This window comes from Hemibagrus wyckioides, linkage group LG18, assembly GCF_019097595.1.
Source record: "Hemibagrus wyckioides isolate EC202008001 linkage group LG18, SWU_Hwy_1.0, whole genome shotgun sequence".
NCBI lineage: Eukaryota > Metazoa > Chordata > Actinopteri > Siluriformes > Bagridae > Hemibagrus > Hemibagrus wyckioides.
This window is the reverse complement of record NC_080727.1, coordinates 11,550,564-11,694,742: the sequence shown is the minus strand read 5'-3', so window position 1 is coordinate 11,694,742 and position 144,179 is coordinate 11,550,564. Positions and strand designations below refer to the sequence as shown.

At 37.7% G+C, this 144,179-nt stretch overlaps 2 protein-coding genes across 5 annotated transcripts; both read right to left on the bottom strand.

Moving 5' to 3' along the window:
- Nucleotides 1–27,249: 27,249 nt before the first annotated feature.
- Nucleotides 27,250–123,230, bottom strand: ebf1b (EBF transcription factor 1b). 3 transcript variants are annotated; one of them, XM_058415352.1, is made up of 17 exons: nucleotides 122,504–123,230; nucleotides 121,735–121,891; nucleotides 121,005–121,068; nucleotides 120,177–120,232; nucleotides 114,113–114,186; nucleotides 111,786–111,854; nucleotides 63,350–63,431; nucleotides 59,333–59,474; nucleotides 53,984–54,117; nucleotides 51,147–51,273; nucleotides 43,100–43,188; nucleotides 36,686–36,751; nucleotides 35,809–35,986; nucleotides 34,605–34,784; nucleotides 30,522–30,716; nucleotides 29,658–29,726; nucleotides 27,250–28,877 (listed from the first exon to the last, which is right to left on the bottom strand). In XM_058415352.1, the coding sequence occupies exons 1-16, from the start codon at nucleotides 122,635–122,637 to the stop codon at nucleotides 29,659–29,661; spliced, it is 1,815 nt and encodes a 604-aa protein (XP_058271335.1). In that variant the 5' UTR covers nucleotides 122,638–123,230; the 3' UTR covers nucleotides 27,250–28,877; nucleotide 29,658. The 3 variants fall into 3 exon arrangements, with proteins under 3 accessions (XP_058271335.1, XP_058271336.1, XP_058271337.1); XM_058415353.1 differs by having other exon boundaries at nucleotides 53,984–54,114; nucleotides 122,504–123,228; XM_058415354.1 differs by lacking the exon at nucleotides 29,658–29,726.
- Nucleotides 123,231–126,747: 3,517 nt separating this feature from the next.
- rnf145b (ring finger protein 145b) lies at nucleotides 126,748–138,421 on the bottom strand. Of its 2 annotated transcripts, none has more exons than XM_058415904.1 (11): nucleotides 138,245–138,421; nucleotides 136,241–136,433; nucleotides 134,699–134,807; nucleotides 134,355–134,446; nucleotides 132,852–133,087; nucleotides 131,345–131,427; nucleotides 130,427–130,567; nucleotides 130,064–130,246; nucleotides 129,454–129,601; nucleotides 128,960–129,316; nucleotides 126,748–128,611 (listed from the first exon to the last, which is right to left on the bottom strand). In XM_058415904.1, exons 2-11 carry the CDS (start codon nucleotides 136,422–136,424, stop codon nucleotides 128,252–128,254), a joined length of 1,893 nt encoding a protein of 630 aa, XP_058271887.1. In that variant the 5' UTR covers nucleotides 136,425–136,433; nucleotides 138,245–138,421; the 3' UTR covers nucleotides 126,748–128,251. The 2 variants fall into 2 exon arrangements, with proteins under 2 accessions (XP_058271887.1, XP_058271886.1); XM_058415903.1 differs by having other exon boundaries at nucleotides 126,755–128,611; nucleotides 131,252–131,427.
- Nucleotides 138,422–144,179: the final 5,758 nt, after the last annotated feature.

Sequence of the window (144,179 nt, the reverse complement as noted above, 5' to 3'; positions counted from 1 at the left end):
TGCAGCAATCCTTTAGGTGGCTTAACCTGAACTTGACCCCTTGAGCCCAGTCTACATCTGATTTAACACTTTTACACAGATAAACAAAAATGGGCTTATAAAAACAATAACAAGGGTTGGATGCCCAGTCTATGAACCGACATGAAGCTCAGCTTCTCTCACTGGGCTTCAGCTGCTTTGTTCTTTAATGTTTCGTTCCCCTCCTTGTGGTTTCACAGATATGTCTGTGCTACAAAAGTGCTTTGAGCTCTGCCTGCAGGCCTCACAAAAGGAAGTATGACGTGCCATTACACTGCATCTAGAACTAAAAGTCCACCATTGTAATACACAGAGCAGGAACACTCAACACACATGTGAAAATCAATGAAATCTGGAGTGTCTGGACTTTCTGAAATTTAATTCACCACATGCACTGACTACTAATAAGGCTCATTACTGATATAAATGATTGCTTTAGTGTGTATGCTTAATGTCAAGTTAATTGGTTTAACCCAGACAATGGGCAAGGGTTAAAAATAAGAACTCCCCTAGAAACATGGGGTTAGTAAACATGAAGATATAAAAGAAAACAAACCTCTAAACTGACAACAAATGCATGACAACACTGTGTCAAACAAAGGAAAGCACAGACTACACACACACAAACACACACACAATAATTTAGTGAAAAGAACAACAAAACAATCACAAGACAAGGCTTGACACAGGACAGGAACAGAAACCTAAACAAAAAAGCTGCTTTGTTGAAATGAAAAGCACAATGTGAATCATGTGTGGAAATCATGACAGATCCACTGTCATATTTCTGGTACCTTTGTCCATTAAACTCTGATATACAGTACTCTGCTTCTAGAGGCATATGTATCCTGCACTTTAAAGCTCACCTACTCCTCTTTATGTACAGTATGATATTCTGTGTGTTCCTGTGTGTGATGCCTCGAGCTACTGCAAAAACACACGACGAGACAACAACAAATAGCAGCACACTGTTGCACACAACAAGCAGAATGATGCCAAGCATGTGAATGGCATTGTTACAGACACAGAACAAGAAAGCAGTAAAGTAACATCTCCAGCAGTTGTTTTATGTTCACACTGGGGTCGAGTGCTAATCGGTGTCAACACAGTGTTAAACCACAATGACTGGCACACCAGACCGACTGCTGTGGCAGGCCATGGCTTGTTACCTCTGACAAATGTGTGTATTTCTGGGGGGTTGCTTCCCATGCTGAAGTGCACTTCCCACACTGAAGGGCACTAACATAAGCTCTGTAGTGTTTGTTAATAATGATATGCCTTTCCATAGTGACAATCTGCGTGCTAACACCATGCTAACGCGTGTCTCTGTGACAGCTTCAGCACGGAGAACTACAAGGCCATTTTACAGCTGTCAGGAGCTGACAGCCATTAGCCCTGCTTACACTCCTCCACTCTTAGCGTACACTGTCAGGAAGAGTGGAGAAGCCACGACTCCATACCTGTACCTGTCGCCCCAACTAATGTCTCCTCTCTAATTAGCTACACTTCGCCCTGTCGTATGAAAACAAAGAGCAAGAGTTTATTTTTAGACTGATATGTATTCTGATGTCTGTGTCTTCTCCGCTTGCTCTGTTTCCCCCTCCCACACGCTCCTTGTTTGTTTGTCAGCTTGGCTTCTCGTCTCTTTACCTACCCCCTCAGCAAAGTGTTTGATTTTGGGGTCGTTAAATGAGACACTAATTAATATAGACAACAGGGAAACTTTTTTTATTCTGTGCATATCCTGATTCTTTTCACTCTGCGTGATGGTTGTTCAGAGGTAGGGCAAGGGAAACGTTTGCTCTGTCTCTGGCAGACCTGCTTCATTAAAACAGACGGAAGCCCATAATGTTTCAATCCAACCAGGAGTGCAGTCAGGTTGGTTAGAATCAAGTGGCTTTTTCTCAATGGTTACTGGTTTTTAATGTGAACACAACCTGCTTTTGACAAAGGCTCAACTCAAGCATTGTAGTGAAGAAGCTACTAACCTCGTTTTGTACATAGTAGTTCCAGCTGTAGGTTAGCTAACTTGTTTATTTAAATAATAAAACAATTAAATTATTTTCAGCTGCAGCAAGCGTGTATCTATCTACCTCTATAATGTACATAACAATCAAGACTATCGTAGCTTTAATTCAATTTGATTTGTATAGCAGTTTTAACAATAAACACTGTCAAAAGGTCACTATACAGAAATATAAAAATTCAGGCTATAAATAATAAATTTGAAATTTAAATTTACCCCTAACGAGCAAGCCAGATGTGGTATTAGGAAGTAAAAATGCCCTGGAATGATATGTGGAAAAAACCTTGAAAAAAGCACACCCAAAAGACACTAGAGAGTGTGAATATAAATAATATCCTTCTATAACTGTGTACTATATGGTCAAAAAAGTGCAATTATTTAAGCAGAAAAAATCATTCATTGTTTTAACACAAAGTCTATCTTGTTGAGGTATCTGTTAACTTTGGAGACTTGAGTGCAAAGCCATCTTCATGGTTTGTATATTGTACTATCAACAGCAATCCCATGTATCACCAGGCCCCCCATGCAGCATCAGCAGCAGCAGCAGTGAGCATTGATGAGAACTAGGGCATAAGAAAGGATCAGGCAGATCTAGAGTGCAGAAGGGGAGAGAGAGAGAGAGAGAGAGATTACAATAAAAATTACAATAACACAGCTGGTTACATATAGATAGCACACAATAGACTTATTCATTTTCCATATTCAGAAATTTAAAATGTGTTTTGGGAAAATAATTAGACTACTAAAACAGAACAATTAATATAAAACACTAGAGTTTACACCTTTAGTGTCACCATTAAGAACTCAACTGTGTATATAATGCTTTCCAAATGCCTTGCTAAAAGCAGGAAAAAGGTGTGAGTTCAGTATATAGACTGTAGTATGTTGGTTGAAGAGATTACTGCAGCATACTGCATGCTGATTCAAATTTGGTTGCCTAAACTGAATCTTAAATCTAGAAGTTACCCTTTAAACATTGAGGAATGGAGAGGAATGCATTTGCATGTTTGTGTGTGGGAGAGAGTTCAGGGCAAAGGGCATTCTGGGAGAAGGGAAAGATTTACATAACCTTACTTAAAGGAGAATTCTATGGTTTTTTTATATGTTGACTCTTTTTATACAAAGCAGCTCAATTTCTTTTCTCTGCTCCAAACATGATTAGATGACATAAATAATCATAGACATTACATATGACAGAGAGCCAGCGGGCCCATAACAAAATGGTCTGCTACTTGAATTTGCATAAGATTAGTATAACAGGATTCTGTCCACAAATGTGCTTGCCTGGTGCCAGATAAAAGAAAATCTGGCATCCATGGGGATGCTCCAGTGCACAAAGAAATTATTCAGAAATAACGTATTAGGCTTGTAATAGTCTGTGAGTCTTTTTATCTTTTCCTCTTAATAAGGAAATTATATTGATTAAAAGATGCTGTTGTAATACCCCTTTAAGGATAGCATTAAGTATAATAAGGGGCCTGTGATAGACTGGCATCCTGTTCAGAGTGTACCTTACGTTGTGTCCTGAGCTTTCTGGGATAGACTCCATGTTCCCTGTGACCCAGTAGAAGAAGCAGTGTAGAGAATGGATGAACTGATTGGATTAAGCACAATAAAATACCCTTTGAAGTACCTAACAACATTATATATTATTATTCAGTTTTATTACTTTTTACTAGTTACAGTTCGTGGTTCTCTCATTTCTAAGCTAGTGTAGCCACTGTTTATACATTGTACTATATACTTATATACAAAAGTATGTAGAGACCTGAACATGATCTTGTTGGACATCCCATTCCAAATCGTCCCATTCCCACTCAAATCATGGAACACAGCTCTTGTGCTTTCAGAGGCAGCTTGTAACTCTGTAGTGATTGATAAAACAATAGGAAAGGTGATTTTTACATGCTATGTGCTTCCACAAAACATAATTAATATGTTTGTCCTGAATAATATCCAATAACATGTCTAGCATTTCCCACACAGTGTAGTTATATGTAGATGTGCACACTACACTAGCTGCAGTCTGTTATAGCTCCCAATATCTATCTATCTATCTATCCTCAAATTTTTTGGTCTCTCTGGTACTCAGTGTGCACGTGGGATCCCTTAGGTCTATGAGTAGCAGCTGTTTCTCAGTAATAGTATTATTCTGCCATAGGCTCCTCAGGGACCCCTGGCTGTATCGTTAATCAAAACCACTGCGTTCTTCACCTGGTTCTGGTGTCTCTTCCTCAAGCTCCATCCATCATAAACCCTGTTTCACGGTGTGTGTGTGTGTGTGTGTGTGTGTGTGTGTGTGTATTAGAGTAGGAATTCTGGATGTTGAGTAATAAATTGAGACACAACAAGAGGAAAGCAATTAAGGAGGTCTTTGGCCTATCATTCACACACTAATGGATCAACCACTTCCCTTATTTATTTATTTATTTGTTTGTTTGTTGGGGTGGGAATGGCAGGTGAAGGGGGTATTGTGAGGCCTGATGTTCCTCATATTTTAAGGGCCCCTCTCTGTCCTAGTGGTAATTAATGATGGTCTGGACTGGCTACTGAGCCAAAGGAAATTTATCATTGCTGATTTGTGGAGGCATGAGCATGAGGTGATGGCTGGTCAGTCTGAAGGTGAGAGAGAAAGTGATCCAGGTTCAGCTTGAGGTCATATCTTAATCATGGGTGTTGCTCTGAATAACAAATGAGTAATGTCTGATGTCTGACTGTAATGTCTATTAGATGTGATAAAAAATAAATAAATACAATATATATATATAGGTATATAGGTGCACAAATAAACCTGCAATATTACAACACTGCAAATGTGTGTAGTAAGATAGATAGATAGATAGATAGATAGATAGATAGATAGATAGATAGATAGATAGATAGATAGATAGATAGATAGATAGATAGATACAACTTTATTGTCATTGCAAAGTACAGGTACATAGCAACGAAATGCTGTTTAGCATTTACCTGAAGTGCAAATAGTAGAAATAGTGCAAATGAACAAGAGCAGATATATACACTACTCACAAAAAGTTAAGGATATTTGGCTTTTGGATGAAATTTATGGAAAATGTAAAAAGTTCACGCTACAGTGATATTATATCATGAAAATAGGGCATTTAAGTAGAAGCATGCAATGGTGATTTCCTCATCTCAAACAATTTATTGAAACAAAAGCCAACAACAGTGGTGGGTATACCACAACAAAAAATGTCAATGTCTCAATAATTTGTCATGTGCCCTTGACCATCAATTACAGCTTGACAATGACATCTCATGCTGTTCACGAGTCAACTTATTGTCTGCTGAGGCATGGCATTCCAGTCTTCTTGAAGGGCGGCCCTCAGGTCATTGAGGTTCTGGGGTGCAGGGTTACGAGCCTCTACACGGCGACTCAGCTGATCCCAAAGGTTTTCTATGGGATTCAAGTCTGGAGAAAGTGCAGGCCACTCCATTTAAGGTACCCCAGCCTCCAGCAGCCATTCCCTAATGATGCGACCTCGATGAGCTGGAGCATTGTTGTCCATGAAGATGAAATTAGGCCTGTGTTGTTCATGCAGGGGCACAATGACTGGATTAATGATGTTATTCAGGTAGTATTGGCTTGTCACTGTACCATTCACAAGATGTAGGGCAGTTCTGTATTGAGTAGACACACCTGCCCAGACTGTAACACCACCACAACAGTGGCTGATGCATAGCTATCTCCTTGATGTCTCCAACATCGTTGGCGGCCATCATTTCTGCTGAACGTGAATCGACTTTCATCAGAGAACAGCACTGTGGCCCACTGGTCCCTCGTCCAGCGTAAATGCTCCCTGGCCTGGTGGTGTGGTCAGGTACCCTTACAGGTCGTCTAGCATGCAGACCACGCTGATGTAAACGGTTTTGAATGGTCTGACGTGACACTTGGGCGCCTTTCAACTCCCTTAAATGTGCCTGGAGTTGAGTGGCAATCATCCGGTTCCGCAGGGCACTGTTCACAATGAAGCGGTCATCAACGTGGGATGTGGCCAAAGGAAGTCCACTTCTATGCCTTTCTGTGACTCTTCCAGAGAGTTTGAAGCCTCGCATTGGCGAGGTACTGTTGATCAATTGTTAGGTGTCGTCTTGGTCTCATGATGTCAAAATGTGAACAGCATGATGAAGAGGACTGTTTAAATACCAATTCTAATTGAACCAGAAAATTTATTGGTCGAAACACCAGTTGTGAATTTTGCCGTTAAGCACCTTGTTAGAGAACAGCAAGTTCTCTTAAAGTACTGAAACACTGAACAGTTGGACATGTGCATTCAAAAGTGTAGAGAAGGTCAAATTAAGTTCACCTGTAAAGGTTATAATGCATTTTAGGTGCATCCTGAAATATCACCCAAAAGCCGAATATCCTTAACTTTTTGTGAGTAGTGTATGTAAATATGTACATTAATAAATAAGTCTATGTTAGAGTGTGCATAAAGAAGTATGTGCAAGTTGTATTTACAGCAGATAAAGTGTAATGTGTAATTATAAATTGTGCAAAAATGTGTGCATTATGTACATTGTATGTACAACACTAAGAGCAATAATATACAGTGTTTATGCAGCTAGTATATAGTATATATATAAATAAATATAAATAGATAGACAGATAGATAAACTATGTGTAATCTATGAAGTAACAATATGTACATTATAATTATATTACACAGAGAAAATATTCTATTATAACACAATGTACAGGGTGGAGCAGAACTGCAAGGTGGTGAAGTGTAGTGAGACATGAGTGTCGTAGCGGTGTAGTGTAGAGTTATGGTAATACTTATCCATCAAAACCACATAAATGCTTAGCTAGAAAAACTCCACAATACTAACCTGTAACACCAGAGATGGTAATGTTATTTTGACTGCTATGCTGGTAATGTTTTCTGACTTCACACTGCATGGTTGAGGGGAAAGAGGAAAAGGAATGGGTGCTATTGTAATGGAAACCCCATTATAGTGCACATTAAGGGCAGAAGTAAGTGGGTGGTATGGCATAATTACCAATCTCTATTAAAACTGTAGGTCAAAGGGTCATTTTACAATTGCATCAAATTTGCTGCATTTGGGCAATTGTGATGCAGATAGCTTTCCTAGTTTATCAAAGAAACAGGGTTTTTTATACAGAAGGTAAACTTACATAAAAGGATACTGAATACAAATATTAACTCAAATTTAAATTTTGAAATTTCCAGTTATTCGTAGAAACAACATCCTTTATGATAAATCTGTGATAATCCAACACCCACTGTGCCATTTACATAATTATATGTTTTAGTATTTTACATGATTGTATGTTTCAGGTTTGCACATTATAAGAAAACTAATATCTAGATTTTCATGGGATTGGCAGTGTGATGTGTCTACATTAAGAAAAGTTTTAGAATCAACCACATCTTTGTGCACATTACTTGATAGACCATTAGAAATCTGAGCTCTGGCTTAACGGAGGGTGATCTGAAAAGTTCAGAGGAAGTGCATGTGGTGCCTTCTCATAAATGTTCATTTCAAGATCATTAAAACAGGAAATCTCTGCAGCACTATTTTGACAAACTTTTAATAGTCTCTCCCATTGCATCAATTTGCATTACTTTACTCTAAAAGGGGCCCCCATGACAGCTTGGTAAATGTGCTGGTCATGATGGTGGAGTAAACGGAAAATGGGACTCTAGATTTAATACGGATACAATTACTAGAGATTACAGGGAAATGGTTACCACATGGACACAATGTGAACCTGATAATCCCACCCATACCCCACTTCCCTGCTTACTTCAGGTGCTTTGCTCTTGTCTCTGGCTGATATGAGAGCAAGAAAGAGAGAGAGAGAGAGAGAGAGAGGGAGAGAGAGAGAGAGTGCAAGAGGCGGGAAGGTGATCAACAAGAACTCTGAATTCTGGGACTGAGAGACAGAGTACTCAAGGACACATGAAATATTATTCCGAAACCTCAGTCAGTTTCTAAGTTAGTCTGAATCCAGCTCATACTACAATAAGACACCATTGCATTTAAGAATAAAATTAATTATTCAAATCCAAAAGGAAAAAAATGCCCTTCAATAAGGGTCAGAGAGCTCATTGTGTAAAATAAGTAATGGTGAGAGAAGATAGTGTTCTCATAGAGAGTGCATATGGTCCTGCTTTGGCTGTGACTGATTGATTTACTCTAACACCAAGAAGAAGGCAGTGAGCCACAATTTCTCCAAAGAGTCGTCCATCTCATGGACAGCAGCCTAGCCATTATGCACCAGGGGGTGGACATCTTGCATAGACATTATGAAAAAATTTTTTTTAAGTTTATTTAACTTTAATTGTGCATTACTTATGTGAACAATGTTCACAAATATGAAATAAAAACAAAGCATTTTTCTTGTTGAAGTTCTGAAAGCACAGATCAGTCTCAGTATGCCTTTTCTAACCTCGCAAGAAAACCAAGACCAAAAACTCCTTGTGGAAATTCAAGTCCTTGAAAGCTCTATAAACCTCAAAGCTCCTCTTTTGGTCTCATCCACTCAATAAACTCATGGAAAATTTGCTCAAGCCTTTCAGCATGACTGGTCCTATATGCCATTCCCTCCAGTAAATGTTTCCCAAAATCCCATAAGAATTTCTCCACTATGTTCCCAGGGCCCCCGAAAAAGCCCTACATGTCAGTGTTTTCAATTTACTGAAATATCACCAAAAACCAAAACAAATGCTTCGGCAGCAACCACAAGCAACTGAGGGTTTAGAGTTAGACTCTTATGTTTCCCAAGTTGCATAATTCACCCCCTCTTCCCGTCAGCAGTTTTCTTCTTCTTCTTTGCAAAGAAAGATGGTGAAAAGGCATTACAATTACTCTGCCAACAACCTGGAAGTGTCCAGATGAGTGAGTGCAATAGAACCATCATGTGTGGAATGTGCAAGGTTTGCTGGAGACATCAGCTGGTTCTATTTATAGATCGCAACAGGAACGGCTTCACTAGATGAGGTCAGACTTTTTTGTTAACCACTAAAAAAGAATGCAAATAACCATGCTTAAGTTGTGATTTATTTTTTCTTTGAGACAGGTCCTTGAGCTAATTTTTGCCATTGCCATGAATTGATTTTCAATAAAAAAAATAAATAAAATAATTAATAATAATTAAAAGTATGATATTTATGATAGTTTATATTCAATGCCTGAAAAAAATTCAAAGCTTTCACTTATAACACAGTAAATGATCCAAACATTTAATATTTATCCTCACTCCAATTCCTGTTTTTCTCTCTTTCGTACTGAAGAAAAATGTAATGTAATTTCACAAAATTAGTGGGGAAGAGCAGAATGTAATTCATTAATGCACTGACAGATTGTTAGACTGTTTGACAGATGTATAAAGAATAATTTAGAAGTTTTATGCACATTTTTTCTTTTTACAAAATATTTAAGACAGCACTTTGCATGCAGTACTTTCCGATATGTATATTTAGTTTAAATAAAAGCTGTATAAAATATTTAACAATCAAATGTTTCTTTTTACTAAACCTATCCTCGGGTCCTTCCCCTTATTCAGTTTCCAATGTACATGTACCAAGGCATTAAAAACATAAACTACTTCAAAATCTGGATTGTCTGTGGATTTGGGAAACACTGCTATAGATAACAAAATATCCCAGCAAATGCCAAGTCATAAAAGTGCACTGCCAAATGGGGTTGTGGTATCAAATCTACAAAAAACCTTCTATAGATGTCCTATTACTAATTTCTGGAATGTATTTAAGAAATGTATTCCAAGAGTTGTGTTCTTGGAAATGTGTGTATTTGTGTCCTAAGATCTTAGCATAATGAGTAACAGACTCAAATTGTTTGTTCTCTTGCTGACTGAGAAGACTCCAACAAATAGGCATTGAAATATGAACTGAATGAAAAATAAACTCCAGAGCAGTGCTCCTCCAATCAGCTCAACTGACTTTAAAGACTGACTCATCCTGAAGACACTCAAGCAGCCTAGCTTCTGAGAGACAGAAAGGCATGTCTCAGCTATTTCAACAAATTTCAGTGGTGATACAGCCAAAGACTTTCAAGCCTTCCTTCTTGTGACTACATAAAATATTTGTAGAAACCCCACAGCTGGGGGTTTCAACAAGAAAAACAGTAAATATTTCATGATCTTAACATGTCACACCTAACCTCTTTGTCCACACATCCTACTAATCTGGAATTATTATTTTGATTACAGCATTTTGGGTGGGATCACTGGACGGCTCATTGAACCAGAGGACACTACCGTACACTGATTATCTTGGTGTTGTGTAACCAGTTGGCAGCGATGATTCTTTTCCCAACGTGATGTCCTCTTGTGATGTTCAGAGATCAGGAATTAGATAAGTTATGAGCAATGGTTTCTTCAGTTCACTTCTACTTCATTCCACCTTCTAGAACAACCAGATGGGAAAAGCAAGTGATAACCCAGTGATTTATGTAAAGAAGGTGTTCCATGTTAAGTCGCAGCAAAGTGTTTTTGGAGTTCATGAGCTAGACATTTTATAAAAACAAGTATACTTTTGTGGTGTAGCTATTTACAGTTATATCATTCTCAAATGTTGTATGTAACAGCTTCAGTTCTGTGGATCAGGTTGCTGTGAAAACCTTTCTATGCGTCGATGCAAATGTTCTGCTTTCCACTTCACTAATGCAATGGGTATGGTGTACACATATGTATATTTTGGACAGTGGTACCTTGGGCACATTACTGAAAATGAAAGCTGGTATTGAAGTGACAAGGCAATGGGAGGCTGCGGAGTTGAATTCATCCATTCCATCCATATTTACCCTCGCTCCATTTCCATGTTTCTTGGCCTGGTTTCTTTCCTCCATCCCACTTAAGAAAAAAAAAGAAAGCTGATCAAGATTCAAGATTCAATTCAAGATTCAAGAAGCTTTATTATCATTTCAACCACATATAGCTGACGCAGTACATAGTGAAATGAGACAACGTTTCTCCAGGACCTGGTGCTACATAAACATACAACATATAGTTTAAACACAAGAACAACACAAAGCTAGGACAGAAAGATTCGTCCAAGCCACATAAAGTGTACAGGGCGCAGCTAGGTGCAAACAAAGCAACGAAAGACAGTGCATGTATGATGTATGATGACATCTATCAACATTTAGAAGGTCACCGGAAGTGCAAACTGTCAAAGAACTGTAACCTTGCAGATAAAGCTGTGTTGTATATATAGTCCCACATTTCCAGGATGAGACATTAAAAGATGGAACCAGTTCCTTCATAGCCCTTATTACTATTTGCTGTGCTTTTATCATTCAATGGTCATGTGCTTTTGATAAAGACTTGTTGAAGTGCAAGGACTGTGGGATTGTTTTGACTTGGACCATAATTGTCAGGATACTCATCAAAAAGCAACAAATCACCTCACTTGCTGTTGCTGTTTCAAATCTTTGAAATGAAAAGAAAAAAAAGTGAGCCAGGGCCAAGAAAAACACACCACAGTGTTGGGGCACAAAAGATCTTCACACCTGATCCTGTCATGCTACACATTGGAAAGTGTAAGTATAAGTATAATGGGGCCTACACAAGAGTTTTATAAAACTTTTTCAACCATTAGAGTATCATTTCCTAGTTATAAGCCTGATTTTAACATAATATACAAATTACAAATTATTTCTTATTATGCATCAAAGCAAATGTATGCTATTGCTTAGAGGAGCATATGCAAAATTTCAATGAAATTACCATGGTGAGATTTTCATGGATTTTCATAGCACTTTAATTGACGGTAACTAAAATTAAAGAATAAAGACCTGCTTTAAAGAAGAAACACCTATAAAATGAGAAGGAAGTTTGGTATTTAAATTCCTAAAGAATTGTAATAAGACTGAATCCTCTTTAGAGTTCAGATTTAATTATGTGTGCTTTATACAAGGGGAAAAGTGACTTTCATAGGAATGTAACTAAGAGACTAACCAGATGTTTATGAACCATAATTACAGAATATGGCACTAAAGTCACACACACACACACACACACACACAGAGAGAGAGAGAGAGAGAGAGAGAGAGAGAGAGAGTGTAATAACATCCAGATGATCATTACATGCAGATCCAGTTGGACTGAACATACAGGATTGTAGAAAGTTTCCATGTTTCATAAATTTAAGTCCTTTTTTCAAAATATGACCATATCCAAAACCGTTCATGTTAATTTTCACATTTGCAGAACAACAACAAATAATTAGTTTTTTAAATGTTTTATTTTTCTATTCCTGTCTCTCTATGTGCTAGTAAATTGAAATCCTTAATTTCTTATGTTTCTTATGTTTCTTATGACCTGATTCTATGTAGGTTTTATGTAGGAAAAAGAAAATCATTACCAAAAAGTGTGTACCACCTGCCCATCTTACTAGTTTAAGTAACTATTAATAACAATTAAATAATAATAATAATAATAATAATAATAATAATAATAATAATAATAATAATAATAATAATAACAATAACAACAACAATATATTCAATTATTATTATTATTATTATTAATATTATGCAAGCAAGCGTCTTATATCTTAACTGCTTAGCTGTATCCTCATCATTATGGGTAAAGTGTGAGCCAAATAAATAAATGATTTTTAAAGTGTTTTGTATACATCCATCATCCATTTACTGAATTGCTTAATTCTATACAGGGTCACAGGGAGCCTGGAGCCTGTCCCAGGAGACTCAGGGCACAAGGCTGGGGACACCCTGGATGAGGTGCCAATCCATCAAAAGGCACAATTACACACTGCAGATAATTTTATAGAAACCAAAATAGTTACAACACACAGCACAAGGAGAAGATGCAAGCTCCACACATCCAAGGCAGAGGTGGGAATCGAATTTTCAAACCTGCAATGAAGCAAACGTGCTGAGCCACAATACCCAAATGTCAAACTGAAAAACTGCATCATCTGAAGAATTGATTAATTGGATATTAACCGTCAGAGGACATGTGATTCCTGCCATTTACCTGCTTGCTTTTAGAGTATTTGCCTTCCAATGTGTCCAGGATTTTCAGATTTTCTTAAAGCTATGTTCACAGAAGCATATAGCCAAGGCTATATAGTTTCTTTATAGTTCCATTATTTCTTTTTTGTTACTGTTGCCTGTACCTAATATTTCATTGATGGAGAGTCAGAGTCAGCCAATATCCAATGTGAATTTGTCAGCATACAGGTTAGAAAACTTTGTTTGCTTCAGACAGAATGCCTGTGAATATTTGAGCAACTACTGAAGAAAGACACAGTGTATACTACACTGTCACACGGAAAGGCAATAAAGGCTAAAATGGCTTCACACAGAAGAGAAAACAGGGGAAACATCAATTTTTGATTCAGGTATAATATTTATAGCTGTGTTTTTGCACAGGTAATTAAGTTTAGTTAAGTAGTTAAGTAGCGTTTATTTGTTACATATACATTGCTGCACAGTAAAATTGGTTGCTGTTGTAGAAAAGACATTATCAACAGTTACATCATTTACTGTTCAGTGTCACCCAAATCAGGATGAAGTTCCCTTCTGAGCGTGGTTCCTCTAAAGGTTTCTTCTTCATATAATCTCAGGGAGTTTTTTCTTGCCACCATTGCCTCAGGCTTACTCAAAAGGGATAAATACTAACTTAACTTTAAATTTTTTTCTGTGTTTGTAAACTTCTGTAAAGCTGCCTTGAGACATGGTCCATTGTTTAAAGTGCTTTACAAGTAAATTGAATTTAATTTCTTTCTTCATATCCCATCCTTGGAAGTTAGGGTCAGAGCGCATGGTCCGCTATGATGCAGCACCCCTGGAGCGCGAAGGTTGGGTGGGGTGGGTGTTTTATTATGGGGGTGGCTGTGGGACGGACTGAGGGCCTTGCTTAAGAGCCCAACGGAAGCAGCATGATTCAACTGGCTTTATTATCTATTGTGGTAAGGAGAGCTGGTAAACATGTCAAATTCACTCTAGTGTATGTCTTCCACTGCAGTGAGCCAGGAGTGAGAGCACAACCATCCATTTAGAAGACTTATCTTACGTGGACAAATGCTGGTCTTTGAGGTCAGCTGTTTTTTTCTGTTTATTGATTTAATTTCCAAATTTGGAAATTTGCCATCATTTCAAATTACTTAAATTTAGTGAGTAGTTCTTAAAAATGAAATGCCATGGCAAATAACTTCAAAAACAGAAACTACATTTTGCTTTTGTTCAGTTGGCTTTGATCTTTACATGTTTGACTCTTCAGGTTAATTTTATTTTTAAAGTTTTTTTTGCATATTTCAAGGACAAGATGAGATTCCATTAAATAAAGTTTTAAAGCTTGCACTGCTGTTAAAAAACTAGCCATATTTTAATGTCAAAATATTTGAATAAATGCTAATGAAGCATATCATTTCATGTCCCGTACATGAACTCTTGCCTCTGTAAAATATTTTATGATTTTATATTTTAAGATTTTATGAGAAAGATCCACCCTTCAACATATCATTGTCTGGTTCACTCCCTATGATGATGAACCAAAGGGGATCTTTGGCTTGAGCATATATGAAGATGTGGACACAAACACAACATATTATCGATATAGATATACCATAGATATGATCATGGCTAGAGGCCATGGGTTTGGGTGCTGTGATATGAATGATGAATTAATATAGGTGAGGACCCTGCATGTGTTTTCAGTGTTTTCATTGTGATGAATGATTCCTAAAATCCCCCTGCTGATCTCTGACCTCTTCCCATTGGAGTGAACAAATAGGAGAGATAGGAGGTGAGAGTGAGAGGCGTTGTTTTGAGGTTGATGTGAAAATAAAAACAAGATAAATCATGTCAGAACTTTTCTCACCTTTAGCGTGATATAACTACCAACAAATTTCAAGTGAAAATTCCGGAAAAAAAAAGAAACCTGGACGTCACTGCCAAGTGTTTTCTGTGACCTCTGGTACCATAGACTTTGCTCTCTAATAATGACTACCATTGGTTCAGGAACTGGACATTGAAGTGATCCTTACTGTCACTTGAAGACAGTATTAGGTGAGAGATTCCCAGGTTCCAGTTGCAGACAGACAATATTAAGGCTTTAAGACTTGGATAAGCAAAAAGATGATGTATTACTTATTATATATATATATATATATATATATATATATATAGATATATATATATATATATATATATATATATATATATATATATATATATATATATATATATATATATATATATATATATATATATATATATATATAGAGAGAGAGAGAGAGAGAGAGAGAGAGAGAGAGAGAGAGATAGATATATATATATATATATATAGATAGATATATAGATATATATATATACACTATATTGCCAAAAGTATTCGCTCACCCATCCAACTAATCAGAATCAGGTGTTCCAATCACTTCCATGGCCACAGGTGTATAAATGCATGCAGACTGTTTTTACAAACATTTGTGAAAGAATGGGTCGCTCTCAGGAGCTCAGTGAATTCCAGCATGGAACTGTGATAGGATGCCACCTGTGCAACAAATCCAGTCGTGAAATTTCCTTGCTCCTAAATATTCCACAGTCAACTGTCAGCTGTATTATAAGAACGTAGAAGTGTTTGGGAACGACAGCAACTCAGCCACGAAGTGGTGGGCCACGTAAACTGACGGAGCGGGGTCAGCGGATGCTGAGGCGCATAGTGCAAAGAGGTCGCCAACTTTCTGCAGAGTCAATCGCTACAGACCTCCAAACTTCATGTGGCCTTCAGATTAGCTCAAGAACAGTGTGCAGAGAGCTTCATGGAATGGGTTTCCATGGCCGAGCAGCTGCATCCAAGCCATACATCACCAAGTGCAATGCAAAGCGTCGGATGCAGTGGTGTAAAGCACGCCGCCACTGGACTCTAGAGCAGTGGAGACACGTTCTCTGGAGTGACGAATCGCGCTTCTCCATCTGGCAATCTGATGGACGAGTCTGGGTTTGGCGGTTGCCAGGAGAACGGTACTTGTCTGACTGCATTGTGCCAAGTGTAAAGTTTGGTGGAGGGGGGATTATGGTGTGGGGTTGTTTTTCAGGAGCTGGGCTTGGCCCCTTAGTTCCAGTGAAAGGAACTCTGAATGCTTCAGCATACCAAGGCATTTTGGACAATTCCATGCTCCCAACTTTGTGGGAACAGTTTGGAGCTGGCCCCTTCCTCTTCCAACATGACTGTGCACCAGTGCACAAAGCAAGGTCCATAAAGACATGGATGACAGAGTCTGGTGTGGATGAACTTGACTGGCCTGCACAGAGTCCTGACCTCAACCCGATAGAACACCTTTGGGATGAATTAGAGCGGAGACTGAGAGCCAGGCCTTCTCGTCCAACATCAGTGTGTGACCTCACAAATGCGCTTCTGGAAGAATGGTAAAAAATTCCCATAAACACACTCTTAAACCTTGTGGACAGCCTTCCCAGAAGAGTTGAAGCTGTTATAGCTGCAAAGGGTGGACCGACGTCATATTGAACCCTATGGATTAGGAATGGGATGTCACTTAAGTTCATATGCGAGTCAAGGCAGGTGAGCGAATACTTTTGGCAATATAGTGTATATAAATTACACACCCACCCACGAATATATGTATATAGAGGGCTAAACAAAGCAGCGTTCAGGACCAAGTACGTGTCAAAGATGATGGCAGAGCTTTAGACCTTCACTTCATGACCTCTGCCTGTTTTTTGAAATAGTTCAACATATTAGCAGTATTATTACAAGAAATGCTGGAACACAAACAAACCCTCGACCCTGATGCAACACAATAGTCATGAGCCAACAATAGCAGTGTTTCACAGTAAAGTTATATTAGTCAATATCTGGATGTGGTAATTGGTGGGCCAAAGCAGCAGTATACAAATGCTGAAGATTTTTAGGGGCTCTGCTGAATATTTGACTGACTTTGCAGAATATGTGAGAGCAGAATATGTGAGTAATGAGAGAAAAGTGATAAAATCATAAATGTGGACACAGTAATGGATTTGGAGAAAAAAAAAAACATATAGCTCAACTTTGCTCATAACATTATATAATAAATAGCCAAAGGTCTGTGTATGCTGTAGCATTACAATTTTCCTTCACTGTAAGTAAGCAGCCTGGTCCAGCCCAGACATGTTCCAATACAATAATGCTACTGTGCACAAAGCAAAGTCCATAAGAAAAATGCTTGTCAAAGGTGATGTGGAAAAAATCATTTGGCCTGCACAGAACCTTGACCTCAACCACACTGAACACTACTGAGAGGAACTGTAATGCACTCTGCACACCAGGCCTCACCCAACATCAGTGCCCGAGCTTACTAAAGCTCTTGTGGCTCAGTGAGCACAAATTCCCAAAGTCATGTTCGAAAATCTAGTGGAAAGCTTTCCCAAAAGATTATTATAACAGTGTAATAGTAAAGTGGGGCTGGAAATGTCTGGAAACGGATGTTTATAAAGCACATATGGGTGTGATGGTCAGGTGTCCACCAACTTTATAGCATATGAGTAGCTCATTAAGTTCAAACAGAAGTAAAAGATACATGTGGTATTATGGAATAGTACTGGTCATCAGGAATGGAAGAGCTGTCATAGATCTAACAGAATGGGGGAAACATTGTGACATCTCTCAAGACGAGGAGTCCCTGACATTGTCACAAAGTATTTTATTTAATCTGGCAAACATCTAATTCCACATTGACAGAATTTCTATTAAAATTCTGACACTCTTCTTTCTGAAGTGTTAAATACTAAAACTTGCACAACCAGTGATTTACTCAACATTCATAACAATTTTAAAGGTGAAGCTCTATTGCCTTTGGCTTACACGCATCAAGCATGTGCTGATCAGGAATGAATGCAGTATTGTGCAAATGTGGTGAATGCCCAAAAAGAGAGGTGTGCGGCCAATCCCATACTGACAGGGGATAAAAATTGGGCAAGAACTACTTTCTTTCTGCATAGAAGGAGTTATATTTAGATCCTATATATATATATATATATATATATATATATATATATATATATATATATATATATATATATAGGATCTAAATAATCTTAGTCTATAGTCTTTCCTGATGTTTATTTCTTTCTACATTGTAAAACAATGCTGAAGGCGGCCGAAATATACAATAATGTCCTTTGAACAGTTGATATTGAGATATGTCTGCTACTGATGCTCTGTAAAGCCTTCATAACGGCTCTAATATGAGGTGCTGTTAATTGGTGATTTCTGAGGCTGGCAACTCTAAATGAACTTCTCCTCTGTAGCAGAGGTACACTATATTGCCAAAAGTATTCGCTCACCTGCCTTGACTCGCATATGAACTTAAGTGACATCCCATTCCTAATCCATAGGGTTCAATATGACGTCGGTCCACCCTTTGCAGCTATAACAGCTTCAACTCTTCTGGGAAGGCTGTCCACAAGGTTTAGGAGTGTGTTTATGGGAATTTTTGACCATTCTTCCAGAAGCGCATTTGTGAGGTCACACACTTATGTTGGACGAGAAGGCCTGGCTCTCAGTCTCCGCTCTAATTCATCCCAAAGGTGTTCTATCGGGTTGAGGTCAGGACTCTGTGCAGGCCAGTCAAGTTCATCCACACCAGACTCTGTCATCCATGTCTTTATGGACCTTGCTTTGTGCACTGGTGCACAGTCATGTTGGAAGAGGAAGGGGCCAGCTCCAAACTGTTCCCACAAAGTTGGGAGCATGGAATTGTCCAAAATGCCTTGGTATGCTGAAGCATTCAGAGTTCCTTTCACTGGAATTAAGGGGCCAAGCCCAGCTCCTGAAAAACAACCCCACACCATAATCCCCCCTCCACCAAACTTTACACTTGGTACAATGCAGTCAGACAAGTACCGTTCTCCTGGCAACCGCCAAACCCAGACTCGTCCATCAGATTGCCAGATGGAGAAGCGCGATTCGGCACTCCAGAGAACGCGTCTCCACTGCTCTAGAGTCCAGTGGCGGCGTGCTTTACACCACTGCATCCGACGCTTTGCATTGCACTTGGTGATGTATGGCTTGGATGCAGCTGCTCGGCCATGGAAACCCATTCCATCAAGCTCTCTGCACACTGTTCTTGAGCTAATCTGAAGGCCACATGAAGTTTGGAGGTCTGTAGCGATTGACTCTGCAGAAAGTTGGCGACCTCTTTGCACTATGCGCCTCAGCATCCGCTGACCCCGCTCCGTCAGTTTACGTGGCCTACCACTTCGTGGCTGAGTTGCTGTCGTTCCCAAACACTTCCACGTTCTTATAATACAGCTGACAGTTGACTGTGGAATATTTAGGAGCGAGGAAATTTCACGACTGGATTTGTTGCACAGGTGGCATCCTATCACAGTTCCACGCTGGAATTCACTGAGCTCCTGAGAGCGACCCATTCTTTCACAAATGTTTGTAAAAACAGTCTGCATGCCTAGGTGCTTGATTTTATACACCTGTGGCCATGGAAGTGATTGGAACACCTGATTCTGATTATTTGGATGGGTGAGCGAATACTTTTGGCAATATAGTGTAAGTTTTGGTCTTGCTTTACTGGGATGGTCTTCATGTGAGCCAATTTCATCATGGTGCTTGATGGGTTTTGCAAATGCACTTGACAATATTGTTCTTGCAAGAACTATTCCAGAACACCTGACCTTCGTGTCTTAAAATAACAACTGACTATTTTTTGTTGTCATTACAATTGGATTACTTAAGTCCATGTGTGTTATTTCATAGTTTTGAAATCTCCAGTATTGTTCAAGAATGTAGAAAATAAATTCCTAAACAAAAACATTGAATTAAAAGTGTATATATATATATATATATATATATATATATATATATATATACATACACTACCAGTCAAAATATAAGGTATATAATAAGGTCTATATATACAGTATATAAGGTAGCATAGTTTTATACATAGAGTTAAACTGTGAAACTGTGATAAATACTACAAACATGATTCAATTCTTTTAAACCTAAGAGAGGTGTCCCAAAAGAAATGAAGCCTGGATTAGAGCAAATGAAAGTGCATTTGAAGATTCTATGAGATTCTTGGTAATACTTTACAATATACTTCTTTACTTAGTGCTCAAATCCTTACCAACCAAAACACAACTACTTTTTATCCAATTTTGAAGCACTGTTAGCTGCCCTAATTAGCACATTACAGAAACATTAGTTATGATACATTAAATGTTAACATATCTGAAAATGTATGGCTCCTTAATCATGTCAGTTCTTTATGACTATTCCTAAATGTATTAAACAGCAATGCTAATGAAAATATTATTTAATAAATAATCTTAAACAACTGTAGTAACTAAACAAGACTGGGCAAGTCAAATATCAACGGCATTTAATCAACAGAGAAACAGTCATTTATATATGGTATAAACCTTTTTATTAGAAGTTCTTCGGATGAAATTTTGTTTTGTGTAATGCCCTGCATTTCAAAAAAGGTGCTGTGGCACTATACTTAGTTATTGAAGGACAGAACATCCATACATGCCACAGTAAGATATTTGCTATGATAATATTTGATGCAAGTATGCACACCTACATGAAATAGCTCTCTTTACAAATGCACTGGAAGCACAGACAGACAGACAGACAGACAGACAGACAGGCAGGCAGGCAGGCAGGCAGGCAGGCAGGCAGACAGACAGATATACAGATAAGAATTAAGCCCTGCAGAAATTAAGCCCTGGGAGAGTATCAAGGAAAAAGAGAGACAGTAAATTTATTGCTGTGCACTATAGGGGCTCCAGACCATTAATGCGAGTTTTACAATGGCTACAAAGTCCACACTAAGTCTGCGTGACCCACAGGAAGTGGCTCATCAAATATTTAAGGGGTTCAGGGTGACATCATGGTATTGTAATTATCTCCATTATTTAGTATGTTGGGGCCACTGACTCCCATGACATCATCATTGTGGTTATGGGATTGGAAAGAAAATGCTGACAAGAGAGGCAAAGATCGAAATGACTCAGTACATAGTGTAACAATATAAATGCAAATGTTAGTAATCTACAAAAAAAAATTATAATGATAAATGTTTTGTTTTAAATATTTCTTAAGAGTAATGACACAGCGCATCTCTGCTCTGTGGAATAATAAATGTAGACATGTGACTATTCTGTAGCTGTAGAGGTGAATATGTAAAAAATAGGGGGAAAATGAATTTCATAAAAAAGATTTTAGCAGAAGTGTTTTACAGCAACACACACTCACACACACACACACACACACACACACACACACTGTAACAAAAAACTCTTCAGTTTCCTAACATTTTATTAATGATATGTTAAATATACGTTAGTAAAGTGTAAATGAAGAACTGTACATTTTTCAAAACAATTAAACTATGAAAAAACACAATATGTGAAAATGTGAATATGTGATTATGTGAAAACTGGCACAATATGAATATTAGATTAGATTAGAAGTTTATCATTATTATGAACATTTTCTGTGAGTATTGCAGTACTGCAGGCTGAAGTTAAACCTACAGTCATGTTGCATTAGAATAAAGGGAAAAGTCTTTAAGAAAATACAATTCCATTTAAATGGATTGGAACACCCTGGTAAGAATGAATCAATAGTTATCACAATAGCATATGCCTTTAATTGCTGTTGATGTCATTGTTTAGAGGGCCACAATAGCGGTTAGCTTATACTTTGTGCTGCAAAAGCTTTCCAGCCAGGCAGCAGTATGATGATGTCATGCACCTGTTGCTGTGTGCATATGTGTGTGTGTGTGTGTGTCTGGGGAGAATTAAAAGTGTGATGACAGTCTTTCCACACCTGCCACTCCTTTTTGTTGTCTCTTCTTGCCTCTGTCATTACTCTCTTGCTCTTTCCTTTCTCTTACCAGTTATCATATGTACAAAGTGGCCTATTCCTTTTATTAACCTAGGCACAGTTTGCAATATATATGAATGAAATGTGCTTCTGTTACAGTTATAGTTTTAAAATTTAATTACATGTAGTATTTGTTTGCACATAAGTCCATAAATTTCCTAGCAGCAAGTCTACTTCAACACAACATTTAGAGATTGATGTTAATAAAGAATTATTGACTCCTTCTTTCAGGTATAATATTTATATACCACACTTGTGGTTGGTTTTTATTTCAGACTCGCAGGGCTTGATTGCAAGACATGAGTGCAAACTTTATCCTTTGTATATTTTCAGATATACTATATGGCCAAAAGTTTGTGGATACCTGACTATCACACGCATATACCCATATACATATACATCCATATTCTCCAACTACTGGAAGCATATAAAGTAAAGCATGCAATTGTATAGGTCTTTTACTGGACTGTCTCAGCAGGACAATGCCGCTGTGAACTCTATAAAGACATGGTTTGCCGAGGAGAAAATGTTTGGTAAAATTCAAATGGCATTGTCCTGGCATTAACCCTACTGAAGACCTTTGGGATGAACTGAAGGCAAACTGTGACCTCCTTGCCTCCTTGCCCGACATCAGTGCCTGAGCTCATTAATGCTCTTGTGGCTGAGTGAACACAAATCCCCATAGCCACACCTTCCCAGAAGATCGGAGGTTATTATACTTGCAAAGGGGACTAAATCTGAAATAGGATGTTCAGAAAGGACATATGAGTGTGATGGTCAGGTGCACACAAACATTGGTTATCTAGTGTAACTTTTAAAAATCTGTTTGTATTAAGTTGTGATTCTTTTTTCATCCTGGTTTCATGTAGTATTTGAGCATAATAAGACCAAGTTGAATTTGTTCTGTGAAGCAGCGTAATTCCTATTTAGACCTGCAAACCAGATATGATGTCACCTACAAAAATCTAATTAGGTAGTGGACCACTAAACATTTTAAAGACACACATTTCTAGTTCTAAGCTACAAAACCTGAAGATTTTAAATCTATTCATTCCTGCCTGCCTTAGAAGGATGATAGAGAGAACAGCAGGAGTAGGAGAGACACAGTGAAGGGTGAGGGTGGTGGTGGTATACAGAGGGTTAAGTACAAAGGGGTGAAATCGACACACACTCACTTGCACTGATCCATTAGCTAATGGATACCTTAAGCACTATCACTTAATTACATGTGTTACTCTCACGGCAAAATATCCATCCATGTCACCAGAGTCGGAATAAAGGTGAATGATTTTCTTTTGTGGGTGGGGTGGGTGGAGTATGTAGGATTAGGGGTGAGAAACAGTAAGAAATCAAAACAAAGATATTTTTTATAAAAATATCCTAAACTTTGAACACAATGTAAAGGAATATGAAATCCATTATGTAATATATATATATATATAATATATATATATATATATATATATATACATTATTATTATTAATACTGTTGTATGTATTGATTTTCTTGATTCCCAGCCACTGGATGCAGTCCCGGTCCCAAGCCCAGATAAAAATGGGAGGGTTGTGTCAGGAAGGGCATCCGGCGTAAAACCTGTGCCCAGTTGTTGTGCAGTTGGTCCGCTGTGGCAACCGCTCACACACGTAGGGAGCAGCTGAAAGATCATCAACAACAATGTATATTCTTGACATTAAAAGCACTTTTTAAAAACAAATAAATTTATAAAAATAAATACAGAAGAAATCCAGACACAAATTGCAGCTACCACCTCAATGTAATATTTCAGCTGTAATGTAATGTACAATAAAATGTTTCTTTTAGGGTCCTGAAAAATCCGTTTTCATTCAGCAAGCCTTTTAAGACAAAGATGCGTGATGTCAGATGCATTTGAAATCTAATAATACATGCATATGAGCATAGTGTATGTTTTACTGTGTAAGATTTAAGGCTCTCTTATTTTTTTACTCTCCCACAATGCTTTGCACAGCTGGAAAGACTCTGAGGTCAGCAGAAAGCAGGTTTTATAGTCTAATCAGATCAGAGTGCCTCAGATGAAATGTGCACAAAGAATGAGAGGATCTTATGATCATAAATGCAAATGGTGAATCAATTAGGCTGCAAGTGCATAGCAATTCATAACTCCTGAGCCATTATTAATATGCTATGGAAACACAGAGAGCATATTTTCTGTGTCATTAGGATGTAATACATTAATGAATTAGCATTATTAAAATGGGGCAATATTATAGGGCTAGAGTGGCAGTTAATTACTGATATAAATGTAACATGACTTCCACCTATTGGGGAATTAATGTAATAAAATAACATCCACCATTACTTATCACTAATTGCATTCATGTAATTGTGCATAATTTTGATCTATTCCTGTTAGAAAGTATTGATGATGAGCTTTGTAAACTGAGATGCAACTGACAGTATAATGTAGTGTTTATACTTGCATTTGTATCGTCTAAAATATGTGTGCTATTAAGTGCTTAATTAATAAAATGTCTTTTATAAGTAAGAGTATTAGAAATTCATGTTGTTATAACCAGACCTTTAAGTCACACTGTCTACAGTAATTTATCAAAACAATGTAGGAACATAATTTTCTTCGAATTTAGGGTTTGTTATTTAAATAACAAACTTTATGGTTTGTTATTTTGTTATTAAAATAGTATACTATGTAATCTATTTGCACTGATGTGTTATACCTGATGTAATTGTAATCAGTTATATTGCTGTACCTTTCCTTTGCATTCCTGGTAAAACACTCTACTCTTAGTATTAGCACACTGCTGTTAGCAGAGCTTAGCAAGCTGCCATACTGATTCAAAATGAAAGATTTAAGAACATCGTGTTTGCATCAGCTCTTTTTTATGTACTGTGCTGGTCTCAGAATAAAATGATTTCAATTCAGTTGCAAAGAAAAACACAGCACAAACAGCCACAGACAAGAAGGAACTTTAATTAAATATTGTGAAAGTCGAAAAGTTATCTTACAGTTCAAAGTTAATTAGAAAATGATCATTTTTACAGTAGCTTTAATTTTATATCATTTCCCTTCCCAGCAATATATAACCACACACACACACACACACACGCGCACACACACACACACACACACACACACACACACACACACACAATGTCCAGTTTATAACAAGTTGTGGGAACAAAATAGTCAAATAATTTGAAATTGGGTTTCTGGGTCAATTGAGCTTCCTCCGTGATGAATAGTGAATGATATGCCTTGGAAAAATGTTTAATAAAATAAATAAATAAATAGAAAAATCTATGGCAAGTTTGCTGGAAAGAAACCAGTTCAGAAGATCACATGATTCTGAGAGGATTATGAGTGAAAAAATGGCAGTTCAGGAATTTTACAAATACATCAGTAACATACCATATTTCTATGGGATTTTGTGCTGTTCTGAACACCCCTACTCCTGTGCCAAGTCACTTTTTCACTTTTTGACATCCTTGCCAGCAAAATCCACAGCAATACACTGCAGGTGAGCCTCTGCATGGTTAAGGCATTTTAACTGCTGGTAGATGCAAGAAAACTTTGAACATGTACATGAATAATTAAAAAGAAAAAGATATTGTACATGGTGTGCATAAAACAACATCTCAGAAATGTGAAGCAGAGCATAGATATATTTATATTCGGGAGATACACTGAGTGAGTAAGGTCCATGAATCTAACATTTCACAAATTTTGCACTAGATAAAAAAATCTAACATAAAATGTAAGACAAAGTTTTATTAACTTAAAATGGTATAAAAATAAACCCTTGGCCTCATGTAGATGGGATTAACAACATGAGTGTTATCCTAAACATGAAACTGATGTAGGACACAAAATGTATGGACAAAAATGTGTCCAAAAAAAAAAAACCGTAAAAAAAATTGCACATCATAGCATAACAAACATGAATAAATCAATAAATCAAAGCAATGTATAAAATTGAAGTGATACGTACATTATGCTAGATGGGTATTTTACATAATCCATTTTGATAAAATCTTGATGCTCCATGAGATCAAATGTATAATTGCAAGTAGTTGTATAAAGCTGCCTCCTTTCTGGTGTATAAATATATTTCAAACAATAACTTTGGCAAAGTAAAAGAGAAAATCTAGCAAAACAAATCTGCATTCTTTAAAACACATTTAAAAAAACAACAACAAAATTATAGCAAGAATCAATTATGATATCCTATGATAACAGGAGGGGGGCTGTAACTTTCACAGTGCTTAAGCTGCTCTCATAGTAATTCATTCTTCCCCTCTGATGTATTATTCAGCCAATCCGGTAAACACCTGCCTTATTTAGAAACAGCATAGGTCCAACATTAACCCATTAAATCATTAAAACACTAACACTAAGCTCCCCACACATTCTCACAGTCAAATCTACATTTGTTCATAAACATTTTATAAATGTTGGCAAAAACTATTCAAACATTTCGAGGGTACTAATACCTCTGGGCAATCATGTTGGTTTTTCTTGTATGTTTGTGTATTGATGAATAAACTCATGGCAATTAAAATAAAGATGGTGTGCAAAGAAGACTGGCGGTTCTGGCTTGGCAACTGTTTTCTTTGACAATTGCAATATTGCATTAGGGGTTGATCATCGATGCATAGAAAGTTTTTGTTATTTTTGATATTTGATATTGATTTCTTGAGAAATTAAAGATTTTAACGGGAAATTCATTTTTCATTCAAATTTTCATTTTTTACATTTCAGTATGATTCTTCCATTGGAAAAAAATAGATTCTGCAAGCTTTGATTAAAAAGAAGAAGGTTCTGGAGAAGATTCCGTGCCAGATCTACAGTAAAAAAAACAAAACATGAAATTTAAGTTGTACATATAAACGGCATTGTATCTTATTCTTGCCATGTTCCACACTGAAAAGGAAAACCTTGATCTATTAAATGAAAAACACTACTGATCGTTGGACTAATGATTGGAAGGTCATGAGTTCAACTCCCAGCACTGCAAGGCCTTCAACTGCTCAGTTGTATAAAATGATATAAATGTAAGTTGCTCTGGGTAAGGGTGTCTGCCAAATGCTGTAAATGTAAGTGACTGTACTATAATGTACTTACATCAGTATGTAGGATCTGTGCCATGCTGAATGGCAATCAGTGTCCAATCACTGCCGTAAGCTGAGGTGTAGTTGTAGAAGTGGTTCAGACTGTGTTTTGGTGTTTGAGCTTTGCTTTCCCGTCCACGCATAGGAACGGCATTTATGTTACATCAAACACATCAAAATGACTGAAAGAGGATAAGATGATTAAATATGCTCACACCTCAGAGGAGTATATTGTAGTTGTATTACCACTGACAAAGTATAGAGTTTAGAGCTTTAAGTGACGAGTAGGATCACATTTCACAGTGAAATTGATCAATGCTGTAAATGACTGTTGATACTGTCAACTAATGACATGCAAGGCTGTCTGTATATTAAGTTCACTGTGAAATAACAATCATTAAAAAAACTGTAACCATGGTGTATCACTGTCTTGTGCCCTATGTTCCTGTGATTGTGCCCACAGTGACCCTGACCAGAATAAACTGCTTATTGAAGCTGAATGAATGAATTTAAAGTAATCAGCTGCAGATATTCTCTCTATGGCAGGACATACATGTGCATATGTTACATACACAATACAAAAATAATCTATGCATATTCATACGCTTACAACAAGAAACCAGCTAAAAAACAATTAAGGCAGGATATTGTGATTGGTCAGTGATTGCATTTCAGTGTGGGATGACTTCCACAGGTGTGGCTAAAATGTAACATAAAGGGGTATTACATTTACTACTGACAGAAATTTAGCACTTAATTCTTAAAAACAGTTCCCTGTTGATTGTTTTTCAATGAAGAGATGCAGTTATGCAGTTAAGTCTTTACTTTACTTCATATTACTTTACCTGTGAGATTACTTGTTGCTCTGGCACATAATTTTCTTTATAGGTATTGAAAAATGATCTTAACCAAACTTGTTTGTTTGAACATAATGAACCACAGAAATTCAGGGTCTTGTAACGGTGAAACAAAAAGCATGGCTCTTTATGTTTGCAATACGCTTTCACACAATTCACAGTTTTGCATAAACTATTCTGTTTTTTTATTCACTTTGTGAGGAATTGTAGTAGCTGCAGTTTTCACATGATAATTTGTAGCTATGGTGTGATAACATATGATTTAATCTACATAGCTGGGGATAACAATAAGAGAGGCATTTTTTGCATTGTGTGACCCTGATTACCATGAAAAACTTTGTAAACCAATCTGAATCAGTAAAGTTCATAGCGAATTATGCTAACGAAAAATCAGTGCAATTCATCTTTGTTTTGCTCTTTTTGTAAGTTCTGCTTTCTGAATAATTTGGCTTTTGAATAAAGTTCCATGTTGGGTGTGATGTTTTCAAATAGCCTATACTCAATAATCCTTCATTTACCATACAAAATCATAAATAGAAAACATTGGAGCGCATGTCCGTTATGTCTTACATTTCATTTCCCTTCCAGAAAAAACACAGGAACCAGATGTCAAACCAAAATCCAACATTTCAAGTAAATAGAAGAGGGGTTTGGCCTTATAAGAGCTGTGTTTACCCCTTGTATTAAAAATTGTCTACAGTTCCATACAAACTTCAACATCAAAACTTCATACAATAGTCCAGGTGGTGTTTTTTCTTTTATCATTTCAAAGGTGATTCTATTATTAAAAAAGGGCCTGAGTTTAAAGTGATCCTTCAGAGAGTGACTGCTGGGTTAGTCAACAACTGGAGTCTTCTGTACACACACAGGGTGTCCTGGGCTTTCCCCATCTCTCTCTCTCTCTCTCTCTCTCAAACACACACACACACACACACACAGACTACATAGGAGGAACAATCATTCCAGGGATTGCTGCTGCTGTTGCTGCAAGAAAGAAAGAGTAAAACAAGAGTTGATTCAATTTAATTAATTAACCATTCCATTACTGGCAATAAATCTTACATCTCAGGATGACACAACAGTGTGTGAAACATGCCACAATGGGCCATGTGTGTGAAAGACAGCGGAAGTGGAGAGATAGGAAAAAGAATAGCTTGTGTTTTCTACATTGCTCAAGGCCTATTTCATGTTTTCTCTATAACAATAACTCTCTCATCACATCAGTATGACCTCAGAACTGTTGAAATCAGTGTCTTTGAGTTTCTACTGCAGTTACAAATAAAAGAAACTTACAAAAATGCTTCCCCCGTAATGGTGAATTGGCTTGAAAGTATGTATGTTCATTGCTTGATTACAGCTGAACTGATTCTCCTCTAATTGTTTGCACAGTGTTTGTTCTATTGTTCCCTCTTGTGCAGATGCTGTGATGCATCATCTTGACATCAGGATGATCAGCACCATATTTGTCTTACTATTCTTGTGAGGACCTTCCATTAACATAATTCTTAATGCAGATTATTAATTATTAATGTAGATTAAAGATCTACCTAAATCCAAAACTAACCTTAATGTCAGTGAGATATTTTGGCTCAACAAATCTTTACAGTTCTTGTGTTTAAGAATGATGTATATGGATTGTTGAAAAGATGGATAGATAGATAAATTGAGGTGTAGATTGATGGATAGGTAGAAAAAAGGATGGCTGGGTAACAGGATACTTAAAGCTTCAAGCAATGTGAACTATGAGAGAGGTGAAGAACATACTTCAGGAGAACGCCAAGCCCTGGAGTGCACTGGCAGTGGAGTACTTGTTAGAGTCCACAAAAGACTGATCTGAAGGGAGGAGTGGAGAATAGAAGAAAATGTAAAAGAAGAAAAAAAGGTATTAATGAGAGATACAAAAGAAGTAAAGAGAACCAGAGAATCAGTTTCAGACCTGGCCTTGTATTCATCAAAATTCTCTAAAATTCTGAGACTGGTGCAATTCCGGTCACATGTAAGTACATTTTAGAGCAATTCATGACTTTATAACTCAAAGAATATTGGAGAACTGGGCTTGATGCTTGGCCCCCTATTTTGTTTTTTAGAGCACTGAAAAATGTAGGAGAAATAAAGCAGAAATTGACAAATCTGGTTTAGATAATACAGTATATCCCTTAAGAACATGTGTACCAACCCATGCAACAGTCCTTATACCAATCATTTAAAAATTGTTAGCAGGTGTAACATCTTTTGTTATTTAAAGATTTATTAATTTTAATAATAATAAAAAAAAACAAGCAGAGGTTTTCTGGCTTTTTTGAGTCATGATGCTTTTAGGTGTAATTCTGAGAAGGTGGATGAATACAGACCCTGGTGTAGATGCTGAGTGTGAAACCATGCAACACAAAGCAGGGCTTAGAGAAACATGCTATTTAATATTTTTGGTTTGGTTGCAGAGAATAATACATTCAACAACCTTGGATATCCGGAAACTCTTAAAAGATACTTCATGTTTTTTACAATTTGATGTTTTGCATAAATGATATTATTCCAGAATGTCTTGTCTTTTTGTATTATCATTTAATATTATGCCAGCCTGAAAAATTCAATGAAAATGTGCAGAATGTAGCCAAAGATCAGCTGTACCTTGGAGGCCATTGGCATTGGTGCTGGTGCATGTGGGTGGAGGAGAACTCTGTGGCCGCACCACAGGTGCAAATGCACTCTTCTGCTTCACTGCTGACACCATGTTTGCTGGAGAGAAGGAGAAAATTCCAGAGGAGCTGCTGCAGTTGGATGGCAAACTGGTGGATGAGGCCATGGTGGGACTGGAAGGAACAACTGTGGGAGTAAAAACAAACAAGAATGTTCATGGCATTGAAGGGAAAAGTCATAGAAAATAAATTCAAATGCATTTGTATATTTGAAATATTTATGCTAATAATTATACGTTCTTTACCAACATTCAGATAATAATATCAAAAATGAACGCATTAGGCAGGGTCCTCTGCCAAACTCCAGGGTCCCCTGTTCAATCCTTGCTCAAGTTTCATATGTTCTCCCACATGTTTGGATGAGTTTTCTCTAGGTTCTCCTGTTTCCTCTTATTGTCCAAAAACATGACAGTAGACAGATTGTATAAACTAAATTGCCTGTAGGTGTGAATGAGTGTTTTTGTCCATGGTGCCCTGTGCTGGTCTGTTAACCCATCTGATCAACCTATGGTTCTGATCCACCGTGACCCTAATCAGAAGAAAGTTGTTACTGAAGTAAACTGTTATGAACAGTTGCAAGTAAGAATGAATGAAAAGCATTATTTAATCATAAGAAAGGTTTACACTGTACCACTGTGCAGAGTATTTTAAGAGCATTAAAGAAGGTTTTGGACCAGAAGTTCATGGTCTTGTCAATTTCAAACACCAGCACGTTCTATGTTCAGAAGTCCACACTTTACTGGACAGAGTAAATACGACAGATTGGAACAAGAGGTTCTACTCAGTGTACTTGCTAGTTCAGATGAAGGACAGGGGTTTCCATCAGATTATAGATTTGAGAGTGCTGAACTGGTTATTAGAGCCCTCCCTTTCTGCATGTTAAGGCTATCAAAAGTTATTGAGGTTGTGTGGCTACAAGACTGGTTTACATTGCTAAAAACTGCACAATGAATATTTTTGTGTTTCTCTCCTCTTGAGGTTTGCCTTCAAAAGGCATTCCACATTTAAGTCTTTTTTTCAGCCCCTCTCTATCACCACTACTTGAGAACAATGCAAGCTGCCCTGTCACCTCTATTGGATACAGTCATATTTAAATGACTGGCTCCTTTGCGGCCCCGCAACAGTCCATCCTCCTCACACACATTATTATCAGTCTCATGGTTGTATTCAGATCAAAAGCACTAGTTGTGAGGTAGACAACACTATCCCACAAACAGAAGATAGATCTTTTGTGAATACTAGCCAGTATTGCAAAGCCAGACATTCTGCTAGATAAGGACACATTGGCTTCATGACTTGTGCACAGACCACAGTTCTCCATGTGGCCACTGCTTGTGGACCTTGGTGTGCACAGCTGCTTTCAATAGTGGATAAAACACCTTACCAGCTACCTTCCCAATAAGATCTTTCATCTAAAATGGAAGGAAGCATTTGGCACCCTCAGCCAGATTAGCTGCACCTGTAGGTTTGGACCCTTGGAGTAAGTTGAGTACTGTCAACTGTCCATGGGCCTTGTATGCTCTCAGGTAGAAACTATTCCTAAATGGCCGGGTGAATCTGGAGTGACCTTGTGGTTAAACCCAGGATTTGAACATTTCATGAAGGGGAACCTGTTGGGCTTTCCTGGTTATACTCTGTATTCTCCCTATGGTACTATTTAGACCAGACTGGGGATATTCAATGACCTGTCATGGAGTTAACACACAATAAAACTCCCTTGTCTAACGAGAAACTGACCCACTTGATGGTAGACGTTGTTAAACTGGCCTAGAGGTGCTTTGGATGTTTGGGCCCTTCCTTGACATACCAATCTCCTCCTCATGGGCATCATTTAAAGGCAAGCAACTAAACAAAGTTTGCACTGCTGTTGTCACTAGGCATCTTCTGCAGGGTCTGTAGGATCACATTGCCCATCCTGTGGTCTGAATTCTCCAAACAGTTGCTCTTGACATAGCAGCATAGGCAACTGTGGTGATTTTCCCCACTCTACCGCCAATCCATCAGGTACTTGTCAAAAACAGTCCAGAGAATGATGGTCACTTTGTGATTTTACTGAAGGTCTTAGTGTGCATGTGAAACACACACAAGAAGGTTGTTGGTAATCTGGTGGTCATAGAATTACAGTTACATATGTATAGTAACCGTGAATACACTACAAAATATTTTATAGAAGAAATAAGTTACTTTCATGCTGTCATTCCTTTGCCTTGAACATGTACATGTGTGTACCATTAAAGTAAATACATACCTGATATGTCACTTATATCACATTATATTTATATTATATCTTATATCATATTATACTTCAATTGGACATTAATCTTCCCAGTTGTATCTTTGTATTTCATATTAGCTAGTTAGGCAACTAGATAAAAAACATTAAACACACCACTCACAAGCATCTACCCCATAGCAGTTGCAACATGTAAATATGCAGTAGAAGCTACTACTTGACAAATCTCAGAGGCTGTAGGCACATTTACAAAATATGTAATACATACAACATTTAATTACATGTTTTTCTTGATCTAACTACATGTTAATAGTTTTTTCAGGATGTGTAACCCTGCAGCAAAAGCAGAATCTATTTATCAAGACTAAACTAATCAGTTACAGAAAATCAGAACACCAGCTCCAATAATTCTAAACACCTAAGGGAACCAGCAAAGCTTTTAAGATAGATGCTAACATGGCAGGACCAAAGTGGTGGAATTGAATTGTTACCTCCCTAATTAGTTTATTGATTTAATTAACTGTCAGTTAATTTGGAGAATAAAGTATCACCTTGATAGACATAGTCAAGCATAGTAACAGCAATATAAACCTTTAGAGGAGCAGATTTCAGTTGAGTGTTTGGAGTTTATAGAAAAATCAAATCAAAGGAGAGTGATAAAGACGCAGATTTCCTGCATGACTTCATTTTCTTTTGTATGTCAGAGCTCTGCTATGTTGCAACAGGCCTTGTCTTGGTGTGAAGTATAAATTGTGCCTATGACAGTGGGAGGGGAGTTTTGACAGACTGCAAGCCAGATTTTCTCCCCAACCTCACACACCCCACACTCGCCTTGTCGTAACTGAGTCAAACAAACATGTGGGTGTTAGACCAACTCTCTCTCTCCTTCATGCTTTCTCTGTCACTTTCCCTTCTGAGCAATTAATTAAAAAGGGGAACCAATTAAATCTTTGCAAAAGAGATAACAGCAGACGTGAGGAAAAGGACTGGAGGATGAAAAGCTGGAAAGCAGGGAACACTTTCACGCAGGCAAAGTACAATCAATGGACATGTTTCTCTTCATCCATTTTTTAAAGAGCTGTTAACGACAGACTCCAGAGCTGAAAAGATGCCTGTGAGGCCAGGGAATTTTGCAAGATCTGAAAGCCCATATTTTCACACACACCATGATGACTGTACAACTCAGCATAAGGCAGAAATGGACCTTCCTATGTCAAAGACTTCATTAAGTAATAACAGGCTGAATGGCAAAACCAACTGCAATGTCAGCAGAAGGGAGTCATGTGACCTCCATGTCACATTGTTGGGTAAACATAAAAAACATTCTGCAGAATTTCCTGAAAATTACTAATACACCCCAATGAATTAACTCTTGCGCACTGAGTAAGGTAAAGTTAGGTAAGAAAGGAGTGCTATACAGATCATCTCAAAACCATTTAGGGTAAGTGAAAAACATGTGGAGTCATATGCTGGAGATTTCAGTACAGCATGTAAAAGTCGATCTGAAGACTAACTAAATGTTTTACTTTATGTTGCATTGCAGTCAAAAAAAGTCTTGTCTTGACTAGCTCTCAATCCTTCACTGCCTGTTGACTATCAGAAAGAATAACTTTCTGACATAATTTTTGAACATTTCTTTGGCATTTTAATTTGATCTGAGATTGAAGTACTGACTCTGAAGGTACATACCAGGATGGAGTGCGTAAGTAATCTGAAACCTATGCATCATTCTTGTGTACTGGACAAAAACCAGATAAAGATATAAATATATAACACACTCACTAGCATAGGGAGAGTTGGCAGCTGAACCGTTGAGGAAGCTGGGCGAGCCACTCAGGTTGCTCATGGCGGTGCTGCCGTAGCCGTTCATGCTGGTGGCCACGGTGCTGTAGCTGCTCTGCTGTGGTGTTGAGCTCGGCACATAACTATGAGGAGACACGCTGCTTGTGTTTCGATTAAAGCCTGAGGGAAAGGGAATGAGAAAGATTGTCAGATTACATTTACAAAATATATTTTTTAGTCATTTGCATTTATCACTATTTATAAGATCTAGTTTAATGCTATTTATAAATGACGGCCAACTTCTGTTGGGATTTTTAGGAGTTCATGCACTAGAAACCATTTTATACGCCTAATATCAGTAGATGACCTCACAGATGCTCTTGTGGATGATTGAGTACAAACCACAGCCTTGTTTCTAAATCTAATGGAAAGCCTTCCCAAAAGACTGGAGGTTATTAAAACAGCAAAGCAGGGATTAATTCTGGAATGGGCTGCGCAGCAAGCACATATGGGTGTAATGGTCCAGTGTCCACAAACCTTTGGACATATATTGTATGTCTATGTGGGAGTGTTTTCTTTTGCTCTTCTTAGTTTAGTGATAGCCCTTTTGTAATTATTATAACTCTAGAATTATAATACTAAAAATAGATCGTTAGTTATATAGAATAATTTTTACAGTTAAACTAATAGGAAAGTTATGTATAGAAGTTCATGAATCAGTCCCACGCTTGGATTGGATTCTGCCTCACTTGAAAGTGTAGGTAAGAGTGTCTTTTGTATGAAAGTTTCTGTGAAACAAATGTTAATGCAGATCGATTTACGATAAGTTAGCGATGAAAAAAGCAGTGCTAAAGAGTAGGAGGGATATTAGTGTTGTTAAGCAATCATTCAAAACCAACCAGATTTCACTTCACTCAGATGAATTGTGACAAGACTCTGTCAAAATTGTGGCCGAAAGTTGAGAAATCAAACAACTAGCACTCAGCACAATTGGACATAATTTGGGGTGGACATTTCATAAGCCCTTGGACAGATTTCAAGGCTTAGCAGAGTTCCTGACTTTCCAGCAAAACTGGAACATTGCAGCTCAGATGAACTCTACCCTATTCACCTGTTTCTCATTGGAATAAGGCTTGCATAAGGGAGGGAAGTGTCACTTCATCTGATATGTATGTGTGAGTATATGTGTATGTGTGAGTCTTACCCTGATTGCCTCCTTGAGAAGACTCAGACACGTTAACAGTGATTTGTCCGGTAAAGGAGTTCACCCCCATCATGCTGGCATGGACAGAGCTGTTGGTGAGCCCTGTTAGTTGGTTGTGGTTGCGTGGTACATTGTAGAGTGCCTCAGCTATGTCAGCAGCCCGCTTCAGTATGATCTCCTAAACACACACACACAGTTTAATTTATCTATAAAGCCCTTCAGATTTCAAGATATCTAATATCTAATAGAGTTTAAACATTTCAGCTGTTTACAATGATGTCTTTATGCGGGCAGGTTTACACCAATCACCCAGGCCAGAAAAGTCTCATGTGACTTTGACAAATGTTTATTGACATCATAGGTTTAAAGCATCCACAAACATTTCTGAACCAAGCAGTTAATCTGATGTGATCTGATCTGATCACACCCTGGAATAATTGTTTTCAAATGTTTTCAAAATGACACACCCAGTCACTTTGACGTTTTTCTACTAAATATGTCAAAATATTTATATACAGTATATATAGAGCTAAAAAGAATCTCCTGGTTATTCAATTGGACTTTCTGCCCATATAGTACACATTATTTATAATCAAACTCTCAGGTGTCACCCAGATGAGGACGGGTTCCCTTTTGAATCTGGTTCCTCTCAAGGTTTCATATCGTCTCAGGCAGCTTTTCCTCACTATAGTCACTTCTGGCTTGTTCATTAGGGATTTTTAATTTACAATTTATAGGTTATATCCTATAATGCTGCTTTGCAACAATGACCATTGTTAAAAGTGGTATAGAAATTAAATTGAACTGAATGTAATTGAAAATGTCTTGGATGACTAAAAAATTTCCATATATTTAAATTTGTGATAAAATGCTGTACCTGGTTGTTATGAGGCATTCCATATAATGCCTCCACCAGATCTGCTGCTCTCTTCAAAATCACTTCCTATAACCACAGAAAAAAAACCCAGAAAGAAAACTTAGTAATGAGAGAAAACTAGAAAGACTGACCACTTTTCATTCCCCCTCAATTTATTCCTCATACATTTTCATTGTATAATGCATGTCACCAACAGGAGTGGAGAGCTAACTTTTGACCACAACTGAGCAACAAGTTCTTCCACAAAGAGCAAAAAAGGGTCAAATTCCCATTTAATAACACCACGGACAGGCAAAAACATAAAAAAAAAAAAACACGAAGCTGCTGGTTGCTCAATTGTTTGGTGTCTGTTGAAATGAATAAGTGCAGTATTTCAACAAAACATCTGGTTTGAATTGAAGCAGAGACAATGAGATCTATGTTCTGCAGAAAAGGTCAGCCAGTTCCTTGGAGCTCCACTGAAAGCAATAACTTAAGCAAAACAGGACACGGCTAACAGCCAGGATCAGAGCAGTGTGATTGCTATGCATCTAATCACGAGAAACAATTACTGGACCAATGTGTTTTCAGCATTTCTTGACTCATGATGCGACCTAACACTTTGTCTTCACAGCATTAGTGGGACTCCTTTAGTGGTCTTCAGCATTTTTGTGGTATGACATAAGCATTGAGTGAATCTCTAACACATTACAAAACTTAAACTCAAAAGGAGTAGATCAAATTTAGCCTTTAATCACCAGAGGAAAGAAATCAAAGCTACATCTCTTCTTCCTCTTTTTTTTTTCAGAAACTGGATGCAATGGAGTTCACTTGTTCTATTACCACCATCATTTCCTGATGTGTGAAGATAATTTTCACTCTTATTTCCCCTCAGTTCATGTATCTTCTGTAAGGTTTCTGTGAGAAGTTAATGTGGCAGGCCATGATTTGATCCACAGCAAAAATGTGATAACCTTCTCACAAGCAAAAAGTGTGAGAGCTATATCAAAACATATTGCTTCTTGGCCAGCCCTAAGCTGATCACACACATACACATACACACACACACACACACACACACACAGAGAGAGAGAGAGAGAGAGAGAGAGAGAGAGAGAGAGAGAAACAGAAAGGATCAAGGCAAAGAGGTCAGGCGTGCAATAAACTGTTTTAGTGTGCTGTCCAAGGTGCTAAATTTACTCAGTTACCACCATTGTGTTAACTTCTCCTTACTAACATGCCATGTTGCTACCTGGCAGCAGAGTAGGCGGGAGTGTTCGGGTATGAGGTGATTAGTGTAACCCAGATGGACCTCCAGAACATATAAATGAAATCATCAGTCAGATCAGAAAAAATGAGCATAGAGGATTTGGTTTGAGAGAGATTTGTTTTGATTGATTTGAGGTTTGTTTGTTGGAACAGGTTCAAAAATAGATTTTTTTATTTCATTTTTGATTCCAATATGACTTTTATAATATTAAACAATCCAGTAATCTAGACAGAGTGAAGATGTAAGTATACAGTAAGCAATACATCTTTTCATCCAAGTTTATTGCAAGTGTTAAATACATTTCTAAATTGATAATTGTTTGCATTAAATTCTGTTAAAATTTATATTTTAAAGGGCTTGCAAGAGTGTAGCCTTGATTTATTATCATTTAAGCTATTCTCTGGAAATTTAGAACTTTCTGCTACTACTGAAGCCTTTACAGTCCAGAAAACTAACACATGACCAAATAGATGACTAAATTTCATCTCAGTGCCATAACTGCACCATAGCTAAGAAAAAAAACACACCTGACCTAACTGTAATGTTCATAATGTTGCTAAAACTTTACCCAACAGACAAAAATTAGGCAATCACTACACTACAGGAACATCACTTTCTTTTACTTTTTTTTTTTACCATGTTCCCCCGCCTCATGACAATCATCAACATATTCAATAACCCTCAATGAAAAATCCTTATTCTAATTTTAGTTTATTCTCTCATAATTGCTTTTTAGTCTTTTTGAACACTCTTTCCAAATTTGCATTGCATTGCAACCAGCTGAATCATAATAAGTCACAAATAGCTTTATCATCCCAGTGATTTGACTTCCTATGAATAATGACAGCCTGTAACGCAGTCTAAAAATAGCAGGAAGAAATAAAAGGGAGAGGAAAATATGGTTGGTCCAGATGCTACCATTAACACTTTATTAGAGAGAGGAGGAGTGTGATACTGTTACTGTTACTGCTTTGATTTTCAAATCTTATTTATTAACAAATATATTATTGGCTAATGGTTTATTAAAGCATTTAGGACTTTATGAAGTCATTTGATTTGAAACAGATTTGTTTTAAATGTCCAGTTGATAGTATATGATGCGCTGTTGTCCCAGGTTTGCATTGTAGGCTGTAATGAAGCTGCACTTTTAAAAGAATAAATTTGATGATTAACAGCTGAAGAAATCAGAAACAAGGTATCTGACATCACTGTGTGATTGTCAGCATGAATTTGCAGGTCATGGAGTGTAACACAAGATCACTAATGACAGAAAATGCTTCACCTATTTTGCTCACTATATTTAGCAGAAGCAGCATGATATCATCACACACTTCCTGTTAAAAAGACATCAGAAAATGAGGGGAGACTTGAAAAAAGTGATGATGCCACCTGGAATGACAATAAATTCCCTATTTCCTTTTAGTCATTCACACACAGTAGCATTCTGTTAGATCAAGAATGTTTTTTTTTTCTTTTTTAAATGGTAGTACTGCATCATCAGGATCAAATTTAATCAAAAATAGCATAAAAACAGCTGGACATGTGCTCTCTCACTCATTTGTCCCTCCCTCACTTTCTCTCTCTCTCTCTCTCTCTCTCTCTCTCTCTCTCTCTCTCTCTCTTTGACACACACACACACACAGACTCAAATCTGACCAATAAAAGCTCAAAAACTGCACAGCTTGCATTAACTCCCTTCGGTGGTGGTATGAATGCCCAATAAACCATTCAGACTTCTGTCTCTTTCCTTTAATCCCCTTACATGGGCCACTACACCATCTGTCCTTCACTGTCTGTCACTCTCTTTGTGACTCTGCCTCTGTTAGGCATGTGTTGGTAATTAGTTACCGAGGATGTGTTTTTATAATAATTTTAATAGTCCACTGACATTGTGACAGAAAAGGATAAGATTTCTGAAGGTTTACATTATGATAAGAATCAGGAATTTGAAATTACAAATGCATCAGCATCTCAATAGCCAGATACAGAAGACTATACGTAAGAAAATTCATTTATTTCATTTATTATTTCATAATTCATTTATTATTCATTTAAATTCAACAATTATCATTTATAGTATATACATACATCCTACTGGCATGTTGAGTTAACTTTGACTGTACACTGTAGATGTTTCAGTCTATGTCCTTGTTTAAAGTGTGTGTGTGTGTGTGTGTGTTGTCTCTCCTTTCCTGTATCAGGAGTCAGGAGCAATATGAATGAAGCTTGCAGTTGAAAAGTGAGTCCCGTCAACAAACTGTTATTACCTCAATAAAAAAACGAGAAAATCGATGAACAGCACACAGTTTGTGTGTGTGTGTGTGTGTGTGTGTGTGTGCGTGTAAGAGAGAAAGATGCTGATGATGGCAGCTGGGACAGCTGCCAAGAAACAAGCAAGTGAGATAAAAGAGAGAGGGATAGAGAGAAAGAGTTGATGAGCAGTACAGTATATCCACTCCTTATTTCTGACCTCTTCATTGTGTTTAACACTGATCTGAATGTCAGAGGTGCCTAAATGCCTTTTCTCATGCTCTGTCTCTCTCTCTCCCTCTTTCTCTCTCTGTCTCTCTCACAAACACACACACAAAGCAACATGTACACTATGACTCAATTACTAGTGGTGGAGCAATAATAAAGTCTGGGCAGCAAAGGCTTCGATCGACTGACCTGCTGGGAGGCACAAGCTGAGTTCACCATGATGGATCACCTCTTGGTGCCCGTGCTTATAAACACACACACACACACACACACACACACACACACTCACACACACACACACACACATTATGCATAGTACTATGCAATGAACTGGCATTCCATGGTTGTATTACTGCTTTATGCCCAGGTTCCTGTGATAGGCTCCTATCCATCACAATCCTGAACAGGCTAAAAGCTTAATATAATAAGATAAAACTCACTTTCAGTAACCACGTTTTCTACATAAAACCATTCAAATACTGATCAGAATAGGGAAAGGTATGATCTCAGTGACTTAGACAGTGTCTTAATTGTTTGTGGCAGATGGGATGGTCTGAGTATCTGCTCTGTGTTTTTATGCACAACAATCTATAGAATCTTTATGGAATGGTGCAAAAAACAAAACACATCTGAACGGCAAGTCTGTGGGTTAAAGTGCCTTGTTGAATAGAGAGCTCAAGCTGCCAGAAACACTAACAGTAACCACTCTTTACATGCATGCTGAGTGGAATAGCATCTCATGAATAACATGAGGTAAACTGGCCTGACTGGTTTACTGAGCTTCACTCATGTCAGCCAAGACCAGAACATTGAGGCTACAGTGTGCAGAGGCTCAACAAAACAGAATCATTGAAAAATTCAAGTCGAATCTGTGTTTTTGTAATCTTCACCTGCCCAGTTTTGGTGAGCACGTAGCCCCATATGTCTGTTCTTGGCTTATAGGAATGAAAACTTGTAAACCAGTCTGACCTTTTTTTCTCTGAGCTCTCACAGAACAGCCGCTCATGGGATGGGTTTTTTTTTTTTCATTCTATGTAAACCTAAGAGACTGTTGTGCATGAAATCAACTGGTTCTGAAATACAACTGTTACAGTTTGTATAGTGTGTCTTTTCAGGGTAGAAATTCAATGTAGCTCAAAATTTTGGGAAAAAATGCAAGTTACCAGAGTTTAGTTTTCTGTTAATTCAATTTAGATTAGTTGCTAATTGTACACTGCAGTATTGCAGTACGAAATCTTTGAATCACACAAAACCCATACACACACACACACACACACAGACACACACCTGGAACAAATCAACCATAACACCATTCTTGGAGTATTTTCATGTACTTTTTCCTGGAATCTCACAATTCATCCTTGTCAAACTGAGAGGAAATAAACAAAGGGAGATACCAATGTGAACCCCCTTAAAAAGTCTACACTGATGAGTTTATTGATGCGAGACTGAGGTGAATTTTCCAGCACACTGAAAACACAAATGTAATATGTTCAATGTAACTGTTCAGTGACACAATATGAAATGGCTTAGCTTCATTATCCTGAACCATGCCTGAAATATTTTCTATGTATTTAATCCTTTGCGATGTGTTTTGTGTATTTTTAATTACTCAGTTGATTCAGAGCTCCTTTAGATTATATTGAATATATGATATAAACTTTTTAATGGTCTATTTATTGCAAGCCCTTTAAGTCTGGTCTAGCATGTCCTATCACATGCTTATATTGCCATGCTTATATATGTCTGTAACACACACACACACACACACATACACACACACATACACACACACACACACATTACAGACTGCTGTTTTTTGTCTATAACATGTATCTGTACAACCCCTCTCACAATGAGTTTATATTTATCTCACTATTAAGTCTTACAAACACATGTGGATGCATGTAGTTAAGACTTATTAACTGTATGTGCTTATGATTTTCTGTTTGTCTTTCATTTTTCAGGAAACCTAGAGGCAGAAGATTAAGACAAACATACAAACGTGTGTACTTACAAAGAAGTACTGCAGAAGCCATACTCTAAGATACACACCAAACTAAGGAGAAAATCATACACTGCTCCAGCTGCACCACACTCGATTCAACATCTCAGGCTGACACACATCAGCACACAAAGCACACCATGGATGATGCAGCAATGATGTAACTCTCCTTGTGCTATGGCAACAGCTGCTAATGACTCAAGAACAGCAGTCATTACTGCACAAGTCTTATCTTCTAGCCCATGACACACAAAATGACATCAGAGTGAGGAGTCAGGCTTTTTAGTGTTTTTATAACATACACATTTCTCACTCTGATCTAAGCTCTGCATATTAAATCATCAATAATCTGAAAAAAGTCTTGAAGCCAAAAGTCACAAAAAATCATGTCATCCCTTCTTAATAGATATGCTTAACCATTGTGTTAACAATGCTGTTAATGATCAGATTGACTGTGACTTCATTACTTTACAGTCATACAGTTATCTGTGAATATATACCAAAATAATTAGGGATATAGACAAATGTAGTTTCAAAATATAGTATTTATATGTAACACTTTTGGTATTGGACTCATCTCTAGATCCTTTGTTATTAGTAGACAGAGAAGAGAAATGTGTAATGAAGACACTATTATACATGTGTAATGGTATCAGTACTGCACGTAACAAACACACCGTACCTTTGGCAAGCGCTCTGGGTCTCCAGGATGTCGAGGGATGACCTTTTGTAGCCGCTGGAAACCGTAATCAATGGTGGGCTCATTTAAAGCTGAAACACAAACACTGTTAATTTTACAACATTATTCTACAGGTGACTGGTCGCACCGTTAAATGACTGATCACTGCTTTAGTGTTAAATCTGACTGCAGGTATTTTCTTCTATGTTCCACTAATAAAGTTATGGCCGGGACAGACCAGTTACAAGTCAAAAATCAATAAATCAATAAAGTCCTTCAGAAAACTATAACATGAGGAAATGGAACAAAATAACACTTCAGCACAATCATGACAATTTTAACACCACAGAAAGTGCCACTGAAATATACAATTGTTCTAATGGAAGCCATTGCATTTTCCCATGATTACCTGCATTTATTCTACTCTAAGTGGAAAAGGCAAGTACAAAACGGCAATCTAGGGATTTAAAAGATGGAGCATTTGGTACAGCAATTACTGCGCATAGAGTCTTTATCTTGTCAGAAACATGAAAGTGCATCAGTCATCTAAAAGAATACTGGGAGAAAGATTTACAAGCTCACAAAATCTCATACAAGTTGGTTCAATAACAGAAAGAAAATGGAGAGTAAAAAAAAATATATGGCTGCATTTATGGCAGTGCATTGTTTTCAGAAAGCTACTGTTTAAAAGCAGTTTTCAGTCCAAACTGCAAATATTAAAAAATAAGAAACTCACTAGTTATGCTGATCAGGTATCAGTGTTTGACTAGTTTATACTTCTTTAAGTCATGATGTGGTCCAAACTCGAGACTGACCTAGCCACTCAGACCATGAACTCTTTCTTTTATAGATAGCTTAAAAAAAATGTAAAAGACCTTTTTTCCACCACTTCTTGAAACAGGAGTTTTAAAATGAAAAAAAGAGGAAGAGAAAACCAAAACGTGGTTTGGATAGTGTGAGCGTGATGGAGTGAGGGGGTTGATGGGTCACAGAGAGAAAGTGGAGTTGGGTGCTTTCCTGTCAGTTGGAGCAGATGGTCACAGTTCAGTGAATTCTAATAAAATTATAATGATGTCGGTATCTCGTCCAATATAAAAGGAAACTCAATAAACTTAGATGAAGTCAAAGTTGTTCAGGATTTGTAATATAATTTGAATGAGTCTAAAATTTTATATATTTGCATTTCTAGGTCAGCTAGCTTAAGATAATCATATTAATCAATCAAATTTCAATTGACTACTGTTTTATGGAGTCAAAAACATTTAGAGCTTGTAAAAAAAAATTCAACATTTTAAAATGTGTGAACATTTACATAATTATAAAACTTCACAAATGATTTGGAGGGTGGGAGAAAAAAGTATGAAACAGGATGTTCACAAAAATGTGAAAATTTGTTGAACAAATAGAGCATAATTTTAAGTGAAGAAAAAAACAGCAGTTGTAAATGAAATGTGAATGTGTAAATCCATGGTGCATGAATGAGTTTTAATGTGAGAATAAGAAAAGTTTTGCATTTCCTAGTATGATGCTGGGAGTTGCCTTTGTGTACTCTTTGTGTGAACTCTTTTTTGCAAGTGTGGATTTTCACCCCATCTTACTGTTCAGAGTCCAAACAAGTAAACTGTTAATCAAGAACAAAATGGATGGAAATTAGTTAAACTGATGTTAGCAGGCCTCTTTGCAAGCTTATTTAGCTACTTTATGTCACAGAGCTCCCACTAGAGTGTAACCTGTTCAAGAGTTTAGGGCCAATATTGCTCAACAATGAACAGCAAGAAAATGCTCACATTAACTTTTATTGAGTCAAATATATTAGACCTCACATGTCTGGGGGAAAAAAAACAAGAATCATAGGTTTTATTTTTAAAAATGCCATGCCCTTTTTATGCCTGTGTTATTTTGTAACCAGCCAAGGCATTCTAGCTAAATATCTGCTGTATATCAAATGTTAAGATGATCTTGCATTTTGCATTTGCCTTCCAATACCTTGTAACTGTTTGCCTTCCAATACCTTGTAAAAATGTTTCTATGAGAAAGAACAGTTTGTTACCATGTTAATGGATTAAAATCCATTAACATGGTAACAAACTGTTCTTTCTCATAGAAACATTTTTACACCAGTAGCACATCTATTCAGATATCAGTTTACTGTATCCATTCTGTTTTCTCTCTACTAAATGAAGTGAATAGATAAACAGATACCTTTTTAGTTTTTATAGTTTGTTTTATAGGGTAATTTATCCTATAACGTATTTATTTATTCATTCGTTATTAAGCTGCATGAGCAAAAACAAATTACAGAGGGTAAACATTTTCCTACTGAACACTGTAGAGGAATACGGAGGAGCCTGATAGAGAAAAGTCAAACAAGTCTGTAATAAAATAAAACTCCTCCTATTATACATTAACATGTCTGATTATGACTGATTATGAAAACATACAAAGTAAATAAAATCAATGATTAAATAACAAGCCAATCTAAGATCATTTTAAATTCAAGTAGTAGAATAACAATATCTCCAACACTGAAACAATACACAGAATTTCACAAGAATGCCCCCAAGGCTTTTTTTTTTTTTAGAAAAGAAAGAACCTTTACTCTTCTTCACACACACACACATACACACACAGAGAGTGAGTCATAAGAAAATCCACTGATATTATTTTTGCATAATCTGTAAATCTACAAAATAATCTACATTAGTCATATATTAATGATGCATTAAACAGGAAGTACACAAGGTCAACATAAACTGATACAGATACATCAACTGATGTAGTGTTTTATACATTTACTTGTTTAACAAGCTAAAATACATGTCAAAGTACTTACATGAACTAAATCTGTGTCCATGTACCATCTAACTAAAATGGGGAAGTGGAACTGTTGTTCGCATAAACGTTCACTATAGCCAGTAGAATATTTTCTACATGTAAAATAAGTGCTAACCACACGGGGAGTATTTATAACTTGGCGTAGCTCTTCTATTGCAAACTGTTTTATTGTTTTCTTCGTACTCCCACATGGCTTCAGTTTGCTCTGCAATGCTGGTTTATTGTTCTCCCTGGGCAATCATAGCAGTTAACTGCTCCAAAACAGCATTGGGGCCAAGTTGGAGATGTTATGCTACATGCTAACCTCTCAATGCTAAATGTAACATTATATGCATTAGCTGAACAGGCATTTGTCTGGTGGCCCTAAAGTGCACAACAATTTTAACAAACCAAATACACAAATACAAAATCGCAACAGGATATATAATATAATATAATGACTTTTAGCCTGATGCTCAAAGATACTGTAAATTATTGTGTGTTGTTACATATATATTTAAATGTATTGTTTTGTATTGTATTGTAAGGGCAAAACATTTCAGTTTGAGGAACAGAAGAAAATAAATCATTCAGATGTTTGTGCTAGGCTAATATAACAGCTCCTTTTCACTGTGATTGTCATCACAGTTCTCATATCAGAAATGAGCATGTGAGGTTCTTTAAGGAACTAACACTTTCTGTTTTGAGTTAATGTTGTTGTGCTTTTGCTTTTGCATTTTTTTTAAATTTGATTTTGGTTTGTTAAAGTGTTTTGCACTATATTGGAGTTGTTAGCATCAGTCCAGATACTTCAATAGTGCTTACCTTAAACTTCACTTCACCAGCATGTCAGCGCTTCCTGTCACAGCCAGATCAAAAAGACTTCAATGCACATTATCTCTGTACTCTGGTTCAGAGCTACATACCTTTAGCACAGCCCAGGACGGTGCTGTGCATGTGTTTCATTAACACCTGAACATGCTTGTAGCCAGTGGCGGGCTGTGCATTTCACACCTAGGCCTTCACTGGTGTCCTTCCTGAATTAATCCACCTCTATACCATCATTATGACGCCACGGCAATAGATATTAATCAACCGTTAAATAGCAAAGTAAAAAAGAAATTAGGCTAGAGTATTTCACACCTCACAAGGAATAGTCAATTTTATTACAGTCCGCCTTGAAAATACATTTGTAAGGATGTCTGCGACCAAATCGATTTCTTCTCCTCTGTCCGCAATTGTGAGTTAAAATATATATATTTTATTTAGTTTGTGCGGTTCAGGCCTGTTTAGGCCAGCAGTGAAGGCCTTGCTGGCCCTGACAGCCCACCACTGATTGTAGCCTAAACTCTTTCTGCTTCAGCATCCTGACTCTTCAGAGGGGAAATAAGCTTCCTTCTTCACTCCAGACTTTTTTCAGTCAGTATGTAGAATAACAATTTATGTAGCCTACTCTGCATTGCGCTTGCATTAACTGCCTTTTGCATTAAATATTCTTTTTTAAATGTATTGTATGACTAATTAAGTATTTAGGTTTAAAAGGATCCTTTCATAATGTACATACTAGGACAGATGCAAGCACTTTTACAACACTTTTGCTCATTTCAACATTTGTTGCCTGTTTTTTAAAACCAATTAAAAAAACAAGTTTTCAATTGTTACAGCTTAGCTAGATGATTTGCTATATCACTAAAGGTAAATACATAAATATTCTCTGCTTAGAAACTGGAGCAGAAATCCTGACAGTTTGTATCCATAAGATATTTAAATATCTTAAAAGCATGTGTTAACTTAGGCTGACTAAATTTGCTGTGGATTTGGTCATAATTACGTTGTTATGGTTTTGCAAAAAAAAAACAAGCATGGCCTTAATAGACTGTTTTAATGGAATAAAATTGAAAAAAAAAAATATATAGGTACAGAAATATCGGCTGGTGTCAAAGAAAATATCAAATTGATATGGCAAGAATTACCTCAGCAATGAATTAATGAGCAAACAGGCTCCATCTCTCTCTCTCTCTCTCTCTCTGACCACATTGTGAGTGATCTCTTGCAATCAGACAAATCAATGCTCATTGAAATTTCATGAGGACAGATGCATGCCTCATCATATTTCACAATAATGATCCAGAGAGGAGGATGGTCTGAGCTGTAGTGGAGGGTGGGTGGAGGAGGAAGAGGAACAGGGAGAATCAGGAAGAAGATGAAGAAGATATCCATGATTGATCAGAATTAAAAGTGAGTGTGTGGTCTGAATAAGGTCTAAGTTAATAACTAATTAATAACTAATGCTGCCATACATGACAGTAACTCAAAGTAAGAGACCTGAGAACTAGAGAAATTCTCATGCTATGATTACAGCATTCTCACTGGACCACAGACCCCATTTAAATGCCCAATTTAGATGGAAAGTTTCTGCTGCTTAAATTAAAAAATAATATTTTCATCACCCCCAGAGGACCATTCCTCATGACATCATGAAATACCAATACCTTCTCCCCAACTTTGGTTCCAGATAGCCTGTCATAGTGTTGCAGTAATGAACATGGGAATGTATAGCAATCTCCTCAGCTTTGTTTTTCCCTCCTCCAGGTGTGATGTGAAAGTGAGGGCTCTGGGGGATCAATCCTTGCAGCAGGGCAGCGTTCAATACCTCTGAATTATTGCTTCATTCTTCCCTCCTTATTATAGATGAGTTATTTTCCCCAAGCCACCCCAGTTTAGGATCAATAAAGAATCTTATCTTATTCTCAGACTTATCCTTATATCTTACCTCCTCTTCTCCCTTGCTCTCTGTTTTCCTTAAGATGTATGATTTGACATTTGAGGTTTGTGGTAAAGGGAGGGTGGTGTGTGTGTGAGTGTGTGTGTGTGTGTGTTGGAAGATACAGTAATTAAAGAAAAAAAATACACCCTTGCTGAACTTACAGGAATGCACATACTCACTTGGCACTTCTACTTATATAAAATAAATTCAATGAAGAGAAATGATTACATATTACTGTGGTGTCAATCTAAGGTGCACAGCCACAAATTTGTGTGTTCCTTCTTTTAAAAAACTACATCTTTTCTCAAAAAACATACCAAAATAATTAGCTGACAGTTTGAATCTTGTCTGTTACATGAGGTAGGAATTCTGGAGACAGACAGCCCTGACTTAAATGAAATGTGATGGCTGAAATTTGATGGCAGTCTCTGCTAAATGTGATGGCATGGAATATGCATGACTTCATCTACCAAAATTACATCAATATATAATGTATAGAGCTAATTCTTTAGGATTCTAGCTAAAAATGTAGCATAAACAGGGTTTGTCTTGCTAGGTATTGGTTTATTGATTGCTCCTTCACACTTCCTCTTTACAAACCGCCAGCACTGACACATACTTTCGAGAGTGACAGGGCACCTCCACTGTCAATTATAGAAGATTTATTAGGTACTGTGTGCCCTTTGCAACTAAATCAAGGCCAGAGAGGAAAACAATGAAACAAACAAAAAACAAAGGAAAAGTACAGCATTTTGTGTAGGAATTATAATGTATATTATGCCTAAGCTATGTGCAAAAAGTCTATAGCTTCTTCAGTAAAGACTACAAGGCATAAAACACTGCTTTCCTACTCACCTACACACTACACTGCCTTGTCTATTTAAAGTTATTATATTGCAATCTTCCATGGTTTGAATCCTTCATTGTTTATCTTGGTTGACTGATTTTGAAGGTTACAAAACCTGACATTCTACTGGCAGTTTCCAGGTAGCCATAGATTAGCACCTAGCTGGAGCCTGGCAGGAAGCGTCCATGGCTCTGCCTGTATTGATTTAATTAGACCTGCAGAGCTGCTAGCAAGCTACGCTAATAGCCACCATTCACACCGTTCAGTAACAGACTAATTGGTTTTGCCAGCTGTTCAGTGAATACTAGCTATGCAAGACCAACTACCACTTTAGTTTTTCACTCAAAAAGTCAGTTTTACAATTCAAGGAAGTTGGGGCTGATTAGTTTGGTTAGAAGCAGCAAAAGATACAGGCTCATGTAGTCTTTAATCTGAGCTGAGGGAAAAGGGAGGAAAAACATTTTAGTGCACACCTCCTTACAGTGGCACTGGTCAGCACAGCTATCACTGCATAACATACTCAAGCACATGTCTGAATTGAAAACCCAATGAACTTTCTCTCTCTTTCACTTACTCTGTCTCACTTTTTGTTTAATGTTTATATAACCAGTATATGTGAGTTTAGGGAAAAGACTGAGCTAATTAATACAGATTTAGGCACAGAGGAAAAAGAGAGGAAAGAAATACAAAATGGAAAGATGCTGTTTTACCCATGACAGAACTATTGAAATTGTTCTGGGATTAGGACCACTAATTTGTGTGTGTGTGTGTGTCTAAAATGAGTGAGGCACTTGTTTTCTTTGTGTTTGTGCACCCATGTGTGTTTGTGTGCAATCCGTTAAAATCTACACAGATCGTTGCAGCTCTTTTTTCTGCAAATTACTTCAAGATGTGGGCCAATAAAGTACCCACTGTTTGTGTAACTAAACTGTTACAGTGTTTACAAGCAGAGCTCATTACTGTCTCCTCATCTAGAGCAATTAAGGAAAAAATATCCTCCTTTTTCTGGTAGGTCTTTGGTATATAGTCTTAGGCATACAGGCATTTTGCTTTTCTGTATGTAATTCAGAATATAAGAATAACATAGATAAATGATTACAGACAGCTTAAATGGAAAGTAATAAAGACTGTTAATAACAAACACATACAGCCCCAATTATTGACCTAATCTGTGGCTGATCAGAGATCAGTATAGCTTCTCAGAGAGTGGGAATAAGGCTTATATACTAACCAACAGACAATAACTAAGAGTCTATGTAACTAAAGGCTATGTTGACACTGTCCTGGACTCCAGCAGTGATATGTGTAATCATAAATATGTTTATGATTACACTCTGCAGTTTTAGACCCTGTAAAGTCTTCGTCTTGTCTCTCTGGGGAATCCCTCAAAGATTATATGCAAAACCCTACAGAATATTTTTTCTCTGTCAGATAAGGTTTGTAGTAGAAGCTAAACCTCCTTGATTTTTACAAATAACCTAAAGCTTTCCTAAAAGTCTACATCCCCCTGAACTTTCACGTAAGATGTTAGCTGTTTCTCAATAGTCACTTTTCCTTTTTAATCACTGGTGGCATATTTGTGGTCAGCTGATATAACTTTGGCATGAGATTGGACAAGTTACCTGTGTAAATGAATCTGCCTGGTGTCCCTTTGCAGAATTGTTTTGACTTGTAGGAGAGTGTAACCTCAACGACACCAGGGATGTGCCGCGGAGGTGTCTGCACCCGGATAGCATGAGGAGTGATGAGCTGATGAGAGAGAGAGAGAGAGATTAGTGTCCCTGACTAAGACATTTTTTACAGTTTAATGTTATTCTTTTTTGTAAGCTGTTCCAGTTTGATCAATTCAGACTTTATATTCACAAAGTTGATTTGGTTGCGTATATATTTAACAAATGTTATTATTAGGTTTCTGTTTATTATCTGTACAGACTGCTGTTTACTTCAATAGTCCTAAAAAAAGCTACTGTTGACTATCATCCAAAATGTCAAGAACCCTGAAACACAAATCCCTGAAATGCCAAGAACTCTCAACACAATAAATAAATATGACTGAATTATATATGTGTGTGTATTGTGAGCTTGTATGGCATACTGATCATTATCAGGGGTTTGAAGGGAGCTGTTGTTAAGATATGAACAGGCACATAAGGATCTGTACTCCTAGTCTAGAGTCTCCCTAATTAGAAACATGCTGTAGAGTTAAATCTGAGATGATTAACTCTAGACATTAACCTTGTTCCCAAACACTAATCACTCAGTCATGAGCTAAATACGTATAAGTGTACTGTATATTTATATGGTACACACTGCTCATTAATTTTTTCTCTTTTTCTTTGCCACAAAGAGAAATGTGTGTGTGTGTGTGTGTATTAGTGAGTCCCTGAACTTGACCTTAAGCTGGAAGTTTCTATATGTGACCTTTAAAACAAACCCCAGTATAAAAACTTTATAAACAGAGCTAGTGTACTGTACAAACACATATTTATTTAGGGCTAATCAGGACAATTTTTACCCCATAACTACCTAATGCTTCAGTCACAGAGATGTTTGTAAGACTAATTTTTAAATAATCTAGTATTCTTTTTTTAAGATTTGTGAATTAAGAATCACAAGAACAAGGATTAGGAAAAATTAATCTTCTCCCTGTCTCTTGCTTTCCCTCATCACAGTCTATCAGAGTAATCGAATCTGTAACTGATGGGTATAACTGACAGGGCACTGGGTGGGCCTCCTCATTTAGGGGCTATGAGGTTAGGGCAGAAAGGTCAAAAGGTTATGAAGTCTACAGGAAAAACTAGAGGGGGAGGAGCCAAAGGACAGAAAATGTGTATGCTTTCATTACACTATACAGGCATCTTGAATCTTCAGACATAATTTTTTAGAAAATTTTTAGAAAAATGAACTCCATAACTCTAGCACCGCCTGACTTCAGGTAGATACCTTAGCCAACCTCTCCTGTATGATTTTTAATTTTAGTTAAAAACATTACAAACTTCTACAAAAATTAATAAAAATAAATAATAATAATAATAATAATAAAAATACAAAAACTACAAAATTATCATTAGTAGCAACACTGGCTGCACGTTATCCTTTATCAGTTCTATATAGCATTTTAAGATTATTATTATTATTATTATTATTATTATTATTATTATTATTATTATTATTATTATTATTATCATTGTCTTCTTCTTCTTCTTGTTCTTCTTCTTCTTCTATACAACCAATAGGAAGATTGTGTCATCCCCTTCAGAAGAGGTGCTTTGAATGAATGAACAATTTCTGGTAAGGCAGGAAAGGAATTCATCACCACTCCACATAAAACAGACGAACACATAACTCATTTACTAGTCAGTTAAAATGATGGCTTATTTATAATCACATTTGCACACATTACAATTTCAACTGTGCTGCCTTGTCATCTTAATGGAACATCTATTTTTTTGCCATATTGTCTTCTTCTAGTGTTAACTGAGTGCTTGTTCATAGCTAACATTTTTTCTTTGGTTAAATGTGTTGTTGGTTTGTTTGCATTTTGTGGAATATGTGCAAATTTCTTTAGCTGTACCAGATATACATGCTATCTTATTTTATGTGCAGTTTTTCTGTGTAACCTGTTAAACGTTTTCATTATTATATGTGTTGTTTTGTAATATTCTGTTTCCTTTCTGCAGTTTTAAAATTTTTATGCACCTTTTTTTTTTTTTACTGTGCCTATTATCTGGCCAGGGACAACAGATGAAAAATTAGCTATCTGTGTTGCCTCATTTACAGTTCCTTCATGCTGTTTATCAGTCCCTGACAAATAAGGTTAGTGTGAAAAGTGTTGATTGCTCCCATGCTTCAGCTGTTTGGCAAATGTAGTAGGCTGCATCATTCAGTTTGTTTAATATACCACATTTCCTAGTTGACCAGAGAGTATTAAACAATCATCTACAATAGTTCCTGACTGCGTGATTTGAGACATAACTAAAATGAATCTACTATAGCTCTGTCTTGAACATGCTCCTACAGTGCTTCTGTTCTTTGGGCACTTCTCTCTGTCTCATTACAGAATATTGCTTTTATATATTTATACCACTGTTTGTGTGTATTTATATTTTAAGACCTTATCAAGTCTAAAATGCAGGAAGTTATTCTTAATGTGTACCTTCACCTAGTGAGATTCTCTCATTTGACATTTTTTGGATAAATTAGTTGTTCAGTTCCAGTTTTCCAGACCCCTTCCAGGTCCACTGACTTGGACTGACAGAGATGTTATCCTATAATTGCCATGTTTTTAACCCCAGCAATGGACACTGACAAAGAAGCATGGACAATCTATACATTGCAAACCCCAATCAATCTTGTCTCGTAAGTCAGCCAATATTTAATATACAGTCCACTTCTGTAAATATTTGTCATTCGAAACAAAGCCTCTTTTATGACAGTCTCTATTGACATATAGTCTCACCTCACTCCAGACCAGCATGGTGCCAAAGATAACCTGCAATCCATCGAAGAAATTGTCCCCAATGATTATGACTGTAGCTCCCCCTGTGGTCCATCCTTCACTAGGGCTAATGGCTTTGATGCAAGGTGCTGCTACTTTCCAGTAAGAGTACCAATAAAAATGTTAAGGAGAAAAAAGAGAAAAGACATTAATTAATCCCTTTTAATAATTTCTACATATTAGTCAGTAAAGACAAGCAAAAAAAATGCTCCTAAATATAGTTATACTACTACATGCTAATTGTATTTTAAACAAGAACCAGTAAAGTTGTGAGTGATGGAGGCTGAAGTTTGGACACTTCAACCTTTGTTTCCCAAGAGACCTCAGGGTTACAGATGAGGTTCTTATGTGGTTTGTTTCACAAGGTTTGGGGGGCATTTGGGGTAGGTAGTATGACACCTCTATAGCTCTCATTTCGAAGCCAGAGCAGGAAACACAAACCCACAGTTGTCACTGGGAAAGCTCATACAGCTGGATTTAACTAGGATTCCCACACCACATGGCCTAGAAAGATCAGTGGTGGTTTTCATGGCCCTTGCTGTGCCTCTCAGGCACAAAAACAAGGCCTCACTACCACTATTCTCATTGAATATTGTGTTTGGTGTTTCTTCTTGATGACAATGGCAAGTCAAATTATACATTAAAGTCAAGTCAAAGTCATTAGTCTACATCACAACAATAGTGAATCAATATGTGACAATGAATTCAGCAAATTATATTAATCCAAACATATTGCTCATTAATAACAAAATCAGTAATTAATCCCAAAGAGCTTTTTATCTAGAAGTTAACTGAAATAGCAATATATTAGAAATTGTATATTTAAGTATATTAAAGTATATTATGATATTTCAATAAAATGTTCATTTGAATGTTTTCTTTTATTATCATAAGGTCATGGCTTAACCTGTTTTCACTTAGTGCATAATACACATAAAATGAAATAAAATTGTGTGCTTATTGCCTTGCACATTCATGTTTCCCACTGTGCATTATGGTTTCTATATTGAACCAGTCATGTGTCTATGTTTCAGTTTTCTGTTTCAGTTGTGTCTCCATCCTGGCATGCCAGTGGTTTGTTCCCTTATTGTTCTCAGTTGTTTCTAGTTTCCTTGTGGTCACTCTCTATCTGAGTTTCTTTGTTTGTCACGAAATTGATTGTTATCGTGCATTTCGTAGTTATTACTTTGGAGTTTCTGTATTCCATGTTTCATATTATGACCATAGCCTGTGTTAATGTTTAAGAGTGTTGATTTGCCTGATTATAACCCTGTCTAATGTTCCGTATAAGATACTTGGTCCTCTGACCTCATACTGCACACAAATAGTATTTTTGTCACAGTTCTCTGTTGTACTGATACAGTGTTTAGCAGATTTCCTGTGTTGTTCTCTGTGGTGCATGTGTATCTGTGACAGCATGGTGAACAAGGAACAGCATGGAGAGAGGTCAGTTCACTTATTAGAGCTGTCCTCTCATTAGAGCTGGCAGGGGGTAAAGAAAGCAATTTAGCTGCTTAGCCTGCCAGTGTTCACCTCTGTTTAGTTTTCGAATAGTGCCATTCACTATAATAAGACACAAAAGACAGTGAGATTGTTGGGAAGATGAAGACAGCCAGGATTATAAGGAGTTTTAGAGAACCACAAAGTTGCTTAGCTGTGGAAAGAAAGTATAGTTCTGGCTCCATAAAAAGTCACTGTCTGGAGTCTGATTCCTTCAGTCAGAATATTACAAATGCAGGATGCAAAGAAACGAAATGAGACTGAAGGACAATAGAAAAGTGGACATTCTCAGCCTCTGGAATACTAGAAAAAGCTTGGGAATTCTAAACATGCAAATGAAGTCAGTGTTTTTGTCTGAATATTGCATTATATCACCACTCATAAGACACACTATAATCTGTGGTCTGAGTTTGCATGTCTGTGTACAATAAATATCCTATTTTATTAGGGAATTAAATATGCATATGAATAGTTAATATGAATAACTGATTTATTTTTTTATTTTATTTTTTTTTACAAAGCTTTCCCAAAAGGGAAAAGGAAGTCTGGTACAGATTTAAAAAAACAAAACAAAAAAAACCATAAAAACATATGACAGAAATATGTGGCCAAATCTACTTATGAGTAATTGAAAAAGTTTATAGAGTATGACTTTAGTCAGGGCTGATCAGCAATCAAATAAGTGAATGAAAATGAGTAACTAGAAAGGCATGCCAATTTTTTCAATAAATATATATCTCACTCTATTTTTTAAAGATAGTGTTTATTTATTATTAAGGTTTAGGTGAAGATAAATTCAAAAGTCAAAGCATTAATACAGATTTATTCATATGACTCCTCGCAACAACAACCTGCTCCTCAACCTAAACAGGAGGAAGGACCACGCTTCTCATCCCGTAAGCACAGTCTGATCTGTTTTACTTACATTTAGACACCGGGATCTACAAACATGCAGACACATCGCAGACATATGTGCAAGCATAGAAAATAAGAGCAGATTTTCTGTAGCATAATGTAATTTGGGGAGGTGTGGAAGCAAAGTGCAGTTGTGGGGTGGTAATGTTGGCCTAAGTGGACTGTTTGGCAGAAGCGGAGCCTTTTGCTGGATTAAGCAGATGGAGAAGCATGAATCCATCTGATAGGATTAAACTTTCTGTGGCTCTCTCTGCACCATCTGCTCACCATGCTGCTCCCAGTGACAGACACATACACACACACACACACACACATACACACACACAAAACCCACCACACACACACACAGAGTTAAGAGTTTGGTATTCATACATCAGATGTAACTACAGATACACTGCTGGGACTGTTGCAGGGGGTTGTGTGTGCAAGCCGGCCCGAGGGTGCTTAGGTGTGTCTCAGTTACAAGCAATTCTGACCTTGAATTTAAATCCTTTTTATTTTGTGATATCACCTTATTGTGTGAGTGAGGTGCTGTATTACGTTTAGCCGTGCTGTTTAACAGCTTGTTGCTGCTAATTAAATGTATGTAATGGGTTGCACCCTTAAAAAACTATAGAATAACATTCAAGGCCATTAAATACATAGGTATGACACTGTGCATTAGCTAATGAATCATAACCTCTCTTTTCCATAGAGCTCATGTATACTGCTAGCTACAGTATGGTAAAATGCAAGACGTCCTACTTTTATATCTCATTTGTGTGTGTGTGTGTGTGTGTGTGTGCATAAAGTCAAATGCCACTTGTTCAACAGTGACCCTGTGGCTTTTTATTCTGATGTCCAGTCTCAGTCATTATCACTGATACTTATAAAATCACTGGAACAAGGCCATCCTGAGGACTGATGTGAGGCATCTATTGGCTCTGATCCAGTCTCCATCATAAAGAACATACTGCAGAACTGATCTCTGATCTGCTCCCAAAACCATTCTTTCAGAGTAGTAAATCAAAAGAACAGGACAGCATTAATGTTACATAAAAGTGTAATCCATATAGTCTTTTTTGAATCTCATACTTGAGCTTCTTACAGCCTTTGACTCCAACAACATGCCAACAATACATTACTGCTGTTTTTACACTGTGTTTATCAATGGCTGCAGATATGGCAGATTATCAGTGCTGCATCACATGTTCAACATCCCATTGTCAGGCACAAATATCTCTAAGTCATGGCCAAATTTTTAACAAGCCAAAGGATTTGCGTAACAGTGGAAAATAAACATGCCAAATGTCTCTGAAATCCATCCATAAACCCTGTTAGTTCAGGTTTCAGCTTGAGTGAACAGCTTTCAAGTTGAGAATTAATAAAGCTGTTTCGCCCTGTTTTTGGGGGGGACTTTTTTTACTGTCCTGTACAACTTTATTCTTATTTTTGATATGTACAGTATTTTGATCATGACTGAAGTTGTTGTTTAACAGATACAAAAAGATTATTTGTATTCAAATTGGTACTACACAGCTGTCTAACTTTAGCTGGAAATGACATGCAATTCAAGCTTAAGTGTGTAAAACAAAGCACTTTTTCTTAAGTAAACCAGCCCCTGACCCAACCAACAAATCAATCATTCAATCAATTAATCAATCAATCAAGCAATCAGTCAATAGTTGGGTAATGTGAATGTGGGCTGATTATGCATTTTGGGGTGAAATTTGTTGTCAGCTGCAAAGCTAAATAGCAGATATACTATACTTGTCTAAATAGCAGAAAACTGACTCTACTGTTTTGGTGAACTCTGCCTCACATGTAACTATATGAGCAGCACATATGTCCATAGTTATTTCTGTGGTCTACATAACAATGTGTGCAATTTGTAAATCAGTACTGAATATGTAGATGAATCAGTGTCATTCAATGCAAAGAATGATGGCATGGTTTATAAATAGCTTTTGAGAATAAGTTACCAGAACCAACCAAGAGGACTAAAGAGCTAAAAAGGAAAGGAATGAAGTCTAAGGATTGGGAAAGGACACAGGGTCGTGGTTTAATTAATTGTGGTTCATCCTTACTTTCTTTGCTCCATTGAATACATGACTTAGGAGGTCAAAGCTCAAAGAAGTGTGCAGGGTGGGTGTGAAACTGTACCTACTTCAAATCTCCTCAAGCTAACACACACACACACACACATGCTCACAGACACCTAATGTACTTAAAATTAACAGTAAGTTATAATCCTGGGTGTGGGATTATTTGGAGATGTGTGTCTTGTCGTTGGCAGAAGCTCACTGCATATTTGATAATGAGATAATGGTGTGTGCACTTGGCGAAAAGCCACTGATGAATCCTTGCTTTCCCTCCACTGTGTCATTCTCTAACTCTCACTTAGTCTCACTTGCTTTCTTTTAACTATACTCTCTCTCTCTCTCTCTCTCTCTCTCTCTCTCTCAGTGTCTCAGTCTCTCATATAACTCCTCTGCTTCCCTCCCACACATAACCTGATGGACTCAATCCTGATATGCTTTTCTCTGTTATGAACAAGTTAGTGTGTTTAACCGGAATATCTGATAGGTCTCACAGCATGACTAAAGCATAAAATGAAAGATTAGATTTTCCTATTACTGCTCTAATGCTAGAGTTATGTGCAGTCAAATTTTAGAATTTTAAAGCAAGAGCAATGAAAGGCTTGATTTAAGGGTGTTAAGCTAAAGTTGCTGTAAAAACTCTAACACTGTAAAAAATACATCACTCCTCTAACCTGATGAAATATGAGTAATAAATGGGTAATAAATAAATGAGCTAATAAGTAGACATAATATTTCAGTAGTGGTGAATTGGTGAGATGCATGGCAATGTGCTGTTAAAATCATTCTGTGATAAAGCGTTTTAACAGCAGCTTACCGTGTTCCAAATACGACGGCGTTCCCTCTGAAGGGTCTAGTCTCCGTGCTCTTCGTCCATGTTTGGAGTTGTTGTGCACAAACATGTTGTCTGACACTGCGAGAACATGTCCTTCTACACTCACTGTGGTCGAAACTACCACCTGAAACCAAAATTGTGAATCATTTATAGAATAATGGATTTCAATTACTATAACACTGTTATTTAACATAAACTATTTGGGTGCTTTAACTTTCTCTCACTTTCAAATAAATGATGTGTAATTGTTTATAGTACTTAAGAAACTTACAATGTCTAAAAAATGAATTCACTAATTTAAAAATTATTTATATAAATTTACATAAATGTTTTACTTTAACTCAAGCACTTTTTCCACTGCTTATCATTTTGCACAAAATCAACAGATTGAAACAACTGGTATGTATGTACTACTGGCTATGTAATAAAATGTACTGCATTAAAATGTATAAAGAATAAACCATAACTTGTGCTGTTACAGAACAATAATCAGTTATGGGGTGGTGTGATTCAGACGTGGAGTTTTACCATCCTGAAGTTGATTATTTTCCAATAACAGCACATCCCAAGGAGTTTTATTTCGATTGTACCACAGCAAAGATTTCTATTTCTGTTTATTTTTAGTGTTGTCTCTGAAACATGTTAGTTCTTGTCATAATAACAGCTATAAAAAGTGATTCTCTAAGCAGCTATTTTTTTCTTTCTCTTGAAGTTAAAAAAAATGAAGCTTGTCATATTACCAAGAAAACACAAAGCTCAATGCCTTCCATCCCAAAGACTTTCTCATGTGGTAAAAGTTAAAGTTACAGATGTCTGTATGGAGAATCTGATGTACAAGTGTTCCTGTACTTCCTTTAGAAACTCAGAATAATTCATATGAACCTGTGATTTGTTCCACAGCCAGTGCTAATGCCCGAGCTGATATATCAAAAATTAATCAAAAAAATTATGATGAATCATAATCAGATCAGAGCTCTGTGGTGCAAAATGTTTACATACATTACACTGTAGCTATGTATTGTTTCATACTCTGCTGAATGTTCATTTATGCTCATGCTTAATCTCTAGTAATTCCTATCAGTTGAAAATAACACACCTTTGCAGAATGCAGTGCTTTAGTAGGAGTGCTGTGATTGCACCACACAGTCCCATCTGTCTTTGGTAATAAACACACACACACACACACACACACCACTCATCTCTGCCTTTTATCGAAGTCAACCAGCCTCTCCACTTGGACCATGAGCTCCTCTCAGAATGGCCTGCTCTACATAATTGACTGCTGATAGAGGCCCACACAGATTAATCCCATTTAAAAGTAGCAGCCCTTGAGTGGCCTGAGACAATGTCAGAGCAGTAGTAATGGTTTGGGTTTGCCATTGTGTGTGGCATTAACAGCTTAAACAAAGTCCACTTGTAGCACAACGAGGAGCCTCTCATTTTAATGTTGATCTCCGAGAAGAGTCTGTCTTACCTTTTGAAAAAGAAAGGCTTGAGAAAGAGGAAGAAGTCTCCAAGGCACTGGTATTCTCTATCTCTCAATTTATGTCTCATAAACAGTCTCTTGACTTCGATCCCCCCCCCACTCTGATGCACATGCATTCATTGTAGACTCTCTCTTTTGAGTCAGAGTAATATGGTTGTGAGTAATGTGCATGTGTGTATATCTACTTGTGACATAAAACAATCCCCTTGAAAACAAACAATTTACTTTCACATGACTCATGTTTAGCTAAAGCTAAAACCCTGCCCATCTATCTAATCTCAGTTTTTCTCAACTCTTTAAATGACCTGCCTCAAGAAAGTTTGTATAAATTTGCTATTGTGAGTCCATCAATGCTATGATAGTTTACATGGATGATGTGCCACTATCCCAGGCTTTTGGGACAAGCAGCTTTCATGAGGCTTTTTATTTGAAGTTGCTTCATGGAAAAGTATCATCATTTTCTAGCAAAAGGAAAATCCTACCCATGATTGACATTAGCAAAACATGAGACTTTCTTTGGTATTTATTTTAAAACATAATGTATTCATGGTGGAGTAATGCAGCAGTAATAACTAATAACAAACTTTGAGAAAGAGGATAATAATAATAATAATAATAATAATAATAATAATAATAATAATATACTTATTCATAATACATTATGTACTGGGCAAGCACAAGAGATTTTACTTTAACTAGCTAATAAATACATCATTATATATGACCAATTCTTTATGATTTCTCCACCCTGGGGTTCACACAAAAACACATATACAGAATGTGTACGGCAAAATGATTAAAATTAGGAAGTTCTATTTTCATGGTCATAGCAGCCATGCAGAAACAAGCCATAAGACCAGTGCACTGCATATTTGTTGTATCTTCCTGATGATCAGTGAAAGGAAAACAAGGTGGGAATGTTAAAAGGTGTTGGATTTGAATAAATATATTACTAATGATGTCTAATCAAATCCTTAAAGATTCAGTAGTGCAGCACAGTGACATTCATAATGACACAAAGTACACTTACAATTTACTATGATTTTAGTGATTAAAAATAACCAGTTACCTTAAAGGAGAAACGTGTTTTAGTCTTACTTTCATCGACACAGATACTTGGATACAAGTATGCACATTTGTACTGTAAATGCAGATAAGATCTATCATTCTAACCTAAATTTCAAATCTATTATTTAAAACTATTCATGGGGTTAAATATGCATACATCAGGATAATGCAGCATAGTGACATTAAGGCAGTAAAGCAAAAATGTATTAAAGGTTATTGTGCATCACCTTCTGCATGGTTTCATGATATTTATATCATGACTATAATATAGTGTGCATGAAGTACATTTAATAATTTTAATAGAACTGAATACTTATGAGTCACTGCATACTAATAGATAGATAGATAGATAGATAGATAGATAGATAGATAGATAGATAGATAGATAGATAGATAGATAGATAGATAGATAGATAGATAGATAGATAGATAGATAGATAGATAGATACTTTATTCATCCCAAAGGGAAATTCACAATTGTAATTGTACCTGATTGCTTTGCAACTAAACATATTGGTTAATGAAATTTAAAAATATATATTTATTTGTATTTTATTGCATTACATCTAACACGTGTCTGAGAGCTTTATATAGAGAATATACTTCAACCAGCTCCATCAGCAGGATTTGAATTACAGGGGATTTTAAGGGTCTGACCACAAAAGATAGTAAAGTTGGGATGTTTTTAAAAACTTGCTTGTTGACTTATATAGATTTGTAGGCTTGCTGCTCTGCAATGAAAAGCAGATCTTAAAATCTACAAACACTAAAATTAATATTTCCTCTGTCATGTCTCAAAGACAGGAAAACTCTATATTCTATAGCTGCAGGAACCTGCTATATCAGCCCTCTTACAATTCAGATTTAGTGATTGCTGCCCTGGAGAGAATAACAGCACTGTGTCTCTTCCTGTAATGTCTAATAATGTAGAGGATTATCGTTCACTCGTCCCTGCAGAATATTTTAAGATGTTTAAGATTCCTTTTTATTCTTACATGGTACATGAGGACATCACTGATCAACAGCAGTCAGTTCACTGTATTTTGTGAGATACTCTCACACAGTTTTCACACATTTCCACCTCACAGCTTCAGGATTGCTGCTTTGGTCCTGAGCTTGTTTACTGTGATGTTTACAAGGTGTGGAGTCACCCTGAATAGATACATGACAATATGGGGTAGCAGTAAACAGATGTCAATAATATTATATTTGTATACTGTTACTGATATAACCTTTGTTATTAATATAATTGGATATTATTTTCAATAGATCCTTCTTCTGCTTGAATCAAGCTTGACATTTAGAATTGCTTTAGTCCATTGTAAAGGTTTTAAAATTGTTTGAATAGTAAATATTTGTTGTTGTTTTTTTTGTAATTTGAGAGAGAGAGAGAGAGAGAGAGACAGACAGAGAGAGAATGCAAATACAATTCTGAGTGTTTTTACCTGAAAGCGCCGCATGTCCCGTGGGTTACCGGCATTCTTCAAACAGTTCTGGTTACATTTCAGGAAGAACTTTAGGAAGAACCTGGGGGAGGGATAGAAATAAAAGGTCAGAACAAGTAATGGAAGCTTTTGAAGCAGTGCCATCTAATACATGCTACATTCAACAGGGTGGAGACACCCAATATATAATTCCATTGGTTACAAAATGAAAGAATGGCAGTTTTAGCACTTCTTTCCTTTACTTTTCCTGTTGGGTTACTGTTAATCTCCTGAAAGGTTTAGCCATAGGAGTGTGTGTGTGTGTGTGTGTGTGTGTGTGAGAGAGAGAGAGAGAGAGAGAGAGAGAGAGAGAGACAGACAGACAGACAGACAGAAAAACAGAGAGACAGAGTTCTACATTTATGTAAAAGACACAGACTGTAGAAATTCAGTGTAATATGGCAGGGCTTCTGTAACTCAGGGAAAGACGAGTTTGATAATGAGAGAGAGAGAGAGAGAGAGAGAGAGAGAGAGAGAGACAAGCTGACACATTCACACCAAAGAATTTCCCTTGCTCTTACACACTCCTTCTCTAAGCCAAAATACAAAAACATGGCTGGCCAGTAGCACAATTTCCCTCAGTCACAGATGGACATTAAAGTTGTACCAGCAAAATACCAGCTGCTTTTACTGGCAGTGGCATAAGTATGCACACAATCCGTGCATGTGTGTGTGTGTGTGTGTGTGTGTTTTCAGGGGTAATGCCAAAGCAAATGCCAACCAATAAAGCTAGAACAGACTCAAACCTCACTTTCAGCATATTTTCCCTCACCCTGATTCTCACAGCTGTTGGTGTGGACATGGACACACACACACACATACACAAATGAATGTGTGCATGTTTTACTTCACTACAAAAAGTTCTGGTTGGAATAATCTCATTGTCTTGGCTTTTTGTGCCAGCATTTGATATTTACTTGTGTTCCTCTTGGCCATTGTCTAAAATCTAAAAATTGTGCTTTTTGTCTATGTGATTTAAAGTAAAAACACACACTCATCAGAGCATCACAGAGTACCACAGTCTAAATTCTTATAGGCATGTTTATGTAGGAGATTTACCAGAGAAATTCTGGATTAATCCCAAGACCTCTTCAGACTTACATTCCTCACTCAAAGAAAATGACTAGAAAATATTCTTCTCATCATCAGAAGACAAGCATGAAGCAGCTACATGGAAAGGAAATGGTTGACCACTGATAGCACAGCTGTGGAAGGGTTATTCAGTCAGACTAAATTGAATCATAAATTAAAAATTAAGCTGCACAGTGGAATGTCATGACACAACTGTATCTCAGTAAGTTAAATGGTGCTGACCTTGTGACATACTTGTGTACCGCTGAAAGTTTCTGTGATATTTGCATGCTTGTAATCGACTGATGATTAGCTGCAATTTCATGGAGGCCCATTTTTTTGGATTAACAGGTGCATATTAATAAACATTTCATTATTAAATATGTCAGTCAGCAGCTGGCTAATCATAATTTAGAGTGCAAATTCTTGTTATTGGACTTTAAAGACCACTGTTGCAGTTGAATGTCCATTTACATTATTTATACCAGTGGGAACACAAATACAAAGTACTAGTTCAGTAACTTGTTTGTTAGCTTTCGTGAGCAACTTGGGATGGTCTTGCAGCAAGGAAAGGTGATCAATAAATAAATAAATAAATAAATAATATTCAATAAATACATTTTGTTACGCACAACACAGGAACCGTATGCTTTCATAATTAATAAGACAATCTTGACATGTGTTAAGGGCACTCCAATTATAAAGGCCAATTATTACAGTGACAGCACTCACTGGGGAAGGTGTGTGTGTGTGAGGTGGCCTTACACATGCTCATGTTGACCTTTCAATAGCATAAGGGATTAGTGGTCAAAACATGATGGCCTTCTAATACAGACAGACAACCAAAACAGGATAGAAGAAGGGAGGAGGGAAGGAAAGAGTATTTCCCTGAGTTCAACAAATTCCCTGCTTCTCAGCTAGCAACTTCCTTGTGTGATATGAAACACCTCTCTCTCTCTCTCTCTCTCTCTCTCTCTCTGTCATTCATACACATACACATACATATAAAATAGATAGATAGATAGATAGATAGATAGATAGATAGATAGATAGATAGATAGATAGATAGATAGATAGATAGATAGATAGATAGATAGATAGATAGATAGATAGAAAGATAGAAAACATTTTACATAGGAAAACAACTGTAACAGTTAGGGTCATAGTTTAATGTAAGAATGAGGTCTCTCTTGCTCTCTCTCTGTAAGAGTTAGCAGTGAAGAAGTTAAAAAGCTGCGACATTAATTGTTTTGCAAATAGTTTAACACTGGAAAAAATAATATTAGCAATTTAAATAAATCTAGTTAAAATGATCTATTATTTCTCATTATAATACTACACAAATTTATATATAATTTTATATATATATAAATATTTGACAAATATTAAGGTTTAAGTGTTCTTGTTCTTTTTGCAGATAATTTTTGCATATTTCAATAATTAGATTCTAGAATGGAAATTTAAAGAAAGTTTAAAAATCTAAAAAACTCCTATTAAAAATAGTAATATATGACTAGAAATAGAATTAATAATCCTATATTTGGTTTATTGTGATTTTAAAATAAGTAGTAGATACATATGACAAGATTCACGTTATTATCTCTTGCTGTGGTGTCAGTTTTTGCTGTCGATCGTATTGTCTGACAAGCACAAAAAACTTCTACCGTGGGTCTGTGTGTCCAGAGCCAGTTATTAGAACATACTTATCTATATGTCCAAAAAATAGCATGCATCACTATGTATTTTGATTAGTGGTCACTGCCCTGGAGAGAAAACCAGCACTAAGTCACTTCCTATAATTTAATTTAAGTTTAATAAGGTTGGAGAGACTTGTAGAGGATTATTGGTCTACTCCTCCATGTTGAACATTTAAGCTATATTCTTAGGTCTGTGCATGTGGACATCACTGTACAATAGGGTTAAGTTCACTTTGTGAGATACTCACACAGTGAGTATCTATATTTGAATTCCCATTCAAGTGCTGAATTTCACTTTTTGATTTGATTACATCTATCAGTCTTTTTGTGTATCAGCAAGGTATATCTTGAACGTTTTCTTGCCAAAACATTCTAGATCCAACAAACTGTAAGGGCAGATTTTTACTTGAATTCAGGTCTGGGTTGTGGCTGGATCATTCAAAAACATTGATCTTCTTTTGGTAAAGCCATTCCTATTGATTTGGGTGTATGCTTTGGGTCACTGTCATGCTGAATTCCTTTTCATCTCCAGCTTACTAGCAGAGTTCTGATGGTTTTGCACTAAAATTGACTGGTATTTGTAGCTATTGCTGATTCCCTCCACCATCATGAAAGCTGCAGTTCTGGCTGCTTCTTTTTAGCCATCCTACCCCACAGCCCAGACATGTGAATAATATGAGAGATATGTTGTCACATGAAGAGAATAATCAGTACCAGTCAGATATTCCTGTAGGTCCTTTAATGAAGCTGGTCTCTTGGCAGCCTCCTTTGTAGGTTTTTGTCTTGTCTTTTTAAATTCAAAGAGTCTTGAGAATTTTCTTGCCTCTGACCTAATGGCCTCATAAAGTAGAACTCATTTGTCATTTTAACATTACTAAATCAACAATCTGGATGACAGAAAACCTTTACACACTTGCCTGATTTGTTACACAGTTTATATGGTGTACATTACTTCATGGGGCATGATGCAAAAGAATTCCAAACTGCAAGCTCTGCTAAATGCTTTAAATTGTGTGATGGATATAAAGTGTCTTGTAAAGTGATAAGGTGCTTGGTGGAAGGGCTAATGTGGCTCTGACCTCTGACCTCCATGTCTAGAGGTCACATCTGGTCATCAGTCATCAGGCTCCAGAAAGCAACTGAAACCACATAATAAACTGTGCATAACTACACGCATATACAAATGCGCACAAGCAAAATGCATGGCAAATAATGTTTAATTCTACCTCATTTCTAAACATGCATCGTATTTCTAAAACAACCGACTTCTCCCCAACCCACCAAAATATTTTAATACTAAAGCTACTAAATGTCCCAACACTGATTAGAACATGTGTTAATTATTCCATATTCTACATTTCTACATATCTGACAAAAGTTTGAGAAAGAGAAGGGGGTGCATTTCATAAGGTAATCTAATTTGGTTGCTATATTCAGAACAAGAACCATTAATTTGTTTGCCGTAGTCTCACGTGGTGCTAGCCACAGTGCCAGTAAACGAACCCGAGTGAAGTACACTGCACATAAATTATTCAAAAGCTGAGATGGCAATTATGGCCATGAGCACAACCAACATTAATATTTTATGAGGGCTAACGCATACCTCCAAGTGAATCAGAAAGAAGGGGAGTCAGAGAGAATGAGAGAGAAAGAGGGAGACTGAGTCAGAGAAAGATAAAGAGAGAACAATAAAGGGAGAGACAAAGCAAGTGAGAGAGAGAGAGAGAGAGAGAGAGAGAGAGAGAGAGAAAGAGAGAGAGAAAGAGAGAGAGAAAGAGAGAGAGAGTAAGTAACGGTCTCAGTACCCTCTTTTTTTATTGGTTCATAGATTGATCTCTGCACCGTCACTCTTTGCAGTTATCACGCTATTCTCAGCAATATCATCTTATTTCTGTTTTGTTAGGTAGTTTACTGCAGGTTGGAGGTGCAGGAAGGCACCAACCAAGAGATATTTCACTTCAGGCTTTCAACACAGGGACATGGAAGGTACATCAGCAGTAAACAGACAAACACACAAACTAACTTGCAATCCCACAAAATGGTGAGTATGGTAAGGAAGGTGGAAATCAGTGACTGTATAGTACACCACTATATAAAGCTTCAGTGCCAAAAGCAAAACAAGGAACACAATTTTGTCAGTGTACCCTGTTATTTATGGCATAAATAGTAACATAAACTACTCACCCTTTCCCTCTGATGCAAAAAATATTCAAAACACATCTCTTCAAAGATGGCTTGTAAAATAGGTCAGATATGGGACGCAAATGCCCTAAATATCTTTATTTGTATTGTTATAAATATAAAGATACCAAACATTGATTTATTAGCACTTTAATAATTATAGAGAATAAAGGGAATATGAGTTATTGTGTCTGCTAGTACTTTATGTAAATTGTTGCTTGAGAAAAGAGAGCAGAAGAGAGGGAAATAACACATGGGAATATTATTTTACATAAGCAACACTTCATATGCAGCACTGGTAATTGATCATCCCAGTGTAGCAGCACAGACCTGTCAATCAAAATGCAGAGACCCCAGAGATATGTAAATCCAGTCTAAAACACATTCACCTGAATTATGTATATTATCATAATTAGTTTTATGAGGTCATAGTTGCAGGGGAAATGTAACTAGCACTCATTGTGCTGATGCCCTCTTTAAACAGTAAGATGCAGTTGTACAGCTTTTTGGTGTGGAGAACCAGTCAGTAGAGGTTATGTGAAAGAAACATAGATACATTTTTACCAGTCGCAATAAAAAAACGGTCTCTAAAACACACACGAACGTCTATGGCTGTGAGAATTCTTTTCTGTTGTGACACTCTGAAGCCTATTAGTATGTGTTTGGGAGGTGGGAGGAAACCACAGACTACAGAGGAAACCAGAGAACCCATTGTAAACCAGAAAACCCAGGGAAAACCAACGCAAATCTTCACACAGTCTGTAACCTGAGCTCAGGTTTGAACCAGGGACCCTGAAGCTGTGAGCCAGAAACTCATTCAACAATTCTTACAATTGTTCTTACTAACAAGAATTTCAGAGATTCAGAGGGAAAGATTGTGGTGTAAGCAGACCTATACGAATGGCTTTCCTTTGTAAAAGTGATGATTTGTTACATTTACAGCAACCTGAATCCATAGATGTTAGTACTTTGATTGGATCTGCATGCAACATCGCAAACACAGTGCACTTTCACACGTCAAGAGGTACATTAGGACCTCTAGGTAAATTCGTTCTGTCAGAATGTCACATCTTTACCACAAACAAGGAAAGTACCAGAATGAAACAAAAGGCAGACACAGAATGAGAGAAAAGAAGAGAAAAGTGAAGGTCTCCTTTGGTGTCTGTTGTGGAGAGCAGAAGGCAAACAACTCAATAATTCATGAGAGAGAGATTGATTTCAGGGGCTAGCTCATGGGGTCATGAGGGGGCTGCTATGGTGGGCTAGCAGGGCAATCATTAGCCCCTTTAACACACACACACATACACGCAAACACACACACGTACACACACACACACACACACACACACATACTTATGTTTGCCTGCTGAACTGTTAGCAATGTAGGGAGGGTGCAATACCTCAGGGGCTGGCTGATTTACTACTTTTTTTTTTCCTACATACACATACTTCCATTCTCACCACCCTATTTTTACCTTCTCTATGGACACTGAACGAAATATTGGTTAGGATGAATTCCTAATTCCTTTAACTTAGAAAAGGTATTCACTCTGTACTTATAGTTTAACACTGTGGTATCTGTCAGCAACTTCTCCAGCAACGTGAGAAAGTGTGTCACCTTACTTTTACTTCTAACAGACAGAAAACCTGACATGTCTGAAAAGAGTAAAACAATAGAGTTTGCTGGGAGAGATAAGGCCATCTGGGAACATGTGGCCAAATGAAGATCATGAGATCTTCTTGGAAAAGCTCACTCTTTTGTTGTTGCAAAGCTCCACAAATTATTCATGGTGAGACAAAAAGTAAGCAAAGGATTCATACTGACAGAAACTGCATTTACATCCATCCACTTGTCTCCTACTTGTCTTCCACATACAGATAAAGATAAAGACACAGAGAGAATGTTCTTTAATTGACCTGGCATGCTATCATATGGTAACAATCTCACTCTTGAACTGTTTTGACAGTGCTTTCATGCTCACACAGAAAGTGGAGAAAAAAGACGCCGTTTGGGGAAGTTCAGCTAGGCCAAAAGTGTAAGACCACTATATAGAAAAAGATTAAGACAATGAATACCATTTGCAGTAATTAAGCATAATATGTCTAACTATTAAGTTAATTCACACCTGCTCTGAGCTGTTATGGAATCTAAAAGCGACTCTCCTAATTAAGCTTCATTTTGGGTAGCATTAGCATTATGGATATGGTTATGGATAACTTATTCTTCTCATCCCACGGTTTCTCAGTCTGCTTCAGTTTTAACATGACCATTATTTCTTTACTGACTTTCTACTTTTATATTGTGCACTGAAAATATATCCTTGTAGACTTACTGCAGTAAGATTTCCCCACTAACTCTGGACATGCTAGTTAATTAGTGGCTGGAGATTAAAGTGGAAAATGGACAGGAGAAAAGATCCTTATTATCTTCTGGGATTCTGGGAAAAACTCGCATTATTCAAGAGATGCCATCACCTTTTAATTTGCAGCTTAATTACCACGGATTTGTCGCGTTTGGAGTTGGCACTAATAGACACAGGATATTAACACCATGGCAGAGTAACACTTTTTGATGAGGTTATGTAAAGAATGCTTTAAAAATGTGAGGGCAAGAAGAGTTGAATTGGAGATGACAGGAATAAAATGTACAAGAGGGTTGGTGCTAATGCTCAGAGCACACACAGTTCTCACTGCTGTTACTACAAAAGCGGTATATTAAATAAATTGTCACTATTAGAAAGCATTAAATTGTTTGACAGAAATGACAAACACAAGGGTATTTCAGCTAAAAATCATGACAAAACAGAACGTTCAGGCAATCAATAAAAAGTGTATAAAATATTTATTTTTTATTTCTTGACATTTTGTGAGATCTGTCTGTTGCTATAGCGCTCCACATTTGTATTGTTCTACTATAACCAATAGTAGAAATAAAAAAAATAATAGATCCATGCAATAACAGGACAATTCCAAGCAACAATGTTTACTTTGTCATGTTTACAATTTAACTTTGATCATCCCATAGTAAGCAATACTATAACAGTAAGGTATCTGTTATAGTATTGCTAACTGGGTACAGTTAGCAATACTATCACAGATACTTTACTTTGGTCCTTCGATACCCTCTCAGTGCAATTTGGCCTTGTTTGCTTCATGTTATAAATAGCTTCAAGCTAAGTCTCTCCTCAGGTCTTTTATTATTTACAATATTTACTTCAGGGGAAGTCATAGCTTGTGTCATATTTATCTTGCTGAAAAATGGGCCCAAGCATGCATTTCATCCCCCACCTACTCCTGCTACAAAAGGCAATGTTTCCCACTTTTGTGGCAGCTCATGAAGTATGTAATTTGATGGGCTCACACAAACAGAGCACACATATACAAATACATACTCACATTTAGACCTACTAACCCAGAAAAGCAAGGGTGTTTGGCGCAAAAGAAATGGGAGGAGGATGGAGCAGGAGGGGACCATGTGGCTTTAGGAGAACCAGTGATCCACGCTTTGTGTGTGTGTGTGTGTGTGTGTGTGTACTGTGGTAACCCAATCCAGGCACTAAGGCAGGCAGAGGTAATGTTACACAGCCTGAAGGCTGCTACATCTGTGCCCAGACTGCTGCGAGAATACACAGAGCCAGCAGCCAAGCTCTCACACACTGACATCACTCGCTCTGCTCTGTGTTACTCACACTGCCAGAGTGAGGGAGCAGGCTGATAGCAAGATAAGGACAGGTACGCTGTGCCAATCCTGTTACACAGACCAGACTAAAAAGGGCCAAATTGGTTTTGGCCGGATGTGAATGTTTGTGATGCAAGCCACGCTGACTCAAAATTTCAAATATGTTAGTGTCTTGTGCATAAAGACTGCAGATTTCTACCACTATTATAATGGCTTCAAGGAATCATAAGTTAAAAAACATTAAAAAAAATAGGGTGATAGCTCTATTTTTGAGTATAAGAAGAGTGGTGTCATTTTATTGTCAACAGACTGAATGCCTTGTGCTAGAAGTGCCAATCAAGGCCAGTTCTAACCTCAAAGGTCAAGGGTTGTGACCTTAAAAGGGCCTGGGGTAATAATCAGTGGGCTGGCAAACAGATGGTTTAATTAACTTTTTGAGTGAAAATTAGACAACCTATACTATTTTCTTTACAAGTTTGCCTGTTTTTCTCCCATTATGACTTGGATTATGAATGTTGTTTCTTCTTCTTCTTCTTCTTCTTCTTCTTCTTCCTCTCTCTCTCTCTCTCTCTCTCTCTCTCTCTTTAATATTCTTCCTCAATGCCTTTCCAATGTGCCTGTGGGCCATGTAAGGTGATCAATGGTGCTGTGTGTCTTATGCTAGCAACATAGTCATGGCTAATACTGGTGGTGGAGGGGGCAGGGGGCATAGGGGGGTAGACAACAGAGTCACCATCAATATTAGAGAGACTCATACCAGTCTGTATGTCCCAAATTAAGACAAAAATTAAATTTTTGTCAGAACTTATTATGAAGAGATAACATCTGTCCTAATTTTAAATTCTGTGTCTAATTCCATGCTTGCACAATAAATATCACTGACTATGTGAGGTCTCACAGCTAAAACAGCAGATCAGATTAGTCCTGTTGTCATGAAGGAAAAATTTTTTGATAATCTGGGGTTATTAAAATATTGCAGCACTTTGAACCATGCTAGGTGCACTATGAAATCCATCATAATAAAACAGAAACAATATATGCCACAATCCAAACACTACAATGATCCAAGAGTCCAGCTAGAGTACTGAAGGAGTTACAGAGCTAAATACTAAAATTGGAAAAGCTGTACAGACCTCAGAAATGTCATCACACATCACATCTTCACAGATCAGACCTCAATGGGAGAGTGACCACAAGTAAGCCACTTCTGAGAAAGCCTAACATAAAGGCACAGCTGGAATCTGATAGAAGGAATGTGACAAAATCTAAAAGCTTTTGGAAAAGATTTTTTTTTTCATTTGTTCTAAAAACAAAATGTTATGTTTGGCACAGAGATTAGAGACTTTCCTAAAACAGAGCTATAATTGCTGCAAAAGGACCATGCACACTGCAGAGATGAATGCTCAATTAAGCAGTTCTCAGATTTTTTCATTTTTAAATAATTCACAGTGGATTCAGCATCTTGATATCAGTTTGTCTATTTCAGGTCAATATTTAATTTAGGTAAAAAATTCCAGCATCATAAAAGATTTATCTCTGTATGCTTTCCTTTAATACTGCCCATGTCCTGTAACATTCCCCCATCTTTAAATATTTCACAGAAAAAAAGTGATTCATCTGTCATCTCCTTCTCTGTATGTAATTTCAGCTAAGAATCAACCAATTCTTTCTGGAATACAATTTTGCACCATTTCCTTGCACAGACATGCAGCTTATGTATATGTAAGAGGGATAAACAAGAAGAATCACAAATCAAATGCACAAACAACAAAAGCACTGCGAAAAGTTACAATGGGATAACCAGAAATTCTAGGACAACAAGAAGGAAGTCATTGGCGACAAATGACTCACAACAAAAGGATGTAGATAAAGCTGTAACTTCGTCTTCCCCAAGTCCACACCTCATTAATTTGAGTAGTGGCCCAATGTGACAGTTTTCCAAGCCTCTATTGGCCTGAGCCAGGACTTGAGCAGGAATCCCCAAGCCCAGTGGAGGAGCTAATTGTCAGGCACATAGTGACTGGAACTCCACTTCCACACAGCCTGTCTATGCTCTATGGCACAGAAAATAACTAATGAAGCTGTCAGGGCTGTGTGTGAGAGACTGGTCAGGTACAGACAATGCCATTACTCACACAGTGACATAACCTGCAGTTAGACTTCATTAAAGCAATACAGGGGTCCAAATACTGATTGGGAAAAAGGGTCACTATGATGCTAAACAGAAGAAAATACAAAAAGGTGGGGCAATGCATTTGGGGAATGTATTGGACTGATATACGGATGGAAAAAAAATAAGAGACCACTGCAAAATAATCAAGTAAGTTTCTTATGTTTTTTTCTTACAAGTGCATGTATTGGTGAGATGAACAGTTTTCTTTCATGCCTTGATGACATTCCAGAGGTTTTCAATAGCATTCAAATCTGGAGACTGGGCAGTGGTCTCTTATTTTTGTTTATTTTCCACTTATTTCACATACTTAATTTTGAGATATATATATATATATATAACGCCTAGTTTATTAACCTCTTAGATAATCACATCTTATTACTCATCTTAACATCTATCTATGTGGTAAAAGGATTTTAGGGAGGATTCTGGATCCACAAGCTACTTTATTTTACATGTTGTGACCTCATGGGAATAACTGCTAAGGGGTGTACTGCTTAATAGGAATTTCTCTATTTCTTCTTTGTCACTCTCAGTCTCCTGCTTTCCACAAATGACCTTGAAATTCTCCATGCTCAACTGGGATTTTTTAAAGGATTTTTTAAATCTTTCAAACCTACATTAGGGGCTTGAAAATGACAACAGATGCAGAACTAACTGCTGTAATTCTAAACAAGTCAAGAATCTTTTATTGTCATTTCAACCATATAAAGCTGACACTGTACATATTGAGATAAAACAATGTTTCTCCAGTACCATGGTGATACATAAAACAACACAGGGCTAAAGACTTGTACTTGACACATCAAGTGTATCATGTGCAACCTAGTGCAAACAGTACCACTATGATCCAAGATACTGCCCAGGCCCAGAAAACAGCATTGTCATTTTTAACATTTTTGACTAAGGGACAAAATTGGCTAATTAAACAATTTAAAAAAGTTATAAAATCATCACTTTATATATGAATGAGAACCAAACTTTGAAGCAAGTATGGGTCCAGACAGAAGGGATTTTAACATTTATTTTAATACCAAAAAGAAAAGGTCTACACTGACAGTCAGCTGCTTGTGTTGTATTTCAACTTCATAGAAGCAACAGTGCTCTGAAGAAAGTGCAAAAATTTTGTCCCACCTACAGGACAGTCAGCATGATTGGACCAACCGCAGGCATGTCAGCTAATGATGTGAACATGGATCTTAACAAAGAGAAACAAGTAAAGATGAGAAAGTGGGGGAGTTATATCAAAAGCAAAACACCCAAATGGCACGTCAATGCACTCCTTTGAAATGTTATACTGGCATCATGTACAATTTACGTTTCAGGGAAAACAGACAGAGAAGTTAAAAGGGTCTAAATATGATGAAATGTGGAAAGCTGCTCACAGCTGTAGCATATACTGATGGCACGAACAAACACACATGCTACTTCCGAGCGCGTCCATCTATTGTCCCAGTGTCACCTGTACTTCTTTCATGCCAACAGACGGCATGTGGGCGTCTCTCTTGCCGAGACCCACGGATGCCAAGCAGGCAAGTGCCAGAGGACGTGTTGCTGTGCCCATCGTGTTTGTCAAACAAATTAAATGCATTGGAGATTCTTCACCTGCCTTGCACACAGCAACCGCATATGGCTCCACCGTTCAAAATAAGAAAATATGCATACATTAGCATACCTAATGGCCAACTCTCTCTATTTAATATGCAAATGCGCTGAAATATTACTGAACACCGTCTGTTGTAAATGAATAAATTTGAATTGCAATTAGAATAATCCTTTATAATTAATGAAAACTGTCAATTTTGGTTCAGAAGTAATTTGATTAACAGGATGATGGGCTGATGGCTGAGGTTTGTGGGCTGCAGGTTAGAATGAAAAAACATTGTACATTGAAGCCCTGATCGGTCAAGGAAGGACCCTTAAATTATTGATTACAGTTACTAAAGGGCCGAAGCAGAGAGACAAGTGACAAGACTTCTGTCTGGTTAGAAAGCTAGTGCATACTTTTTTTGTGTGGCAGTTCATCAGGACCATGCTTCTACTATTGTATAAATGTGTAATATCTGTTCGTAATCACAGATTATCTAAAAAGCTTGGCCTAAAATCACAGAAAAAAAAATGAACAAGTCTCTGAACCACAACACTGCTAAACATCACACAGCTATATATATATATATATATATATATATATATATATATATATATATATATATATATATATATATATATTCTGAATGCAAATGTTTACCTACCTGTTTGCACACGGCATAAATATACCGTTAATTTTAAGACATATGTTTTCAATCCGGCGCCTGACAAATATGCATAATGATCTCTAAATGTGCAAAGAAACACACAGACAGCCAAGGCCTATAGTTATGACACATTAAGCAGGCTGACACAACATGAAGTCATTATAAATCCAAAGCTGGAAGGTTTTTTAATCATCATCATTACAGGAAAAGAGTCATAAACATTTTTACTGAACTCAAATTAGAATTATTTTTGAAATCATGAGACAAATGGTCTTTCTATACATGTGTCTTCAACATGCAGATAAATAAATAATAAGAAAAAAAACATACTTATTAACTTTGGAAGGGAAAGTCTTTCCAAAACTGTTTGAAATGACTCTTTGGGTCAACTCTAACTCCTCTCTACTCTACTGCTGCCAGACATATATGTCATATCACAATTACTATAGTCATATGCTTCACAGCAAACAGAAAGCAATCACAGCTGTTAACACAGATGCATGACACACAGGCTAGTCCAGACCCCCCGGAAAGCTCGCTGTCGCCTACTAACAGCGGAAAACTGTAAGTTTGCCCACTGACACACAAGCAATGACAAGAAAAACTGCGAAGAGGAAGAGTGCAACTAGAGAGAAACTCAAGTCAAATGTCCCTTCGTTGCCAGACGCTTCAAGAAGAAAATAAGGGCTTTCTGGCAGGTCGGTAGTGTTGCTGGACCTCGTAATTAGTGTCATATCCTCTTCAGTCACAAGTAGCTGCCGCTCAGCCCTGCCAATAATTACCCAGAGACACCCACACCAATGTAACGGCTAATTAGTAAATTAAGTCGAAAAAAGCAGAACCCCTAATTAACGGTTATTATGGCATTTCAGGAGTTGCGGCTTTAATTAGCGTGGAACGCGTTTCAATACCGTCTGCTCTGTCCCTTCTCTTCCCTCCGGTCTGCCATCCCCCACTCCTACACACTATCTGCTCACTAAACGCACACTCTACTAGTAAGCATGAGGTCTTTTGCCCTTAAGAAAGCACTGCTTTAACAAAATTGTGATCAGTAATACCTCGGGGCCATTATTTGCCAAAAATGCACCATGGCTGATTAATTTGGTGTATGCAAAGTCACTGTGCATTTAATGTTTTATATGACTCACAAAAAACAGGTGTGATTTGCACCCTTTACTGAACACTGTAATCCATCACCTGCTTGCACAATTGTTTCTTCCTGAACACATTTTTCTTCACCTCCTATACCGTCCTCTTTTATTAATTTATTTGTTTTTTCTTTATAGATAGATAGATAGATAGATAGATAGATAGATAGATAGATAGATAGATAGATAGATAGATAGATAGATAGATAGATAGATAGATAGATAGATAGATAGATAGATAGATAGATAGATAGATAGATAGATAGATAGGATTCCAGTTTCATAATGACCCTGCCCCCTTAAAACCCGCTTCCACCGGCATCAAAGTCAAGAGCTGCCATTTTAATTAAGTGACACTAATGAGCTTGTTGAAAGAGGGCTTCTTTGGCTCAGAAGCACAGCGGTAAATGTGTTTATACTGGGGTGTCATCCTGGATGGCTCCTTTCCTCCCCCATTTCTGTCCTCTACTTTACTCTGCTGCCTAAGGAAAGAAGGAATCAAAGCTAAGACCAAACCATACTGCATGACATGCCTTTATATTAGTCTAGAGTGTACTGTTTATATTTGTCCATGCTGTAGACCAGAGATCATCAGTTTACAGGCTGTTGTCAGGAAGCAGTGAAGTATATCAGTAGGTACTCAGAAATACTGTGGCAACACTGATCGATGTCTTAAAAAACATTACGTGCATTTTTTTCAGCATGAACTATTACAGCTCCTGTAGCTGATCTTCTGATGTAAAAATAGATCTCTTATCTGTTGGGAGTCAATGGCTAATGTAAAAAGTAGTAACATGCAGCAAGAAAAAAATTATAACCACTTAAATCAATGTGTCTATTATAGGCATGAACTAATGTCTAATGTTTATGCATTAAATTATCCAGGAGTTTTATGTATCTGAACCCATACAGATTTATATGCTGTAACGTGGAACAATTTTTTTGAGATTTGCAGCACTTTTTGAACACTGACAGTCAGAAATAATATTATAGGCCAATAAACTATACTTATACACCATGCATGTTTGGCACAGGAACAGTAGAGACCAAAGCTCATCCATTAAAAATAATTGTGTTAATTGTCATAGAAAAATGCAACATCTTCATTAACTGAAATTGTTGTGCTCTTTGCGTATAACTCCTACTCTGGAGTTCACTGTTCATCCCCATGCTCACAGATCACAATGTTCAGGATTATCTTTTATTTTAATGCAAATGAATTTTGAAGGTCTACAGTACTTAGACCTGTTTCACTTGAACCTCTCTCACTCACTCCCTAGTCTAAAGTCACTTTGAACCACTGTGAATATGTATTACTTCTATATTATACTATATGCCTTTTTTCATAACTCTCTGCTTTACCATTGTTATGGAAATGCAGGACACTGCAGGAGAGATGATTTATTTTTAAAACAGTGATGTGGCCCGGGACTGCAGTCGCCTGCAGTTCTGAAATGCATCTTTGTTACAGCTCCTTTTCAAGCTTTTCCTCATTAACATGTTTGAATATTCATATCTCTTTCTTTTTTCCCCAGCTTTTGTTTTTGTATTTTGTTAAATATTCAGAGTGTGGATGAAATTAAGATGCCGTTAATGAATAATTAATCAGAATGAAAGCAGTCACTAAATTTATGCACTTTAATTATTGAAATGGCAAACATGAGAATGCAAGCCTGATGCCTTTTTATCAACCCCCATTTAGTGTGTGTGATCAGAATAAAAAACATACACGATACATATGTGGGTATGTGTGTGTGTGTGTGTGTGTGTGTGTTTGGGGGGCATGTTTTAATATCTTATTGGATCTAGTAATCCCACAAGGATGCAAAAATCTGACTTTTGATAGTTCATGAGTGGTCAAACCACTCGTTAACTCAGTTTAAGGCTTATTTAAATCCCTGCAGCCAGAAAATAAAGAAAAGCCACACATTTTCTGCAACTGTTAACAGAGATCATCACTACCCTAAATTTCACTCTAATATTAGTTCTAATTTTATAGATCCACACCAGACCTCATCATAACAACTCCCACTTCCATTTACTTCCCTCGTTTATAGCCTCATTGCTTCTTCATTACCACTGGGCACTGTCAAGCTGTGCCGTGTGTGTTGGTGTGAGTATGTCGGTGTGTTTGGGCTCTGTCAACTCATTAGGGCAAGTCTAATTATTACTGCTGCATGCAACAGCTTGCCAGGCAAGCCCACATTGTTTGAGAGAGGAAAAAACGATCCAGCATGAATGCACTTACCACAGACTGTGGAAATTAAGCTGAGAAAGAGAGTTGGGGGGGGGGGGGGGGTAAGACTCCAAAGTGCTAATTGAGATCTGTTTTCTGGGAGGATAGTAATGGTGAAAGTGGCCAGAGCAACAGGCACTTTGGCTGGACCCCAGCACTAACAGATAATCCAGATCTAAGTAACTAAAAGTGCTCTGCACAATATTTAAACAGCAAAGACATCAATAATTCAAAATTTCTGAATAATCTGCTAGTTAGAAAGTAAGCACCCAAATTGTTTTGATTAAAAATCTTCTAAAATAATTCTAGAGAAATTAATTAAGTCAAAACAGCACAGGAGCCATGCATCTAAAGTGTTTAAAGCCTGAAATCTAAAGCACTGAAAGTAGATATTCTGTCCTGGTATTACCTGTTGCATTAGAGAAGATTTTTACAATAGTTTTTACAATAATGTGGTTTTGACCTAAAATTTATCTCTTTAATTTTATATTTGGTGTAATCTCTAAAAAATAGCTTTTTTGTTTCTATAGCATTTGTAGTTTAAATATATCCAGTAAAATACTTAATATATCCAAACTTAATATTTCCAGTAAAGTAATTTAGCATATTCTCAGCAGACACAGACAGACAGACAGACAGACAGACAGACAGATAGATAGATAGATAGATAGATAGATAGAACCAGGAATCTACTATAAAGTTCAATTGTAGGTAAAGGCTGTGCATTACAACAAACATTAAAAGTAGACCCTTTGAGGCATAGCTGTACTCCAAGATGTGATGATCCCAGTGACAGCTCTGCACCTTCATTCTATTTTTAGCACCTGAGAAAGTAAACGCACTTTCACTCAACCCTCCGCCATGTCGACATGGGTGTTTCCATCATCCCTCCCTTAATGCCTTCATTCTCCCTGAAGGATGTTAAGTGACAGGCAGCACCGAGTCTTACTAAAGCCGCCATTCCTCCCTCCTCCAGAGATAGTGTGTGTTAAAGGTGGGGGGTGGGGGGGTGCAACATCTTTCACATTCCTTGACAGGTATCGGAGTGTGTGTAACCTTAGAGTACGTAACTCTAGGTACATTTGACAAAACTACACACCCATAGTTCCTTTTTAAGAAGAACAGCCAGCTCTAGCACACATACACACACACACTCACTCACACACACACACACACGCACACACACAAATAGGTGACACTTTCTCAGTAACAGAGAATAAAACACTCCTACTTGCTGTCCTGTTATCGCCTTTCTTTTTGTTCCCTTGAGTGAAATCATAAATAAATAAAAGGTTTAGAGGAAGATGAAGTGTATGAGGAGACAGATATGCCGAGTTCTGTGTTTTTCTGATCTGGCAGCAAAGTTTTTATCACTTGTGCTGTTAAAATGGTTCATGAGGGTCTGACAAAAAGAAACTATAGGAGGTGCCACTGCATACGATACAACCAGATGAAATATAATTCATGAGAAAGATGACTTTCACAGAAATTGACTATAAGCACTGAATAAAAAAATAAAATAAATCAGCATGATAGAATTTTTGACATTCATGCTATAATTATTTGTTAAACAGCCTTACTTTTTCATTCTCACAATCTGCACATAAATGATTTAGCTATCACTATAGCAATATTCCAGGTTAGTCTTCAGCAAGTGTTTTGTAACTAACAAGCTTCTGCTCATTTCCAGCATAACTCCCAGCAAAAGAAATTAAAGGGAAACGATAGAGAAGGCTATCAGAATTTGCTGTCGCAACCACCTCCTTCAAGAGAGCATCATTCCTTTTAATTAGCAGCAAGGCGGCGATCAAAGCCTAAGCCACCTCTGCCGAATGAGACATCAACACGCAATGAAAAAAAACCCTCTTTGTTGCGCAAACGATCGGTGCCACCAATGACGCTGCCACCATTAAAATCCGTGCCAAGTAAGCATGCCAGTGTGCTGTCGCAGTAGCTCTTATGAGAGGGAGGATGCGACAGTGACAACTGTCACGCATTTATAGAACAGCGCCGGCTTAATTATCCTCTCACAAGAAACACAAGCATGCTCTTGGTGAGGATGATGATAACCGTGGATATGCACTTGGAAAATGCAGTGAAAGCACACAGATAGAGTTTGGTCCAAAGATTAAACACTATGAATATTCTTTTATTAAAGATTTGAGGGTTGTATACTATCACACTACATTTATTATCCTACACATTGTAATGTTTAACACTGAAGTTAACTGGTGTTGATCATCGTCTGAACATCCCTCTCTTCCTCCTACAACACAATTAGTGGCATCTAGGGAGGGCTGTAGCTTTTCTCATAAGTTCATGCATATAAAATCCTACAGAATTGTTCAGACTTCCTGTACATCAGATTTGTGAAGTGATAGTTATCCTGCCAGACAACTAAAAATACACCTTTACATCAATATTTTGCTTGTATACCATAATCAATATTACAGCCCATTCTACAGTCTTTTCATGGTACACAGTGTCACACTGTGGATAAATACAGTATGTCTGTATGTATTTGTGGCTGTGTGTTTACAGCCTCACCTTGTTTTTCTCGGTTATGCGGTTTTTCAGCAGAGGGGTTTCTCAGGAGATTCAGACTGTCTGCTGTCTGAGTCCCAAATAAACAGCTAAAAGTTCTCTCTGCAGCACTAAACAACTCACTGCACAGCAACAGGTAGAGTAAATCATCCCTTTTACAGCACTAGGCACAGATATCTAGAGTATAGAGAGTTTATCACACTGTAGTCTAGCTACACAAATATAGAAAATCAGGTAGAGGTAATTGCAATGACCATATGTATTACTGTGCTAAAACTCATGAATATAAAATGCTCTGAGCCTCAGTTTCACCTCAGTTGCTGAGGAAGAAAAATGTAACTGGTCTAACTGGTGTATTCTGATTCTTATCACTAGGATAGTGTGAATGAGAATATATATAAATAATTCTCTCTCTTTCTCTCTCTCTTTGATAGATTTATACTCTGTCCTGTCTTCTCTCTCTGCACATTTTCAATACTCAAATCTGCCCATATTCATCAAAAATTCGTTTTTATTGTTCATGTTCTTACCTGATGTAATGTCATGGATGTAAAGCAGTGGTGTAAAATCAGTGCTGAAAGTGATGTAATTGTGGTGCAGTGTGTGTGTGTGTGTGTGTGTGTGTGCACGTGTGTGTGTGTGTGTGTGTGTGTGTGTGTGTGTGAATTAAGGTGTAAATTAAACAAAGGGGAGTTGAAAAATAGGGGCACATGTTAACCTGAAGGTGAACACTAACACCCACTTAAGAAGCCTCCTGCTTTCTGCAAACACACTTGATAACCATTAATCCAATGCTCTCTCTCTTCCTTCCTTCCTCCCTCCCTCTCTCTCTCTCTCTCTCTCTCTCCACCTCACATGCACACCACACACTCACAGAAGATGAACACCTCAAAGCTCAGGTTGCCCTCGTTTCCATAATCAGGCAGATTCAATTATTTTTGTTCTTCACTCACAAGGGACTGAGCGTGCATATTAAAATCTTTCCCAATTTTTACCAGCAATAAAGAATCATAGATTAATAACTCAGGTTTTCTCTTCTCTCTCTCTCTCTCTCTCTCTCTCACTCTCACACACACACACATCTTGTCCCAGCACAGCATATCTGGCTCCATGGGACCTAATTAACATCACCTGTGTTAATCACTGCCTCAAACCAATCAACAGCTTGCCTTCTAATTGGCTTTTTTTTTTTTCATTTTCTCCATTGAGGCCGGAAGTCGCCATGGAGACAAATCACCTGAGGCTACTGGCATTAAGGTATGATGCTCTTTCCACACACACACACACACACACACAGAATAACAGAGGCTAAAATGGGGACAAACTCCAACTGATGCTTGTTTGTGTGCCTTCATGAACACACCTTCTGCTAGACTTCAGGGATCAACATTTAGCTGTTGTTTTTGAAGCGGGCAGTGTGCAACATGCCCAGGTTGTCAGGGGGAAACAGCTGCAGGAGATTTTCCCCCAAGAGAAATGTGTGTATGTTTATATGTGCATGTATATGAGGGACAAGGCTAAGAAATGCACTTATGTGTGTACTGCTGTGATATAAGCATATAAGAGAATTTTGTTGTTTTTGCCTCACTATGTTCATTACAAGCACAGCTTTCCCTCTTATTTTCTCACAGTCTCACAGAAACATATTCTTATATCTCTCACGTGTCCCATGTTTTTTCATCCAAATTTTTTTCCTCAGCCAAATTCTCTTCATGTCTTTTCTAACCTGATTTGGCCAAGTGGAGAAGAGGTCTCGATATGTGTGTGTGTGTGTGTGTGTGTGAGAGAGATTGATTTTCTTTCAGCTACAGACAGTTTGGGACTGACACTGGCCTCTGTGTCAGTCTTGGGCAGCTCAAATGGCTACTGCCCTCCTCAAGACAATCAATAAACTCCTGTCAGAAAGATGTCGACTCACACACATCAAGGTACACCATTCTCCTGCTGTACATCACATGCTCACTCACACAAAAGTGAATGAGAATTCTAGCATTGTGTTTAGCAAGCACATCAATCACATGAAAAATCCCTGTTGCTCTGCATCACGGTAACAGAGATTGCATTTACACTTGATTGTTTCGTGCATTATATCTAGACAGGGTTATACACATGAAACTGCAAACATAAATGCACTTTAAAAACCCAGTCTTTCAAACCGCTTCAGGGGGTCCAAGATGCAGTTTGCTGTTCAAGTATACAAACAACCAAAAGCCCTGCTAATACATTTGACAGTAGGCATGTGGCCTTACCTGCCAGAATTTGTGCCTTTTTGTGGAGAGGTTTTAAATAAATGATGAGGCATCCATTTTTGTATAAAACAAGTGAAAATGAGGACCAACACCTGAAGTTGGGGTGAAGTGTATTGAGCTCATTTACATATTATTCATGGCACAGCAATCAAATTTAAATCTGCTTAAACAGCAGCATTTGTCCAGAAGGTTAAATGAATATGGTTAAAGTCTTATCGGGATACAAACTGGATCCCGGATGATCACCTTGTACACCTTATTTAAAAGTCTATTTGGTAGAGTGAATATAGGCCTGAGACACTGGTTTACATACTGCATCATAATCTGGTCCACTGGTGTAATGTGTGCTCTGAAAGCATGGCACAGGACACAAATTTTCTTCACCAGAAATACAAAATACAAATACAAGAGTTGGTTACTCTGAATTCTGGGTCTAAGCTCTATTGGTATCCTATAAATAAAATAAGAAAAATAAATCACAGTGGTGCATAACAGAAAACATTTATACAGAATAAAACAGTTGTTAAATAAGTCGCCATTGCCTCTTGCCTCAGTATAATTAAGGACATCTTCCATGACACTTTGAGGGAGCTGTACACCAGATGGGTCCTCATGACACACACACACAGAGAGAGAGAGAGAGAGAGAGAGAGAGAGAGAGAGAGAGAGAGAGAGAGAGAAGGGCATAAAAAACACAGACCTGCAATCAAATTGTGTGTGTGTGTTGTGTGTGTTTATATAAAGACATGGATACAGTCTGGGTGTGAAATCTCTGTATGGCTCATGATTACCTCAAAAGAATACCAAAGGCTTTAAACATTTCATATATTTGGGGTAATGTTATCACTTTCTTCTCCCTTGTCATGTAAAAGATTGTTATGCAGCATTTTCACTGGAGCAGAATCACTGAAGATCCAGTGATCAAATATCTTGTGGTAGAAAGGAAGCAGAAAGGAAGCTTAGGTTGAGAGCTTACAGCTGCTCTTTTTAGCCAATGTAAACCTCACACACACACACACACACACACTCCTTGCCTCTTTGGCCCACCCCCACACCCAACACTTCATGCAATATTAAGGATCCAGAATGTAGCTCATAAAGAAGTGTCGAGGCTTCTGCCTTTGTAAATCATAAATCTCTATTGATTTTTGCTGCTGTGCTTTGGTGTAAGTGCTCTGAGGAACACAAGTGGCAGCTCCCCCATACATGTCCACCTGCCCATACATGCATCTGAAACAATAAAATAAAAGAATGGTGATTATATCAGCAAAGAATAAGAACAAGGTGAATAAGTGTCTAGTGAATACATCTCCATCCAGTTAAACCCTGTCTCTGCTTCACTCGCACATCCACACTCAAACAGCCGCTCCCATCATCGCAGGAAACCCTTCTTACATCTTTTCTTCACTTGCCTCTTTTCTTGTAAGATGCCTTCAGAGCGTCTGACAGGTTTTCAGCACTGAAGACTTCGGCCGAGAGCAGCTTTCATAGCTGCCTGTCTCATTAGAGAATGCTTTGCAGCTTCCAGCTTTTGCAAATCAATTAATATATTCAAAGGATACTCAATTTCCACTTTTTAATTCATCCATTCTTGCTACTGTGTTAATAATTAAAATCACACTGCCAGAGGTTATAGTACAGTTGAATCAATGTTACTCTTAATCTCTCTATTTTCCCTAGCAGAAGATTACTGTGATTATTTGAAAGTAGATTATTTGCATTTCTCTCAGTACTCAAGAGTCTGAATATGGCCTGTGCATGCGTTTGTGTGTGTGTGTGTGTGTGAGTGTGTATGCGGGCACATGTATTTTTACTTCTCTAGCGTTTCCCTTCTCTATTTCCCTTGAATAGTGACAGTCTTACTGAAACATGTCCAAGTTGTCTAGTCAGTGGGGTTTAGCACTACAGAATCTGCATTGTGCATTTTAAAAGAAACTGTTGAGTTTAGGGCCTCCAAAATTTATTTACTAATTAACATTGACTAATCAATTTGTAATTAAATATAAAAACACAACATTCACACTTAGCATAAAAGGCAATGCTGATATCACTCTTCTTGCAAAAAAAAGAAAAGAAAAAAAAGCTTTGTGCTTAATACAGCACTGTATTTCATTTTGGTGTGACGCTACTCCTCACCTTTCATTGCTGTCTTTCACAGGGGGCTCTTCATTAGGATGCTGCAGCATCTCTAAAACCTGCTCTTGTCTGACAAGGCAGGCATATCCTGTTACCGACGCCAGGAAGAGAGATGGCACGTCGCACTGCCGTGGCCCACAGGACTCAATTATTGTCTCCCATATGTTAACATGTAGGAGGGGGTGTCAAGCAATTTCAGATCTTGCTGCAACACTGTGTAAACCCTTTTTACCATCACTTTCTTTCCCCCTGCTGAGATTTGTGCGCATTCCGTTGACCTTGTTCTTGCGCTAACATGCAATTTAGAAGAGTGCAAAATGGGAAAATGAGGGGGAATACCAGGCAATAGTGTTGGGATTAGTAAAGCATTAAAATCTGCAGTAACCACTTTTGAAAGCTTTGTAATTAAGTGAAATGTCTTAAAAAATAAATTCATTAAATAACACTGTCTAAGTGTCTAAGGCAGGAGAGCCCCCAATAATCAAAACTAGCAATTACACAACCCCAAAATTTATTACATGATCAATTAAACCATACGTAGAATGAATGTGTTTTGTAAGATTATTTTATTTTCCGAATCACTTGTGAGTTTACTGTAATATATAAGATAATGCTAAAAGCCCCTCTCCATTGCACAAGTTGGTAACAGCCAACAAACACCTCACGACACAGTGCTCAATTACTGGCAAATGACTGGGAGAGCACAATACCGTTAAAGATAAAGAGAAGTGCTAACTATTATGAATGGTTGGGAGAGTAAAAAATATAAATAATTTACTCAGAAGGAATTAGGATAATATTGTGTAATCTAGCTAATGGTGATTCTCATATATTGAAGTAATTCACTGCAATTTAGCAATTTATCAATATAATGAAAGTTAATTAAAACAGCTTTATGTTATATTAGCTAAATTGTTATTTAATTGCCAACTATATACATATATATATATATATATATATATATATATATATATATATATATATATATATATACATTGTTGTCAGGTATCTGAGCATTCTGACATGAAGCTTCAACAGAATCAACACATTCATCTTCAAATCATTGCTAGGTGACTCACCCCCTACACTTCCATTCTTTTTACTTAGTTTCCACCTTTTTTCCACTTGTACTGATCCCAAGTTTGCAGTTGAGCAGAGAAGAGCTGACTACATGTTTCACTCCCAGGCATTGTTTTCAGATGTTTCCAGGGCATGTTAAAATCTCAAAATAAACGTTGTGTATAAATTTTAATCAGTTACATTGTGTATTCATTTAAACTGTTATTATGATCTGTGTAATTTGTTGTAATGAAACAATCATTTGGCCAGAAATGTTTGCAGATGATAGAGAGATAGGGTTTTTGGACTGTTTCTGTATGGATTGTTTCTTTTTTATTCAATGTTAATTTTTTTCTAAGTTTAATTTAAAAAAATATCAGGAATCTTACCTATTCACATTTTAACCCCTCAAAGTTCAAACCAAATCTATGTTCATGCTTAAAGGACATGTGAAAATTAAGTGATGATCAGTGATCAATTCCCTGTTCAAAAAGTGTTGTTTTTTGTCTTTAAGAAATGCTGATAGACCCTTTTTGTTTAAATTTGAATAAAAACGTGGTCCACAAAGGTTTACTGCATATCTCTGCTGTCGTCTGCACTTGGCAAATATCTACCTGAAGTGATCAAGCAATAATCATCATCGACCAAGACATTAATTAGCTGAATCTGCAGTACTACTGTTTGGTTGCTTGGAAACACACACATGTCCTTTGTGGATAAAACCAGTAACCATGAGGTCTCATTAAGAATTCATAGTAATTATAACAAGCAAGGGAGATTTGGGTATTGAATTAAACTGTAAGCAAAGCTATGACCTGCTAAATCTGTCCTCAGCTTTTCCTGTTTAAAGCTGAAATTAGTGATCATGGGAACTGTTTTTAATTATTGTATAAGACGACACAGTTAACACGGAATTTTACCGTGTTAATAGCTATAACACAGTTATTACACACTTCTACATTTATCTGGTAAAAGTCAATTATATATATGATGAATATATATTGTGTATATATATCTAGCTCAGATGTCAGAAGCTACAGCTGGGCCCTTAAGCAATGCCCTGGCCCTTAACCCTCAACTGCTGAGTTGCATAAATAAAATAAATGTAAGTTGCTGTAGATAATCCCAAATGGCTAACATGTAAATGGAATACATATACATAGTCTTAGTGATTTGATCACTGCCTTGTGCGTTTCTAAATAGAGATAAAATTCCTTACTAAAACTCAAGAACATATAGGACTGTGTCAAAGAATCCTAATACAGGCCTGCATATGGCAGTATGAGAACAAGTCATGTCCCTCAAAAGCGAATATCCATGCGAGAGGATATTCCAGAATGGTGACATTTGCTATCTTTGTTTGCTTGGATATGGGGTGTAATTCCCCTGAGAATCTGGAAATTCTGAAAGTTTGACAAAGCAACAGCTTGGACATAAAACACAAATGCTGGATGATTCTTTTTTTGTCTGTCATAAAGAACATTAACAAACACCTGAAGTTTTTTTTATGATTTTTTTAAACTTTACACTGATTTTTCTGTGTTGGTTCATAAGAGAATGTTAATGCCAGAGGAGGCAAAGTGACATAAAATATCAGTGGGCATAAACAAAATAGGAGACAAATTAGAGGAGATGATATCAGGTTGTTATAGTAAAGTAACTCTTAAGATAAATAGACTGAGGCTGCCAGTGGATGAGGATAATGACAAAGGAGTTGACGCTTTCAACTCATGCTCATCCTGTCTCACTCTACACCACTCTACACTCATTAGCTCTTCCTCTTCCCGCACACTTCACAGCAAAACCCAATATTGTGCTAGATGTTGAATAATACACAATGTGAAAGCACAAACAACATAATTTTGCCAACCTGAAGACGTGAAAAAAACACAGACAATTATAGGCTGTAAAGACATATGCATGCATCCTCAAACAGGGTTATGTTGCAATAAATCAAGAACAAAAAATAGGCAAAGACCAGGCTGAGGAGGCCTTTGTTACCCAGCAAAGCCCAAGCAAACAAAAGTAAGCATGCAGAATGAAGAGCATGCTTGGCAGAAGTTTGGCATGTTTGTCATCTGCAAACTATTTTTGTGGAGCCAAGAAAACAAACATTTCTGAGCAGCAATTTAACTGGGTGACATTAGTGAGAGGGTAAGCGAGGGGAAAGAGGGAGGGAGGAAAGAGAGACAGAGGGATGGAGGAAAACAGAGAAAGGCCTGAGTGTTATTTAAGCTAGCCTGCCACAAAACAGAACGATAAATAAACCTATTGTTGTTTTGTATTGAACCCAAATGCAAGTGCACTGAAGAAGCACCACAAGAAAGCAAAGCCATGTGTTTCTGAGAGGAGACCAAAAAGCTTTCTTTTTTGTTTTTTCTTTGCTCTGAATGTTTAAAATGTTTAAATAGGGTTGAAACAAATCTCGGTCTCTCTCACACTTGTTTTTTCACTCATCACCCTCTGTTCTAATGAAAGCAGCAGTCTGACACCAGTCTAATTTTCTCACTTTTGTAGAAATAATGCAGGAAGAAAACGTTTGACTTAGCATATCACTCGCTCTTCACTAGCTTCTTTCTCTCTTCTGCTTAAGATGTTGATGAAAACCTTGTGAATTCATCAAGGGAGGTTTCAACTATTAAAAGACTATATTCTGTAAACCCTAAAACCATGAAAATGTACATGTAAATTTATTTGTGTGCACTGTGAAGAAAACAGCTCTTTTGATGTATCAGGTGATTTAGCTCATGTCACTTAAAGGAAACAATCTTCATAAAAGCAGAACTTGTACGCCTCTCTCTCTCTCTATATATATATAGATAGATAGATAGATAGATAGATAGATAGATAGATAGATAGATAGATAGATAGATAGATAGATAGATAGATAGATAGATAGATATACAGCTCTGGAAAAAAATAAGAGACCACTGCCCAATCTCCAGATTTGAACCCTATTGAAAACCTCTGGAATGTCATCAAGAGGGAGATGGATGGTCACAAACCATCAAGCAAATCTGAACTGTTTGTTTTTTTGCAAAAAGAGTGGTATAAAGTTACCCAACAGCAATGTGAAAAATCTGCAGAGCATGGCAAAACGCATGCAAATCGGGGTTATTCCACCAAATACTGATTTCTTAATGTTATTTAGCCAAAGCATTAACACATTTTGTTTACAAATTATTTGCATTTTGTTTTAATTGAGTTATTAAAGCTCTGCAAATACTGCATGATCTTGGGTTATTTTCATGTGTTGTCATTTCCTTTAAATATACACTCTAAATAAAAATAGTTATATTTTGAATTTAGGAGAAATATTGTCAGCAGACAATACATAAGAACATAAGAAACTGATTATTTTACAGTGGTCTCATCATTTTCCAGAGCTGTATATATATATATATATATATATATATATATATATATATATATATATATATATATATATATATTACACTATTACACTAACTCAAATACCTCATTTTCAAAAAAAACTACAATATCTCCTTGTCGTTCTTCAACAGGAGCAGTAATGCAAGACTGTCGAGTTTGATGTGTGTAAGAGATGATGACAGTGCTGTCAGTGCTGCTCTGGTATTTGGGCATGTGCAAGGCACACATGTGGATATAATGGAGCAGGTAATTGCAGGCACAGCATGAGGGAAAAGAGAAAGAGCTGTTTTTGGGCAGGTAGCACTCAGGCCATTTTGGTTCAAGTCATGTTAAGAGAGTTTCTGCATTTTTTTGTATACAGTGCATTTCAAAGCCGGCTCTTATATCGTCCAAGTGAGATTGTTAAAGCAGCATGCAGTAAAATTACACAAGTATAAAAAAAAAGTAATAATATATTAACTACACAGTGATTTGTTTGTGTGTGTGTGTGTGTGTGTGTGTGAGAGAGAGAGAGAGAGAGAGAGAGAGAGGGCAGAGTGTGAAGAGAACATTAGGATTTCTAGAATGGTAAGTAATTTGTTAAATTCCTGATTTTTTTTATTACCAGCATGATTTTAGTTTTAGTCAGTCTTTGGAACTAATATTGTGTAATGTGTTTACTACTGCTTATGGCAGTAGAGGCATAGTAACAATAATACCCTGACTAAAGAAATCAAAGCAACAAAACTAATGCACACACACAGCCTTTTTTACAGGTTCTTGTTTTTTCTAGTATTTTTTATGTGAAGAATTTTCTAGAAATAGTTCCATCTTTCAGATTATTGCTGACTTAATGTAACTCATCAACACCTGTACATTTAAAGGACCATTTCTGAAAGAAAGTACGTAATTTCGCTTTGCATAGAGAATGTAATAATAGGACACAGGATTTGCTCTTGGCTTGTTTGATGGTCTTCTGCTTTCTGTGGCTCTCAACATGATACAATCTGTAGCAACATGTCCATATGGCAGAGACATAAATAAACTAGAGCAGTGGGACCTGAAGGGGTTCCCACACAAATCACTTTGTACATAAACACTCACTTTAGGTGTTTATCTGTGTGGGGCTTCTGGGAGCTATGCTTTGCTAGAATTAGTGATCTAGGGTAAAATGAGAATGCACTCAGTAGTGTGCATCTGTGCCCAGAAGATGACATTGGAAGCCCTGCAACATCATCAGATGCCTGCTGTTCTTATATTGCATTTGTTAAGAATTAGGTTTGAGATTTCATAATGAATACAAAACAGAATGTCTCTGTAAATAGACTGTGTAGATGTATAAATATGAACCAGACACGCAGCAGGACACACTCTCAGAAACATTTCATAGAGGAGCAAGGTCAGTGTATTGCGACTGTGGTGCATGTGGTGTTGCAGTAATGTACCTCCTGCCTCACACACAGCACAGGTTTTCCTTCTATTGTCATCGTCAAGATTGATAACGCCGCTTATTACCGCCAAGCAATTGTCAGCTTTTCCTGGACAAATTATAAAAAGAAACGAAAGAAATCCACACACCCTGTTGTAACTGAACAAAATGTGGAGTGTGGAATGTTGGCTTGGAGAAAAGGGGAAAAAAAACATTCACGCATTCCGGGTAACTAGAGTTTTCCTCTGTACATATGATTCTGTCTTCTCTGCTCCTTTGACATTTATTCAAATTAAAATTCCTGTTAAACAGTATCTACAACCTTAAATGTTCTTTTAAATCCATCCAGATACAAAGAAACCCAGCGTTCTTGACTGCATCAGTGCATCAGTGCAGTTCAATCCAGCAGTGACCTGATTTTATAGCTAATTCCTGTCAATCAAAACACTTAAACCCTATTTGTCTTCTGTTACTTGTACTGTTGCTGCCAGACAGGCTCTGGCTCCATGCCTAGTGGGTCAGGGGTCTACTCGAGCCCCAGTACATTTCCTTAAGGACCTGGTATGATGGATTGAGGAGAGCGGACAGACTGGTCTGGTGTACATCACCCACTTCCACCAGACAGCCTCATTATATTACTCATTATCATTCGTTCTGGGACCACTATAGACATGTTCTATTTCATTAAATTAAATTTTATTTGTACAGCACCAAATACAATTAGGCTTGCAAGTCATTTGTTAATGCACTATAATAATTTCAGTATTTGCAGAAAGAGTTTACAATCTAATGGCTTCCTAAACTTGCATGTTCGATTGCAGAGAAAGAGGAGAATTTTTTACCGGCCCAGTAAGTCTAATAATGTGTTGTGAATGAACTGGGCTACACTCAATATAAATATTCAATTCAATTAAAATAAATTGTACAATTACTTCAAACTTATTCAAATAGAAGGTGACCTTGGTTAAATCACTGGTGCAGAATGCATCATGCAGAGCATTAAAGTGAAATTTTGATATGCAACATATGCATGTAACAGAACACTAATATTTATTGTATAGAAGGTGCTGCAAATGAGTTGCATGCAAATATTTTTTCTGCGAGATCAGTACAGCAGAGACTTTATAGTTCCTAAAAAGTAAAAGTCTACACTACACTGAAAAAGAAACATGGGTTTTTGGTATTAACTGTTTTTGGAAGTTAGAAGTTTTTATGACATCCTTGTGAGAGTACTATGCCTTTTGACCATGAACATCCTTGAACTGTCTATAATTAATATATTATATTTATTTTACATTTAAGCTTTTTATACACTATAAATACAATATTTTATACAACTGAACAACAGTGAACTGAATTATAACTGCAATATACTTGGTTAAATAACTGAAAAGTAAATAGCTTGGAGATGTAATGCTATCACCTTCGCAAGCCAGTATTTCATACACACAAAATGTTTCTCACTGTTTCTTTTGTGGAATCATTTCTTATGTTCATATATTTCTTCATGGCTTGTGTTTATTTCTGTCTGTCTATTTGTGGCTCTTGCTAACACAAACTACACTGCAAAAACACAACTCTTACCCCCTGAGCAGGAAAAAAGAGACATCAGGGGAGTGTTTAGAACCCTTTCACCCCCTAGGGACCCACATTCCTTTCCATTAACTGATCTGTATCCACTTCCTGTGGGAGTTGGTCCTGGACTTGGAGCTGGGGCTCTCCAGAACAGGAAGTAATCCAGAGAGCAGGGGAATTCATCACTCAGGGCCTCTAAGCACATCTGACCATGATATCTCACACACAAGCATGTGTGCATACACAAGCTTTCTACTGGAGTTACCACTATTACAAATTATGTGCATGAGAGGGGAAGTAAAGGGAATGAAATAAATAGTCAGTGTGGGAGAACAGATAGGGTCAGCTACAGGTAAGACAGACAGCACCAGTGGTATTGAAGGTACAGTTTTCTAGCGGTTTGCATCCTATAACAATGTGCGTGCAAAGCATGTGCCTTTGCCTCTCGGCGTTGACAACATGGCCGTCCCGTTTCTGTTTACGTGGACGTTGCTAAGGCCCTGGTGGTCATGGGGCATTTCCTCTGGTGACATCAGGGTGGGTCTGCTGGCTCCACACCCTGCCTCCTGCCTGATGTTTCCACATTATTTCTGCCATTCATCTATTGTCACCTGAACCAAGGCTTCACACTCTTTGTTTCAGAGTCCTCGTTTGCTCTGTGAAGCCTATTCTTCATGTCTCTACATCACAATAACCTTTATTAATAGTCTTGTTTATTATTGGACTTTGTATAGAACAAAGAACAGCCACATGTTAAAACACCCCATTCGGAGCAGGCTGTGGCATCTTGCCGTTCCAGGCATAGTCAAATCTTTCTCGCTTCAGCTTTTCAGCCTGCTAAATTAGAGGTCAGCTACCTAACGAGCATGGAGGGTAAAACAAAAGTGTCTGTTTACACAGCCTACATAATTTGAAACCAACATTAAGCAGCAAGGCGCCTCACAGAGAAAAAGTGTCTAAACAAATCAGGTGGAAGTGTGAAAACAAGCTGCCATGTTGTGACTGGAGTCAGCTTGGTTTTCTCTACTTTCTATGAGCAATCTGCCTTCACGGGGAATCACAAGGGATCGACATCTCCTGCCTCACAACTACAAATGCCTGTCATGCTATTCAGGCTGTTTTGACTGAAATTTAAAAAAAAAAAAAAAGCAAACATGAGAAGAGAAGCAAAGCAGGCCACAAGTTGCATATAGAAAGGGAGGAAAAAATAAAAAATAATAAGGTTGAAGTGGAAATTTAGAAAAGATCCTGCATTTGTATTGGTGGGCTTGTTGTGTTGGTATTGCTATGTTGTAAATCAGCTGGCTGTTTTATACTAGTGGATGAGTTTGCATTACTTTCTTTCTTTTCTCTATTTTGGTGGATCGGGAGGGAGGATAGGTTTAACCCACAGCTCATTAGCTGAGCATAAATTCTATGTTGTTGCACGGTAATTTAGCCAATTAGCATCTTACTGTTGGATGGCACCTAAATTATAGTGCAGCAAACATGACTAAAAATCAGGCTTATAATTTATGTCCTCTCATTTTCAGTCTGAAAAAAAAAACAGTCTTGGCATCCTATGAAAACATGCATGACTGTGGCCTCAAAAAACCCTTAAAGAGCTGTGAAGTATTCAGACCATAAAACATTGGGTGTATTCATAAAGACAACATATAAACGGCCACAGACATTTCAAAAAAGTGGTAATAATAATTTTCTCCTCAGTTAACACTGGGTTTTATTTCTTTTTTTATTACTGATCATTGCGGAGGGCATTTGTACTGATGGTAATACCACAGCAGCATTATTATTCCAGTGGAAAACAGAAATAATGTGAGAATGATGGCAGCAAATGATATGTGCTAAACACTTGATGGATGGAGCTTGCCTCATCTCCAATTGACCATTTGACATCAGCAATGTGGGACTTGTGTCAGTAACATGGTGCTAATGGCAGCACAAGCTATGGTGCCTGACTGAGCAATCTATTAGTCCCTAATCACTCCTCCCCCACTCCCAGTACCACCACAAGAGGCCGTTTATCCTGGCCCATTGCACCATGTATGAGAAAGTGATCAGTCAGTGTGAGCTGGTCATAAACAGAAACATTCTTTGCCCCTCACCCCACTTGCCACACAAAGACATGGCTGAAATGGATGTTGATGTTATTTAATTCTGTCTGGAAGGATCCTGTAGCACCTAAATTTCACTAGAGAAGCAAAATCCATCAGAGGAATATGGTAGGACTATTGATTTCACTTAAAATACAGCTATTAGAGATTAGGAGTAGCCATGTGTGTAAGTTTTGTACTAAAGCAGTCATATCTAACTACCATTTTCACATTAATGACCAGAAAGACTGATTTACTGATCTTATTACTGTCAACAAAAACAGAGCACATGCTATTAACAAGTCCACATGGTTTTAGCATTTTCCTTGTCTGCGCATTCAAGAAACTGATCTTGATTTTGGCATATTTATTGAAAAATATAGCAGTAGTATTAACAAGATCAGCCCAATAATATTAACAATTGCATAGATTTTGAGAAGGAATAGAAATGAGGGTGGAATAAACACACTATTTGCTCCAGGCCCTCAGGAAAGATGGATGGCCGTACTTCCTCATATTATCTCATAGGTCTCTGACATTTGTCAGCAAGGGAAATGTAGCTATTTCCTCCGACAGGCTGAGATGCACATGTGTGCATGCGGAGGCCTTTGAACTGTATAATTGTTTTGATCTGATACTTATCCTCCACTCATATTTAATCCTTCAACATTAGAGGAAGTTTTTTGGGGCAAACAAAAGCAAGGACTGCCACCAGAGATATGTCAATATATTACACATACATCTAGACATAGTTTGTAGTCACTTTGACTGCGGTGTATAAATTTCAGCAAACTATTTTAATATCCAGTCATAAAGTGTGCATCTATAGAAATGATGTGATTTCACTTCATTCTGAATCACAGTTACTTACCAGGAGTAAGTCTTCATTTTGTTAGAGTATGATGCTATGTGCACACTAAGCTTAACCTCAGCAGGGTCACCAGACAAATTCTGATCAAATTATCCCTCAGCAATCTACTAATCAATACCACCATCAATACTTTCCCATGCCAACTTGGTAAGATGTATCTATAAAAAGTTTTTTTGGTCTCTTACATACATACTTGCTCACTTTCAGCACATTCTCCTTGTCTGCTTCCTCAAGCCTGAAGGAAGAGGAGAAGGTAGCACACCCCAGGCATCGAACAATTATTGAAATGGGACCCAGGTGGCCTTCCATCGGTCTTCCCACTTGAGTGCGACTTGACAGCTAATCGATTAGCACTCGCATGAAAGTAGCAGTGCAACCCCTGACCCCTCAGTTAAGCTCCCTGGTTGACAGCTGACACCATGAGTGCTTTATTTGACTGAATTAGAAAATTGCTGCTTTTTGCTTTCTTTTTTCTAGCTTGCCATAAGCAGAAAGGAGGTTTAAAATGAAGCGTGGACATTTTTTTTTTCAAACATGGAGAAAAGCAAGAGTCTGTGGCATGTAGTCTCAATCAGTGAGAAGCACTTGCCAAGCTGCATGTCTCTCCTGGAGTATTTAAGCTGGAAATTCCCTCAGAGGAAGATGTTGGATTTTGATCTCAAACCCTTATACTGAGGCAAGACTAAATAGAACAAAAAGAAGGGCATGTCTTTTTTGTCTAAACAGTTTTGAACTTCAGACCTTAAAGGACCAGAAACAATAGCAATAAAATTGATAAAGAAATCTAGGCAAAAGATATGCAGGCAGCTGTTACAACCTAGTTTTGTGGAAGTAGACTATTATGTCACTCCTCTTCTCTGTGAATAATTTACTGTACATTTAAATCAAGCATTATAATATAATGAACCACTTTAACGGATACTGAATGTCATTAAATCTGATGTGTCATATTTACAATTCAGCATATCATTAAAAGACTCAATAGGATGTCTCAGTAAATAAAAGACAAATGTACTGTCATCATAAAAACACCTATGCATCTCACATGCAAGTGAACATGCACAAAAGCACACAAAAGGACAGGCATGGCATTTACTGATGGTTATTTCTACAATGAAACACTGATCTATAAGATAAATAGTTAATCCTATATAATTGTAAATATATTATTTTTGAACCAAGCTGGACTCATTTTTAAGAGAATTAAATGAGCTGAATTGAGTGGATATCACAGCAGTGTGCATAATCACATAATTATTTTGAACCAACTCATCTCTACAATCATGCTGCTCTTAACCATGTTAAAGCTTTTATCAACATCTTCAACATCTGCAAAAAGCTCCTAATGATGTTTTATCAATCAGTCATTGCCAGTGTGCTTTTCTACGTGGTGGTGTGCTGGGGAGGTAGCCTGAAAAGCAGGGATACCACTTGATTGGACAAGGTGGTCAGGAGAGCTGGTTCAGTGGTTGGTGTGGAGCTGGACTCTCTTGAGGAAGTGGTGGAGAGGAGGACTCTAAACAAAATGCTGTTCATCATGGCCAAGCCCAACCACCCACTGCACATTGTTTTCTGCAAACAGAGGAGTATGTTCTGTTGTACTGTCACAAAGCTGCTCAATGGACAGACTTAGGAAATCCTTTATTCCCAGAGCCATTGGGCTCTTCAACACCTCTTTATTGGGACATGGTAATGTGGACTGTGAGATCTAGGCTAAAGCTTGTCTGCTATATACATCACGGTGTTACATGTACAACTCTCATACATTAAATTCAGGGTCTACTCACTCTCACTATTGCATATCTTGCTATTACAAACAGACTCAATTTCACTTCACTTTCATGCTGCTCTTTGCTCAATTACTTGGGTATTTGAACAAATAATACCATTTGCACTGTCACTTGTAACATATTAAACTGCACATCATGGCTGCACTGCAATCTATCTATCTATCTATCTATCTATCTATCTATCTATCTATCTATCTATCTATCTATCTATCTATCTATCTATCTATCTATCGATTGAGTCAAAATACTCCAAGAATATATAAAACCACACCCACGCACTCCAATCCCAAGGACTTGTGTCATATTTTCCTGTTCTTGTTATAATGTAAGGGTCCTGGAACCTTAATCGTACACACTGATTTGCATAAACACCTTGGAGATGTTGCTGGTTTACTGCTCTGTCATTTTGATAAAGTGATGGAAGTGCAAAGTGTGAGAGAAAAGTGGAAGAAGGAAGTGAAAACTGACGACATGTGTTGTCACACTCACTGCAGCAAAGTGACAGAAATAACAAAGCGTTGATGCCAGCACTCAATGCTGCCATCATCACACCCACTGATTAGCCGGTGACAGATTCAACTCTTATTAACATGTTTAATTAGGGGTAGAATACTGCTGATATTATATAGATCTTATGTGAATAAACATTATATGATTCTAACCTTGAATTAATCATTCTCAGCTTGAGAGATTCAAGATTAGACACTTTTGACAATAAGGGTGTTAAAATGAAATGTGTTTGTTTTGGATAAGCCTTAAGTGTTCTTCCAGTAAGTCTAATTATGCTTCTAGCAGTTTCAGTGCCAAAATGTAAACTGTGACAAAATCAAATATCCAAACAATAGAAAATTCTTATTGGCACAGTCAGGTATCAGCATGCTCTGCATGAGAAAGTGGCAGGGAAAGCTTTCTTAGACAATGGCATGCTAATTTGCAGTCATGCTCCCAGAACTTCATATTTTGTGCAAAATCAAGATAATTAACAGGTAATTATGAAATTTCCAGTTTCCTGTTTCTATTTACAGCTCCGAAGTCATAACATCTGGCTTGGGAAGGTTAAAACAGTGTGTGCATTGTTGATAGAGCTTTCTAATTGCATTGCTTTCCATTTTGTGTGTCTAAATTGCACCCTGCTACTTTTGTCATTTACTAGTAAGATTTACGCCACTGTTCAGTGTCTGGCATAGGCCAGGCCAGGATGTATTTGTTGTTTTTTAGGACGTGTGCTGAAGGTTGACCAGGACACTGAATAAGGCCATCGATCTGTGCAGCTGGTGAGCTGAAATAACAATGGCGGGCTCGGCAGGGACTCTGGCTGCGTCTTCCTAGTGTGCTTCAGAAGGGAAATCGCCTCTCAAGCCCCCCTCTGCTCCCAATCTTAAAGTAGACAAGTTGGACAGGAAAAGTCCACTGATCTACACAAAGGGGGACATCGGCACTGTGAGTCTACCAGACAGATGACATCAACCACCATCACCCCCTCCACCAAAGGACAAAAGCAGGGGGGTGTTAAAGTTGGTCTGAATTCTGAAGTGAGATCGAGCATTTTACTCTTTTCTGCTGCTTGGGTAATAAGAATGAAGTAAATAAAATATTTTATAGTCTATAGTGTATAGTTGATGCACCTTGTATGATGTGTTTCTCTTTCATTTTTCATTTTAAAAATTATTTTTATATTCCAGTGATTTCATTATTGTGACCTGGGAGTAACAAGCTGAAACAAGATGATGAATATGAACAAATGAAATATGAAACAGTTCTCAGTCAGCACAGAGGAACACCTGAGAACATGGAGTTGTTGTGCAGGAAACAAAGATGCTGGCATCGAAAAAGAAGGGCACCTTGTGCCACTCTCGCCATCCTGGCAAGGCTCCCAAGATCCCAAAATATACTCCAAATAGCATGGCTGAGTGAGTTGGGCCACACTGTCACTATATTTTGGTTTGCTGTGGCTTGGGTGGCAATGGCCTAAAAACCAGTGTCCAAACAACACACAGGAAAAACAAAAGGACCTAAAAAGACAGAGAAAAAAAACGAAAGAGGGCCGACTGTCGAAGGGGAGACGTCTCCCTGGCTTGTTGTCTATTTATAATATCGACAGCGCAGAGCTGAACATGTGTGCGAGGAGAAAACTCATCTCATATCACCATGTTGGTTAGGAAGACAAGTTGGCAGAAGCACCAGAGAAAGTGAGTGCTATGAAGTGACTCATGAAGAGACTGTGTGAATGTTTCAAATGGAAGTAATTTGTTCACACAGACTGTATGATATTTAAACATGGCTGAAAAGATTCTTGCGTATCGGCAGTCTCAAACAACAGTACAATTAAAAGATGTCAAAAATTAATCCAGAGGCATGAAGCTGACCATTGTTTACAATTCCCTTATGGCAAGTTACCATGTGAAAAACTGTTCTGAATAGTATAACAAAAAGTATAATTATATAACTGCTTAAAGCATACCATGATCTATGTGTTTGGGCTCCTAAAACTTTTTTTGAAGTGCAGGTGAAGATAAAGACGTGTAAACACGTCTGAATGGATGGATGACTGCAGTGAGGTTTGTGTCTTAATTACCCAGTTCCTAAGTGGTCCAGACAGGCAGCTACAGGGAGGTTGATACCATTATAAAGCAGCAGCAGCTTATTAGAGATTCAATACAATTTAGACATGAACCACACTGCACACTGCTAAACTCTGATGAGTGATGGAAAACACAATCCACAGCCCAAGTTATGTATAATAAACAAGGTGGTACCTTCTGTAAGGAATCAAAGCAATTTACTCTGATAGAAGAAATAACAAAAGGGTAGTAGTAATAGCTGGTGGAATTAGTCCCAGACTGTGGAAAAAACTTCCCTTGGCTGTCTGAACAAATGCTGGTTATCGTCAAACAAAGACTGAAAACCTTCCTCACTTAAGCAATCAATTAACAGAGCACAAATTTATATGTTTTAAAATCCCTTCTTGTCTGTACTAACTTCTCACCAGCAGGGTTTTAGCTTAATTATATTCTTAGATCCTGACCTATTTTTCTCAGCATGAGGATATGTTTCTGATAGATACTACAAAGCACTTCTGGAAGTTGTTCTGGACAAGGGCATCTGTTCAGTAGAGATGTAAATGTAGTAGGCTTGTAATACACCTTGTTATATTTATTCAATCTAGCCTTGGTCTGAGTGTGTAGTTCAGGTAAAATAACTTCTACTCCACCAGCTCTCCTGGACATTGCTGGAAGCATGAGCACAGCCATCCGTTAAATCAGACAAGGTATGCGTTTTTATTTGGTCCCTGCTATTAATAATGGAGTGATGCATGACTGCCACCTCACCCCCTTTGTTTTCCCACCTTCTCACACACCAAGACAGATGCTTTTAGAACCATTGAGTGCAGCTCAGAGTGCTGATGTGCTGCACAACATAACACATGACAAAAGATTTCTTATTTATCCATACAATGGCCTGTTGTATGGAAAAATGCAACAGCAAAAGTAAAAACACAACAGCAAATTGAGAAACACATTAATGTTAACTCAAACCAGAAAGAGTAGAAGTGTACTGAACATTACTGCTTGTTTCTGGCTACAGCATGTGTCAGTCTGAGAGACCACAGAAAATGAAGAGCTGGAGGATGTTTACAGTAAGAGGAAATATGAGCCTAATTAAATCTTCTGATGCTTTTATTCATGCTTATTTTTATCAAGGGCATTCATGTGATGTTATTCTAAATATGCTCGCAGATTTGCACAACTTTAATATGAGTATGCAAACACTAAAAACTGACTAACAACAACCAGGTTATTCCAAGGAAAGAAAGAAATTTTTTCCAACTGTAATAGCATAAATTACTTCATATAAATTATTTTTGCTATGCTTACTTGATAAAAGAAGAAAATATAAAAAAAAAGCATTTTTTTCTTTTGTTATAGTCATACACCATGTCCAATCAGTAACAATTTGTTTTTGTTTTGTTAATGTGCTTTGCAGTTATGGGCTAAGTAACATCTTACTATTACACTTAAGAGTCGACATTTATGACCAGTTTAAGTGTATAGTTGCTTATACTGAGCCAGCATGCCTATGACTTATGAGGTGGTGAACCTGGCGTTTTTAGTTTTTAACACTTTTTGCAAAGAATTCACAAGAAGCTAAGGTCCAGCACTGTAACTGGCAAGTCTGAAAACAGGCAAACATTCAGACTGTCAATCATCGCTCCACACAGCTCTCCAGGGGATTTCCTCCACAGCATCAGCCTGGCTTGAAAAAAGAAAAACAAAGAGAGGCAGAAGGAAAGCAAAGAGAATTTCAGGTCTACATCAGACTGTTCTTGCTTGAGGCACTAGTTCTAAAGCATCTCTCTCTCCCTCTCTCTCTCTCTCTCTCTCATATATATACAGATGCGTGCACAGACAACACACACACACCACACACATAAATGCAAAACTACCTCTGTGTGACCTTCCTTACTAAGTCTACATGTGTACTGACCCAAGAACAAGGATAAAAGTATTGGCACTGATCTATTTATTTCCAGAAGAGTGGTTTGATTCTCATTTACTTGCAGGAGTGAGAGTTTCTGGACCTTCATTATGCAGTGTCTCAGTGGTGACAGTGCACAGATCATCAGTCCAGAGCATCTACAAAGATCTACATCTGAAAATTTGAAACGATCTCCAAAAACCTGTCCTCTCATTTTAGTTGCTTCCTATCAAGACAGGAAATGCAGATACAATGGGATGGAATATCATATAGATATCAAAACATTATTGCCTTGTGCCTCTGTATGGATGAGTGAGATCCAACAAAATTTCAGCTCAAAAATGCCTTGCTAATTCAAGAACACTGTGGCTGTATGCACATGCAGAGCTGAGAAATTACACTAGAAAAAATGAATGAATGTGTATGTTTGCCACTTACTGTCCTAATGAAATTACTCACGCACAAGCTCACATACACACTCTGCCTTCCAGGGGCAAATTATAAGCATTCATTACATGGGTAGGGGACGTAGGCCCGGCTGACTCTGTCTATTGACAGAGAGGACATGGTCAAATTTCCCAGCTAACAGAGTCAGTTTTCTTTTTAACGACATTGCTAATGAAAACGGGCTCGGTCAGGGGTTGGGTGGTGATTTTGAGAAGGGGGGTACACACACAGTGGTCTATTCATGGCTTGACAGACTCGGAGGTCAGGTAGCAGAGGGGTTGCTGTGCCAGTGAGAAGCTAATGGCCCTTAGAGTGAGTGCAGCTCTGTGAGGAACTGGGGGAGTCGTCCCAAACCACAGCTCTATCATCTGGCAAAAGCCTTCTTCACTAAAACATCACTGGAAAGTCTTCAGTAGTTAAAGTGGAGCTGGAGGCAAGGGTAAAGTGCATGGCAGAGCTGGCTGTCTCACCAAACGCTTGAACTTCATTGAGAACCTCCCAAATATTGATATTTTATACATCCACAGTTAGATAAACAAGTCCATGTGCACTCTGAAGATGGTGTCATTACCATCATTACCACTCACCCTAGACTACCTTAATAAAAAATAAAGGTGCTGAAAATGTTTTTTTAGAGTCAACTGGCACAGAGAACTATAAAATTCCACCATAAATGCTACAATTATTATAGTGAAACAAAAAAAAGGAAAAAATAACAGTTAATGAATCGTCCTTTCAGGAACCAAAAATGGTGAACTGGTGCATCTGCCCAGTTACATGTTTTTTTTTCTAGTAAAACAAGCAACATTTCTTAACAAGTCCACATAGTTCTATATCACAAAGTACTCAATGGCCATGAAAGTAATAAATGCCTTATTAACTTAATGTATTATTAGCTTAATGTATTTTGTACCATTTGTACATATGTTAGTGTTTCCACAATGTAAATAATGTGCTAGAGAGCACATAAATGTGCTGGGTGAGACATTAGACAGATGGGAAAGAAGGGAGTCCATAAGTCCTCCTACCATTATCTCTTTCAGTGACAGCCATCACACCCTTTTTCCTTTTTCAAAAAGCTGACTAATGAAACCTGAGGGTTTTGTAATGGAGACTCAGGAGCACATCTGTGTATGACGTAGCCTGGGGCAAGGTGCTTTCCCCCTTTGCCATCCCTCAATCTCGTGCTTTGTAAGCCCTAAAGAGCCTGTGCCCTAAAGAGGATGTGTGTCTGGCACCTCTTTAAACACAGCCTAAGGGCACTGTGTTCTGGGCTGTCTGCTGTGCAGTGCTGGATGCTAATGCTAATGCAAATTTAGTGAGCCTTCTATCCCAAAAAGTAAATTATTTAGGGCCAAATTAATCTGAGTAAATTGACTGAAAATAATGGGTTCTGTATTCACATTAAATAAATGTTAGTTACAGCTAATAAAATGTGATTTCCATGTTGGGCAATCTGCCTAAAACCGTATGCTACACTAGTTAGCCTGTATCTGTTTACAGAGCATTAAGCTTGGTGAGCTCTGGGAGGGGCTTTTTTTTATTTTTAAATTAGCATCCAGTATAAATGTTGGCTTTTTAGTGGTAAAAAGGTACAGCTAGGGATCCTAAATGAGCTAAATGAATAAAACATCCTCATTCCTCCTGTATCTCTCTCCCTATTTCTCACTTTTCCCCCCTCTTTCACTCCCCCTCTGTCTCTGACACAAAGTCAATGTCATGAATAATTCACTGGCCTTGCTCTGTCTCTTAGAGCCACGGGTGACCTTTCCCCGCAGGAAGTAGATTCAAAACATAACAATGGGCCCCCAGCGCAGGGGGATCCTGGCTAACAGGACTCTAAAAACATAACCGTGGATGCAGAAATCTCCAGGATCCCATATATTATGCATTTATGAATTATTCAATTCATGGAGTCCAAAATGCAAAGTAAATAAACATAGTCCACATACTAGAAGATCCACAGAGTTAGAGGCTAAGGCCCTAATCAGTGCTAATGTTGAACTAAGCAAACTAACCTCAGTCACGCTGACATACTGTTCTTCACCTGTACAATATCCTTATATAAACATCGTTACATTATAATATTGCAATCAAAATGCCTTTCTGAACAAAGGGAAATTAAAAACAAACAAAAAAAACAGAATTTATATATTTTTAGTATGTGCTAAAACCAATATTTCATTATATTTCATTGAACAGGATTTGTTGCTATCCTAAATAGCTTATCTTGTATTTCAGAGAAATTCAGTGAAGGGTGACATTCCACCCTGCACCCTTCGTAAATTTTCAGTTCTTGTTTCTCTAGTTACCAGTGCTACCCATAACTGCCATCTATACATCACCTTTGCAGAAATTAAGGACTTTGAACTAAGGATCCCCATTACTTTTATTTGCAAATAGAAATAAAACATTTTTATTCTCATTATAATTATTTTAGTACTAGTAGATGGAGGAATAAAACAAAAGAAATCAATAACAGTTTTAAAAACTGTTTATAGCAGCAATAAAACAGCAGTGTTTTTGTGTTCTTGTGCACCTGTGAACAAGTACAACACAAATCAGGAAGTAACATTCTTTAGGAGGGGTCCTTCCTGTCTGCCATTCTAGGCCTGAGTCAAAAATTTCATTCAGCAGGAAATACTGATCATCAGGGCGATGCAACATTTTTAAATAATGATTTAAAAGTTAAAACAGTTTAAAGATTTAGTTGCATATTTAGCTACAATAATAGACAAATGGATATATGCCAGCAAGTGATCATTACAAATGTGTGTGTGTGTGTGTGTGTGACCATCTGGTTTTATCTCCAGTTCTGTGTGTGACACTGGATTTGGAGAAGTTGTAATGATGAATGAACACATGACCTCTCTTCATCTCCCTTTCCTTCTTTGGGTTTCACTCAGATATCAATTAGACAGCATGTACAGATGGACAGTAATTATGGTTACATCATGTGTGATGGTCATCTTTGACTACTGTGTCACAAATTAACTGCTGAAATCTAAAGTAGTATAATATAATTCCATAGAGAGACTTCAAAAATGAACCCAGCCAACGCAGAGTGTGAGGGGCTATTGCTGACCAAATGCTGTTGTAAGAACATGAAAGGTGATTGGCATTTCATGAGTCCTTGATTGACAGGCTTCAACACGCACACAAAAAAACACATACACACACACGTAGAGTCAATCCTATGATTGGTCTTATCTCCAGCAAGGGGATAAAGGGCGCTTCCTTCCTCCTCACAGGCTACCACTCCACACCCCCCACCCCGTACTGACAGGACACACACCAGCAGTTTCACTGCCTGTAGCAACACAAGCACCCACACACACATACACCCACACACACATGCACCAGACTTCAGAGTTGTATGCTAGATAGCCCTGAGGGCCAATTTCATCTTGGAGGAGGAGCAAAATGTGACATCCACAGCAGAGAGACAGAGAGCAAGAGAGAGTGAGAGAAGACAAATAGGAAGACAGAGCAAGTGATAGATAGAGAGGCAAAAAATGCACAAAAGCACACTAAAAAATGAAACTGAAACTGATCAGTAAAGTAAAAAAACCAGAAGACTGAGTGACAGCAAGGTAAGCAACAGAGCAAGAGTGAGACACAGAGAGAGAGAGAGAGAGAGAGAGAGAGAGAGAGAGAGAGAGAGAGAGAGTCAGATTCCTTCCCACACAGCGCAATGCGTCTCACTCTTTTGTGGTCAACCAGGCGCATGATAGGATTGTGGCCTGGGTGAACTGCATATTGTTAACCTTATATTAACTGGAGAGGTAGAGGTCGATGGCATGTTATTAACTGCTTTGCATGTTGGGATTAAGTGGGCCACACGCAGCCGCTCACAAAAGAGTGGCACTGTGAGAGACCAAGCATTCTCTGCATGCTACTGTGGTAATGTGCCAGAGATTGTTTCTCCTCCCTGCCACCATTCCTTCTCCTTCTCTCTTTTTTAATTTCTGTCAATCATTCTAAGACCATTCTTCACTTCTTTCTGAATGATCCATGCTTCTTGCTCAGTGTTTCCCTGTTTCTGTTTCTCTCTTTGTGCTTCTGCTCTCTGTAATTGGCTCATAATAACCCGCCAAGCTGTCCAGGATCATGCTAACAATGGCTAGATTAACTTAATAGAAAACAACATGGAGTGGCCAAGTATGGCAATAGATACTTCTAATACACTTATTTATGCCATTTAGATGTCATTTTAGAGGTGAGTATAAAGTATAAATCTGGATGTTTTATATGCAAATGTCATCAAATCATTATCTCAGTATCTAGGAAAAGGGAATAAATGCTGGGTTTCTTTAAAAATGCTGGGTTATTTCTTATGAACAAATAGTGGGTTGAGTGTGCTGATACCCAGCATGTGGTTTCTTCACTCATTTACCACAAACATGTATGTGTTTGTGTACAGACATTTAAATTTATAGAGAAATTAATTTGGAGTCAAATTAAGACTGGAGACAAAGGGTTGAGCACTCTCCCTAAATAAATGTGACATATTTATGTTGAGTACTTTTTATCCATTTATTTAAGTTCAAAATTTGTTCTTCACATGCAGTTCACACACACAAGCACTAACTCTTTCTTACCATATCTATCACCAAGGAAGAGTGGGCCAAATATGTCTTTTCTCTTGGTTAGTGTGCAAGTCCAGGTGTTGGGCTAGTTTAGATTAAAAATGTGAAAAAGCAACAGGAAGTACCACGGCATCCACAGGAACTGTCACATTCTGGGCGGTACTATTGCACCGTTGAGTCCCAGCAATGGTAGCCCACATCCGATTTTCTGAGTCTCAGAAATCCCATAGAAAATAGTGCTTCAGCTCCGAAACACAGAACAAACAAAAAAAGCCTTCTCAGAATCTCAGGCTCAGTGGTGCATTCATTGTGAGGTTTACTTGTAAAAATTCTATGGGCTATGTTTATTCACATTGTAGCAGGCAAAAAGTACAACGAGGAGATTCAGTCCTTAAATAACGCTCTTGACAAATACAAGATTAAGCAGAGAGGCTGATGCAGATTTGAAATTTGCTACCTAGTTCATTATTAATTCTTAATTAATAATTAAACAATCTGAGTAAGACACATCTAGCAAAGCAGTAAAGCTGGCTGTTAACTTACCTTAATGTATTTTTGAATGGGCATTAATAAGGGGCAGCAAAATGAGGAATTAAATAACAAGTAAGCTGAATTGTGATTCATAGGGTACAGTTGCTGAAAAACCTCCAGAGTATTGAATAAAGTACAGCTTTTTTGATGATCTGAACATTATTTATGCATCATAACATAATTGCTCATCATCTGTAAAGTCACCACAGCTGGCCTTTTTATTTGTTATTGATAAGGTAAAGACAAATGCACTCAAGAAACATCAAACATCCAAAAACCTGACAGAGCACACACACCTCTACAGCCAAATTATTAATTTACCTGTTGTCAAATCATTTGTGATATAACACCACAAGATATTTTTACAATCATAAAGAAACCAACAGGTAAATAGGTAACCTATTTACACTCATCGCTCCCTGTTCATACAGCACTGAAGAGGAAATTTCACATGCCCACACACAAACACACACAGACACTTTCTCACACCCATTCCAGACCAAAAGATCTCAGGTCTCAGAAGTAACAAGCACCTTGTAAACTGAGATGCCTGAAAGTAGCCACAAAGAACAAAGTGACAAATCGGAGGCACCATTGACCTATTTTCTTTACAAATCTCAACAAAATCTTGTGCAAAAAGAATGCTTAGGCCATTTTTATTAGGTTACAAAGCTCTGCATATGATTCAAGACACTGATGAAAATATCTGTTTCTTTGGGTTTTTTGTGGCTTGCAAATATGTATTGGTGTGTGTTTAAGATGACTGCAAATACAGCACCATCATTTATGCTCTATTCAAGATCCAGTGTGACTTTTAACAAGTAATAACATTCTCTATCTGTACTCTGTCATAGCCCTTTGAAACTGACCCTCTAATTTCTGTGGCTGCTTTTCAGTGGCAAAGAAAATCCCAAAAGCAACAAAGTTTGTCTGAAAAATAAGCAAATATATATTTTAGCTACTTTGTTATGCTGATATGAAATGTACTTTTCTACCTGCAGTCAACGCTGTTTCCTTTTGACAGCTTTTCTCAGGATTCTTAGATGCTGCTTATTATTAATTATCACTAGAGTGATTGCTTTGGATTTCATTAAAATGAAGTTGTATTTATGAGACCACATTAACACTGAGCACATACTGAGCAACCAAGACTTAAAATAAAAAGAACATAAGAAAATCAAGCAGAAAAAATCCAACTACATAATGGAAAGAAAATATAATAGAAAGTCACCTGAATAGTTCCATTTTGCAGTGGAAAAACTGAAAAAAACATTTAATTGCAATTTTGTTCAGAAATTTAATCTTGAAGGTGCCCTTCCAAATGAATTTGGTGCCCTTCCAAATGAATCCTGGAGGACATCTTCCCATCATTCATCAGGTACAGATCTTTCTAAAATCTTTTTACAACCAAGAGGCTCACAAGAATAGCACTGAGAACTGTCACCCATAAGAGTAAATGCCCCCAAAGCCTGGATAATAGCTTCCCCATTGCTTAAGATCACTTTCTACCATCCCACCTCAACATAACCCATGGTACTTGACATTCCTTCAAATTGTGTACAAATACTATTAAACACAACACAATTTTCAATAAAGCAAGCATGTCTAAAATGAAGCTAACAGCTAAGCATTACTGCTAACAAGATAAATATATACACACTTAGTACTTAGTTCTGAATATTTATAATACAGTAATAATGATATATAAAGGATGCAGAGGGTTTGGGGAGATAGATGTAAAATGAATGATAGTAGAGTTGTGTTCATGTGCACTGGTGAAAGAAGGAGAAATGGCAACAGAGGGAGAAGTTGAGAGAGAGTGACGGAGGCTGAGGCTCTTTGGCCACTATTGTTTTAGAGGCTATTATCCATGTGGATTTTATTAAGAAGTGCAAAAGGTATATGGGTACAGCCTATCCCAGTATCTGGATGTGGGAACATGATCTAATTATCAATTTGAAGTACCCCAATTTGTATATCAAGACCTTGTCCTGGTCTGTGTACTTTAGTGTCACCAGGAGCTTAATGCTTCTATTAGGTTCACACTTGGTGAACAGATCTTACAGGGAAACATCAGATCAAGAGCAATTCTCATAAAAGGTACAAAAAAGATCCTTGTGTACCCTGCCCAGATTAGGGTTACTGAAACCCATCCTATAGTGATGCCTGAGGGTGGTGTCTGAAAGCAAGTGTGTGCTGCCAAGGCCACCCATATAACCCGATTTTGGCCAGTCATAAAATGGTGAAGTGAAGCCATTTTGTGGAAATTGCTACTTGCAAGATGAAGATGAAGTCAAGTGCATACCAAGTCTATATATGCAAAATATTATTAGAATGGCAAGGATCGTCAATAACAAAAACTTCAAACACAAAGCCATTCATAAATGTATTTTGGTGAGCCACAATACAGTGATCGATTTTAAATGTAGTGATTGCATCATTAAACTTGAGCCCATACTTTTAGACAGTTGGGTAGAGAGGCAGAGCTCGTAACAGCGAGGACTTCTCCCTTGCAAGTGAGTTTGCAGACATTGAAACTGAATGAACCAATACACAGCAACTTGGTTTCATTTTTGGCTTAGCACAATAAAACTACTGCCCAACAAAGAATTTCACAGCATTAAAGTCAATGAGAAGAGACTATAGATTTGCATTGCAGGGTTATGTAAAGACTTAATTCATCAGCATGGTCCAGCATTACAACAGATGAGCTATTGTTAACACTTGTGTTACATGTGGAATACACATACGAACAGAAGCACCTGTCACACTGGGATAACAAGAAGGAAGCTCTCCTACCTGTCAATGATCACAGGGTCAGAAGGCGTCTCATTCCGGTTGCCACAACTTTTTTTGTCACAACACCGACTGACATGGAGGAGAAGGGAAAAGAAACACCTTAAGAGATGTATTTTTTTTTATTTTTAAGAGATGTCGCTCTGGATAAGAGCTTCTGCCAAATGCCAGAAATGTAAATGTAAATGTATCATTTTCATGTCAGTGGACAGAAAATAAAAATAAAAATAAAAATGTAGTAGTTACTTAAGTACATACTGAACATGGAATGATTTAGTGTTAAGAGTTAAAACCAGACAAGTGATGGTAAGGTAGAAATAAGTGGCACAGACGGATTGTCTTCATTTTACTTTAGACAGGTAAGGAAGGATGATTATAATGCAAAATATATTTCCACTTTGGTAATGAAATGTCTAAGATGCTAGGAATGAATTTAAAGTTTGTTTTTAACCACTGTTCTGGAGTCAAATGTCAGCTGGAGATAGGGGATGATGAGGGGTCAAAGGTGATAAAGAAAGAGTGTAAGGGGGTTAGGAGCAGCTTGGAGAGAGAGTAAGAGAGAGGGAGAAAGAGAAAGAGAGAGAGAGAAAGAGACCCCCAGGCTCGAATTTCCTCTGCACAGATGGCAGTGGGACTCTCAAAGGGGCTGGGGATGAAACTGTCACATGAAACCCACAGTATTGTCTCTTTTCCCTAATTCAGTCTCACTCTCAATAAGGCCAATTTTTTAGGACCTTTTATATAAGCTAAAATATATTATCTTTTCAGAAGCTGTACTGAAAATACATTATACAGTAGACACTGCATTGATAATCTCTGTAGGAAATGTCCTGTGAAATAAAAATGATAAATAATCTTTTTTCTGTCACACACACACACACACTCATGTTATAAGTAGAAATTATGTTAATTACCACATCTATCAGCTTATTCTGAAAAAGTGGCATTATCTATTTTCCTTAACATCAGTCCAACCCTAAGATCCCGACATCAGGAAATTGCATCTTTAAACTCCAGGTTTCCTTCCTGATTCAGCTTTTGAAGAAATGAAAATCTAAATTGCCTCATGTAATTAACAGGAAACAGCAGTTGCCGTAAATACACAGAAACACGTATGGGCCTCCTCCAGCATATGTTTTATTTCACAGGATGCTTTGATTCATGTTGTTGGCCCTGTGCTATGACAACCTTAATCTTTAAAAAGAACCGTTTTGGCCTAGTCTAGCAAAAAAAATGTCCTTTAGCATGTTCTCACAACTGTTTTGGTCATTTTTTCTTGTTTGTTCAAAGAAATGGAATAAGCACTTCTGTCCCACAGTTGCAAGCTGGCAAGGCACCATATGGCTAATGGTGGTCTGTGGCAATTAGCAGGCCTGATTAATAGTGAACAGCCTAATTTTCTGCTTATAATTGAGAGTGCATTTGAATTCACCCCACCCTCCCCCTAAACACTCCCAACACACACACACTTACACACATGCATACAAACACACTGGCAAGTTGTGAAGGGAACAACTATTGGTTGTCATGCAGACTGTCTATCATCATGGCAGAAGATGTTTGCTTTTGTGGTGTGTGGGTTACATAGATAGTTAGACTCCAGTTAATGTTCACATTAAACATCAGAATTGGGAAAATGTGTGCTATGTGACAGCATCACCCAAATGATTAGAAAAAAAATCACCTGGTATTTTTCAAGTCTTCAAATGTCCATTTTGGGTGAGTCTGTGAGTCTGTGACCATGATCAGATTCCTGTTTTTGGCTGACAGGAATGGAAACTGATGTGATCTGCTGTTGTAGTTCATTCACCTTAAGGCCTGTGTTGTACTTTCCAAAATGCTTTTCTGCTCACCAGGCTAGTAAAGAGTGAATATTTATAAGTAGCTTTAGACTTCCTGATACATTTTTCCCATTCTGATGTTTGATGTGAACATCGTGAAGCTCTGCATTTACATGATATAATAATTGGCTGATTGGATATTGGTAAAACTGCATAAATGAGCAGATGTGTAACTATTAAAGTAGATAATACATGTATAAATGTGTGTGTGTGTGTGTGTGTACTACTCAAGATGCTGAGTCTTAAATCTTTGAATCTTTGTTAACTAAGTTCCTAAGCCAACCAGTCTTGCAGTTCATAGTACTGCAGAGAAAGCATATTTGTTAATGAAGCCAAAAGAGTAATGAGTTTCTGCTTGCCCTAATTAATTCAGGATTACGGTTATGTTCATGAGGTGGAACACTGTTAAAATGTTGCTAAAAATAGGTAGACGTCAATCTTCCCAACCTACTTCTTTCTAAAATTCTTCTAGAAAAACTGCTATCTTACCTGCACATGATTTCATGGGTCAGTAGCACACGGCACATCTCAGGGTTCTTGTCCTGACCTTCATAGATGATCGCCTTGGAAAACAGAAAGCAAATGTTGGAGTACCATTGCTCATTTTGTTCATCTGGTAGCCAACAAGATGCACTTAATTTTTCATGTGAATTTGTGGGCAAAAGGCAGAGAATATTTTGATACTTGATGAATAATTATCTTAATATTAGTCCTGCATATACTGTAAGATTCATTTGAGCTTTTTCCAAGATTTAACTACCATCTATCATCTCCACAATCAAATGACGTCTTTCCAGTGACCCCTTACTTTTTCCCAAACTGCTCTGTGATCTCTTGCTCCAGTTCAGCTCAGAATTCAAGACCACAAATTCCACTTGAGAAACACTCAAGAGACACACTGAGAGGGCTTGACAGCTTGAGCATTTTAGAGTGTGTGGTCAGGGCTGTGTTTAATAAAAAGTCGTGGGAATCCAGCAGTGTCCTGCTAGTGTAGTGTCTCTGGTCATTCAGATCCTGAGCAGAATGTGTCTGCCTCTTGAGCAGCCTCTGGTTCCATTAAAAAAAGATGTGGGTGAGAGGAAAAATAAAATGGATAAGGGGTTTCAGAAGCAGGTGTAGGTAGGGCACGTTGGTCTCATCATTTCTATGTTGCCTAATTCCTCTGTTTTCCTTAACCCAGATTGACAGTTACAGGTAACCTGAGAGAATAAAGAACACCTGCTAAATGTGAACAGGTTGATGAGGGAAGGGATTGGGCAAATGAGTCGTTCTGAGCTTTATAAATATGCATTCTAGAGTATTCCATCCTTCATTCAGAAGACATTAACTTTCCCATTAAGAAGTTCTAAAGAATGAAAAAAATTAACTTCTAAAATAACAGTTGTAATTAACTGTTTCAATACTTCTTTTGTCCAGTCAACTATATATGGATTATTTTTGAGAAATGGGATTAGATTTCTTGAAATGTAAAAATGTCTTTGCATCACTGGATCTCCACCCTATGCTCTCAGACCTTAAAAATTCATGACTCATACTAGCCAGTCTTTCAAAAACTATAAGAAATTGTGCATAATTTCTGTCTTTATTCTTTTTCTGTCTGCTTTCTCTCTTCATTATCTCTCTTTCTCTTTTTTTCCGTTTTTTATCTCACTTTGAAAGTGCCAGGGAAGCTGGGCAGGATAGGATGTGTAATGGCCTGTGCTCTCACTGGAATCTTGCCTACTCTAGCGTATAATGCAGCAAACAATCGCTGGGATGTGGTGAGTATGGGTTGGAGGGAGAGGCGTGGAGGCAGGCATGAGGTGGGCATGGGGGCAAGCAGTTGGGATGCCAGACTGGAGCATGGAGGCACCATCTGGCAAGCCACCTCCTCAATTTTCTCCCGAATCTTCACGGCTTTGCTCTCACCCCTCCCCAGTACAAACTACATGTCCATGCCAGGCTGGGGAAGCTGAATATTGGAGGTGGCACGCCATTCCAACCAATCCTTCGCTTGACAATGCCAAAGACATCACCTTGCTAGGACTCATGGATCTCGTTTAGATTCTTGCAGACTGGTCACAAATGTCCTGTTTCTGTAAAGCCTATAACCTCCATATAATGTGGCTGATATATCTAGATGCCAATCTTCATACACTGCTTAAACACTTAAGCACCCAGGACTCATCTGCAGGCTTTTTACCTTTATAACTTTGATTATATAACATACACCTTTTCTAATCATGTTATTGGGTGTATAATAAATGCTGAATAATTAGTAGCAGCAATAATTAATAGCAACTGAATAATGTGCTTTAGTAATGGCTAGAAAATAAGCTGGGACTTTAAGGGGTTATGTAAAGCAGTAAATAACAGAAACACTAGTGCCAGAGTGTTTAAGTCTATTTTAAAGAGGGTTACTGGATGCAAGAATCATCCTACTTGTCAATTGAGATGTTGGCTTACAGTGGCAGACAATTGATACATTGTTTGATGTTTAGGTGTACTTTACACCACACAATGACACTGAAAGTGATATCACTGCAGCCAATGCTGTAGCTGGCAAGCTCATACAATCTAGTCAATTCAGTTACTTTTCTTTCACTTTGAGAGAAAGGGGCCAAGGGCTTTTAAAAGTGCACAGAATGCATCACTGTCTACCTGCTGCCCCATGCTAGTAGACAATATTAATCCATCTTATCACAGGTTCTTTAAGGGGGTCAACCTTATTTCTTTTCATAATCTCATGACACAATTTCCACACAAGAAAGGAATACATAAGTTATAATCATACACTTAGATTTGAAATCTTACTAGTCTTTGCAGCAGCTGCAGTAACTGGACAAACTTCATTATGCAATGAATTATATCATGCCATAATAACTCAGGATGAAAGATGAATTAGCAATAGAGACTACACAAATTAGGACAAGCCAATCTTGACCTCTTTTTATCTTTAGCAGCTTACAAATAGAAATATTCTCAACAAGTGTTAAATTATTTTCCATTAGTGTTGAGTTGTTATAAGTCCGTGGTGTTAGGTCATTCATGTCAGGACTCTGATCATCTTATTTTATCCCCTTTATCAAAAAGATATCTAATAAATCAAAGTTTTACAGTCATAAGTTCTACTTATGGCTATCTGTCAAAATATTAAGATGATGCATTGCAAACAAGCATGAGCAGCATTCATAATACATGTCATCTTGCCAGCTGCACTTTCCTTCTCCAGATCCTTCAACAACTTCGATATAAACAAAATCCTATAAATACATGGAAACATGTTTCCTACAAGGTTAGTATCATCTGTTAGTGTGCCAACACAATGTCCTTTTTTCCAGGCTGCTGTATGACTTTAAAGGGGTGCCGCAATTTCCTTCTTTGTTCCCAAACACACACACAAAATATACAGATATTCCACCACACCCCACATCAAATACACTTATATTCTGTTTCATAAACCAAAAAATGACAAACAATCCATAGGAGGATGATAGAGCATGGAAGAGGAACAGCTAGAGGACAAGTTTCAGACCCAGAGTTTAAAATTTTGTAAAAGAGATATTACAGTGATGTCAACAAATAACACAAGTCATATGAGAAAGTGATATTAGGATGTTGCAAGAACATGGGACTAAGTTGCTGCAAGTGGGAGGGATATAAAAAATTATTTTATACCCATATTATCTACTGTTATTTCCATGATTTGTATATGGATGACAATTACATAATTTACATTTTTAATAAAACATTTTATATGTGGAAAAAACTTTTTACTTTTAAGAAAATTCATTAATCAATATTATTTGCTGCTTTGTACATTACTTTTTTTTAGGAACTTTAGGAACTCCTACAGTCCATGCCAGTCTTTATGCAAATTTACAGATATATATTGTATATTAACACAAATTTCTAATGTAAAGCAAAGTGTCCCATAGATGCTGCTGTACATTTTTTTTTATTTTGCAGATGCTTATATAAACAGCATCCTACATTTGTGGTCATGCTAGCAAAAAAAAAACTGATTTTTAAACATTACATCGCTGATTCTTTTTATATATCAAATGTATGTTTTATATATAAAATAATTTAAATGTTTTATGTATAAATTCTCTTGAGCTTCTTGTCAACCAAAAAAAAAAAGACTGAGCTCCAGTTTCACACAATAATGACTAATAGTAGATGAACACTAACTCCTTACTAACCCACTAAGTAGCATAACCCCTAAAGGGCTCATCATCTCTGGTGAAAAACGTTCAAGCTTATCCAGGGAGGGGTATTTCAGCACGCAGTCCAATAATAGTACGCCTATACATTTTATGCGCATTAATGATAAATCTGCCTGCCCAGTGGAGGGGGTGCGTCGGGGGGGGGGGCATCAATGTGCGCTTTGAGTAATATAAAGCAAAACGTGGTATCTGCTGACTACTTTTAGGCTTTATTAAACGAACAAGGACTGTACTTCTGTCTAGACAATTTAAATAACCATCTTATTACACCAGACGTCTATTACACCTATTTCGTTAGGACGGGGTTGGAAAATAATGAAGACTAGCGCTAAATATAGTCTAAGGTATAAAAACTACAAAGAAACCCACGAAGAATTTTCGAAACTAAGGTAACAGGGTGATTTTTTTTCTTCTTCTACTGATAAACAGAGAGAATACAAGCGACAAGGCGCATAAAAGCGCCAGTCCTCCCACGAAGTGTGGCAAAGCAGTGAGTTGGGAAACAGCAGTTCTTCCCAGCACGCAGGCTCTTCTTCTCACAACGAGCTTTTAATGTACTTTGATATCGCCCATGACACACATAGAAGCAAGAGAGAGCGCGAGCGAGCAACAGAGGGGGGAGGCAGCGCCTGCAGATATGTTAGTGACCTGCTAACTGCTGAGAGGCAGCACAGCCAGTCTTCATCACACTTCATGACCACTGTGCAAATTTTTGCTATATAGAATGACTGGCATAGCAAAGTATGTGCCAGAGTACCACCTAAATCTCCAGCTGGCACATCCAAATGCGTGCTTGACAAAAATAAATAAATAAATAAATAAATAAATAAATAAATAAATAAACCCACACATTCTGACTAATAGTATGTTTTGTTTCCACCTCATAAAAACAATACTAGGCTATTTGTGGACGATTTGTTGATGCGCACATGAAGCAGAACTGTCTGTAAGTATTTTCTAAAACTGGTAATAACACTGAAGTATGCACAAAATTACAAGATTTATTGACGAATTGTTTACAAGAGGTTAAAAGAGCGACTCGGTTATATGGATTTAGGGAGCGCGCGCTTCCACTTCTTGGCGGGGGAACGCAAAACAACACAACACAAGCTCAAAGAAACAACAGGACATCTCTCAATGGACGATTAAGCTGTTTCTTACTTCTGTCGTTTGAAGAAGTGCTCACGGAGATTTTGGATTATGAGAAAAAAAATTCAATCTAACTACCATTTTAATAAAATAATGTTTTGTTCCGTTGCTTTGCGAATAATTTGTTTCCAGATGGGAGCAAATATTTCAAACACACCTTTACTCTATTGGCCATTTTGTCTTCTTTTTGGATTATTTCTTGACCTGAGAGTGTCCCGTAAAATAAAATCTAAACTTTCTAGTTACGTTTTGTGATAGAACAGGATTAGGTTTGGAATTCGAGGTAGCCGTGTCTTTCAGGTTAAAGACGAAAAAAGGGGCAAGAATGTTTTTCCGATTCTACTTTAGAGAATGTTACGTACATTCATAAATGTGAATAATATTAATTATATTAATAAAACAGCAATATGAATAATGAGATAAATATTAATTAATATTAATAACATGAATGCATAAATTTTTATGCTACAGCTGGTTTTGCATATATTCAATATACTTAAAAACAGACCAAAACAGTGGACAGTGTCAATCCAAAAGTACAGTAAGACTCTGATGAACAGTTCAGACGATACGACAAAACAAAGACAAACATCCTCGGGCAGCATCTGTGAGCTGTGAGCAAATTGAAGAGCCGGAATGAAATTCAGGGCTTGCTTTTGTAATTAATTCACAATTTAATAAGGCTGAACGTGCCCTTAGGATTAAGTAAGTCTGATCTGGGATCTATGAAAACGATATATTTTGATCATAAACAGTAGCTGGCAGTAGAAACCAATTACACATATTTTCTCACCCACAGTCAACAAGAATGAAGGTCTACGTGCTTTTTTCCGTAAACAAGGCAAACAAACAAACAGATAGACAAATAAACCAACTTTTTCATCTCACAAAAATAGGCTAGAGGGACACTTACAGCCCATATTATCTTAATGTCAAAAATCAAGGCGCTTACGGCAGCGTCCTAACAGGGTCCAGCTGCATTAAAAAGTTTGACACTACAGCTTTCCACATCGTATGAAACTATACGGAATGCTGTTTAGGACAATAGTTTACTGTGCGGTTTGGCGCGTGGCCAACGTGTGATGTTTTCTTATGCTAAACAGATGATTGGAGGGTTTTTTTGTTTGTTTGTTTGTTTGTTTGTTTGTTTGTTTTTTTGCTGTTGTCTGGATGTTTATAAAAGACAGCATTCTTACCTGTTTGGTCATTGAATCAATGAGACGAACGTAAAAATCCTGCTCTGTCCTAATGCCTGTAAATAGAGGAAAAACAGCGTTTAGAACTTTTAAACCCTTTAGGGATTTTTTAAACTCATTTTCCTTTTATATCACAGTCGTGCCATTCAAACCAAAACAAAATATACGACAAGAACAAAGTACTGGATCTACTGTTGATTTAAAAAATGATAAAGCATTAATTTTCAGCTAGAGCATAGAAGGCCTACAGCAACCTACTGACCTGTGATTATGTACCTCTTACACAAAAACAAACAACAGTTCAACTTCACTCACTTCAGGACTAACATTAAAGCATACAGTCTGTAAATAACCGAACAGGAGAGTAAGAAGACTGGTTTAAAACGGTTTCTAAAAAAATAACCTCGGGTCAGTTCCGGTTACAAGTTAATTAATGAACTATTTTATATAAGCTATTTCACATTTTTCTTCTAGCACAAAACACAAATATAGCTTAGATTAAGCAAAACAGCTCGGTACTTTAAGATGCGGTCCTACAGTGTTTAAAATTATCACGTGAGCAGGCCGTTGCCAGACAAAATATCAGTCCTAGTAAGAAACAGTGGTCAGTGTGGACAGGTCACACACTTTACATACAGCTTTATTATACAGATTTATATCCCTCTGGAATAACCCCGTCTAAAGTTAACAAATTATTTAGGTCAATTTTTCGAGAGCTTGGCTTTCATGTAACGGGTTTGCATTGAATAATTACATTATTATTATTTTTTTTGGTGTTGAATGTAAACGTAGAGCAGAAAGATAAAGATTCAGGAATGCATGTCTCACCGTTACTGTACAGAAGCTGCAGTCTGTAATGGATCCCATTGTTCGTTTTTTCTCCTGTCGTCTCCTGGGCACAAAATATAACGTTACATATCCTATAACAGTACAGCGGATGTCAAATTAGTGTACAATCAATATAAATATCAGTGGTTTGATAAATGGGGAGACCACGGTTTATACTGACACGAGCCATTCTGAATAAAACACGAATCCAAGGAATTTATTTTAGGGTTCGGTGGCCATGCACGCGTTGTAATGCTTATAGAAATGCATTTGTGCAGTTGAACGATCAGCACGCACTGTCAGTGATTGTCCTGAAAAAGAACGGGACTTTACCATTTTTTTAGATAGTTTAATGTAGACCCATGGCACCTAGGCCACTGTAGAAATGAGCTGAACTCCTAATAAAATAGGATACATTTTAGAAGGTAATGCTGCTTCATGGTAACAAACGAAAAATAAATATAAACACAAAGTTTTAACGGCGACGGCTGTAAAAAAATAAATATTTAGTCAATTCTGACATATATACTGCAGTGGGGTTTTTTTTCGTTTTTGTGCAATAATTAATAAAGGTTCATTAAGCATTTATAGGCTTCTTAGGCGTACATACAGAATATTCTCCGTTTATCCTTCGGAATGTGCTGTGTTTCACATATGTCCACCTTCCGAGAATAATAATTAAAATTTATAATTTGCGTGAACTTCTTGCGATGGTGGCGTGGGATCACACCTTCTCTTTTTCCACGAATCCGACAAATGATGTTCTTTCGATCTCCACGGGCTGCCCCTGCCGGTCATACAGAGCCAACACGAAGTGAAAAAAGTTGGATTTTCGCAGGTTGGATGGCGGCTGCTTCTCAAAGTGCGCGCGGGCCAACCCCACTCCACTGCGGACACACACATCACCGCACCGCCGGTTACACCCACACACACAGTCACAGCAGTATGTTTATTTTTATACTCCCTTTATTTAATAAATATCAGGAATTCATTGAGGATATCCTGCGACCTTTAAGCCTAAACTTAAACTTTACAATTTACTGGTGTTACTACTACTACTCCTAATATTAATACACATGTCATTATAATAACAATAATGAAAAGAAGAAGAAAAATTAAACAACAACTAAAAACATAAGGTTTGGTGCTCCTGGACTTTAGGAACATTGTTGTAAATATTCATGAAATATGAATGGTTCATTAACGTTTCCTAAAAGAAGAATCGTTTCGTTATGTTATAGATTCAATATTAAGCGTTGTGTTCTCAAGAGGAAATTACATGCAAAATGATGGTACAATATGATGGCTAGAATGATAAACAGCGTGGCTACATATCCAAAGTTTCGTATAAAGTATAAAGCACAGCCCATTCTCTAACGCAAAGTAACCTAAACCGAAGAGCATATCAATCCCGGCACATAAGTGACAAACCCCGATAAGACTTTTTCAAAACCGAGCGCCTGTCCATGGTCCCGGGAGTTACCCGTATGTCTCCTCACCTCTGCGCGGCGGTGTTAGCGTCCAGCACGCCGGCGCTCTGCATCCACGTCCTCACGGCATTCATTCCGGCGCCCAGCGGCTCCTGCTTTAGAGTGCTTCCGCCGCGCTGCACACTCTCCGGTATCCCGAACATGAAGAATCCCCCCAAAACTAAAGATCACCCCGCTCCCTCCCTCTCCTCCTCCACAACCGGCGCGTGTGTGTTTGCTCTCCGCTGTCCGCGTGCCGCCGAGCACCAGAGAAGCTGAAGAGAGTCCGCGCGCGAGCGCGCACGCACGCACACACACACACACAGCGGGTGAACGGAGAGAACGGCAGGGGCGGAATTAACGAACCTTTCAAGAAACAATTCCAAGAGAAAGAAGAAGAGTCAGCGAGAAATTGCGAACACAACCCGAACGAAATAGGTTTGAGTTACGTCTTCTCTCCTTCGCCCAGTGATTTGAATGTTGACAATTCGCAGAAATGATAGGGACTGGCTTATTACAGCTTGACAGAGTGCGCAACATGAAATGTCATCATCCTCCAACAAGTTTTCTCCTGCTTTGCTTTTCTCATCTGAATAGATCTTTCTCCGTCCAAGGAAAATAAAATAATGAATAAACGAAGTATAAATTAGGATAGGGTCGTTGAAGATTTGGTCGTTGCCCCTTCTTGTTAAAACTTAAGTGATTTGTGCCCCTTCCCAAAGGACTCTCGTCTTTTGACTATATGCTGGGGAGCCAAGCACGAGCAAGCACAGTGCCCAAAGGGTACTAGGGAGGGGCCGAGAGGGTCGGACCGCCCTCGAACAAAGCATAAAGGCCCGTGTCAGTTCCGCCTCATTACATATTTAATCCCTCCTTCCTTTGCTTCGTCTACTGAACAAGCCATCCAGAAGTCACACGCCAAGCAAGGCTGGAGGCAGACGTGGGCAGCAAAATTCGCACAAAACGACGCCCCTTCGATTAGCGCCTTCTTCCCCGCGCACTTCCGCCCTTAACTCTAGACGAAAGATCAGTCCACATAGTAGTGTCCTAAATACTGCAGCCTAATAGCGTTTACATTGCGAGTTAAGTCGGTGACTGTACTATTTCAGCTTTCTATTACACAGGGCAGTACACGAGTCATTACGTGTAGCCTAACTCATTATAAATTATTACATTCTGTGGTTTAGTAAACAATATATTTTAATTCATACAGCGAATTCAGTGAATATGTGGAATTTACTCCAAACATGGGCGTCAACAGTCTTAACTACAAAATATTTAATATATTATATATACCAAACACATGTCAGAGCAGCACATACTGACCTGTAATCAATTACAATTTATAAGGAATATTTCTGAGAATGATCAAGCAGGATTTCCCTTTTTATTTAATTCTAAGTAAGAATAACAAGTGATAGTTTTATTTATTATTATAATTCTACAGGGTTTTAAGCTGTTTTAGCAACAGTCCACAAGAGATAAAAGAACAGTCGTATAGGAAAATTAACCCTAATCCAATCCTAATCCAGTATAAATTGCTGGGTTTGAACAATGTAGGTTTTTGATTGTACGTTCACATTAGTGAGTGTGTCCTGTAACACAATGTAGATGCACAAATAAAACTATATCACAACAGTAAATCACAACCTCAGAGGTTTTATATAGAAAATCGAATATGGTTTAATTCTGGTTTTTTTTTGTATGTTTGTTTTGTTTTGTTTTTGTAACACAGATCAACAATGAAAACCTGTAAATAGTAAAATGTCAAGGCAGCAAGAACCCTCATTACAAGCAAACGCATTAATGTATTGATCTATATTTTATTAAAGTAAAACCTGTCTTCATCCCCAGAATTTTAATGCTATCCAACAGTAGTCTGAAATAGTTAACTGTTGGTGTACAGACACATTAAGGCTACATTAGAATATGAACCTAATGTGTGCGCATGCGTTCATAAGAATACTGAAGTGTACTCATGGTGTTTCATTTTTTTTTAACCTAATAGACCTAATAGGACTCTATTAAACTCAACAACAATAATAACACAACAACAACAACAACAATAATAATAATAATAATAATAATAATAATAATAATAATAATAATGTAGATTATTAAAATTCTACATATATATTTAATAGAACAGTTGGCTAATACAGGGTGTTTACTTTTGTGTAATGCACATTTCTAATTTCTGGCATTGTATGCAAACTAATAATAATAATAATAATAATAAGAAGAAGAAGAAGAAGAAGAAGAAGAAGAAGAAGAAGAGAGAAAAAAAGTAGGTATGGATTTATTTTTAAAAGGACATTGCTCTATCTGCTGGCTGAGAAATGCGCGGCTTTGAAACAGATAAAGCAATACACAATGAGCTCGCAAACAGATGTTTTAGGAAAAGCAACACTGCCACCTTGTGTTGAAATTAAAACAAACACGTTTCTATTATGGCATTTAGCTATTTCGCCCAATAAACTGCAGTCATATAACATGTCTGAGGTTAACAACTTAAAAATTAATCATAAAATGAATAATTTCTTTCTTTTCAGAAGCTATTTGTCTGCCCATCTAACACAAAAGCTAAGAATATTTGTTCATTCATCCATTCTCATCACAGCAGTAACACTGATGTAAAAATTTTCAAACAGCATATTCTACGCCTGCATTATTCTTACTGCTTCTGTAACTTTCTGTATTTCTGATTCACTTCCTGTAATCATGGATAATCACACATACAGACCCTAAAACCAGTTTGTTTTAATTCATGCTCAAGCTTTTATTGTGTTAAGTTCAATAATCTATAGCTGGCACAGTACACAGGGAAATGAAATAATGTTCCTCCAGGATCATGGTGCTACATAAAATGCCGTGCTCAAGCAAATCACAGTTTGGTTGTGAGGGCTTGAATGCTTAGGTACCTTTCCAGATGGCAGGAGGGTGTGTAAAGGGTGTGACTTTGAAGGGTCTCTGTTCTCACTTCAGTTCAATATATTTCTTTTGTTTTGTTGACGTTCAGAGACAGATTGTTGGCTCTACACCAGACCTGTTAGCTGTTGCACCTCCTCTCTGTATGCTGACTTGTCGCTCTTGCTGACGAGACCCACCACGGTCATGTTATCAGTAAACTTGATGAAGTGGTTTGAGCTGTGTATTGCTGCACAGTCATGAGTCAGCAGAGAGAACAGCAGTGGACTGAGCACACAGCCTTCAGGGGACCCAGTGTTTAGTGTGGTGGTGCTGGATATGCTGTTCCTAATCTGGACTGACTGAGGTCTCCCAGACAGGAAGTGCAAGATCCAGTTGCAGGTAGGTATTCAGACCCAGCAGGATCAGTTCCTCAATTAGATGGTAAGGGATGATTGAACTGAACTGAAGTCTATGAACTGCATTCGTCTTTTTTTTGTCCAGGTGAAAAAGGGCCAGATTGAGTGTCGTGGCATTGGCATCATTTGTGAAGCAGTTGGGACAATACTGTATGGGGTCCAGTGAGGGTGACAGGTGGGTCTTGATGTGCCTAATAAACAAGCATCTAACAGCCACAGGGTTGATGGTAGTGTACTTGAAGCATGCTGGAAAGATGGCACAGCTCAGGGAAATGTTGAAGATACACATTCCATGAGCACTCTGCCTGGCATGGAAGATCTAAAATTTAAGCTCTACTATATACCGTTAAAATAAATATAACTTGGTTCAACATCTTAAGATGTATGCACCTGACTTTATAGGGACTATATCTGCTATACATCAGTGATTTGATCACGGAGATGGTCAAGTACTCTCTTATGCACATTTAAGAGCTGAACTGAACCCATAATACCACCTCCTTAGTCCAAAAAAAACCTCAGAACTTTAACCATTTAACACAGGGATGAAAGCAAAACCTCCAGCTGAATTACAGCAAGAGTACTACATAGAGCATCCTGAGCAGTCCATATCCAATATAATACAGGAACCTCAACAACTCAATTTGTAAAACCAAAAAAGTTGATGGTGCAAACAGATCTTCAGGGTAGCTCATCCCTGACTAGCATTATACATAACCCCTTCTACTATCTCATGGAAACTTTAGCCCTATCTAGATTAAGGTACAAATGCATTCAAGCCCTATTCTATTACATTCTATACTATACAGTTTGATATCAGTTATTTATGCTGCACTCTTTGGCTTTACTTCATCCAGATCAAAAATAACAAGTAAGGAAATGATGAACAGGCTAATAGTTTTTCTGTACATGGAAATGTGTGTATGCTTCATCTTTATTCAACCTTTTAAAAATAAATATGCAGATTTACAAATACAAGTTTTCAAGTAAGCAATAAACAGTAATGCCAAAGTTCCATGAAAATAATTCTTTGGTTAGGTATTTCAAGTAATCTTATATTATTCTAATTAAAGCATATAAGGAAAAACTAGTTGTTTGACAAAAAATACAACAATAAAAAATAGTATTTTTATAGTATTGATAGTATTTCTTTTTTTTCAGTTCACTATCAAAGCACAAAGTAAACTGTACTCAAACTGAAATACCTTTCAATTGATTTATTTATATTCAAAAATGTGCAAAATTAAGACATCACAAACCATCAGATTCAGTGGTATTTTGTGTTCATACATTGTATATGTATTCATCTACACAAATTCACTAAATATTTTAATACTGTCAATCTGACATTAGGAAGCAGCAAATCCCCATTCTGCATCTTTAGGCTCAATCCCACTTCTACCTGTAGAGGACACTGAAGTGTTCCCACGAACCCAAATGCCAGGTCATAACGGTTGATACTGCTTCAATACTGTTCGGCATATCAAACAAAACTCATCTAAATATTTTATACCTGTATAGATATACATATGTAGGTAAGCATATGCCTAAACATAAACGTACACATTTATTCAAGAGGTTGTACCTCATGATAATCACGAGGATTACATGCTGGTAAAGACAGAGCTGACTTGGAAGCATATAGGACAGATTCATAGCAGGATGGCATGGCATCAAGCTACATATAAATGACATCATTACTACAATATATCTACCTGTTCTTTAATTAATTTAAGTAATTATTTAAAGCTGTGAGGCTCCTTAAGGTAGACATGAAAGAAGCTAAGATGGCTCAAAAGCAGCTAACTAGTGCAATATTTTCAACATAAATTTGCCAGTGCTTGCTTCTGTGGATAATACAGGTAAAACATACTGTGAAGAACTGTCTTACCCTGCATGTCTTGAGCATCCAAATTGAACATTTGGGGTTGGAGGACATCTGTCCAAAATCAGTCCAAAATGTCATATTTACATTAAACAATTTAAATGTAAAATTTCAAAATTGTAATTTAGAATTTTCTTTAGAATGTTTAAGAAATCTTGAAATAAAGATTGTGGCTCATTTGTAGTGCAATAGAAAATTATGGACCATTTGAACACCCTGTTTACAGAAATTTGGCAAATTGTCAAAAAATCCAACATAAATCCACTCTGATGTGGAATTAAATATCAATTAGACAGAAGAGGAAAAAACAGAAATACTACACTAGCACCCAAAAATGATTCCTTCAATGGATTATAACAGTCATATGTATGTATGAAATGGGAAAAAGTTGGGTGCGTCTTTTTCAGACATCTCCAGGACTCTTATAAGCCCTCTTATAAGACGACTTAACATTGGCAGCATTGCAGTGCGACTGTGATAAATCTGAAGTCACCACTGAAAAAAAATAACAGAGCACAGCTCTGCTTAAGGGGATGAAGGGACACTTGTAATTTGGAGCTTGTTTACCTAGCCTCTACTAGCTTCTTCCATGTTTTCATTATCCACTTTTGATTCACATTTGCAGGATTCTTCTTGAACCCTGGCACTTTTTAGGTCTGGCTCTTCTGAACTTTGTAGATTTGATTGGGTTGCAACATTTTGCAAAGCCTCTCTAGCTTGTGTTGCCTCTTCTATGGCTGCTAAATCTTGCGGTTCTGCATTTGGTGATGTGTCAGGAGGAGCTGGGGCAGAAGTGCTGGCGGATGGTGATTGGCTTTTGAGAGGGCCATGGCAAAGGGGGCAGGACTCCTGCACATACAGCCACTTTTTCAGGCAGCCTGCATGGAAAAAGTGACCGCAAGGTGTGATGATTGCTGACTTCATGTCCTATGCACAAAAGGAGAAGATGAAATTTAGCATAAATGGATAAAAAAAAGCTGTATTTCATGTGAACAAAAAACTACCAAGGAAAAAATTCCTCTTATGAAAATAATACTGTTCTAATACAATTCTGTGTTAAATAAATAATATAAAAATTTCTTGTGCACAACACACTTGCCCTCATTTGCTAGCTTTTCAGCTAGGACAAATAGAACAGTAGTGAAGGTGAACAGAAGTTTGCTAAATGTTAAATATTCTGGTACATGATCTAATTGATTATGAACATATGCTTAAGAAACAACCCCACTGATGCTCTTCTCTTTTACTCTCACATAAATACACGTGTGCATATACCTGATAGCAGATGGCACAGATATCATTGTACTGCTGTAATTGTTGTGTCGAGGCCGTGGGCAAGCTCTGAATCTTGTGTACAGCATCACGACGCAACAGGAAGCTCTGCCAGCCAAGCTGCGCCCGCAGCCACACATTGTAGTAGGCGTGCAGCAGTATGATGGTGGAACCCATCACGCTCCACTGTCCAAACAGGGTCTCACATATGCCGTAGGCCACCACAAAGAGTGCTACCACAAACTCCAGCAGTCTATAGGTGCCATTTACAAAATACATGACCTCATCCATGTTCTCAATCGGAACCTTGCGTAGCTCCTCCACCATGAAGAGCACATAGATGAGCAGCGTGCCAAGCACCTGAGGGAGAACTGACACTTTAGAAATGTTTATGTGAATGTTGTATGTGCATATGTGTACTCTGGTATTCACTTATTGTACATTTTTTCATACTTCTTGCCTACATGTAAAACTGAAAAAAAAAATAGTTTGTACACCTGCAGTGAGGTAAGGATGCTGGAGGAGATGATGATGAGCAGCCAGAAGTCCATATGAAAGAACTGGCAGATCATGTATACCATGTAGGCAGGAAAGATCAGCAAGAATAGACAAAGACTCACTGCTCGGAAGTGCTTCCACAAACTCCTAGAAGAGACACAGATACATAGAGTTTATGGCTGTGAAAAGTAGAACTCAACACCAGTCTTTGGGGATAACAAGAACATCCTTCTTGCTACAAATTTGCATGGAAGGGAATGGAAGTTCAGACAAACTGAAATTATAATGTCTCCATCACCTAGTGGTGAAGGTACAAAAACTACCATACATCCGAGCTTTGTGATTCTCGTATCCCAATTAATTTCTCACGAATCATAAGTATACATCCATTTATATTCCTAATACAAGAAGCATTTAATTAATTACAGTGAAAAAGTCCTACATAACAGTGGTGCCAGAGGTTTATCTATCTATTTATATAGTCAGGTTTTCTGGGCACAGCATGCTTAGCACAGAAAACAAATAACCTACAATAAATGTAGTCCACATATTCCTGTTATAATATTTAGCTTGCAATAAAATGTTGGCAAAGTAAGAGAAGATGCTCACTTGTCCCTGGAAGCCCCCAGTGCCAGCACTATGGGGTCAGCAATCTCCAGCATGGATTGCAAAATAGATGCCACAACAATAAAGAGGATGATGCTCAGGAGAAAGGCCCGGTGGATTACCTGAAGCTCAATTAGCCCTGTCTGAACAGAGAGAATCAGCAAAGTGATTCCTTCTGTCATTCCCCTGAGAAAAGAGAGGGAGAGAACCAATAATATATCAACAGTCAACTACATATCTTTTATAACAAGAAAATATAGCAATTGCTTACTCATGTTAATAAATAAATACACAAATTATTATACCATTATTAAGATATTACACTCTTAAAACTGAAGGATTTAAACAGATGGAGGAAAAACCTACCTGTGCATGGCATTGTCATTCATAAAGGCTCGGTACCCTTGTAGGTAGAACTTGCAGAGTGTGAGGACGCCCAGCGCCACAAAAGACACAGTGAAGACCAGCCCCAACAGTGAGTATGGAGTACAACAGCACTCTGCAATGCTGCACAAACATACATACAGTGATTTATATACACAAAAACAAGTCTCATATCTTTGTGTGTCCTTTATCTGAATAATTTTATTAACTCATCACTATACACACATCCACCAGACGTTTGGTGGTACGTTTGGTTACTGTATTAAGTATGCAGTAAGTTTTGTCTTTTGTGAAACACTTTTTGCTGTTCAACAGACAATTATTTCTCCAGCAAAACTGAACATCAACTGAGACACTTTCTCTATATCAACACAGAGTGCTCTAGGCAGAATATTTTCAGAATAACAATGGCTAAAGTTGTGTAAATGACACTCCCATGTGGGGCGAGAGAAGATTCTGTCCTATTGTTGGGAGATGCCAAGTTTAAATACCAACAATGCCACAGCCATTAGGAGTCCAAAGACACTAAACTGGCCATGCTCTTTGGATGAGAAAGGGACATTACTATCTCATCTGTCAATCAAATCAACGATTGTTGGTGCTACTTAATGTGGAAAAGGGCAAACAGCACTTTCTTACTGAGCTCAGCTGCCATATGATGCCACGTTAGCAGCAGATTGAGTGGCTAACTTTGTGGCTAACTTCATCTGTGTCAGAGGAAGGTGTGTTAGCCCAACCAAATACGGGAGGCAGTTTGATAAATGTAAAAAGGATAAACATATTCTAAGCTGCATTTTGCTTTTAGACCTGGTTAGGAAGAGGAAGAGCAATCTCTCGCGTGAGGGAGTTTGGTCCCTTGTGCTGAAGTATGTGTAGATCTGCAGCGTGAAGAGCACCAACCAGAAGCACATGAAGAGCATGGGCAAGACAAGCTGATTCCACAAAGACATGCCCAGAGCTAGGAGCCCATACACCTCCACCACCTAGAGAGAGAGAGTGAGTGATAGAGAAAAAAAGAGAGAGAGAGACAATGCAAGTGAGCGAAAGAACACTGTCAAACAATTACATTACATATTTGATTCTATTCTATCCACTTAGTCACTTTAAATGGGACACCTTTACACTTGCACATTCATGCAGTTATCTAATCAGCCAATAATGTTGTAGAAGCACAATGCAAAAAATTATAGATACAGGTCAAATGCTTTAGTTAATGCTCACATCAAACATCAGAATGGGGAAGAATGTGATTTCCGTGACTTAAAACCATGGCATTGCATTTTCTTTTGTACATACTCTGTGTTACGTGTCTTGTTTGTCTGCACCGTCTTGTCATCCTGTGAAATTATGTTGTATGTTTAGTTTTAAAGAATGCACCTTGTAGTCTAGTTTAGCTCTATGTTTGTCCGCGTCACCTGTACTTTGTTTTTATTCTGTGTAGCACCTCTGGTCTAGGAGGAATGTTATTTCATTTCACCATGTACTGCATCAACTAGTTGAAGTGACAAAGCTTCTTTGATTTTGGTGAAAGATAGGCTTGAGTATTTTAGAAAATGCTGATCTGAATTTCATATATTCTCTCACATTCTCTCTAGGGTTTATACAGAATGGTGTGAAAAAAACAAACTCTGAGCAAGAGACTATTCAATGTTCTATTCTGTTCTGTTTTATACAATTACTTTTAACAATCGTGATGGGCAGAAAAGCATCTCAGCATTAACAAAATGTCAGCATTGCTTTTAATGGGCTACAACACCAGAAGACAACATTAGGTTCCATTCCTCTGGGCTCAGACACAAGATTATTTTAAAAAAAAATCGTGTGCGTGTGCCCATGATAGGTTCAGTTTCCTTTTCTTGGTTGACAGGAGTAGAACTTGATGTGGTTTTCTGCTGTTGTAGCCCATCTACTTGGAGGTTTAATGTGCTGTGCTTTTTGAGATGTTTTTCTGCTCACCAATGTTGAAGAGAGTGCTTGTTGGTTATTGACTTCAGCTCAAAACATTCTGGTCATGGTTGTTTGTTGTGTTTGTCACACCATTCTGTTTGAACTCTAGAGACTGTGTTTAAAAATCCCAGGAGAGCACCAGTTTCTGAAATACTCAAACCAGCTCATCTGGCACCGACAATCATGCCATGGCTAGTCTATGAGATCATTTTTTCTTACACATTCTGACGTTTGACGTAACCAATAACTGAAGCTCTTGACCTGCATCTGCTTGATTTCATACTAAGGACACATGATTGGGTGACTGAATAATTGCATGAAAGTGCAGGTTTACAGGCGTAAAGTAAACAGTGAGCGTATATTCAAAGGACAAACAAAACAATACAGATTTTTCAGGACAGGCAAGTAACAGACCACTAAAAAGATTTTGATAGGATATGTATCCTGCAGGAACTTGTACCTGTGCAAGCTCCCGGTAAGCATTCTTGGCCAAGTTGTAGGGTACCAGCAGGTTAGATGCAAGGAAGTAGATCACCTCAAGCCCAGTGAAGATCATGGCAAAACGGTTAACAAAGACAATAGTTTCCAAGGGGACAAGGCAGAGACGAGCCACCAGGGGTAGGAGGTGAGCTGAAAACAGCCAGATCTGTTTCGTCTGCATCACACAGGAGCACAGTGTACACACCACCAGTTGACCTGTTTATACCAAAAAAATTTTTTTACGGTTCCCAAACACTGAAACTTGGGTAAACCTTGAAAGCATACACAAATGTATATTTACTTCAAGATTTCTTGAAGTACTATCGGTTTGCTTTCCAACTTGAACAGACATCATCCATATCCACTACACATGTAAACACACACAATGCCAACTTGTATGCAACCTGCCATCAGTTGGATCATCAGTGACCAAACAGGCAGAGGGAAGTCTTCTGACTATCATCACAGAATCCCACATTAGAGCAAATAGGTTTATGCCAGTAAGGAGTAAAAATTTAACACACAGTTTAAAAATTAATTCAAAAGATCAACATACTTAACTAATAAAAGGTAACAAGAAGGTAGCTGTTTTCTTCAAGGTGCATGAGTTTTGACAGAAAGGAATGAAACAATTCATTTGTGTACTAAAGGCACAGACAGACTACACTTTACATTCCACTGACTTCCATTCGTATGGATGTGAATGCTGGATAGCAGAAACACAAGAACCTATGAAGAAATTTGATGCGTTCCAAAGTTCCAGTTTGGTAAATTCACATCATGTGAATATTTGTGACAAATAGACAAGAGCACAATAGACAATCGTGTTTTATATGTAAAACATTAGTGTAAAATTGTGAAACTTCGAACCACCAGGATTTGGTTTTAATGAATCACATTCAAATTGATTCATTCTGATGACCTCAGGGGATGTGAGCCAGAATACAACCACACACTTTAACAGCAGCATAATGATCAATACCCTTCTGCACATATTGAGTCTTTTTTTATTCTCTCTGACCCAAACATAGAAATGTGTATTGTGTAACTGTAACAACTACATAACTGTTTCAACAATTTAATTCCAACATAAGACCAAATCAAAAGTCCATTGAGGTGACATATCCACGCATTCTAAGATGTTTCCCATGAACAAGTCTGAGACAATTCCTCCTCGCTTTCAGACAGCTCAGACTTGCACTTGGCTTTTTGTTCACAAGCCCTTTGTTCAGAGTGAAATCTAGGTTCCTTCCTCTCAGGTTTTGTAGATCACTGTGGATAACCTTTTAGCCAGGGATGGGAATTGAAAGAATGTCATTTGAAACCAAATGCTTAACACCTCCTCCCACCTAACATGGTGAGAAAACAGAAGCACAATATATGCCCCAGAGAAGATAACTCCATATTGAATGAGAGCACTGAAGATACTTAAGGTGAGCTACTTGTTAATTGGACCCTTGTAGAACAAGAATTGATTATTTACCAATTAGAGCTGTGGTAAATCGGTTCATGGAGAGTGGATCCAGGTACAGAGGTCCTTCATAGCCAGAGTCCAGCTCACTACAAACATAATCCCTGCAAAGAGTAACATGAGTAACATTTAGAATACTGTATATTTCTACCCTCAGTGGAATAGCATTCAAGGAAATTGTTCGGATGTGCTGAAATTTCAGGGAGAAATAAACAAAACAAGTGTTTACACTGCTGATCTTTAACAGGAACCTGCTCCAAACTGCTGTTTTTAACCAATATCCAATATGAATTACTGCTCATTTGGTAGCACACATCCAGCACTAGACATTTGTAATTGTGTGTTTGTGTACACGCCTGGAGAGCTGGTGTCCGGCGAATAGCAGCAAAGCGGTGAGCACGTACAGGTAGAGGCGCACCAAATGCTGCCGTGGTAGAGTCAGCAATACCAAGCTAAGGATATAGCCTGTGGAGAAAAGAAAAAAATAAAAGCTACACATTTAGGCAGTTCTAGACAGTATTACTCATAGTAAATCTGTTTCCCCACAGTGTTTGCTACAGGCCACAGACTTGACTTACGCTACTATCCAGTGAATATAAAACATAAAAGCAGGCTCTGCCCCATGTGCCTCTAGATAAAGGGTTATAAAAAAAAAAAACTAATCCTTTGAAACCAAATGAAATACATCAGAATTTCTTTTAGGGCTATTCCAGAGATATCTTATATATACACACACAGCATATAAAAGCAAGCTACTGAACCCATAAAGAACCCACTACATTGATTTTTTTTTTTTTTTTTAAACTTTTAACAGAGCCACTAAAGGTTCTGTTAGGATGCTCATGGGCAGATCATGGACTACTAGTTCACTAGTTACTAATTAGCACACAACCTAGCACCCTGTATTTCATCATTATTTCCTTGTCACGTCACTTTTTGTCCTGTCATGACGTAAACCACTCTTCCTTTGATTTAAATATGTTCGTAAAATGTTCTGTCACTGTTACAACTTTGTGACCTATTTTTCATGGCAGTGGCACTCAAGTCCACCATCATTGAGCATCTCATCATTATGTGCTCCAAGACCATAGGTCTCAATTCCAGACCGAAGATTATCTTTACCATTGTGCAACTGTGGCTGCCACAGCAAAATTGGGCAGAATATCATACAGCATAAGGTCGGCTTAAGCGCATCAGTCTTTACCATGTATGTACATGATGTGCAAACAAAAGTCATGATGTTTTTGTTTTGTCCCATAGCTTTACTGAGATTGCACGTTTACTTGTGCAAGCATCTCATGATGCCATGTCTGCTTTCTTCACAAGTCCAAGCATATTGTTTACAAATCTGAATGTTTTTTTAGAAAGATTTCCAAATAAGTGAAAAGGTAAAATATAGCAAAGCAAACTGAACCTTAAAAAATTTAGTAATTAAATTTAATTTAATTTAATTTCCTGGCAAAAGATTTTTCCAGCACTATGTGGTGGAATCAAAATATACCAATGAAAAAAAGACAAATCTAAGCACACTGATAAGAAGACAAATTCAAAACAAGGGATTTCAAAACTTAACCCTAACAATTACAACACGGCTCAAGCACTTTACTTTTTGCTTCTTCACTACATGGTATATTTATGTTAGATTATACCTGTACACATGATGATAGCCTTTTTTCTCTAGAAATGTGACTGCTGCATAATAAAAGTGGAAGTTGCTTAGCATTGTAGTATTTTCAGTTCTGTGTATTTCTCACTTGAGACAATTTCAGTCATGTTAACACCATTACACCACACCCGATGTGACACACAAGACAAACCACAACTAGTCAGCAACACTATTCTTTCTGCACTAGGAATGAATTAGAAATGAAACAGCCTTAGTATGCAACAATACATACCTAAATAGTGCAGGTACAGAGCCAGGTACTTGTATTGAAAGAAGGGGTTGTTGTTCAAGCTGCTCCTCTGGATCTTCTGAAAAAAGGAGCTGACATCCCAGCGGTACAGCACCTCCAGCAGCATGATGCTGGGCACCCGGAGGCCCACATTCAACACAGCCTCCAAACGGTCCCACACTGCCATGGCCACCAGCTTGAGGAAAGAGTTAGAGAGTGTGTTAAAGAGAGAGAAAGAATGGAAGAAAGAGAAAGAGGGAATGCTTTATCTATTATCATCTTGTTCAAAGAGCTGAATCGAAACACACAATCCTCAATATGGACAAAACCCATAGTATAAGGCCACAAAATACCAAGGCAATATTGAAAAGATTTGTGCCAAGCAAGGTGAGCATCATGTCTCATCATGTTGCTTCTTTCATGAGAAATTGTATTTAAAAACATCAAGGCTACGGCAGACAGGCAGCATGCATGATTATTCTACAACTAAATTAACAGAAATCACTCTTCAGAGTAAGAGGTTTTTTTCTGCATTCATATTTAACAAAAACAAAAGTATATTTACTGCAATACATTGAAGTGCTATGTGGAAGTGACCCTTGCTTATTGAAAAGGGCTAATCAATAAACAGGTTTAGCCCTCTTCAACTAACGTGTATGTCAAACATGGGTACTGCCATCATAGACAGTAAAGTGCCTTTGTTAGTAGAAATAGTTTAAAAGAGAAATCCTGTTCCTTCAATTTTGCCAGTTAAAAAAAAGCACAATAAACCTCAAAGATTTTGTAGGAAAAAAAGCTGCCTCAAAATCAAGCACTGTCCTGCACAATCTTTAAAAGTGGAAAGTGACAAGATGTATTGTATCTGATTAACCCATTTTAAAAAATACTACTTATTTACAATAAACCACCCAAACACAAATAGATAAAAGACCACAATGAAGCCACAAGAGGAAATGAAAGCCTAACATCACTGAAGTAATAGCTTGAGCAAGTCAGACTGGAGGCTTTATGCTGGCCTTCATGCTAATGATGAACTTGGTCATGACTGGTCCAGTACAGGACATGTCTCCCATATATGAATCCACAGCATTATTATTAAATTGCTGATATATTAAGCAAATATCAATTTAAAATGCAATGCACAGGAATGCAGTTTAATGCATTAAACACCTCAGCGATAAACAGCATGATTCATTATTTTATTCATAATGGCATGTTATGTTGTCTTCTTTTTACTTCATATTTTACTTCACAGGCAAGAATCATAGACTAATAGTTACTGTTTACTAGTTATTTCTGTAATGGCTTTGAGCTACACACTGGTATATCCTCACCTAGGAAAGCATGTTAATGCCATTGTATTGCTTTGGATGAAGTTAGCAATTATACAGACTAAAAACTAACTTTGAAATGAAACATAAACTGTTTTCATACCTGACATTTGCATTCACTCATTTTAGTCATGATCAAGATGATGTAGTTTGTGGCATCTACTGAGTACAGACGCGTGTCAGATTCTACATCTAAACAAACTACGGCAATCGTGACCTATAGTAACCCCACAAATTCAAAATAAAGTCCGTAAACAAAGCATGCTGGAAGTGTTTGTAAGAAGCTGAACAGAAATACAAACAGCACAGAAAAAAGTAAACAGGGAACAGCAGGGTAAGCTGATACAAACATACCACGGGCTTCAAATATCGCGTTAATAAAAGTGCCTAGAGGCGGAATAATACCTACTAGCTAAACAGCTCGGTATCACCGACCAGCGTTAACTGTGACAAATGTTAATTCGTTAATATTTTACGGAAATGTAACGTTTACAGTTATTTACTAGCCTAGGAATTGAACAGTAATTTAACAAAGTAGCTTCCTAGTTGCGGTTTGGTTTATAATTTCGAGCACAGTGGCCGTTAGCTTAGCTTAACCCAGCCCAGTTAGCAGCGATTTACATGCCAAGATGTTCCGCTCAAAAACACTGCTTCTACTGACAACGTAAATACTTACATCAGTTCACTTTATCAACGTTCAGTACAGTCTTCTTGTATGTCTCTGTACAGACATACACCATTTTAACGCGGTTTATTTAATGATAACGGTCAAAGTTTTTTTCCAGGAAACTATAAGACATCGAGTCTCACTCATACTATCTGGCAGCCATTACAAAAGTTCCTTCGCACTGCGCATGCGCTTTTCTCTAAGACTAGGAAGAAAAAAATGAAAAAAGAAACAAACACTAGGTGGCGCTAGTGTTCAATGGTCATTTACACACGGGTTGACGTATTTTAATACTTGAAGTGCGTCTATCCAAGAAACATAAACCCTGAATGACAAAAAGGGACTTTACAAATGACGCTGGTTTAGGGTTTTCTTTTAAGAGTTGAAATTTCGTCTACTGCTATGGAAAAGAAAAGACTGTAGCGACAAGGAATGTGGTAGCTTAGTGGTTAGGGTGTTGTACTACTGGTCAGAAAGTTGTGAGTCACGCTACGCCACTGCAGATAAGCTAATTTGAGCATTAACTGTAAAAAACACATGCTAATTTAATTTTAAAGTAAAATAACATACCTGTGATCGATGCCGAATGATCTGGACGGGGTCAAACAGTGCGTGTACTCTGACGGCGCGTGCAGACGGGTGCAAAAAGCAAGTAGAGGGTCAGTGGCTGAAAATATACCGCAGCCGTAGTGGTTTAGCATTACCATTGAAAATGAATGGAACGGTTTATGGAATTTTAGCTAAACAATTCATGGACCTGGAAGGGCCCAGGGGGATTGGGGGCCCACGAAGGGGGACCTTTTAATTAAAACAAGGGAACAAATTAATAAAACAAATTCTTAATTTGATAAATATAATATGCATATGCATATTTTATTATCTGTGAGTCAAGTGCAGGGAATGTAAAATTATTTTTTTGTATTTTTTTAATTGCACTCCTCATCATTTTTTTTTTAACTACGTGCGTCACCGTGCTAAAAATGCTGCATAAGAGGGTCGCACTAGCTAGCTAGCTAATAAAGATGGACAAATACAAACATAAAAGTGGTGCTTTGAAGAGGAAGGAGAGAGTGGAGAAGTTCGTCGTGATTCAAAAACCACCGAAAATAGACAGTTTTTTGTGTCGACCTACTGCGAGTGACACTGATGTCGGTGACAGGGAGGTTTTGTCATCAAATAGCAGTTGCACATCTTTGGATGAGAACAACAGTAACGCAGCTAGCAGCTCTTTGACATTTTGAGAGACGGAGAGTGAAAAATCAGCCATAGACGAGCCAAAAGTTGGAAAATTCGGCATGAAACATATCAGCGACTTATCCAACAGATTAAGGAAACTACCCAGACACAATCACAGAAGGGCAAGTAAAACATTTTATTGTGGCTCTGGTGGTGCCCTAGGTGAGATTTTAGATTTGCAAAACTTTACTATAACATAAATACTGAATAAATACATAAATAAATAAGCATTAAGCATAAGTAGTAAATAAATTGTGATAAACAAATTTGACTAACAGTCAGTTGACTCACACAACAAAGTGCAAATCAACAAAAAAAGTGCACTAAACTATTATATTTTCTAAATTACAGATCAGTTTCAAAACTGAACATGTCTGGATTTCTTTGCAGCAAAGTCATCAATGACTGTATCAAATGACAAATTCTGAGAAACATCATTATTGATGCTGATGACAGCAAGTCAACTGAGATGCTCTTGGGTCCTGGTAGATCTCAAGTAGGTTGTAATCAGCTTAAGCTTTGAAAAGCTCCTCTCTGCAGCTGCCACAGTCACTGGGATAGTCACACTTATTCTTAGTGCCACCTACATGTTTGGAAAGATTTCTCACTTTTCATGCAGATATTGTAAAATAAAGTGGTGCTAAGTGTTTCACACTGCTGTACTAGTTCTTCATTTGTCATCTTAGGGAAGTTGACAAGTATACCAATCTTCTCCTTCACCTCTCCCATGGTCTTGAATCTCTCCTCCAGTGAGACAATGGCCATATCCACCACTACATTAAAAAATTCACTGGGCTCATCTGGACATTCATATGAGAATTGTTTACATGTTGATCTCAGCCTCTTCTCTTTGAGAATAGCCTCCACATTCATGACCTCACACATTTCTCTTGCTAAAGCTTGAGCTGAGGCAAAGCCATTACCTCGATACTGGGTCAGGAAAGTTTTTGTTTTGCCAAGCAGGTCCACTGTCATGTCCAGTTGCATGAAAACCAACTGCATCAGGTTACTGACATTTTCAATTCTGTTGAGTATGTCATACGAGACAATTGAGCAGATAGAAAAACGAAAGGATCCAATTTCCTCTGCTAAAGACTGAGCCTTAATATTTAAGGCAGGATATGATTACCTAGGGCAGAGCTTCTCTTACCTGTGGTGCCTAGTATCTATCTAATTGCTTCTATGCTGTTTACACGGCTCTCCCACCTGGTCTCTGACCATGACTTTAGCTTGATCTTGACATGGTTTTTCAAGACACACCATCTGTTGGTGGAAGATGTGAACAGGGTGAATATCTTCTGCACTTATCCAAAATAGTTGCATGTTTGGAGCTTCGTGCAGCATTGGCCACTACCAAATTCAAGGTGTGCGCTGCACATGGCACAAACAATGCTCTGGGGTTTATTGCCAGCAATCTAGCCTGAACACCTTTCCTTTTGCCCTTCATGTTTGCCCCATTGTCATATGACTGCCCCCTGCAATCCTCAGAAGGTATGTTCAGGTCTTCAAGCCTCTGTAGATAGCTCTTCCCCTGTTGAGGCTTCAGCTTCAAGGAAGCCCATGAAGTGCTCCTTAGCTTGTGGCTTGTCCTTCACTGACACAGTCCTAATGACGACTGATAGTTGCTCTGTGTGTCTTATGTCAGGAGTGCAATCCAGTATAATGGAGTTTGCAGAGTTTGATGTCACTTACAATTGCATCCATGATAGCACTTTTGTATGGTTTTTCCCAGGTATGTTGTCATGTTCCTCGCTCCACTCTGTATCCTATCTATATGTTGCTTTAAGACATCAAATTTGGCCATAAGCTCCACTTCTTTCAGGAAGTTGCCATTATTGGGATGGAAAAGTGAGTCTGTGGACCCTCTCAGAGCCATGTTGCTCTCAGCTAGGAACTGGATTACAGTGGTGGGCTGTCAGGGCCAGCAAGGCCTTCTCTGCTGGCCTAAACAGCAGGGATCTGAATCACTTACTTGCATTTTAATATATTTAATATATTTTCCTATGAATGTGTATTAAATTATTCCCAATAGTCTATTCTCTACATTTCATAGCTTTTCTCTTGGTTGCGCTGCTTCCAGTAGTGTATATTTATGATAAGAGTATTTATTTATACAATCATATTTCAGTCAGTGGCTGACATCATGTGTTGCCTGAGTGAAAATCTGCCTTAAGGCCTAAGGCCTTCAGAATCAATAGTGCAGGCATAGGTAGCTTAAAATAAGTGGCAATGAAATTGTTACCTTAAACAATCAGATTTCGAGTTGGCGTCAGTGGGGCCATCTAGCAGGCATACGATTACGTCAGCAATTTCCCATCCTTTGATTGGATAATTGGAGTAGTCAGAGGCAGCGAACCGCACAAACTAAATAAAATATATATATTTTAACTCATGATGGCTGACAGAGGAGAAGAAATCAATTTGGTCACTGGTCACAAATTTGGTTTATGTTTTTGGGTTTTCTTTTGCACAAAACAAACAGTTTGCCTTCATTCCAGATCCCCAGGTGTCAGAAAACACCAGAGAGGAACAGACAATGGAGGGTTTAAACCCCGGAAGGGGTATGTTTATTAAATGGAAATGCGGGTGGAAAATGGAGGGTGGAGAATACTCAGCTTTGGAGTGAGAGCTGGAAGCTGGAGTTGGAGGGAGATGAAGACGCCATGCACGGAGGTGAGAAGAATCGGGGAGAGCAGCGAGCATGGAGGGAAAAAAAGGAGGAGAAGGTAGCAGTCCGGACAATACGGCAAAATAGTGGTGGCGATGTGGCTAACGCTAACAGCCGTAAACATGACATAGAATCAGTGTCTATACGAGACCAGACAGAGATGAAGTAAAGAAAGTGCTCTTAAATAGGTGAGTGGAGGTAATTAACTGAAGAGGTGCAGGTGATCTAAATCAATACTCGGGATAGTGAGGGCGCTGGTGAGGGGTCGGGTCCGGGATGCCTGTGACACCGGGGTGGACTGTGCGTTTTTCTTTTTTTTTCTTTTTTCTTTTTGCTGCAGTGAAAGGAGACTTGTGAGACTGAATTGTGTTAATTTGTTTTTTTGCTATATGTAATGTAATTCCGTTCATGTTCGCTACAAAATGTACTGTTATACATTGTTTCTATATTTGCTACATCTCATTTCAGATGCTGCGTGTGACAGCCATTGCCTGGCTGTCAATTGTCTGGCACTTTTCAAGGCGAATCTCCAGTTGTTTCCATTCCATAGTCCTCGGGTGACTAATTCAGCCCTTACTTTATCAGACAGGGCAGGCCAGTCTGCAGGATCCAGAGGTGGTGGGCTATTGGACTCAGCAACAGAGAGAGATTCATAAGGGGAAGAGGCAGAACTTGGGGACCTCTCAGCAGCAGTTACTGGCTCAGTTGGGGTCGGTGAGATGCTAAGGTGCTCTTCAGTAGCAGTCAAAGTTGAGGTAGACGTGAAGTTGAGATGCAGTGGTTGAAGAGGCTGGATCACTTTGGTCACTGGGAGCAAACTGAGATGACATTGATGGAGATGTTGAAGACCCTTGTAGGTATTTTAGGAGTGAATCTGTTAAAATATTGAAGAGACCAGACATGAGCAATACTCCCAAAAGGAGAAATGCAACCCAATAGCATGTGACAAGTGACAAGTACTTATTACAACAAAGAGTAATAAAAGAGAAATATGAGCAATATAAAATGCCTAAAATAGTCTAACAGACAACAAAAGCAAGAAAATAAAGGCTACATATTGTAATTTATTTGTAGATGTTAGCCAGCAAGCTAGGTAGTTAGTCTAATTAGCCCCCTACCTTTCATTTCCATTTTGTGCATACAGTGAAAAATGATAAACTTAAAAATATAAAAAATATTTCAATTCATGAATGCTAGATTATAGTACTCATGGTCGTTTTCAAAAGACATTTAGACACTTTGGTGAATTAAAAGCAAGCAGTAATGTAACTGAAATTAAAACATTACAAAAGCTTAAATTTCTTTCAAAGAAAATAAAGTAAAATAAAATAAGCAGTTAACTTAAGCAAAAACATTCAGTTAAGATGATCTAAAAAGGCTATTTCAAAATACTACATGAACATAATGAGCTAATATTCATTCATTCATTGTCTCTTCCCGGTTGGGCATGCCCGGAACACTTCCCCTGGGAGACGTCCAGGAGGCATCCGAAACAGATGCCCAAGCCACCTCAACTGGCCCCTTTCGATGTGGAGGAGCAGCGGCTCTACTACGAGCTCCTCCCGGGTGACAGAGCTCCTTACACTATCTCTAAGGGAAAGCCCCGCCACCTTGCAAAGAAAACTCATTTTGGCCGCCTGTATCCGGGATCTTGTCCTTTCGGTCATGAGCCAAAGTAAGAGTAGGGACGTAGATTGACTGGTAAATCGAGAGCTTCGCCTTTCGGCTCAGCTCCTTCTTCACCACAACAGAACAGTACATGGACCGCATTGCTGCTGCCGCTGCACCAATCCATCTGTCAATCTCACGCGCCATCCTTCCCTCACTTGTAAACAAAACCCCGAGATACTTAAACTCCTCCACTTGAGGAAGGAACACCCCTCCAACCTGGAGGGGACAAACCACCTTTTTCTGGTCGAGAACCATGGCCACGGATTTGGAGGTGCTGACCCTCATCCCAGCCGCTTCGCACTCGGCTGCGAACTGCTGTTAGTCCTGGCTCGAAGGAGCCAACAGGACAACATCATCTGCAAAAAGCAG

Bases quoted from the DNA above. Each gene is read 5' to 3' on its own strand.
- ebf1b (XM_058415352.1), bottom strand. From the start codon at position 122,637: ATGTTCGGGATACCGGAGAGTGTGCAGCGCGGCGGAAGCACTCTAAAG. The intron at 36,752-43,099 runs GTACGGTGTGTT...CTGTGGTTATAG, and splicing joins ACCCAGAGCGCTTGCCAAAG to GAAGTGATTTTGAAGAGAGC. The intron at 29,727-30,521 runs GTACAGCTGATC...TCCTCCCTTCAG, and splicing joins CAATGCCAATGGCCTCCAAG to ATCAGTCTTTTGTGGACTCT.
- rnf145b (XM_058415903.1), bottom strand. From the start codon at position 136,424: ATGGCAGTGTGGGACCGTTTGGAGGCTGTGTTGAATGTGGGCCTCCGG. The intron at 134,447-134,698 runs GCGTGTACACAA...TACTCTTTGCAG, and splicing joins GCCGGACACCAGCTCTCCAG to GGATTATGTTTGTAGTGAGC. The intron at 131,428-132,851 runs GTACAAGTTCCT...CTCTCTCTCTAG, and splicing joins CTTACCGGGAGCTTGCACAG to GTGGTGGAGGTGTATGGGCT.